This window comes from Pantherophis guttatus, chromosome 2, assembly GCF_059756535.1.
Source record: "Pantherophis guttatus breed Tessera chromosome 2, ASM5975653v1, whole genome shotgun sequence".
Classification (NCBI taxonomy): Eukaryota; Metazoa; Chordata; class Lepidosauria; order Squamata; family Colubridae; genus Pantherophis; species Pantherophis guttatus.
The window spans coordinates 189,799,197-189,943,375 of NC_142064.1; the positions used below are offsets into that span (position 1 = coordinate 189,799,197).

Genomic DNA, 144,179 nt, shown 5'->3' on the forward strand with positions numbered 1-144,179 from the left:
TGCATATTCATGTGGAGACAATCAGAGGCAACGTTTACAGCAGTCAAAGAAAACTTTCCAAGATACAGTCAATTTAACACTGAAATGTTAAAGTGAAGTGATTAGGTTGCACCAATGCACCTTGTTCTGGAGAGCCAGGTAAATTCCTGCAACTCAGAAAGCATTATCAGAATTAAGCAGTTGTGGCCTGTTATACTACTAATAAAAATGCTTGTGGTACTTTTCTATTCAAAGTTCAGCCACTGTTAACAATATAGGGTAAGGGGGGTGGGGGAAGGAAGGCAGAGCATTTTTTCATATGCTACTTTGGGAACTGGATCAAGGCTAATAAGCAAGTTTGCTCCCACCCATCATGGCCAGTTACAAATCCTCCAAGGTAATTGGGTTCCCCAGGCATCAAAACCACAGTCTAGCTGCATGTTGTTCTTGCAAAGAGTGACAGCTGCCCTGTATAAACCAGGCATCGGCTGGACGTTTTCACAGTTACAAAGTACATAAGATTGGATGATAAGAGGTCAATGGCTGAGGAATGGGAAGATAGCTTTATTCAGAATAATCCTGAAATAATTACTGTATGATAACAGGTGTTTTCAAATGTGGCCTACAAAGCAATTTTGTGTGGACCCAGATTATATTTGCTACGATTTGTAATCCTCTCAACTAACCCTGGGAATCTTAAAAAACTAAGCAGGGTTGGCACTGGATACTGCTTCCAAAAATGCTGCCAAGAAAATAATAAGAAAGGGTAATGGTATGCGAAAAAGTCCTTGGGAGACATGGATACCGCCTATGGCCAAGTGTTGAAATTCAATTTTTTTTACTACCGGTTTTGTGGGCGTGGCTTGGTGGGCGTGACAGGGGAAGGATACTGCAAAATCTCCATTCCCACCCCACTCTGGGGCCAGCACAGAGATGGTATTTGCCGGTTCTCCGAACTACTCAAAATTTACGCTACCAGTTCTCCAGAACCTGTCAGAACCTGCTGAATTTCACTCCTGCTATGGTCAGATAAGAGACAGCATAGCCTGCAACTGGATGGTGGGTGGGGCAAGAGGATCTGAAGGGTCCTTTCTAGTCTTTCAGGCTATAAAAGAGGCAGTGGGAGAATTGCACTTTCAGACTTGCAAGATGCAGTTACTGTAGACTTACAATAAAATAGAATTAGCTTCTCTGGTTGCATTTCCTGCCTTCTGTACTTGGTAAGGCTGACAGGAAGTGTCCACATAGCTATTAGCAGTCAAACCTAACTTGACAGAGACATTGCTTTTTAATCCAAATGCTTTACCATTGTCTTTTCTTGGTATAGAAATCTTGTTGAGGAGGGCAATGCTGGAACATTAGAGCAATTTTCATATAAAGAAAAATATATGACTGACACATGGAAAAGTTATCCCTGTGGAGAAGAAGGTGATACTTTGTGACTTTCCCTGCCTTCTCTATCGTTATTTTCTCTTCACCCCCATTTAAATATTTACAACATAGCACCTAATAAAATAAAAGCATTTGGATTTGGTTTCTTTTTGTTTCAAGCAGTGAGGACTAACTATTGGTCAGAATGTATTCCACTCCAAATTGGATTTCATTCTACACACACATAAATATAAACACACATAGACACAATACTTATATATACAATGGTACCTTGGTATTCAACTGCTTTGAAATTCATCAAATTTGGTACTCAACACATTTTGACGTGTAAATTTTGTCCCGGTACTCATCATTTATTTGGTATTCAATGCACAAGCTAGAACTTGTCAGTATCGGTTGCCTTGTGACTCACTACATTATTTTGTATGGAAAAAATGTATTTGGTACTCCTGACAGCCTTTCAGATACTTGAAAGCAGCTACCTTGTACCTCTGTAGTCTTTTGTTTTCCAGGGCAATTATGCCCAATGCTTCCAACCATTTCACTATTTTTTCCTTCCAAACCCCTAATCAGCATGTTAATATCATATAGTTCCTAAGAGGTGGTCATTTATGCAGAGTCAAGTAAGACAAAGGAGGATTTGCATAAAATCTTCATATGTTAACGAATATGCATATTTAATGGTTAACTTCTTTTGTAACTCAAAACTGCTCCCACTTTGAATATCTGTGGAAGTGAGGTAATGGTGTTTTTTCCGGAATGGGACAACTCCTCATGCCAACTCACCGGGGTCAATTCACCACAACCAATTTGCCACGGCTAACTCACCACATCCAATTCACCATAGGACAACTCACTATGGAACAATTCAACAATTCAATTTAATTATTTAAAATAAAAAATATTCTAATTTTTGTCATTGACATTTCATTTTGTTCTTCCTATGCCAATGATGGCTAACCTTTTTGCCGTTATGTGCCAAGAGTGAGGGGAGTGTGGGGGGGTCATGCATGCATGTACTCACACCCATAATTCAATGCCCCCCGTGCCCAGCCCCCCTCGCATGCGTGCGCGACCCCCCCCATGCTCCCCCCCACTTTTGGCACCCAACAGCAAAAAGGTTACCGGTGGGCCTGGTAGGCCCGTTTTCCCCAGGCTCCAGAGGCTTTCTTGGAGCCTGAGGAGGGCGAAAACAGCCTTCCCCACCCCTGGAGGCCTTCCGGAGGCTGTTTCCCAACTTCTGGTAGGCCCGAAGGCCCGAAAATCAGCTGGCTGGTGCATGCATGCGCGCTGGAGCTGAGCTAGAGCAAGGCTCGCGTGCCCACAGATATGGCTCTGCGTGCCACCTATGGCACACGTGCCATAGATTCGCCATCACGGTCCTATGCCATCCTTTCTTTAATGATTATATTTCACCATTTCTTTGATATTAGTGTAACTCTTGTTCCACAACAAATTGTTCCATTGTGACTTGTCCTGTGGCAAGTTGGCTATGGTGAGTTGGCCATGGCAAGTTGGCTGCAGCGAGTTGGCTGTGGTGAATTGGCCAAGATGAGTTGGCTTGGCAAGTTGTCCTAGACCTGTCATTTTGTTGTAGGCTCAGTTGCTTCCCTGCTCCCTCTTTTACCCAACCAAAGAAGCTAGCAGAAACTGGTCTCCAATTTTGTCCTCATCAGGAGAGACCAGTTTCTGCCAGCTTCTTTGGTTGGATAAAAAGAAGGGAGGATCCAACTGAGCCTACAAAAAAATGACTAGAAGCACTGAAGGGACAGAAGCTGTCATCTTTTCCTCAATTTATCAAGGTTGAGATCTGAGACCCAAGCCTTTTACAGCTGCTACAGGGAGCTCCTGCAGCTATTGTTGCTTGGATGATAGAAATGGATCTCCAACAAGCTATTGCTGGATACAGTTCACCCAGCTGCAACGAAGCAATAATACTGCCAAATGCTAGGCTTTGTTCCTCTACGAAGGATGACCTCTTGATACAGGAAAGGGTGGGACAAGTTTCAGTGTGAAAGCTTCAGCTAATATAGGCAAGCTTCAAGGAATTAAACCAGACTCTTGAAAAGTATTCTTTATATAAAGCTTGCAAGTAGATCATAAACACCTGTATTTTCATGCAACTGCCTTTAAAAAAGCCTATTTTTGGGTACAATTTGCCATTCCTGTTCCACAACTGTTTGGACACATTTAACTGCAGTTAATATATCCTTCCTAGGAACAGTTGTGTTAAAGAGGCTTGACCACAATGTATTGAGGCAATGTTGACTTTACTAGCTAATGAAAAATATGCAAGGACTATCCAACACAGTGATATTTGATCAACGTCTGCTTTTCTTGAATTGGCTTGAACAGTCATGAGGGCTTATTTTTGCAATGTAGGTGAAGGAAATGTTGGAATGTAAACCGAGATGAACTGAACAAAAAGGAGGATGTGGAAAACATCAGGATAAACTGCCCTTCTTTCTGTCCAGAAAATCAACCTGGGCAGGCAAGAACACCCATTTTCTTGTCTATTTGGCAAATAGGATGATGTTGGAGGAGGAGGATGTCTCAATGATTTTGGAGTTTGGAGAAAAGGTTTGTAAAAGGCTAATAGTTATACACTTGATTGATATTTTCCTAGAAGTGATTGAATTTTGTGACTGCTTAAGTCAGTTATGGATAGCCTACATCAGAAGCAAGACGGGCTCTGCAACCTTGCTAATTCTCTGGGATGAATCAACAGCTTTCAAAAGTCATCTACCATTGTCTGATATAGGAATGGGCTTGGTCCCCCAATGGTAGCAGTCAGGTGGTAGTGTCAGGTGCTACTGTTTGACATTTTTAGGCAACTATGGAGTCCTATGGAGTTCTTATTTTGCCCTCTAGGCTGCATAACATTAACATAAAACCCTTGGAGAAATTCATCCACAGCTTTAGGCTGAGATGCAGAAGGGATGCTGATGACAACCATCCCTATTTTCTAACTCAAAGGAAGCAATCAATTCTCCCTGAATGTTTTCTAAACTTAATAATGGGCTAGATAAGGGGAAATAAGATGAAATTAACACCAGGCAAGATAGAATTGTTATTGGTAAGGACAAAAGCTAAATTTAGACATTTAAGTGAAGTCTGTTTTAGAGAGGACAGCAGGTTTGCTCTTTGGGAGTGTTCACTATGGATTTCTTGGTAGCATCTGTTGTGAGGAGTACATTCACACAATTATAGCTAGTGCATTAATTCCAACCTTTCTCGAGCTGGTCAGACTTACCTACAATTATCCATGCTTTACAGCCTGGATACAATTACAGTCCATCTCAACTACTCTAGCATGGAGCTACTCTTGAAAAGTTTCAGGAAATTGCAACTGGTGCCACATGTAGTGGCTAAACTGCTGAACGGTGCAAGCTTTGTGGAATATATAGTGTCTATACTGAAATATCTGCTCTGGCTAACAATTGTCTACCATGCACAATTTTAAATGCTCCTTAAATGGCTTAGGGATTGGCCTTAGGGATTGCCTCTCCCACTGTAAACCTGCCTGGATCTTAAGAACAGCAGAAAAGCCCTTCTGAAGATTTCCCCACATGGTTTGATTATTAACCATATAGGAAAGGGCCTTCTTTGTAGCTCCAGGCTATGGAAGGCATATGCTTAAGAAAGATGTATTTTCCTCCTAATATTTAGAAGTGGATAAAATTCCATCTTCCTTCAAGCTTTTCATTATTAATTCTTATAATGATTCATTTTAGTTTTGGCTTTGATTTTAATTGCTTTAATTTATTATGTTTTATCTATTAAACATTTTGTCAATGTAAGCTGCCGTGAGCCTTGGAATTCAGAGAAAGGTGGGAAAGAAATGTAATAAATACCATGAGCTCAAGTCCAGTTTAAATACATCCTGTAAAGTGGGCATGTTTTTTAAAACATATTTTCTTTATCAGCTGCATATTTTAGTCTACAAACATTTTAATTACTGTATATTTTGACTGATTTGTGCTTTCCTCAACTCAGTTATTTGCTCCAAATAATGAAATGCCTAAATTCTTCAATTATTTGTTGCTTCTTTCTTCCTGCAGAACTTCCTGCAGAACAGATCAGTTAAGTAGGAAGCATAAGAAAATAAATCATACTGTCCATATGAAAATTGAAGAAAAACCTTGCTCTACCTAGCAAATGTTCGTGCAGTTTTAAGGATAATAATCTTATTTAAACCATGTCCGATCCCCGAAATTTCAGTTAAAGAGGTTTCTTGAATGCTGGGGTGGGAGAAAGACTGAGACTTGGAATTTTTAAATATGTTTAAATAAACATATTTAAATAAGGATATAATTTCCCTAAATAGCAATCTTGTAAAATATTCATTAAATTTATATCCTCCTTGTGCTGGTTTCCCCCTTTGCAAGAGACTCTATTCCTTTAAATATGATCAAACAGAAAGCAAGTCATTCAGAACATACACTTCTGTACTCAGTAGAAAAATAATTTATAATTTAAAAAAAATTTATTTATTCATTTCTTATTAAAATATTGGACACAGTGCAACCATCCTGGCATCAAATGGAGGAAGAACAAGTCAAAGAGACAATGGTGTGGGCTAAAAATTTTGGGTACAATATTGAATTGGAAAAGTGGCAAACGTTGTGGGAAAGAAATAGGAAATCAATACTAGCCACATCATACAAGGAGAATTTATAGGTTTTATAGGTGGCATCTTCCTCCAGCAAGATTGTCTAAAATGTTTAGTAATATATCCCCGAAATGCTGAAAATGCAGTAAAGTACCAGGCACGTACTACCACATGTGGTGGACATCCAAAAAAGCGAAAGAATTATGGTGACGGATTCAGATGTGGTTAGAAGAAATGGTTGGACAAAGATTAGAATTTAAACCAGAATTATTTTTATTAGGAATCATAACAGGGGGACATAGTAAAGGGTCAACATATTTAATATTACACATCATAACGGCAGCGAGAATGGTATATGCCCAACAATGGAAACATGAAAGTATACCTTTAGAAAGGGAGATAATAAAGAAAATATTGATTTGCACAGAAATAGATAGAAATTGACAGAATTAAAAAATAAAGGAGAGACAGAATATAGAATAGAATAGAATAACAGAGTTGGAAGGGACCTTGGAGGTCTTCTAGTCCAACCCCCTGCCCAGGCAGGAAACCCTACACCACTTCAGACAAATGGTTATCCAACATCTTCTTAAAAATTTCCAGTGTTGGGGCATTCACAACTTCTGCAGGCAAGTTGTTCCACTTATTAATTGTTCTAACTGTCAGGAAATTTCTCCTTAGTTCTAAGTTGCTTCTCTCCTTGATTAGTTTCCACCCATTGCTTCTTGTTCTGCCCTCAGGTGCTTTGAAGAATAGTTTGATTCCCTCTTCTTTGTGGCAATCCCTGAGATATTGGTCACTGCTATCATGTCTCCCCTAGTCCTTCTCTTCATTAAACTAGACATACCCAGTTCCTGCAATCGTTCTTCATATGTTTTAGCATCTAGTCCCCTAATCATCTTTGTTCCTCTTCTCTGTACTCTTTCTATATATCATGAGTCCAGCAGGAGAAGGGCGGTATATAAATTTAATAAAAAATAAATAAAATAAATGATATATGGAAATAGATTTTACCAATGGATGGAACTAAGAGGTGGGAGTTGGAACAGGAAATAACCAGGCTTTGTAAACCCGAAATGTGATGTAATATATGTAAATATAACTGAGTACATTGGGTAGAATAATTATATATAATTAGTAATGTTTGAAGAGTAAATAATTTATAATGTAGAGGCCATTAACATTTCCAGTGTGTGAGCAGCTCCCAAAATTGCCTATTTCTTCTACATAATATAGAAAGCACACAGACCCAATAGTATTTTGGAAAAACATTTCAGACTGAAAATGACACTGCTAATGAGAGAGAGAGAGAGAGAGAGAGAGAGAGAGAGAGAGAGAGAGAGAGAGAGAGAGAGAACGAACGATTTTTATCTCACCTTTATTACTTTATAAGTAACTCAAGGTGGCAAACATACCCAATACTCTTTTCCCCTCCTATTGTCCCCACAATAGCAACCCTGTGAGGTGATTTGGTCTGAGAGAAAGTGTCTGGCCCAATGTTCCCAGCCAGCTTTCATGATGCCTAAGACAGAAATAAAACTCAAAGTCTCTCAGTTTCTAGCTTGGTGGCCTTACCACTATACCAAATTGTTTCTCTCTCCCCCCACCACACAATATAGATAAGAGAGGGGGGGTAGGTGAGGGAGGGAGGGAGGGAGGGAGGGAGATCTTATATATATAAATTTATGCGGCTGTCCATACCTCAAAAGTGACTGGGCCTCTTGCAACAAAATACTACCACATACTTAATATGGTTAATAATTATGAGAAGTCCTGTAATGTCATAGAAGATCAATATCCCAATATGTATGAGAAATTTTGGCAAGGCACAATAAACTGTGAGATAAGAAATTAGACCATAATGACTGTCTGTTTTATCTAATCTATACATTTTTCTTATATTGCAATTTTGAATATTCTTCTCTGTGTGTTTTTAGACAAGAAGTCATAATCAGGCTCACTTTTGAGCAAACGTGTATAAAATTGTCCTGCTTTGATTATAAATATTATATGGTACTCAGATTATAGTACAAAACTAATTCGGGTTAAGGGTTTTGATTTTTTTTTTCCTGAATATTTTCATCCTATTCCTAAAACACAGATACAGAAAGTTGTTCTTCTGGAAGCATGCTGCCATCTTTTGGTTCAAAGTGCACATAAAACAAAATTAATTTGGTCATACTACGATAAAGACAAAGTCAAACAGTTTTCTGTAGAAGTTGGTATTTCTGAATTTTACAGAACTTTTTTTTTTACAGAACCTTTATATTAGATATTCAAGAATTTTTTTTTAAAGGAAGCAAAGTGTTTCAAGTAGCAAGGCACAACTATAGTAATTCTCTTTGCAGCTTACTCCAGTTTAGGTAAAGGTAAAGATTCCCCTCGTACATATGTGCTAGTTGTTCCCAACTCTAGGAGGCAGTGCTCCTCTAAGTTTCAAAGCCGAAGAGCCAGCGCTGTCCGAAGACATCTCCATGGTCATGTCTCAACGCCCTAGGGATTTGAACCGCTGAACTGCCGACCTTTCGATCGACAAGCTCAGCATCTTAGCCACTGACTCACTGTGTCTCTTTTTTCTCCAGTTTACAACCAGTCAAATTGTAATTAAGTTACATCAATTCATTAGCTTAATGCTCGTAGAAGAGAGGAGTGACTTTAAATAGCTGGGTATATTTCACAAAGTGTTAATCTATCTCCCAATCTCCCTCCCTATTTCATGCTTTGTGGTTATTTTCATCTATTAGCAAAATAACCAAACTGTTGCTAGAACATAATAATTAAACTGTAGCCACAACATTAAAATGCTCATTTGCATTTTTAAAAATGGAAGTCGGAATGCCTAAAATACAGTGTTAATGTCTAATATTATATTAAATCCTGTGATTGGATCTATATGGGCCCCAAAGACATTATTAGAAAATAAAAGAGCAGAGGACTCCAGATCAGGACTCTGGGTGGAAGTGTCCTTCTTTAGGAGACAAAGCAAAGAGAAGCATCGTAGGGATGCTAAAATGCTAAGGGATGCAATCTCACTGCGCTGGCTTTACTTTTGGTAAGTAGACTATTTTTTTATGAATGACCACATCTATTGTTGCAGTGATTTTGGAAGAGCACTCATCACATGCTCTCAATCCCAAATGTTTCTGTTGCCCAGAATAACAGAGAACTCCTGTTTTAATTAATATTAGGCTTCTTCATATGTCATTGGTTTTTCTTTCTTTCTTGAGAAAATCCGTCATTTCTCCCTGATGTTCTGATAACCAGATATATCCGTTAAATTCTAAACACTGGTTCCCCCACAACATGGTTTTAGCATTGTAGTCTCAAATTAACTTCCTTTAAAACAACAACAACAACAAATCTTTGGAAATAAAGTGGAAGTAAATGACCCCAGTATTTCATGAGCCATTTTCTAGCACATGTGCTTATGTTTTAAATTTTGGCTCCCTTAGATTGGTGTGAAGAGTTCCCACTTTAACTCAGTTATTAGCTGATGCACATTTGCAGCAGCCAGATTTACTTTTAGTAGGACAAGAAGAAATCAGTGAATGTATGTCAGCATCTTAATAGCATTTAATTAATGTTATTCAAACAAATTCAGTTATTTTTTGTCCTGCCCCACCCACTTTGGGGGAGTGTACTGTAACATGTCACTCAACGGCCAAGTTCATTTTTATTTTTAAGTGCTGAAAGTCGATTCCTTTTTGGTCTTCCGGTAGATTTGATGTCAACTTACTTCTTACACCACAATGAATTCTCCAGAACTAACACAATAGCCTTATGTGCTCCAGGACACATCAAAACAAATCTCTTATACAGGATTGTATTGCATGTTTTGTGATGAAATGGAGGCAATAACTGTTCAGAAATTGGCTGAATTTAGTGAGCAATTTTTATATTCAACTTATTAGAGCTTCCCCTTACAACAGTGTTATAATAATTTCAGGTTACATATCTTCCAGATTAGATGTTTGTATGAAATAAGGACTATATTTAAGATTCTGGAAAGCCAGCTTGCTCCAGCTGAAGCAATAAATCAGCCATCTTTAAGACATCACTGAAATCCTTTGTTATTTTTCTACAACTATCGAATATGGACTTATTCTAGACTTCTCATGACCTGCCCACCCCTGAGGCATCCATTACTCTACTTAATAGCAATAGCACTTAGACTTATATACCGCTTTACAGTGCTTCACAGCCCTCTCTAAGCGGTTTACAGAGTCAGCCTATTGACCTCAACAATCTGGGTCCTCATTTTACCCACCTCAGAAGGATGGAAGGCTGAATCAACAACCTTGAGCCTGGTGAGATTCAAACTGCCAAAGTGCAGGCAGCCGGCAGTCAACAGAAGTAGCCTGCAGTACTGCGCCACCACAGCTCATTGGTTAACAACCCACATAGTTGCTTAACAACTTATTTGGGAAAAGCAGGGGTGGAGATAATTAATCAAAGCGATCACATGGTCACCTCACTTAACAACGATCACGACTTGAGACCATAATGGGCAGATTCCATTACAGTCATGATTATATGACTATCAATGCTAAACATCTCTTTACAAAAGAACAAGGACAGACCAACATTTCTAAAATGCAGAATCAAGAGATTTATTAAGTGGTGATGCTGCTGAAGCTGGTTATGTTTGCAAATAAATTTCTATTTCCAAAAGTCTTAAAGAGCTATGAACTTCAGAGGGAAAAAAATTTGCATCATATGTTTACTCTTATTGATAGAATCAAAAATGTTTTTTTCCCTATTGCCTTTGCTATACTTTCATCAACGTCAGGCTGCAAACAGACATTTTAATGTCTGCATTAAAGGAATTATTATATTTTTATTTTATATTTATATACCGCCCTTCTCCCGAAGGACTCCCAAAGGATGCATTAAAGGAATACATATTGTGTTTCCCCAAAAATAAAACCAGGTCTTATTTTCTTTTGGGTCCCCAAATTAGTACTAGGGCTTATTTTCAGGGGCTGTCTTATTTTTTCCCCATGTATGGGAGGCCCACTTTTTCTGCTTGGTCGCAGCTGGGTAGGAGGCCATGTGGCATGCCAGTGCTGCCACCATGAGGCAGGGGGTGGAGCTGCCCCATGTGCCCCACAGCAGGGGGGTGGGTGGCCACCAGCCCACTTCTTCTGCTTTCTCGCAGCTACAATGGAACAGGAGGCCAAGCAGTGTTCCAATGTTGTGGCCATGAGGTGAAGTGGGATGGGTGAATCCGCCCCAAATGCTCTGCACTGGCTTACCTCAGGGCCCTGCAGCCAGGCCATCCACTCCCTGACACCTGCCTCACCTCGCAGCCACAGCACCAGCACACCACTCCGCCTCCTGCTCCATTGCAGCCACAAGCAAGCAAGCAGAAGTGGGCCAGCGGTCATGTGGGCTCCTGCTGCACATGGGTGCTGGTGCTGCTGCCATGAAGTAGCTGTCAGAGCATGGATGGCATGGCTGCGGGAGCCTTGAAGTAAGCTGGTGTGGGGCACATGGGGCAGCTCCATTACCACCCCATCTTTCCTTGTGGCTGCAGCACCATGAGCAACCAGACGGAATAGGCGGTGGGCTAGCTGAGCAGGTGCTTAGGTAGAGCTTATTTTGGGGGTAGGGCTTATATTAGGTGTACACATAAAAAACCATGCTAGGGCTTATTTTTGGGATAGATCTTATTTTCAGGGAAACAGGCACAGGGAAACCCCTACAGTGCTGCTGAAAGATTTTGAATTTTCAATGTTTCAATATAAATGTGAGCTAAAACACAATCTGTTCTCCATACAAGTCCTAAAACCAAGACATTTAAGCATTACTATAACTTTGCCATACTGACAATTCAAATAAAACAAAGCATGTGATCTTAAAGCAGTGGAAAACAATTTGCAAAAGACATACAGAGATTGAATTCAATTCCTGTAGTATATATATGTGTATATTTTGCCTCCTTCAAGGAAAAATGGGGTTCACGTTGATCAATTAGAACTTGGATAAACCACAACTTATATTCACCAGAGATTGTTTTATATATTTTCCCTCTTATAATACCTAATATATTGCTGGAAGTGTCCATACTATTAGTACCAGCATTGAAGAAAGCAATTGCATTTCAGGATTGTGACAGGAGACAAAAATAGAGACCCAAGTTCTAAGATGTACAGAAGGACATCATTACCAACCATATCCCTTTTGAAAGCCCAGCTATAATACTGGTTGTTTATAAACTCAGTGGGTCATATAATAAAGAAAGGAAAGGGAGAACAATTATCCAAGATCACAAAAACAGTAGTTAAATTCAAATATCAGAAATACAATTGCTGAGCTTGATAAAGATGTCTTAGTAGTGAATAATAACTTAATAACTTCATCAGTAGAGGCCACATTTGGAAAGAATAGTTCTCATTAGATTTCTGACCGCAACTTGTGCAAGTTCTTGCCCTTGAATGGATGTTTCCTTGAGTAGGATCAATACACAGGCAAGTATAGTGTTACACCAGCCCTGCCACTGTATACTCAACTATGTTTTTAAGAAAGGTAAACCTTAGCAGGTTAAAACTGTTTCAAGTGAAGAATCGCTTTGTTCTGTGGTGTACTGGGAGCTACACTCCCAAAAGTGGGGGGAGAACAGTTTTGTGTGATTCATTTCGTGAAAGCTAAAGTATTTCAATATAGATTTAATACTATTGTTCCTCAGGTATACTAACAATTTCTCCCATCTGGCACACTAAAAATTGCATTGCTATTGACTTCTGGGGGTGAGGGGGTCGATTGGAGCCACCACAAGAATTCATTAAGTGGCATATGGCTCTGAAGCTACAACCTGTGCATTTCTAAATGCAAATCATGGTTTGGTGTGATGTTTCAATTAAATCAATATATTCCCAATATTGTATTCCCAATATTCTCTAGAAATTTAAGAAATGTGCTGATTAGTAATAATAATCCCAAAACAGTTACGGCGCCTCTTGAACACCATTGGCATTGACAAAATCACCATCAGTCAATTGCAAAAGGTAGCTTTACTTGGAACAGCTTACATTTTGTGATGGATACCTTTTAACACAATCAAACATCTGCCTATTGCAGGTGCTTGGGATAGGTGGATAAAATGCCAAATCCAGTCTACCATCTGGCTGACTGTGTCACCAACTGTAACAATAATGCAATATCTTTTTTCTAAAGAAAAAAAAATCATAAACAGGGCCCTAGGTATAATATATTTCAAGGCATATTGCAATGCTATAGGGCAGTGATGGTTAACCTTTCTGGTGCCGAGTGCCCAAAGTGTGCGCGATCGCGAATGCACGTGTGCGTGCCCCAATCCCCAAAATGCAATGCAAGCCCCCACCGTGCATGCACCCTGGCCCCGTGTATGCGTATGCGTTCCCCGCACTTGTGCCCCCCTGGCACATGCACCTCCCCCCCGCTTCCATTTTGGTTTCCAGGTTGGTTCTCCTGCATTTTTGCCTCCCGTGCCTTCCCCGATCTCCTCAGTTTCTCCCCCCAGCGCATGCTACCTTTCTCCTGCATTTTTGCCACAGAGAGGCACCTTCCGAGGTTGAAACATGCAGAGATCGGGGAAGGCATGGGCAGCAAAAATGCAGGAGAAAGCTAGCGCGTGCTGGGGGGGAGAAACTGTGGAGATCAGGGAAGGTCCCATGCATGTGTGGCAGAAAGCCACTGACCAGCAGGAGGCGCGCATGCACGCGTGGTGGAGCTGGGCTGGGCGATGGCTGGCGTGCCCTGAGAGAGGGCTCTGTGTGTCACCTGTGGCACACATGCCATAGGTTCACCATCACCGCTATAAGGCATTCCCCAATAATTTTTTTTAAATGTGTGAAGGAATTATTTGACATTTGTTAAAGAGAATAACCTAACTGATCAGAACAGTTGAACTTTGCTCTCGTTTGCTTCTATTTACTGATAAATAGCCTGCTGTAAACATCTTTGAAAATAAAGATCAGAAACTTTCTTATACAGAGATATCCTTCCTTTGCGCTCAATATATAATCAAGGCTGAGCTTTTCACCAGCATGCTCATATGCTTGGGTGAAATATTTCTCATAATGTAGCAGCAGCTTTAGCTTATAATGTAAAATATATTAGCACAGCTTGCATTAGGAAACAAATTGCCTCGTCCCTTCACTAACCAAAAGTAGTCTCCAGAAGGCTATGTGTATATTTAAAAAACAAAATAAATGCAGGGGAAAGGGAGAGAATGGCTAGCTATTCTTGTCCACATCTGTTCTGGGCGGTTGTGACACAAATGTCAACATTTTCCTCTTACAAACTTCTCTTTCCCCTGCATTCTTCGTTGTAAGTGAAAACATAGCTCTTTCAAACATGTACAGCGAAAATTTTTCTGTAACATTGCTCCCAAGAGCAATGATAGATAACAAAACATTAATCAGGGCTACATCATCTGTACAAGTTAAAAGTTATCTAATGGTCCTTTATAAAAATATTTGTACTGTTTTGTCAATCCACAAACTGTCTAGCCCTGTTATCACAAAAACACTGCAAATAAAAAGTAGACTAAAGGACTGAGGACTCCCAAAACAATATACCAAACATCTTTCTTTACGATTAATTTTAGACCTATAAGATGAAAAATGCAGATGAAAAAGTTTCAGTTATAGTGACTAGGGCCAATTAAAAATCAGAAAGCCAACTCCTCCGTTTCACAAAAGGGTTGGTTGGGCTCAAACAAAATTAGGGTAGGGAAAGCAGGAAGGAAATAAAAGCCTTTTGATTATAATAAAGAGGTCCCTACCCTTTGGCCTCTCCTCTCCTTTCTATTTTTCGTTATTCCTGGGTCTAAGCAACTTATCTTTTCCGAGTTTCTTCATGCACTTTTCAAGATGGTTTCCAACTTGTTGCCTCATGAAATTATCAAGGTACCTCCAGTGCATTGCTTCTTTTCTTCAGGAGTCTTCAAATGTCCTTCAATGGTCATATAGAAGAAGGAACAACTAGCAATCCTAATCCAGGTGTTGCTGCCAGATTTGATTTCTTCCAAATGTTTAAAACAATCTCTTTTCTATTTGGCTCTCTTCCACGTTCAGTTCTGTCAACTGCCAGCCTCCGATTCCTAAATCAAAACAAGACTACGATTGCTTTCACTTTTATTTTTGCACTGTTTTACGTCCGGGTTCAGAAAGAGAAAATGAAAAGGGTGTTTACAGAGAGGTGAATGTTTGAGGAACCTGCGTTAATCTGAGCTACAACTCTGAATTTAACTTTAGAATAGAATAAAATAGAATAACAGAGTTGGAAGGGACTTTGGAGGTCTTCTAGTCCAACTCCCTGCTTAGGCAGGAAACCATTTCAGACAAATGGTTCACCAACTTCTTCTTAAAAACTTCCAGTGTTGGAGCATTCACAACTTCTGGAGGCAAGTTGTTCCACTGATTAATTGTTCTGTCAGGAAATTTCTCCTTAGTTCTAAGTAGCTTCTCTCCTTGATTAGTTTCCATCCATTGCTTCTTGTCCTGCCTTCAGGTGCTTTGGACAATAGCTTGACTCCCTCTTCTTTGTGGCAGCCCCTGAGATATTGGAACACTGCTATCATGTTTCCCCTAGTCCTTCTTTTCATTAAACTAGACATACCCAGTTCCTGCAACTGTTCTTTATGTTTTAGCCTCCAGTCTCCTAATTATCTTTTAATATTATGATACACTGTTGAGATCAAAAAGGAATCTGGTATTTGCAGAAATAATTCTTGGCGGGCCAAAGCTGTTATTTACTATGTTGATTCTCTGCTGACTATACTTGAAACTCTTTTCAATTGCATCATTATAGGCACTAATCTCTCATATGTTGGGTTTGTCATATCCACCGCCCTGAAGCTTAGCACTGGCTCTCCACAGGGCTGTGTGCTCAGTCCCTACCTGTATTCACTGTACACACAATTGTGTATCATCAGACCCATCTACTGTGATCATTAAGTTCGCAGATGACACCACTATACTGGGTCTTATTACAGGTGGAGACGAAACAGCGTATGGGGGGAGGTTAAAAAACTATCCACATGGTGCTTAAAAAATAACCTGCACCTGAACATCAGCAAGACCAAGGAGATGGTGTTGGACTTCTGGAGGAAGAGAGAGGAACCTGCCCCACTTTACATTGAGGGGGGATGTGTAGAGAGAGTTTCCTCCTTTAAATTCCTGGGAGCCCATCTCAGCAAAGACCTCACCTGAAAAACAACATGATCCAGGTGGCCAGGAAGGCCCAACAGAGACTCCATTTCTTTAGGGTCTTGTGTAAAAACAGGGTGGAACAACAGCTGATGACCTCCTACCGGTCCACAATAGAAAGCCTCCTCACTTATTGCATCACGGTATTGCACACTGGTCTGACAGCCGCGGATAGAAAAACTCTTCTAAGGCTCGTTGCCTTAGAAGAGTGAGGAAAATTCTCAGGGAGACTCTCACCCTGGTCATCACTTCTTTACCCTTTTACCATCGGGAAGGAGATATAGAAGTATAGCCAGCCGCACAAACAGGCTGAAGAACAGTTTTTATCCGTGGGCTGTCAGACTCCTGAATGAGAAATAACATCATAACTACGTAGTATGATGGACTGCAGGGCCAGCGCAATGTGTAACACGTTCACACTGGTGCAATAGGACTGGGTGTTTTGTTAATATGATTTATTGGGTTAGGGATTTTCTGTCTTCATTGTGAGTTGCATTGTGTTGGGGGGGGCTGCACTGAGGGAGCTCAACCAATCTCAACCAATCTCATTGTGCACTGACAATAAAGATTTGAAACTAATTGGCATAGAAGTTTACTGCATGAATGTGGATTATTCATTTCCATAGTAATTTACACAAAGGGCATTGACAATTCAGAAATTTTATTCTACTTTCTACACAAACAGGCAAATATTAAAAGAAAAATCAATCTTCATACCATACCATATTTCTTCATACCATACCTGCATTTCTACAGTCTCATTTTAAAAGGTCTCTCAAAACCAGAGACCTTTTGCAGAGAGTCCTGAAAAGAACTCTTAAGCATTGCACAGTACTGGAAGATGGACTGCTAGCAAGATCTGGATAAACCAGTCCTGCTCCAGGCCTCCATCCTTTTCCTGGAACTCACCACTAACAGTTAAAACAAGCACTGTACATTTGGAATCCAGAGGGGGAACATAACTCGTCTTGCTTATTTGTCTTCAATCACCCATGATGGAAAATGTGACCCAGAAAGTTTGATGGAAAATGATAGTGGAGGAGAATATTTGTAGCTCAGGACTGAAATGAGGGGTCCTTGGTGCTCTTTGAGCTTGGCTGTTTTCTTGCAGAAGTTTCATTACTCAAACCAGGTAACATCATCAGTGCTAGTGCAGGATCTATCACCACAGTGAAAAGTATAAATCCCAGTGTACGAATAAAACTCACAAAACCAACAACATTGTAATGTTTACAATGTTATTGAATTTAGAAAGTTCTGTACAGTTCTGGCTACTTGGCTGCTAAAAATTGCTACAGAAAAGAGCAGTGAAAATGATCAAGAACTTCTCTGATGAGGTTTTCCAAGTTTGAGATTTTTGTTTGTTTGTTTAGAGCAAATGTGAGAGATGTAGAAAACACTTTTAAAAGAGTAACACATTTTTCCAAGAAATAAATTCATTTTTATTTTGAATCAATGTGACATCCCAATATTAAAATATTTTATAAATAAACCATTTCAAAATTACTATTCAGGATTTGGTGAAAAAACATCTGATAAAATGCAAGTTCACATACAAAGGCCACAGACCTGGGAATATTTTTAGGCACATGAATCTGTCAAGAGGTTCGTTTATATTCTGTTATCTTTTTAAAAGAGTACGCTATTATTTTCTTTATAAACTTTATTGACTCTGTTAGTAGTCTGCCAAGCTGCAAGGCTGACAACCTGGTTTTCAAAGAAACATTGCAGGATACTTGTTGAAGAGATGAAATCCAATAGTCTCTTGAGGAAAACTAAGGTAAGAAAGGCTTTTAGAATACTAACGCTGAAAACCTATCATGTATCGCTGAGCAAGATTTCATTACGAGGTTTTCAAAACAGGTCAGATCAAGCAAGTAGTTCTAGCATGCTCTGCATGGTGCTACATCATCTAGGAGATACCTTTAACATTAACACAATAGTTACTGCCATGATAAGATGCTATGCATATTCTTACTGGGAAAACAGTGAGTTCAAGGAATTGGGTGTAGCAATTCGAGTACGGACAATCTACATTGCTTCCATACGTTTATTTGAAGTATTTATATCCTCTGTATCTACCAGAAGCAAAAGTGTTGATATATTTCAATATATTTATGTGTCACTTTTGCTAGAGTTTTAAAGCAACCAACAAATTATCACAGCAGAAGTACAGCTTGATATTACATCAGATTTATTAATCTGTGTAAAATTCATTGCACTATGCATTATAAAAATCATTTAATTTTTTAATAATATAATATGCAAATCAGAGTCCTGATTTAAAAGAAAAACATATAGATGCGATTTATAGTTCCCGGGATCTATGGTTAACATTTTTGTGTAGATTTGTTCTAACCGTATGATCAACAACCTTGTTTATAAATGCCATGATACTCATTTTAAATAGTTCTCTGCTTATTCCAAGAGCAACAGTTAGGTAAATTGAAAGACCCAGATTGGTATATTCCCATTAAATTAACACATTCTGCATTATAAAATATCTTTATTACATACCTGTATCATCTATTTTACGCAGAAACAGGACAAAACTAAAAAATTTGGAAATACAGATGAGCATGTGTTTCCAGTTTTTTAGCATCAGAGGAAATTCAATAAACAGTAAAATGAAAGAGTTAAAAATGCAATTTTTTGATAAAAAATAAACATGTCTAAATAAGGCAAAACATTATTCCCAGATGTAAACAACTGCATAAAGGTATCATTTAAATCTGCAGTAAAGAAATTAATTCTGCAAACAAAACTAACTTGCCAGTGTTTTGCATTAGAACATTTGTTTTTCCATTTCTAGGTCAAATGTGTTCATAAAAAAGAATCAGTTTCAATTTCTTTTCCTTTTATTGCATTCAGTCATTTGCATAATTATTTTAAGGTCTACTCTGCCAGTTTTTCTGTATCATTTCAAGCTTATTTTTTCTCTCAAGAAAAGAGGTGCAAAATCTCAAACTGGAGTGACAATATCTCTCTTACCTATTTAATTTTTGGCCACTATGTGTGGAAAAAGTGATATTAAGACATTTAACTTGCACCTTGAAGCATCTTTTAAAAATGCAGTCTCACAAAAAGGATAGTTGTTAATGTGTCCTAAAAGTGAACAAAATTCCATATTCAACACTGTTCCATGAAGCAGTTGCTGGCAAAAATCCCATACTGGGATAGATTGTATCTACATTCTCAAAATGAATGTATTTTTAATAAATATATTTACCATCTTAGGAAAAAAGTGGTTAGTCTTTTCTGGAAGCAAATTAAAGGAAATGTTCAAGGTATAATACTGTGAGCAATGCAGTTTCATCAGCATGTTGTGGTCTTTAGAATAACTGAATTCTCTTCTGTATGCTTTGTTCTATTTTGATGTTTCAGTGCTTTTATATTTTTAATTCTGTAAAAAAGCAAATGGAAAAAAAGACATTCTCATAACATAATCCTCCAGAATAATTTAAGCATATTTCAATTTCATATTTAAGAAATATGAAATTGTTCTTTACTATGCAGTAAATGTGTCTACATGCCTAGCTTCAAACCAACACTGCACAAAGGCATAAATGACAAAATGTGCATTATGAGGTCAGAAAGATAGTCATCCCTATCATATTTATGCTGAAACACTTTGTGCAAGTACATAAGGAGTAAAATTGTGCTATTGTGTAATTTCATTAAACTCTATTTTCACCCCTCTATGGAAGTCTATGGCTATGTCATTTGAAAAGCCTACTGTAGTTTATATAGGCTTATCATATAATACAAAAGTAGCATTCTAGAGACTTCTGGAAACTACCTAGACATTTTGGGTTTAGTGATTTGGAAAAGATGACAGAGATGATCTTGACAAAAAGCTATTGGCCCAGAATAGTTATACTCAGGAACAGAGTGAGCATGCTTTGAAAAATATATGGTTGCCTTGTTATGTTTAAACATGTCTTACATGTGCTCACCTCATCTTTTTCAGCTGTGAGGAACTTACTATAGACCTAAACCATGCTTTCAATCTAGGATAAATAATTACTGAAAATGTTGTTGTGAAATTGTTGTATAGCTTTAATTTACAGGACTGTGATTTGGTCTCAAAAAGTTAGAAAAGGGACAACTGGAATTTCTCTTGCGTATCGTAACTCTATTCCTTAGGAATTTAATAATAATTTCTTAAATGTTAATAATTTATAATTTACTAAACTTGTATGCTGCTAACTCTCAATGACTCCATGAATTTAGACTCAAATATTTCTCCTATTATATTATTCTTCATGTCATTCTTTTAACTATCCTAATATTACAATATTCTAGTATTTTCTGTAATAAATTTCAAATGCTTTCCCAAAATGATCTGCTGCAATATTAGCTGGGATTTCTGCTTATTTCTATTCTGCAACATCCTTACCCTTTAACTCTTAGCATCTGTTCAATAGTGTCCGGGAGAGGAGTGCCATAACTTTCTGGGAGAAACAGGGTCAGGATTCCTGCAAGCACAGTTAAACTTCCCATTAAGATGTAGGGAAGAAATCTATCATAGGCACCTAGTAGAAAGGAGAAGTAGCAATGAGTTACTCATGTCCAGATTGCTTAACAATTTACATTTCCTAATATTGTGACTTTGAGGTATGGTTTATAGATTTATTTGGATCTGATCTGGAAGATGATCATGACTTCCTCAAAATGAAGATCAGAAATGGAGATCAGCTTCTCCATCTCTATACATCTTTCCTAGCAGCAACATGTTATAAGTGTGTACACCAGAAACCAGTAAGCATTTGCTGTAATGCTAAAAAGCAGGACATATGATCTTGAGTTAGGAGAAAATAGGCAACTTACCAAGATATACAAAATAAGGCGAGAGAATGCTGCCAATTCTGGAGGCCATTGAACTAGCTCCAACTCCCATGTTTCTCACAATAGTTGGGTACAGCTCAGCAGTGTACACATAAACCATTGAGAAGGAGGCTGTGATCCCAAATTTTCCAATCATCACGAGGATGAGGGACAGAACACTGAGGTCTATAAGCAAGAGCCAAACAAAATGAAATTAAAGCTGCCAGTAAAACAATAAAACAATTGCCTGCCTTTTTATTCTTCTTCATTTATAGATAATCCTCACTTACCAAGTGCCTCATTCAACAACTGTTCAAAATTATGATGGTGTTGTCCCTAAGTAACCCAATTGCCACAATCACATGAATGCCATTACAGTCAGTGCACATTGCCCTGTGCCTGACCTGTTGTTTTTCTTTTTCCTTTCACTGTACAGCAGAGAGTGGAGAGAAAAGGATTACATGAGAGTAAGATGGCACACAGTGAGGAAAATACTGGCAGTGTGCTGAGCATGCTCACTGTTGCCAGTGCCACCGGATTGCTTTCAATGTGTATTCTCCATCATGGGCCTGCTTACTCTCTTACAATCTCTTTTTCTCCAATGAATGTAAATACGAACATTAATTCCCTTATTGCTAATTATTCCGGTGCCCAAGTGAGCATTCCAAAGGGCAGGGAAGTGATTAGGAGCCTGATTAGTTTTAAGCCAGAAACTGATTAGCTTTCAGCCAACTATCTCAGCGCTGTGGGTTGGGGGGGGGGCATTCCAAAGGGTGGGGAAATGGAGAAAAGGAAAGCAGTCATGGTCATGTGATTTTTCACTTAATGGTCATTTAGCTTAGTAATGGGGTTATCAGTCCCAACTCTTGACAGTTAATGAGGAATACCTGTATTTTATTATACTTCTATGGTATATTAACTATTTGGTTCTGCTTCAGGCAAGAGCCTACTTTACCAGATACATCTACTGAATTAGATTTTCTACTTTTTTTTTCTAATTATGAAGTGGAACATCAAATGCAAAACTAATATATTAGTGTTCAATTGCCACTACAGTAAAGAACAAATAAATAAAAGAAATCAGAATTATAGCACATTTTTTTTTATATCACTAGAGCAGGGGTGTCAAACTTGCAGCCTGCGGGCCAGATGCGTCACATGCTGGCCATGCCCACCCCCGTTTTAGCAAAGGGGGAAAAGTTGCAACATGTCACATGACATCGCGAGTTTGATACCCCTGCACTAGCAAAACAAAATGAACACAAAATGTAATAGGTCTGCAACATATCTCTGTGTATCATAGCATTACTATGGAATATTAAAAAGACTTAGTTAGCTATCCCCATGGATTATTTCTAAAAAATGTCAAGGAAAGCAATCTTACGTGCAGGCACGAACTGAATGAAAAGAAGAACACAGCCTCCTAAGAACAAGACTCCTGCCATTGAATAACGCCGGGGCAGATGCTGAAGGAGCAGCCAAGAGATAGTATAAGCTGGGACTTCAATTACTGCTGAAAGGAAACAATTGAGGTAGATGTCTCCATGCAAGTTAGGGGTATCCAGAGAGAGGCCAAAGTAGCCTATGGAAATCACCATCCTGAAAGACAGATCTAGGTGATAATAAACATACAGGGGCAATGACACTATTCTGCATGGACTTGAGCTGTGCCATACAGGTAGACTTTGCAACCAGTGGGCATTTATGACTGTTGCAGTCTCCTATGGCCACATATATTACCTTTGCGCACTTCACAGTCAGCTTCCAAAAAGCAAAGTCAATGGAGAATCCAGCAGTGAAATTGCAAGTCATATCCACATGGTGTCTCATCCAATGACCATAAGTGATTTGCTTAATGACCCCGGGGGAAGACAGGTTGTGAGTCTGTTGTGGTCATGTGAGGTTTTGCTAATGACTGCATCACTAGTGACAGAATTGCCAGTCCCAATTGTGGTTGTTAAATGAGAACTACCTGCATCTCTACTAGAGTGTTGCACTGACAGAATATTTATTATGTTATACACTTTGAGGTAATTTTCCATGTATGCACTTGTATTCCTTACTTTAGACCAGGGGTGTCAAACTTGTGGCCTGCAGGCCGGATGTGTCACGCACTGGCCACGCCCACCCATTTTAGCGAAGGGGGGAAAAGTTGTGATATGTCACGTGACAATGTGTCATTGAGAGTTTGACACCCCTGCTTTAGACTGTTGATACATTTTTATATTATTGGCAAAACAATTGCCTGTAAATTTCAGAGAGTAAATATTATTAAAATTTCTTTCCAGGGCTGTGCTCCAGTCATACAGAATAGGAAAGCGCCTTTCTCCCTTTGTTATGCACAGAAATCCAAGATGAGCACACAACCGAGTACTGGACATGTATAACTTTTGCTAAGGAGAAAAGATGATATAAATTGGGGCATGTGTGTGTGCATGTGTTAATATACATCAATCTTTATTACAGTCGTAAACCAGCATAAACAAACAATAATTATTCATAGCTCCATATCTACAAGGAATCCTTAGCTGAACTGTCAGCTGAGGTATAAAATGGAAGGCCGTGGGCATTACATGAACAACAGAGAAAGGTGGTTTCTAGAGGCCAGCCACATGCTTAACAATTTACATGCTGAAATAGTGTAACTGTAAAAAGAGGCAGAACGTGTGTTTTAGTATTCTTTCACATTCCAAGTCATTCAGAATACCTATAATTAGCTAACCAGGACAGACATAATAGTTTGTATGCGGAGAATTTAAACTTGCTCCTGGAAACAGTTCAACTAGGAAATCATCTGAGACTGACATACTCATATTAGGCAGAGAGATATGAAATCTCTAGAGTGGATGATATTTTGAAAGCTAATTTTCAAGGACAATGGTACTTGGGCTAATAAATGCTTAACATTTAGATCGATAAATAGATTTCCATGAGCAAGTCTAAGAAGTGTCCCATGCCCTTATTTATCTGCAAGTAAATAAAATAATTTCATGACATTGTCTTCTTGAAATCTGGACTTTGGAAATGTGGGCATTTTCTAGGAATTGATTTATCAGTTGCTTACCATAGAATCACAGACATGATAGTGATTGTTCGTATATTTTGGGTTCTCACTAGGTCCAAAATGCTGCAGGACTGCTGAACTTGGGAATTCAATTCTTGCAGCTAAATAAAATAATACATGCATATGAGAATCAAACGACACCTGTTGGCTTATAAGCAGATAACCTGCAAACATTACTTATTTGAAAAATACAGTATGTTAAGTAAACTGCTGAAAATTGCCACAAATGGCATTGAATAATTTTCACATAAGAAGTACCTATTTTAGAATCATGTCCCAGTATCATGTTATAGAATCAATAACCAGCAATTTCATGAAAAGGGTCTTGAAGGCTTTGGACTTATAGGACAGAATATTTTAATTCATGTTATTTTTGTCCAAGCACAGGAGCATAGCAATAAATTATTCACAGATTCAATACACATGGTTACCTCAGCAAGATCAAATATTACTTCGGGGGCTACAACATGGTTCCTTTCTGCAGCTTTACGAATGATATCCTCTGCTTCTTGAATCCTTCCTTGAGAGAGAAGCCAGCGAGGAGATTCTGGAATGTACCTACAAGTATTTCAATACGTCAACAGAATAACTGGAATTGCAAACCTGATATGATATACATATCACCAAATATTTTTCCCACGTTATCAAGCAAATACTATTTCAGGAAAAAAGATGTCCATTAAGAAAGTCTTTAGTCAGCTACGAATGCTTGGGTTAAAAATATATATACCGTCACATCAGAACTCTATCTTCAGGCTGGCCTGCTGCTGAGGGAGGCTGAGGCTGGATCAAAATGACCTGGAAGGAAACTAGTATTTTTCATCAGACAACTGCATTAAGTCCTCTTCTGAGTGAATGTTTTATGTCACATAGAAGAGGACTCTGAGAGAATTGCACAGCTCCAACTGGCTCACTGAAAGATTGCCTCTTCTATCCAGCTACAGGGCTCTGTGCCAGTGGGACTATTTCAGTTTTGCCTGCCAGAGAAAACTGGTTAACTGGGCATCCAGGAAGTTTTCCCTCAATGTCAATGTTCCCTTTTCTGGTCCAAAAATTACTGAAAGGACTGGTTGTCCTTAGTGGAGTATAGGGAAGAGAAGGATAACCAGGATGCCTCTTCTACTGAATTTTCTTTTTTCCTGTAAAATGTAAGTTGATTGTTTTGCTGATATGCTATTTAGGCATGAAAAATGCAAAGGTATAATAAGATCATTCGTTATTTTATAATGTCTGCAAATGTGATTTTTCTGGTTTACATCAGAAAGCTTTCAAAGGCATGAAAATGACCCACCGTACAGAGTGGACAAAAGTAAACAGGAGTGCAAGTAACACAGCATTACTTGCTCCTAATTTTAAAGGTGATGTGATGGAAACGTGACATTTGTGAGTTTGGGAAAAAATAAGCTCTCTGAGGAAAGGCCAATATAATAATAGAAACTCTGATCAGGCCTGTCGCTGTCCTGATGCTCCACCAATACCTTGGCTCTGATTGATTAAATTAGCTGCATCCAAGCATTTGAGATGGAGTGGCTAAATATATTTAAACTTGTTCTAGAAATAAAATAACAGATATCTCAAAATTTGAGGCACAGCGAGCAGGATTCTAAAGTATTTGATAACTTGGAGTATCTTCTCCAATTTTTAAGAGTACAATGGCACCATCTTGTGGTGTAATATTTTATATGCTTTTAACAAATTATCTGCACAGTTGTTCAATGGCAGCATTGTTACATAATAGCTTTTTTCTATTTTTTTAAAAACCGTTTTTTGGAATTAACTCTAAACTCAGAAGAATGATTTGATTGAAGATCCTGCTGAATAAACATTATTACAATGTATCTTCTACATCAAATTACTGCCAAATAATAAACAAACCAAGATAAAAAATCATAGAACTGCAAGAGATCTCAAAAGGTCATCCAAATCTGTATTCACAAAACACGCTTAATTAATTAGTTACAACCTACAATGCATTTACAGCATAGCTTAGTTTTTTTTAGAAAGTTTGGAAAAATGGATCCACTTGGTTAATTTCCAATTCATTATAGCAATAGCGATAGCACTTAGACTTATATTCCGCTTCATAGTGCTTTTACAGCCCTCTCTAAGTGGTTTACAGAGTCAGCATATTGCCCCCAACAATCTGGGTCCTCATTTTACCCACCTCGGATGGAAGGCTGAGTCAACCTTGAGCCAGTGAGAATTGAACAGTGATTATAGATAGTCCTCAACATACAACCATAACTGGACCTTGAATTTTGGTTGTTAAGTTGTTGTGGTTGTTAATTGAGAGGCCCACATGACTGCTTTGCTTAATGACCACAATCCTCGCTCTCTCAGTTGTGGTCATTAAGTAATCACGTGGGTCATTGAATGGATGGAGTGAAAGAACTGTCAATTGAAAGAGGGTAGGCATGAGATAGCCATGAGTGGAAAGGAACGTCTGTGGTGGGTTGGAGAAATGAAGCTCAGATCCCAAAGATCTGAGCTCCCTTTCTCCAGCCCACCACAGGTCTTCCCTTTCACGTGCTAGCCTTTCTACTCTTCAGAGACATCGCATTTGCTAGCTTTCTAGCCAGAAACATTGTAAGAGATGGCACTCTCCTTATGATTATCCTGAAAGTTAGAACGATCCTCTTTTTATCTTTCAGAAATATTGTGTTTGCTAGCTGTCTGTCTGCACCTCATATCTTAAGAGTTTGACACACCTGTCAGCAGCTGCACAAAAAGGCAAAAGTAAGTGGATCTGGGTCTGGTGGGGCAGGGAGAGGGACTGCCACACCAGATGTGGTGGAGCGAGGCCTCCTGTGTTACAGCAGCTTTATGAGTGCTGGCAAGACGGGTGGGTGGCTGAGATAGAAGGGAAGAGACATGAGGGTGGGTGGGTGGGGGTTGCAGCATCCCCACAGTTGTGTTTGAATTTCAAAATAGATCCTATGATTTTTTTATGTTACCAACCAGTATACTGTAGAAATATATTAATACAAAGGTTATTATTAGATACAAAAATTAAATGTGGAACACTGTTTTATTGCTAGATGGATAGTAAAAATGAACTGTGTATCAGAAAATACAGTATTTCAGCTGGACTTTTATACTTTTAAAATGTGCAGTGAGGACTGAATATCCTAGAGCAGGGCTGTCAAACTCCTGGCCCGCGAGCCGGATGTGTCACACGCTGGCCATGCCCAGTTTAGCGAAGGGTGGGAAAGTCCCGATACATCACGTGACGCCACCGTGATGACATGAGTTTGACACTCCTGTCCTAGAGCATGACTATTGCTTATTATTGTAAAAAATGCTGCTAAATCCTTTCTAATAAAGTGAGCATGAACCTAATCTGGATGAATAACAGATTGTGCTAGACCAAATTTGAGAGAAATGCACGTTTCCCAAGTCATTCTCTCTTGCGGGCCTTTTTCTTAGTCTGAAACTTTAGGGGAATGGGTCAGAAATTTAATGCACTAATGCTCTTCATTGCACAATTGCATTCACTTGCATTGCATTCAAATTTTAAATCTTTCTTAACAATGTAACTTATTTTTGTTTCCTTAGGAATCCAATCCAATTTAGTCATTTTTGTTTGGAACAGATTCATTAGCAAATAAGTAGCAAAATAATCACTTAGTACTACTGTTTCATTAATAAATCAAAAACCAATTATCAAGATTAGCTGGTACCCATTGTACCTTAATTATGTCAATTATCACAATTAACACAAAGGGTATTAGTTGTCATTAATTTGGGAAGGGCAATGGGGACTTCAAAATAGTAAACACTCACCACCACAATGGAAAATATAACAGCCCAGGAATAGTAAGAGCCATTAACAGCAATCGCCAGTCTCGAATGAAGTAAGCACCCAGTGGCAGCATCATGTAGCCAAATGCATAAAATATGCAGACACCTAATGTGCCATATATAATGCGGATGGATTTGCCAAGAATTTCTGCACCTGTTCAAACAAGGGAGAATGAATTAATACGTTTACTGTAATATACAAACCAATTATTTTATGTACTAAATATGGGAAAAAACTGATAAAAAATACATTGAACTGTTGCTTCTTCTGTGAGTTTATATGCAGGTAGCCTTCAACTTACAACCACAATTGAGTCCAATATGTTGTTAAGTGAGAAATTTGTTAAGTGAGTTTTGGCCCATTTTACAACTTTTCTTGCCATGTTTGTATAAGTGAATCATTGCGGTTCTTAAATTAGTAACATGGTTGTTAAGTGAATCTGGTTTTCCCATTGACTTTGTCAGGAGGTCGCAAAAGGGGATCATGTGAGTTTGGGACATTGCAATTGTCATAAATGTGAGTCAGTTGTCAAGCATGGTCAATGTAAATCATGTGACCATGGGGATGCTGCAAGGGTCGTAAGTGTGAAAAAATAGTCGTAAGTCACTTTTTTCAGTACTGTTGTAACTTTGAACTGTCATTAAATGAATTGTTGTTAAGTCGAGGACTACCTGTATGTCAACCATTCTTACTTGAGGGAATGCAGAATCAGATCTGAACTGGTACTTTGGAGCCAGCCTGAACACTCTTGCTCTACCTGTCAGCCACTCTTTCAAGGCACAACCTTTTGGTAGTTTGTATTATAGGTGCACAGAAAACTATGTACTTTGTGTTTAGAAGATAATATGCAGTGATAGCAGGTTGTGAGCATATATTACTACCATGTTGTCACTGATTCTCCAGAACCTGCAAAGCTACCGCATAAGCCAAGGAAAAGGTTCTTTAAGCAGTTGCTGACAGATATAGTGATGATACCCGTGCTGGATTTGAAACATGTTTTCCCACAGATAAATGCACTCACATACTTATATAGGGACAAATAAAGAGAGGGATAAGACATTCAGAGAAATTAACACCCTCTATAGGAAGATTCAGACATGGGAATAGAGGACGAAAGAAGACCCAGGTGCACATCTACAAACACATTCATAGGAAAGAGATGGAGGAGAGGAGATTGAATCACACAGATAAAAAACATTTTCCATAGGAGAAGAATTCCTCCTCTCCTACAAACCGTTGAGCAAGCTGTTAAAAAAATATTAATATTTAAATAAGGAGAAATAATCTACCATTGCTGAAAAATGACTGGAGAGGTTGAGAAGCTCACCAATTGGCAAGTGTATTATAATCATCAGGGCCATTAGTGAGGAATAAAATTGTTCCTTCCAGCTGACGTACACTGAATGTTGTTAATGCCCTTGCAGGAAGGATAGTGCATGGTCAAAACATCAGAAGAGTTTAAGGGTATCTCATATCAGATGCTCATTCTAGTTGTATACAACAAATATACATGTTAAATGCAAGTTTAAAACAAGAAGGTTGGCTACCAGTTCTACTTTTATCAGACACATTTTTAAATTATGTTCTGCTTAGCAATGTTGGAAATACTGTTGTGGAGAAGACAGAAAGAAACTAAAGATGCCCCTCACTGAGCCAGTGAGTCAGGCTATTGAGAATTTCTGTTTGCATAAAGACAATCACATACCAAGAACAAACGCTGCCACATAATTAGATATTTGACCCATTCCAACAATAAGAAAGAGAACAGAAAACATCTCCCAGCTTGTTGAGAAGACCTGGATAAAGCTAAAGGCAGTCTGGATCCCCATTGTTACAAACAGCACATTCTTCCGACCAAATCTGTAATGAGACAAAAATAATAACAAAAGCAAATCAGACGGCTAATAAACAAGAGTTTATGAAAAAAATGAACAGGCAGAGACCAGCTAATTAGCATCAGAAAGAGATGCCAACTTTCAAACATATGAACAATGCTATACATGATACAAATACATGAAGACAGCAGTGGAATCTTCTTATGAAATTTCAATAAAGTTTTAAAGGAAGAAAGATGATGATAAAGATTCTTCGTACAAGTTTAAATCTAATGCATACACAAAAAACATGAGGAAACAACAAATGGTTGGATTTTAGAACCTTAGAGCGACCAAAGGGATAGGAAAAGGAAAAATGGCATTCCTAGTGGCAGCCTCTTCACCCTGGAAACAGATTACACTCTGAGGTAAGGCTATTCTCCCTGCTTGATTGTTTGGAAAACAGAAGAAATACCTACATCTATGGAGATTCTCAATCATCCAGGTCATGATTGTTCCAAAGGCGCTTTTTCCAAAAGGCAATTGAGCAGCTTCTTTGATGAAAAGCAAAACATTCTCAAAGAAAAAAGCAAAAAAGCGGAAAAAGCACCTTTGGGACAACAAATACCAACCTTTTCTTCAAGTCTTTTGTGGACTTTTTACAAAACAGTACCAGATTTTAAAGATTTTTTTAAAAAAGATGCTAATATTTTATTTGCACACAAAAAAATTGTGAACTGCTGATGTAAACAGCATACCAATAATTATAAATGAATAAATGTTATCTAATTAGAGATAAATATATAGTGCTGGGGAAAAAAATGACATCCTGAAATATGATCCTGAATGAGTTGTGCATAAAAATAATAAATACAGAGCTTATCATACATATTCTTTACCTGTCTGAGAGCTGCCCAGATATAAAGGATCCCAACAGCACACCCACGAACAATAAGGAGACAGTTAGTGGTGCTTTCCAATCATTGTCACAAACAAGTTTCCACTGGAAAAAAAAAGAGGATTAGCATTTTAACTTGTTTTAAAATATCCGTTTTTAACTTATGATAACATTATTTTCCCAACAACCATTCCAAAACCTATTACATTATTAAAAATGTTTACAATTATTTATTATTCTCATTGTCATATGAAAACAATTCTCTTAAATTCTTATCTGTTAAGGCTAATTTACATTATGCATTCACAAAGTAGGGAGAGCAATTATACAAATAGTTAAATAAATATTCATCAGAATTTTGGGATGACGACGACAAATCAGCCATATATTGGTTATTCACACAAGGCCTTGGCTTTTAACCTCTGTTTGCTTTAAAACTGTTTAGTAGGTATACTGACCAAAATATTAGGGTAAAACAGTGTTCATCAACCCCATAAAAACTGCAACAACTACTACAGTGTGAAGTTTTTCCATTCATCTTTACAGGCAGCTATTTGTCTACAGTACTCCATTTTACCACCATCTCTCTTTTTTCCATTTCTCCCCACTTGAGTCAACCAACACAATGAGCAAATTCAAACTTAGGCTATCTATTTCATTCTCCCATGATTGATTGGTTTATTTGAGTTTTTATTTTTGTTTTGGAGAGGCTCTAGTACAATTATAACTAGCTATTTTGACTACATAAGTGCCAACATTTGAAGAAGCAAGACTGCTATTTGTGTAGATGTCACACACATAAATTATATAGCCTGCTGGTCACTATGAATAAGTAGAAATTTTCCATTTTGAAAATAAACTGAATGTTAATGCTAGGTTTCCTCATTGTTTTCATAACAACATAAGGAGTTAATTGCTAGGCATAGCACACAAGCAGTGTTAATGATAGCAGAAATCAGTACTACATTTTGTCCCACACTTTCAAGCAGTTTCTAGTGGTCATTTTAAGTCAGGTTTTTAAATGCCCAGAAGAGCAAAAGCCTTTTATTATGTCTAGTTAAAGCACTTAGTTTTGCACAAGAACAGAAAATGAACCAGATGGCTAATTTTTGTGAACTGTCTATACTGTATTAAAATCACCTTTGAATGACATTTATTTGGCAGACACAGATCAGATCAGTGCAGATAAACAAAGGATTAAGAAGAAAAAATGAAATAAAACATGAAATGCTGTAACCTGAGGCCATTTTTTTACAATATTATATGACATATACAACTTATTTAATTTTGGCTTTGCACATGGTGTGAATATAGCCAATTAATTCACAGACCATGTTAATGGCTTTATATGTTCTAAAAAGCCAACCAATTCTAATTTATTCAATAAAACAAAATTAAACAAACTGAGACTTGGCTTGGTACAACATGTGGATTCAATCTATGGTATATTCCTAGTGATTATAAACTGCAGTAGAAAAACCAGCTTTTATAATGTCACAAATTATCATCTATTGTCACATGAATAAAATGTAAATACTGAATATTCCAGAATGAAACAAGCAAAATGGGTTAAATTGTACATTGTTACTTGATTCAGTTCCCCAATTTCGAAGAATAGGTGGAAATAATAAATATTTCTCTGACAAGATTTTACAAATATCTTTCAGAACAGCAGAACTCCATCACTTTTATCATCCTGGGACTGACTAGCGGAACAATATTAATTACCATTGAAGTTATTTTTGCACACGGAGATTCCACCACTACCATGCAAATGCAGAATTATACTATGACAGAGAAATGTTGCTTGGACTGAATACACTACTGTGTAGCATATCAGCTCAGGCAAGAATTATTTTCATTCTCTAATGCTTTCCAAGATAGGTTACTGAAGGTCACTGACCTAGGCTGCCCACTTATTATAGTACTATATTTAATATTACTTTTTTAGACACAATACACAAGATATAGAAGATTGTAGTAAAAGAAAACTTAGCCATAGTTCTCAAATCTTCATTTACTAACACCACTGGTGTTCTGAAGGGACTTGAAGACCTGGCTCTTTCCCTAGCATTTAGCAAGAGTAAGCCAAGCCCCTTTGGATAGTCCTTTTTTTTCTGTTCGTATCCAATTTCTGTGATATTTGCTATCATTTATTTATTTATTTATTTATTTGTTGTAATTGTTTAAAAATGTTTTTACTTGTGAACTGCCTAGACTTGGTGCGAGTTGGATGGTACACAAATTTAATAAATAAACTAACAATTCAAAAGGGCTAAATTCAGAGATGACGCACAGGAGTATGCAGGTCAGTCAGTCAGCCCATCAATCAATTTTATTGCGGTCTCAGGGCCAATCAGAACACAAGATTCATCTTCTTAGTCAGGAATTCAATAATGACAGAGAAGGAGGAGGACACTGAACAGTTGAGGTCATATTTAACATAGTATGTAATGGCATGACACCAAAATGTGAGGTAGATTACTCAGCATGTGATATTCACTTAGCCTAGCAAATACTTGGGGATTATATTTATAACCTCCAACGACATTCAAATGAAGTAAAATGTATCCAAGAATATTTGGTGACAGAAAAAGTGTGTTTAATTTTGCTTTTTTATAACCTTTTAAAAATACAAATAAGGTGTTTTTTTTTCAAATGTGATATTTGATTCCACTCCCCCAAACACTAGGGGAAAATACTTTCTATGGACTCAGTTGGATTTTGGAGAAATATTTGTTGACTTCCTTGTTTTTGACAATGTATATGATAATGGGCTGAAACATGTTCATCTGTGGGTCAGTTAATAATACAATCTACTAGATCATTGCTTCTGCAATGAAAAAATGCATTTAAAATAAAATTCACTTTTTGGAACCGAAGATGAAACAAATCTGTTTGACTAAAAATGTGAGGTAAGGAAAATCTCCTGCATCCTGCTTATTTATTTATCAAATAATTTTTATCAAATTTATCAATTTTTTAATCAAACTTATATAGCTACCCAAACAAATATACATACCACTTAATCTTTACATCAGAAATGGGCTGTATGTGACCCTCCATTTAATGTTCAAGTCCCATCAGCCTTAGCTAGAATGCTAATTGGGAAGACAGAAGATATCAAAACTCCTAAGTAGTCCAGACAAAGAAAGGAGACTTGAAAATGGTTAAGACTATCAGCTTTTCTCATCTCATCCCAAAAACAGCTGTTGAAAAGCAGCTGTAGAGGTTTTCAACTTTTCTCTCTTTCTTACCGTTTTATGTAGAGCTGTGGGATTTTGGTTGTAAAGCTTTTAAATAGTATTTTTCATCTGTTTTCAGGAATTCTGAACTGTAGAATGATTGTAAACTGCTTTCAAACACTTTTGGAGCAAACTGAGAAATGAAAACAGTGGTCAACTGGAGATGCCTGCTAAGATTTTAGTGTTCAACATTATTTTTCTTGTTTATCAAACAGCTTCAAAGAATCTCATAAAATTCTCAAGTGAATAACAGATATAAATGTGTCAGTCTGCTCTAGGTTAACTGTCAGGTTCATGTGGAAAATGCAGATTGTACACATGCTGGTCTATGACCAAATAAAGAAATGTGTCTGTGTGTGCGCGTGTGTGTGCAGATTGTGCTAACAACACCACAAACCAATTATTTCAGTGTTAAATGCAATTGAACTTAATTGGCCCCTCTTAAAAGAATGCTCATAGGAAACCTAAAATATGGACACGCTAACTGTCTTATTGGGTCAGAATTTATATCCACTGTGTTTTATTTGTTGACATTTTTAAATTAACTGAATGAACAAGTATTATCTAATATGGGTACATCATGTATACTTTTGAAGTTATCAGGAACTTGACAGAACACTTATTTGAATCAAAATCAAAGATATAATGGCCACCCAAGCTGAAAAGTTAATAGTTCCATGATTAAATGACATTCAATTTAAAACAAACTATAATCTTTTAGTTTTTAACAAATCTTCTAACTAGAGCATGGCAAACTTTCCATGGGGGTAATGAACAACATTTGTTTACTGTTAGTAAACATTAGTAAAACAGTGGGATGCATCACATGTTCCCTATACTGGAAAGTTGTAAGAATCACAATGTACATCAGTGCTCTAATCTGCAGAGGCACATGTGATTAATGATCTTGCAGTCTTGGCATAAAAGAGTACACTCCAGAATTGAGCACTGTCTCAGGACTGCAGATTTATTACAAAGATAAATTATTACAAACAGCAAAGACAAAATCCAAATCTGCTCAAATGGATACCAGAAACAATTGCAGCTGCTTTTCAATAAATATAGTTAATTTTTAAATCTGTATTTTCTATTTAGCCACTGTCTGGAATTTTCTGAGAAGATTAAAAAAAAATTAAACATCAGAAAAGGTAAAAAAACAAAACAAACAAAAATCTGGTTGAATAAGCAAGACAGGTCAAAGAAATGTAATAAATATAAAAGTCTTAATCCTGGTACAGGTAGTCCTCGACTTATAACAGTTCATTTAGTGATCGTTCAAAGTTATTTTTATTGATTTATTGTTGCTTTCATCTTACTTTTAAGTAATATAAAACCTGCCCAAACATTGCTGCTATAGTATGAATCTAGAAAATGCACTGCAATATGCTATTAGTGGGAAAATGACCAATATATTTTAATAATCCAGCTAGAGTCAGAGTCTCAGAGTCTTTCTAGCTCTTACAGGGTAAGAGCTAGAAAGATGGGCTAGAGAAATCACAGATTAATTGGAATCAACAGAAACATTTGGGACAGGAAGATGAAAATCAAAAGGCCAGAATCAGAATAATAGTCAAAGGCAGTTTACAAGGACAAAACATTAATACTGCACTCACACAACAAACAGTTCGAAGTGAGAAGTTTGCTTCTAAGGTCAATTGATAAGATGAGGTACTTTTTTTTTTTTTAACAAACCTTAGCCAGTTGTCTGCCTTAAAAATTACAGCTCTGTAGAGCAAAAGGTAACATGCTTGCTGATAGCTGCTCTTTTTTAAGTCCTTACTTGGCATCTCACAGAAATTGGAATTTAGAATTTCAATTTACAAAGCATGTGTGTAATCTCCAAGCAATGACATTATTTAAACATGTGTATCTTTGTGTTTGTTAATATTTATAAAGACTATTAATAATGCCAATAATTAATCTGCGAAAGTCATTTTGAAAATGTGTAGAATATTGCTTTAAGGCTTCTGGATTAATATTGATTGGATTAATAGAAAAAATGAGGATTCTTCATCAGGATTCTTAACTAAATATATAGCATTTATTTTCTTGAATAAGCCCTAGGTTTTGCAATACTGAAAAAATAGAAGCTAAATAAATATAAGTTACATGAAGGTAACTATATTATTAGTTGTTCATTAATGTGAAAGTATGAAGTAGATCTCTGCTAGGAAAATATTAACAGCTTCATTCCACTGAGAAGTTTACATATTATTCTAAGTATGTAAGGGAATCTATCCCATGAATTACTTAGAAAGTCTCTTAATCCCAAACCATGCTTACATGAATTTCTTTGAAAAATGGTAATTTCATAGATTGAAGGCTTTTTCAACCTTGAGATTGTGTTTATATTACATTTCTAAATCCTAAACAGACAGGTCACTTCAGAAGAATGCCAGATAATGAAAGATGGCAACAAGGCTGAATTCTCAACAAAATCCTATGAGACACTACAAGGCAAGAAAACTCAGTGACAGAACCGTCTTGGGATTTCTGGGGAAGCAATGGTGGTCTGAAGACAACTCTGCTGAGAATGGAGCCGAACATCTACAGCACAATGAGAAGTCAGTGAATGGATCAGTTCCTTAAGAATTCTTTTCTGATAAAGGAGAGGATTAGATTGCCTACAAGTGCTCTGTACAATGGTTCCGAGGGGGAGAAGACAAGAAGACAGTTGAGGGTTTTAGAGCGCTGGGAGCTGAGGGATCATCATGGATTGGAGCCATCAAAAAGATACTGGATTCACATACTTCTGTTCTTAATCACTTCTGGAAATTGCTTGTTAACTGTGTATGTGAGTATATAATAATAATGAATAGAATAGAATGGAATATAAACATAATACAATTAGAATAGAATAGAATAGAATAGAATAGAATAGAATAGAATAGAATAGAATAGAATAGAATAGAATAGAATAGAATAGAATAGAACAGAATAGAATAAAGAATTTTTGGAAAGACAAGTCTTATCACATGGGGTGAATCTCCTTCAATCCTTGATGAAAGCAAGTTTTATGCAAGGACTTTTTAAAAAGTTATTTTGGAATAAACAGCAAAAGTGGATTAGAATGTTGATCTGAAAAGTTATAAACAGATTAAGGAACCAGATGGATTTGAAATAAGATTTTCAAATTAATTAGGAAAATATTTCCTGGGAAAAGATTGTGAATTAAACAATTAAACAAAAAGATGATAAGATGGGACTTTGATACTTGGACACTAGAAGGAACCCAAAGGAACTAGATTTAAAATCAAACCAGCTAAATTCTTAATAATTAAAAGAAAAATGTAAACAATAAATCAGAAGAATTATTTGGATAACTTATCTTTGTCTTACAAAAGAGATGGGATAAACATATGAAGAAATTCCTGACAAAAGACAAAGAGAAACTGAAAAGCAATCACATGTGGGACATTATACTTGTTGTTTCTGTTAACTCTTAATGGATTTTTCTTGATCAGGACATTCAGTCCTCATCCTGAGGATTTTTCAGAGCTTTACAAATTTGTTTTAGATAAGAATATCTGCTGGTCTCCTTTAGAAATAAGGCTTAGAGGAGTTCTCTGACCAGGCAAAGATGGGTTGTAGGGAATCTAAGTGGAAGTCTGAACACAAGATGACTGGAAGATGACTGGAATTCCTGAGATCCAATTTACATATCCTTTCTCTAAATCCTGTGATGTTATGATAGAAAGAGTTTGGAAAACTGGGGTGACATCTTACACTGTATGTCTAGAAGAATTTCAGATTCCTATCACTTATCCTTCAGAACCAATGGATATTTACCGTGATTGGATAGATGCTTATGAGGCAGTAATCAATAACAGCAACTGTAGTGGAGCTTATTGGAAGTTAAATAATGTTTCTTAATTCATTTCATAATACATTGGAGATACAGCTGAAATGACTAGGAAATTGGTGACCTTATATTTAAATGCAAAATTCATATTAGAAATGTAACTTGTTTTCATTTGGTACCTAAGAAGGCCACATGACCATGGAGATGTCTTCGGATAACGCTGGCTCTTCGGCTTTGAAACGGAGATGAGCATCGCTCCCTAGAGTTGGGAAAGACTAGCACATATGTGCGAGGAGAACCTTTACCTTTAAGAAACTTTTACTGAATACATAATGAGAAGAGATTACAACTGCTTTTCTCATATAAATCACATTTATTTCTATAATGTTCAGTACTTTTGAAGCATAGGTTTTAAGAGAGATACAAGTGGAGTTTGTTACAGAACTGCAGTCCAAAAATATTTAGTCTTTAATCTTTAGAAATTGACGGCTGAGGAGTATGAGCAGGTTCGGAACACTGATCTGATTTGTAGATTCATCCAAGTTATGTTTTAGTTAATGACAGTTTACTGAATAAACCACAATTGGCTAGCTTCATGGAACATGCTAAACCATAAACCAGTTTACAAATCAAAATTCTAGGTTTATATAAGAAACCAAGGCATAATGTGATGTGGTCAGGATAAGTGTATATATTGTGTGAACTCAGATACTGTGGTTTATTCAATGCACTGTGGATAGGTGAACAATGGCTTAGAATAGTGTGTGAACCTGATACTCTATCACATAACTCATCCCCAAAAAGGAGGCATTTCCAAATAAATGCTAGAAAATATAGAATGGGGATTTAAGAAATGGAATGCAATTTACACCAAACTTAAGCATTTCCCCCCTAGATTTCATGGAAGGCTCATTCTCAAGGAGAGATCAACCTCTGATAAAATGACAAGGGAAGCTAAAACATGCAGCTCAGCTGGAAACAAACTGGCAAGAATGAATCAACAGATTAAGAGTTAAACAAACGTAAAACTAGAATTGAAAAAGTGGGTGAAAGGTTATACGTACAACTTACGCAACTTCTTCAGGAACATAACAGCTTATATTTTAAAAGCGGTTAGAGTCAATAAAACTTTGCCAATGAAACACCAATTATAACAGAGAGTAAGAGAAGGGGCAAATAAGCTTCTGCCAAACTTGTGACTGGTGAGAACACTCTTTGAACATATTATTTTTCAGTCTTTTAATCTAAACCACTGAGGATTAATTAGTAGTGTTCATTATTGTTTTATTATATTTTACCATTGCTTCTCTTTTTGTCTTTTTGTGTGAAGTCACAACCACACAGAGATTTTAGAAAATTGAACAAAATAATTTTATTAATTAAAAGCAAAAATATTGTTTGGCAGGAAGAAGTATGGTGCCATCCAACCATCCATCCACACACACACACACACATATGCTTAATTATGAAATCCCACCTACTAATTATTGAATTTGTGAGTCGTTCATATCTCAGCCCATTATATATTGCTAAAATTATTTTATTCATTTGATTGTTTGCAAACCTTCAATTCAGTGAAATGGTGTGCTATAGGGAAGCAATTTTTTAATCAATATCCCTCAAACGGTCTAACACAGAATATGTCCAAAGTTTGGGATCCATGTCTCCTATTGGATTGAAATTTGGCAAAGTTGTCCCTGCTACAGTCCTGCAGTCATCTGATCTTCATTTACAACACTCCCTGCTAGCTTCCTACAAGGAAAGTCAAAGAGGAAGCTGGCAGTAAGTCAGAAGTTCCTCTGCTCCTACTGCTTTTTTGCCTGCCCATGGTTATTCTGCTTCTCTGTTTAGGTAAGGAAGTGTCCCTGAAATAATGACCCAGCTGGTCACGGGTTGTCTCATATTCAGGGTGGATTTGATTTAAATCGAGTCGATTTAAATCATGATTTAAATCATGATTTAAATCACTAGTAAAAAGACTTGATTTAAATCAACTCGATTTAAATCATAATTTTTAAAGAGCAACTGTCATCTCTGCTACTCCTTTGACCCGCTGTTGACTCACCGATAGTCCCAGTATTGCAGAATATACAGCCTTGTGCTACATAACTAAGCTCCATTTCATGCTGAGTAAACTAAATTATTTATGTATCTTAAATAGAAAACTATCTTACGATAGATTTTTACCCCAAAAGTTTTTTATTAAAATAAATTCAATAAAAATCAAAAAAATCCGATTTAAATAAAAAAAAATCGATTTAAATAAAAAAAATCATTGATTTTTATCCACACTGCTCATATTCAATAAAGCTGAGATATCCAGCATCTGATCTATAAAAATAAATAGGGTGACACATCTTCTACATCTAATGGAACACCTAACAGGACTGTGGAACATTTTGGAACTAATTCAGAAAAAACAGTGTACAAACATAGGACTTGTTTGTAATTCTTAAAAGAGCTGAATTCTTTCTCTTTGCAGCTGTTACATGATTCTGGCAAAAGATACAGCTCTTTAAAGAGCAGTAAACAGGCATTACATTCATCTCCTATGCACAGCAAAGCTTCTGACTGCCCTAATACATAATATTTAGTAGATTTTTATCCCATCCGTATCACTTTATAACTAACTTAAGGCGGTGAACATACCTAATACTCTTTCCTCATCCTATTCTCCCCATAACAACTCTGTGAAGTGAGTCGGGCTGAGAGTGGCTGGACCAAAGTCACACACCTGGCTTTCATGTTTTAGGCAGTATTAGAACTCCTGTAGTCTTCTAGTTTCTGGGCCAGTATCTTAATCACTATACCAAATAGGCTCTCTGTAATTTAGGAGCTCATATGGACTAAATGTTGATCTTACTATTTGGTAACCATAAATGGGATTACAGTCTAAAAGGATTATTTTGATAAAGGAAGGTGTAATATTTTAGTCTCAGATTTAAACCTACATTCAGGGAAGAGTTGTGGCAATTCTATGACCTATTCAATCTGTGCAACTTCCTGGAGAAATTTATTCAACAAGGTTTGTTTGAACATTATCTAAAATTCTAAACAGAAAAAAAGGCTTCAAAAATTTGGGCCAGATATTGAATTAACAGTTAATATTGTGAGTCTCTATAGGTGAAAAAGCTGGGGTGGGGCTTTACTTTTTGAATTGGAATTTGTCAAAGTATGTTTACAAAAAGCTGATTTCAGAATTTGGAGCTATCATTGAGAAGATATTCTAGGCTCTGGCCCTCTTACGTCTGATGTAAAGGAATCATGAGCATCTCCATAAGTACTGCATGGACAGGACAGGCCAATTCTGCTTGGAGGAGATGATTGTGATGTTTTCTATTTATTTGAATTTATTAGCTGCCCAACTCCAATGGACTGGACAGTATACAAAACTGGAAAATTCATAAAAACAGGTATAAAAGCAAACCAATGAACAAATCAAGCTAAAATAATCTTATAAACAAATCAAACAAAAAGGTTACTCTGAATTGTGAGGCAAATTCTACAACCTAACTTCCAGAGTTAGATTCCAACAGGAATGTGAGTCTTTCTGGTGCACATATTTGCCTAAAGCAGATTATTTTACTACTCGATGAATAAAATTAATGATTGGAATAGGATGATCTTCCCCCATACCTCAATATATTTATCTGGATCTTAAGATCATATTTAAAGAAGTTTATTCATCTCTTATAGAATGATATGGATGGCTGCCTAATAAGCAGTCTTTTTCAGTGCTGACATTCTTTTCAATTCTGATCTGTTCAAGAGCAACTTTTTAAAAAATGATTTAAAGTTTTAAAAAATATGATTTAATGCTTTTTAGGTCTTCTATTCAGATCTTCTATTTTAGATCTTGGGTGGCTAGACACACTTTGAAGGCCACCAAGGGAACTTACTGGTAAAGTACAGTACAAAAACACTATAAATGTATAAAATAGAACTGCTTCATTACCAGAGAAAATCTATTCAGGAGGATTTATATACATATACCCACACACACACACACACACACACACATGACAAGAACTATATTTTCATTGTCGCAGATTTACAATTTATTTAAAAAATATCTATGAGTAATCAGTTACTCTACTAATAATTGGAATGTTACTTAATGCACAACGTCACTGAAATCTATGCACTCACTAGAATTTATCTAGTAGCCTTCATCTCCAAACACCCATCAAGGGAGAAAGGTGTATGTTTGTGTAATCTTGACCTTAGTTATCTTGAAGTTCCAGGCAATCATCCTTAAATTACTAATACAATCTTCTGCCATAAATCTGCATAATTTGTTTTGTCAGAAGTGTAACAATTACTTTTAAACCCAATATTAATTGCAAACATACAACTGTTGTAATTGAATTATAACTTGTTTCTATTTGACAAATTAAAAGGAAGGTATCTTAATACATGTGTGTGCAGCTTAATGTATTCTACAATGTAATGTAAATACATAAATCATAAGGAAGCCAAGATGAGAAATACAGTATTTCCATTATTCCACAGCGCTCACAGGATTGTGTAATATACTTCCCCCCTTGTAAAATTCACAACTCTATAAAAATAGTTTTCAGCTGCCTTATGGGATGAAACTTGAAAGACATTAAAAGATGAGGCAAACCCTTCCCAGCCTCTATTCCATGCCTGAAGTAGTATGAGATTTATACCTTATGTATAGAAGAGGAAAAATAACAGGCAACAACAACTGAGAGGCAATGGCTGCATTAATTCTGTGGAATGGAAATAGCCTAATTTGTTAAGAATGCTATTTGAGAAAAGTAATGATGAATTCCAAGGGCAAGTGGAACGTTCAGAATTCCTGAATTTTATTGGAAAATTTTAAATATTTGAGAATCCTGCATTCTATAAATTTGTGTGCAAGACACGGGGTGGGGGTGGGGGTTGGGGAACCAAATTAAGTCAGCATACTTCAGCCTGAGGATAATAGGAAGTTGCACAAAGTTACCGTAGTCAGACTTGCAACCCTGTCAAGATCGGACGCGGAGGGTGCAAAAAAGCTGAATGGAGAAGGAAAAGTCACACTCATCTACCATCCGATTTTTATTCCATCTCGTTGTTAAGAAGCTCGAGGAGGCGATAACTTTTCCGACCCCCCCCTCCCCTAACACACCCACGTCTGCCCTTGCGATGCAGCCTCTAAGTCACCCTACAAATGTCAGGCTGAGCGGGGACTGAATCCGAGTTTCTCTCCTCCGAAGCTAATATCTCCCAACACCGCCCGGTTGATGTTGATCTCTTGGGAGGCCGTCACGCTGCCGAGCCCCCTTCCTCTACCTCTCCCCCCCCCCCGCAGCCCCAAAGTCAGCACGCACCTGCCTACCTCGGTGACAATGGTGTTGTCGTAATACTCTCGACTGAACTCCCAGCCGTCCAGGCACTCCTCCTGCCCCACCTGGCTGAGATTGACATCGCGGCCGGGCTCCAGGTTGCCGGCCGAGAAGTTGAGCAGGGCCTCCAGACTGTAGCGGCTGCACTGGCTCCGCACCTGCCGCCCGCCGCGCTTCTCCAGGGGGATGCTGGCGTTGAGCCACGCCGCGCTCAGGTTGACGTTAGCGGGCACCCGGCACCAGTGCTCTGGGGTGGCGGCCAAGAAGACAGCCGACAGCCCCGTGTAACCGTTAGGGATGATGCTGGCGCTGAGCAGGAAGAAGATGAGGCGTTGGAAGGGGCCCCATTCGCCCAGAAAGGCGGTGGCCTCGTCGTAGTTGAACATAACTGGCGACAGGCAGGCAGGGCGAATGCAGAACGGCTGCCAAGGAACGGCCGCGACCCGAGACGCCGCTCTCGTTAGCAAATATAGCAGCTCCTGCTGGCCGGGCAAAAGAAAACCCAGCCGGCCGCCGGCAGTAAATGGGAAGAAGCAGGGGCCGGTTCAGGAGGCTGGTTGTGGGTGTGGTTTGTACACAAAGGGCTGGAGCGCCTCGCTCGGCCCGCCGACGAAACCCGGCCCGCGTCTCTCTCCAAGTTCCCGCGCGGAAGAAAGGGAATCACCGCCCGCCTCTTTTCGTTTGTTTTTTTTTTTTTTTAGGCTGAAGGGCTTTGAGTTGATTATTAAACTCCGCCCCGGGAGAGCGAACGCGGAGAATTTTGCTTTAAATGTTAAAAAAAAAGACAAAAACAAAAACAAAAATGTACATTGCTGTACCCATTGGTGGGTAAATAGGGGAGCTGTTCGGTTCAGGTTTCTCTCTGAGATGGCAAGCAAACTTTTTAAACGGCTTTTTTTTTTTTTTTTAGCATGTCCGCCTTTACTCTGACAGGCTGATTGTGTAAAACGGATGCAGGCACAAGCAGCGCAAGGGAGTGTGACAGGCAGTGTGGCTTGAAATGCATTTTTAAAAAAATCACATTGTTTATTTAGGGCATAGGCAACCATATTTGCATAACATGTACAAAACTAAGAGAATAATAGATCTAGTGAACCAGCTTTGCCTCAACGGTTCCTCTGCCTCTGTATTGTTTAGCCCTGGATTTCTAAGAACAGTACAGAAGTTAGTTACCCAATTTCCTTACTTGCCTAGTCCCACGAACTAGTCCATTTTATTTATTTTATTTAGGCCAATAAAATGCTCACACCAATTTCTGTAGACTTAGCAGGAAGCCATGATGTTTGTTTTGTTTATTGTTTCTTGGCATCACATAACATATAAATTGATACATTATGGCTTTGCACTATGACCACTGTGTTATGTTCACCAAATCATAGTTAAAATAAATTATCAGTTATCACTTTAAATTCAACCTTATGGCAATCTTTCCCAACCTAATTATACCTCCTCCCAAATATTTTGGAATGGACAATGATATTCCGTCCGTGTCCATTACCATATTCCAATACTGCACATTGGTATAAACTTTTATTTTTTAATAGAAAGCAATACAACAAGCAACAAGGACTGTTCTAAAAGCATTTGGTCCTACCCAATCCAGTCATTCTGTAGCTTTTAAAGTAGCTTTTAAATGACTGTTCTGAGGTTTATTTACTGTAGGTTTATTTTTAAAAATATACATTTAAACAAAAACAAAACATGTTACCCAAAGATTGATACTTGTTCATAAATTACTATCAGATTTCCAAAAGTTTAGATTGGGGTGCCATAAATACTTACAAAATTGTTTATATTCTCAATTCTTAATGCACTTTTGTTACTCAGATTTACCAGTTGCTATACAAAATTTGTTTAGAGCAATGAAATCTGTGATGATGATTACTACTGAAATGACTCATATCACAATTTATGTGACCTTTCTCCACAATAGGGATGCGGTGGCTCAGTGACTGAGCTTGTTGATCAAAAGGTCAGCAGTTCAGTGGTTCAAATCCCTAGTGCTGCGTAACGGAGTAAGCGCCCATTACTTGTCCCAGCTTCTGCCAACCTAGCAGTTCGAAAGCACGTAAAAAATGCAAGTAGAAAAATAGGGCATTCTGCGTGCCTTGGCGTTTAGTCCACATGACCACGGAGATGTCTTTGGACAGCGCTGGCTCTTCGGCTTTGAAACGGAGATAAGCACCGCCCCCTAGAGTCGGGAAAGACATATGTGCGAGAGGAACCTTTACCTTTACCTTGTCCACAATGCAGTGAAAGCATTGAGTAAAATGTTCCAGTTGAGTTACCCCTACTTCAAATTCCAAAGCACTGAAGTTAGTATAGTTAAGCATTTTAATACAAGCTATTTAAAAAAAGATCAGGGTGAACTATTTTTTTTCTCAAACAACTAAATAAAAGTGTAAAATAAGCCTAGTATCCTCATAATCAAAAATTATTTTGAATAGACATAGATTAGTTCTTAAAATTTCAGAACCTAAAATGAGCCAGGAAGATTATTTATATATTATAAATGTTTCTATACAGGTAGTCCTCGACTTATGACCACAATTGAGCCCAAAATATATGTTGCTGAGGCATTTTTGCTCCATTTTACAATTTTTTCTTGCCACAATTGTTATGTGAATCACTGCAGTTGTTAAGTTAGTAACATGATTGTTAAGTGAATCTGGCTTCCCTTTTGACTTCGCTTGTCAAAAAGTCGCAAAGGGGGATCACATGACCCCGGGACACTACAACCATCATGAATATGAACCACTTCTCAAGCATCTGAATTTTGACCATGTGATCATAGGGATGTTGCAATGGTAAGTGTGAAAAAATCATTTTTTTCAGTGCCATTATAACTTTGAATGGTCACTAAATGAACTGTTGTAAATCGAGGACCACCTGTATTCTCAAATCCCTCAGGACTACTGGTGGATTATATAAATCTAGTGGCAGAACATAAAATCCAACCATATAAGTAAAGCTAATTGAAGATTTTTCTACATAATAGGCAAATAATAGGGTATTTAAAACAAGGTGAATTAATTGTAAATACAAGTTGTAACTGAATAAATATCACTAATGAGCTTCCATAAAACCAACTGTCAAATCTTGGAGTAGCAAAAGCTTTTAAAGATATTTGGTTAATTACTTGACTAAAGGTTAAGTATGCACAATATGGGTGTGTGTGATACATGGCAATAATCAGGAATCCAGGTCAAAACAACATTCTAGATAACTCTGTGATATTTCTTTTAGCTTGGACTGTTTTCTGATTTGGCCTGAATTCAGAAGTTAAACTAGGTAGGCTGGTTGCCCATGAATGGGATGCCAAAAGAACCTTCTAGAAGACAAAGGCAAATCACTTTGATGCTATGCCAGAAAAGCCTATGTAGATATGAGAAATCAAGTTTGAAGTAGACGGGGGGTATTTTTAGTGGAACAAAGGTAATGAGAATGATATGAGCAGTATGGCAGCTTCCTCACCCAAGCCCTGTCCCTTTCCTAAGCCTTTTTCTATAGCCTCACATGTATGTATATCCCAAAGGGACAGAATATGCATTTCTGCTTTTATCACTCTTAGCAAAAGCAGCAAAACTCTGTGGATCCTCCTGAAGGAGACTTTTCCTATATTGGATGGTCATTTTCCTTCAATCTTGAGTTTTACCAAGCAGAAACTTTAATAGGAGAAAAACCTTGGTTTCTTCCTCAAAATATAATCTTGACATAACAAGTGAAATATGTGATCTGCTCAAGATTGAATTCAAACAATATGCACAGCTTTAACTCATGTTTTGCAAAGCACAATGTCTTGATTAAATTAATATGGAAAACCAAAACCAAGTTATATTGTGACTGAGTATGACGCATGAAGAATGAGGCAGGTAATGATAATAGACAAAAAATAATTACATATTTGTGCTTATCTTTAAATCAAATAGTGGCTGGGAGAATAAAAAAGGTTTTTTTAAAAAGGCAAAAAGAACTCTTACTACCCGTGTTTTCCCAAAAATAAGACCTGGTCTTATATATTTTTTTTCCACCAAAAAAGGCACCAGGTCTTATTTTTTGGGGGGGGTCTTCCAGTGACTCACCTTGCAGCGGCGGCAGCACCAACAGCTCTGCCCAGAAGCTTGCTGCCAGCCCACTTCTGTGGCCACTTGTTGCCACTTGTGCGCGTCAACCTGGCCTCCCTTTTCTCAGGAAAGGCCTCTGTAGCTGAAATGGGCTCCGGATTGATGCATGTGGCACCCCTGGCCTGTTTCACCATCAAAGGCCCTCCCGGAAAGGCCTCTGCAGCCAATAACAGAGCTCCGGATCGATTCGGAACTCTGTTATTGGCTGCAGAGGCCTTTCCTGAAGGCCTCTGACAGCAAAACGGAGGCCAGGGGTGACGTGCACAAGTGGCTGCAGAAGAAGTGGGCCGGCAAGACAAGGCAGATGTCGGTGTGTGTGAGACCTGGTAAGTAGGGCAGCTCCAACCCCCAGCTTCATTTTTACCCATGCATCTTGCCCCACCCCCTGCACCCCAGAGTGGGTGGGATATTAATTAGGGCTTATTTTGGGGATAGGGATTATGTTGGGCACATGTGTAAAAATCAAGCTAGGATTTACTTTTGGGGTAGGTCGTATTTTCGGGAAAACATGGTACTCCCATATTAAAACTCAAGTCTTCTGTAGATATTTTAATTAAATCAGAAAAGATGCATAATGAAAAGATGGATTTGTGATTAAATATAAAGCAGATTAAACAGATGCCATAGAATTGACAAGCCATTGAAGTGAACAGCTTGTTCCTTTTAAAATCAACTAGCAACAGCAGTCGAAAAATACATCACAGGCAGCACTTGATAGGTAAAGAAAAGTATATTGGATGAATAGTTCTTTCTTTTTACATATTTATATTCTTTATTTTTACAAATAGCTCAAGGCACTGAACATATCCAACACAGCTTCTTCTATTTTCCCCAAAACAACCCTGTGAGGTGGGTTGGATTGAGGGAGAATGACTGGCCCAAAGTCACTTTTCCAAGACTGACAGTAATATTTCAGATTTAGCTCCCTGCCAATATATAAATATGCATTCAAAATATATGTATACAACCATATTTACTATGTAACATCAGACTGTTCCACTCATCTAGCCAATTGTACTGTTGCCACCTGTACATCTATCAGTTATATATTACGTGTATATGTATTCCAATTATATAGCAGGAGGGATTCAAAATTTAATTACATTAAGCAATGAAATACAATATATTACTATACTTCAGTTAAATCTAACTCTTGTTTGCTATCTTGGAGTTGACCACCTGGCGGATATTTGAGGCTTCATACAAGCCTGTACAGAGACCAATACTTGAGGCTTCTACAAGTCTCTACATTTTTTTCTTTGAACATACTCCAGGAAGAGAATGTGCCATGGCATGAGAATAATTAAAATAAAATAAAAATTATCCAATTCAGAAGCCATTTATCTCAAACCTCAAATATGTGTGTCTGCCTATGAAAGATAGCGCTCATAGGGTAAAAGGTAAAGCCTCTCTCAAGTTGAACTAAAAAGAGCCTTGGTAGTACAGTGGTTTAATGCACCCTGTTATTAACACAGCTGCCTGCAATTTCTGCAGGTTCGAATCTTACCAGGCTCAAGGTTGACTCAGCCTTCCATCCTTTCTAAGGTAGGTTAAATGAGGACCCAGTTTGTGGGGGCAATAAGCTGACTTTGTATAAATATACAAAAGTATGAAGGCTATTGCTTAACACATTGTAAGCCGCTCTGAGTCTCCGGAGAAGGGCGGCATATAAATCAAATTTAAAAAAAAAAAAAAAAACTCCACTCTTGATGACTTTATAGAGATGACCTTGGGTTTCCTTTAAACAATATATATATGGTTGTCATTGCCTTGTTTTATTTCTTCTACAGCTCCTGAATGACAGATCTTGCAAATGAAGTCTTTGAAAAGGCTTAGTGTTTCTCAATTAAATGGAGAATTACTTATTGCATGTTTGCTTGGATAGGAAATAGATGAACTTGTTAGTATACATCTACTTCACTTAGCAAGATATCGTTCCAAAGACCTGAGGCTGCAGATATATTTCTAAATGAACAGCTTACATCTAGCTAATTTGGAGAAAGATTTGATTTGAAAATTCGTTTAATAAAATCTTAAGAGAAACATGTTCAAAATATGTTATCTTGGTATATAAGTAGAAATGTAAAATCTGTTTGCAGATACCCATTTCCACCCCTCAGTGTTGAAATTTCAAAGTGGTATCTTAACCTAAAACTAGATCCAAAGCTGCTTATCATTTTGAGATAACCAAGGGGCCCTCCTAATTGTCTCCAAAACTAAAATTCAAAGTTTATCTTTCCAAGTAGAAGATATTTTTGAAATATTAACTTTGTGAAGATTTTTAGAAATTAAGAAAATGAGAATAACTTATTTCCAATTATTTGTTCACCTTTTTTATTCAAAGCAAGAATGTAAATTTAAATGTATTATTGGGGATACAGTTGCCTAAATTTTGAAGCACAAAATTCAAAATAAATGGTTTTCAACTATTCTGTAAGTTTCAGTCTTGAAATGATATAATTTCCATCTTCATACCTGTTTTGAACTCAAGAGAAATATTTTGAGCCTGAAATACTTCCACATTCAGTAATGTAGTGTACATCCCTATTTGAAACACAGATCAGTCTGCTGTTTTAAAGAGACCCAGTCCTCAAATCAGTTGTATATAATTTTGATTTAGGGATTGCAGTTTTGATAAATTTGTGCAAAGTATAAATCAGTAACTCTTTAAAAATGCACATTTCTTAATCTCTTTTTGTGGTGCAGCAGACTAATCAAGTTGTTCTTCTGGAATGTCATTTGATAAATTGCCACATTTATTACATGACAATAACTATCAGACTAACTAATGTACATCCATACATTCTTTTGAGCTTGAAAAGTATTGATGTGAATAAAAAATATTTAATAGCTTTGGTAATTGTTCAAAGTATTTTGTTTGCTTTTGGGTATCATGGCTGCTTTATTTTGTTATTATTTGTGTAAGATACCCTATCCCAAATTTGAAATTATAACGCAGAATTGATTGTAGTGCCCTCATAATAGTCCTAAAGTGATTCTTTCATATTTATTGATATATCTGTGTTATTTAACACTAAATCAGCATTAACTCTCTCAGTCCAAGTTTCATTTGTTCCCCAACTTCCATCTTACAATATATATTCATGTTTCATATTGATTTGTTAGTTCTTCGTACTAAATAAGGACAATGTCATCAGATTCTGAAGGAAATGTATTTTTTATCTTACACACGGAATTTCCCTTTTTTAAACTCTTCAAGCACAGAAAACAACTCAGCATAAGTTTTGAAGGTTTTGTTTATGTTTTACTTGCAATGAAGAAAATAAAGAGATACTGTTACAGGGTGATACATGACAGATTCCATAAACTTTATACAAATTGGCACAATCCAAATGAACAGCAAAGAGTCCAACATAGAACATAAATTTTTAAGATAGGAGTTCCTCTCTGCCTTACACCTTTGTCTTGATCTGCTCTGAGGATCCTCCAATAGAAAAGACCATTGCACTTCCTTCCCCCATCTAATCACAAAACCAGTTCTTTCAACAGGAGAACCTGATTCCAAGCAATATTCAGTACATTATCAGATACAGTATAAGTACAATCCAAAACACATTTAAAAGAGCTGTTAGGTGAGATATATGGAATAGATAACTCACACTTTGGTTAACTGAGAAACTTCAGGTTTTTTTTATACAAGGAACACCAAACATAACTACAAGGCACTTTACAAAATTAACAATTAAATGGAATTTGTTCAGCCTGATTTATAACTTGTATTGCAACCTAATAGGAACCAGATTCCTTCCTTTTTAATGTCTTTCAAGGCAGTAGCAAAAAAATGGAGCTGTATTGAAGTATTGATTCCCTACTTGCATGACTGGTGAATGTCTTTCACTGAATGAAACAAAATTGTGCATACTGCCTACCAGGAGACATAATTAAAACTTTGGCTAGCACCACAATTGTTTTACAGAAAAAATAGAATAAAAGAAGGACTAAAATGTGACAATGACTTGCCTTCTTCCATTCCAAATGGTCCTCCTTCCATTTCCTGTCTTCAGAAGATTGCAACCATTATCTGAAAAATCCCTGAGAAAAGTTTATATTGGCAAACAATGTACATTTTACTGAAAAATATTTTGATGCAGTAAGTATAGGATCAATACTGCAGAACTTAATATGTCAAAAACCCATGCCTGGAGGTTATAAATCTTCAGCTACCGAGCAATGAAAGGCAATTGTTGAGAAATACAATTGTTGCTTTCTTCAGCAGACTTTCTTCAACTACTAAATTGGACCTCATTAAATGAAAGCAGCTATATTGTAAGAAATTAAGGATATATCACAAGGTTAAAATGTCTTTACAGTTTGTACTAGGTCAGGTAATACTGTAATAGTTTTGAGAAGTGATCCCTCCAAAAATTAAAAACAAAATTGCAAAATCACAATCTTCTAGAAAGTGCAGCTTTCTAAACTGGACAGTGTTGAACTAAAAATCAAGAGACTCTTAAACAATGAAAAAACTCTAGCAAAACTAGATTCTCCAAAAAAGTACCACAAATATTGTCTTAGAAACAGTTACAATTGCAACAGGGTAAAACTGTATAGGAATCCATTATTTTGTTTAAAATATTTATACATAATATATTTATACATAATATATTGCCAGATTACAATACATTATTAAACAATTTTATTTGACAGATTTTTGTTGAGAAAGTAATTAGCGTGAACTTTTTTTTCCCTAAGTGGTGTTTCAGAATCCTGCCTGTTTGTCATAGGTAAAAACCTGAGAAAACACTGGATCCACAGCGATAGCTTGCAATTCAGAACCTGGCAATCTTACAAATAACTTGAATATTAGAAGAGTCATGTTAAAGACTATGGAAATATTTTGTACCAGAACCATAAAAAATTGAAAAAGAAATTAATATAGCATACATTAATATAATGTTAGCATCACTGCACAGGATTCATAAGGCAACGTGTTCTCCTACAAGGAACAAGAGGTACTAGTCCTGAATTTGTCATTTGAAAGTCAGGGGTTAAATGCTGCCTTGCTCTTTTGCCATTCTTTTTCAAGGTAGATACAGATGCTCCATACAGAATGTGAAGTTATTAATCTTTAGTTTTCAAAGGAGTGGTTAGAAAAAGCTGCTTTTATAAAGACTTCCTTTGCCATATTTAAAACTTTTGCTAAGTAAAATTTAAAGCAGCCTTCACAGAACCATCACAGATAATGTCCAAGATAGTCTTGTCCATTAGATGTATTAGAATATAAACTCCATCATTCTCATAAATAGTCAGCATTTTCTTGGGATCATCACATTGGAGAAGATTTGTCTAAGGTCATAAAACAAATTGTTCTGGACTAGTAGTATTATAACAAAACATGCTGTGTTCAGATTAATGATATAAAAACACAGAATATTGTGCAGTTTTGCTACAGTTATGATTCTGATAAGTGGGTTGCATACTTTTTAATGAATTAAATCTGATTAATATATTACTAAGAATGGTACTTGCCCATTAAAAGCAGGAAAGCCAGTTTCCTCCATGATGCAGGCAAGATCTGAATTACAAAGTTTAACATTTTCATAAAATGCCATTTTAAGCTTTTCAAACAAGAAATAGATGTAGGCATATGATTTTGTTGACAAAAGATAAAGAATTTCAGTGTTAAATGGGCAACAAATTGTGATCTATACATAAAGACCCAATTGTCTGAATACTTGATTTAAATCACTATCTTATCATATGACTTTCTCAGCAATGGATTTGCTGACAAACTCATGTACGCCGTCATCTTTAATACTTATTTTATCACCTAAAATGTTTTAAAAATCCAGTTTCATGAAACAGTTTCTTCTGGCAGGCTGACTTACATCCAACATAACACCTGATTTATATTTCTCACTGAAGAAAATAAAGAGCTGTATTTGGGCCCAGTGAATTAATTAATCATATAAATAACTAAAATGCCAAGTGTGGAGAAAACCTGTCTACATACTGTCTGCATTGTTCTTTCTTTGACAGGCAAATTTCCTAAAAGGTAGAAGCCAATGATAGTTAATTTTAAATTTTGGATTTTCAGAGCTATTTTCTGGTTGACAGAGGAAAACATGGTTATAATTTATTTCTAATACTAATTTCAAAATATGTGCTTCATTTTTAAAAATATCTTTTTAAAGCTTAAAGTTACATTTTATTATAGTCAATTTTTTCTTTGAAAAATTTTTCAAGCGAGCCATAGAAGATATAGCCCTTTCCTCAAAAAAATCTGCCATTTATTCTCTAAAGATAAAGTCTGGATTAAGATTATAGATCTTAATCCAGACTTTAGAATACTTAAAAATGATGTTTAGAGTTCAAGAAACACAAAACTAAAATGTTATATAAAGTATAAATACACATATAACAATAAAATAATATCTGCACCTCAAGAAGAGATGAAAATATTCAAGACCTCACAAAAATGCAAATCCCAAATCAAGGAATACAAATAGTTACTGATAAAAGTAACTTGTGCCAACACAGCAATTTAACACAATTCCACATATTTGGTACATCAGTGTTCTGAGAACCGCAGGATCATTAGGAAAAGTCTCTCTAATAGTGTTATTGACTTTCATATATCTTTAGAAATACGGTTTACAACAAACTCCTCCATTCAGTTGATATGATCAAAATGATGTCATATTCTTGATGGTCAGTTCATTTTGCTCTGAATTCTCTACCCTGTAGAGATGTTTTCTTTTGCTTAACCTAAAAACAATAGGAAATTGTGTACATTAGAAATGATGGCAGCAAACAATTAGCTTTCTTACTGATAAGACTAATGCTTTCTTATCAAAATATTCTTTGGTATAAATGTGAACTTATTAAGGAAGGAGTGGCTCTGATTGATTAAAATCAGTCCCGAAGACAGGTAGTAGGGAATTATTTCCCCTAAACTGAATGAAAAGCATACTTTGTGGAGAACCTGGCCTTGCAAGAATGGGGTGCTAAAATGGAAGCCTCATTCTGTAAACTCTCCATGTAATTCCTTCTCCAAATTCCATACCATGAAAAGTCCAGGCTGGAGGTGGTGGCAGCTGTTGACACTGCTAAAAGCCTCAAGCCTCTACTTCAGGCCCAGGCCCAGGCCCAGTGCTGCCGCCAATGAATGCTGTTTTGCAGGGCAGCCATAAGGTCATAAACTGGGAAGGAGGGAATAGGGCAGTTGCAGCAACCCGTGATCATACAATCAGCTAAGTGCCTGATTTCTGATCATGTAATCATGGGACCAGTGCAACAGCCATAATCATGCACAGGTCATAAATCCTTTCGTTCGACACTATCATAATTTCAAATGGTCACTGAATGATTGTTAAGTCAAGGTCTACCCGTATGATAACCTTTTTTTTTCTTTGTTATTCATGATATCCTCAGGAATCTTCCCAAACTTAAAAATTCAAAATTATCAATGTTCAATGTTCTTTATATACTGTTTCTTTAGAGCAAAATTTCTGCTTCCGTATGGTATCACAGGGGGAAAAAATATTGCCTACACATTTCTGAACTTTTTTGGTATATACGTATCATGACATCTGAATATCTTCTCCAAGATACTTTTCTTTTCCTATCAAGTGCTGGCCTATGATGTATTTTTTGACTGTTGCTAGTTGATTTTAAAAGGAACAATCTGTCCACCACTTCAATGGCTTGTCAATTCTATTCTACGGCATCTGTTGTCATTAGTTTGATCTGCTTTATATTTAATCACAGATCCATTTTTTCATTATGCGTCTTTATTTTCATTATTAGAGCTTACAATCATTTGATTTTCATTTATCAGAGTCCTGTCATCAGCACAAATTGATATTATCTTCCTCCAGTTTTAAAATCACATTAATCTTCCATCCGGCTTTCAATATACATTCCATGTAAGTTTGAATAAATAAGGAGAGAGTATATCCACTCCTGTTTCACCATATTCTATACAGCCTGGTTTTCTTTCCTTCGTAGATTTCTCATGAGGACAATGAGTTTATTTATTTCAATAGATTCATTTCGCTGCCTACCCAACAACTTCAGTGATTCTAAACGTTCTAGGATTCCCAGTTTCCTAAGGACATTCCAGAGTTTGATGTAGTTGTCTGATCAAAAGGCTTTCTATAATCAATGAAGCACTTATTGACTTCTTTTTGGTATCCTTGGCATTCTCAATTATGAAATTGCCTGAGTAATAATAATGTCTCTTAAAGCAGCTTGAACATCTGGTATTTCTCTTTCCAAATTGGGCTATAATGGCACAATCCTTAACGCTATTTTGGTTATATGTGAAATCGAGGATTTTTTTGCAAGTTTGTAAACTCTGTTAAGCTTCCTTTCTTGTTATTGGTAGAATGACCTCTTCCCATCTGTTGGACCAATGTGTCAATTTCCAGTTTGGGTGGCATAGTTTAATTAGAATGTTTACTGATTCTTCTTCTGTTGTTTACAATATTTATATAGATATTCCATCAGTTCGTATAATCTTTTGATTTCATAATGGTCAGAATGCTGATCTAATTATCTTTTGGCAGAAGCATTTCTTATAAATAGAAAATTATTTTTAAAGTATCTTGGTCATTAGCATAACATTCAGAATTTTAATCTTCCATTTTTGCTTGATCCTTCTGAATCAGTTACTATCTGTCCACTGACATTCTTTAGCATACCAATTTGAGATTGGAAACTCTAGATCTTTTGAATGAATTACCCGTAGTTTTTTCCATATCTGTTTCCATACACAATGCCTTTATATGAAATACAGTAAGGAATTCTATTTCAGTAAGATTGTTACCCTTTAATTTGTTGCATCTCATCAAATGTCTCTGGCAGGGGCTTTCCATAACTTTCTGGTAAGAAGAGGGTGAGAATCCCTATCGATAACGTTAGACTGCCCATGAGGATGTAAGGCAGAAATTTACCATAGGCACCTGGTAAAACATAAAAAGTAGGTTTATTATATAATGTTACAATATTAATTAATAATCACTATCTATTTGATTCCTGTCCTTTCCTCCTGTATTTATCTGGATGTATTCCTTTTAACAACAGCAATCTTCGATTATCTTTACTTTAAAATTATATTATTTTGCACTATCCAATGCACAGTATTGTGCTATTTGTCATGTGATTTAATTGTGCAGGTTTTGCTCCTTTGAATAACATTTTATGATATGTTTCTTACTGCACACCTTAGGTAGAAGGTATGATTTAAAAAAGTCAGACATTTAGAGGGTGATTTATTAGATAAGATTTATGAATGATTGGCAATTAATGTCTATGTTTGAAATCCATGCTTCAGTATTGCATACTATGCAACAAAATATTTCTTGGTATTTTATTAAGAATTGGGGGTTTTTTTTGGTTGTGCCTTTAAATCAGTGTTGATTCCTTGGCAATATTTTAGAAATGGTTTGCCATTGCCTACTTCCTAGGGCTGAGAGAGTTACTAGCCTAAGGTCACCAGGACGACTAGAACTCCTCCTTCCTGAGCCTGATACCTTTAACCACTATCCCCAAATAGTTATCTACTAGTGGTAATAATTACTGGTCATGAATTATAATCTACCATTGGAAAAGAACTAGGAATCAAGTGCTGAGCCATGGGGCCGCAGTGGTTAGAGAGCAGTACTGCAGGCTACCTCTGCTGACTGCTGCAATTTGGCAGTTCAAATCTCACCAGACTCAGGGTTGACTCAGCCTTCCATCCTTCCAAGGTGGATAAAATGAGTTCCTAGATTGTTGGGGGCAATATGCTGACTCTATAAACTGCTTAGAGAAGACTGTAAAGCACTATGAAGGGGTATATAAGTCTAACAATTATTGATATTGCTTCTAGAAGAATAATGATGCCTTCCACAGAATATCTAGGTCTTTTGAAAGACAATGTGAATTAAGCCTACAAAATAAACACAGGATTAATGAGACCACAGAAAAGCTTACTGAGTATTTCTACATCATCTGAAAGCTAAATTAGGGAGCATTTTATTTTGAGCACATTTAAAATGATAAATTTCTTACTCAGGAAAACAAAGTATGGTGCAATAATGCTGCCCACCCGGGATGACATGGAAGTAGAACCCACTGCCATGTTTCTTACTATCGTTGGGTAGAGTTCTGCAGTGTAGACATAAAGCATGGAGAAGGCTGATGTGATCCCAAATTTCCCCAACATCACTAAGATGAGAGACAGAATGTGGAGATCTGTGGAAAGAAGTTAAGGAAGAAACGAAACTTCAGTGCTTCTTTTATTATCAACTTTGCACAAGTTCTACTTTTACCTCAATTTATCATCGTCATCATCATTTTAGCCATTGTCTATGCACTGCAGGATGAAGGCCTCTTCTGTGGATGGTTTTTTATCATTCAATGACTGCGTTGGTCTACCTGCCATACAAAGCTGAGAAACCTCCTTAGGCATGCTTTTAAGGCCTAATTCGTACCATTCCATGAATTCTCAGAAACTGATACAAAATCTTTTGAGAATCGTGATACTAATATAGATATCTCCAGAACAGAAGTGGCTATGCATGCAAAGATGACTGTGCATAAGTGAAATATCAATCACAAATAACCATCTTACGTCTTCATGGCTGCATATCACAAAAAAAGGTATTAGAGCAAGCTATCAGAGGCTAGGGAGAAAAATCACTACTGGCAAAAATTACCTAATTAATGCGGGCATTGGTCATACAATATAGCTATCCAAACAATACTCTTCATAAAGATACTAGGTGAAAGCACAACTGTAGCTATGTGAAACTGCAGGCATGATGGTCTGAGAGCATATAACTGACTAGAAGTCTTTCTAGCTATTTTTTTGCCACTCATCTACGGTGTGTTTAATAACCCAGGACACTATCACAGATTCAAAGACCAGTCTTCAAAAGGTAAAGAGATTTCATGCACCATAAAACCTGAAGTAGAAGCCATGCAAAATAACTGCTCAATATTTTGTTGGCCTGTGACCATAATATTGATCGATTTGATTTGTTTCTTTAATGTTGCTTCTTCTCTGAAAGAATGGCTTGTTGGGCCTGAAAATGAAAATTATAGGCATGCAAAAAAAGAATCTTTCAAATCCAAAGTATAGTCAGATAGATATGAAGGAGAAGACATTTGGCTAGAGATACTGTCAAGACCGGGGCCACATGAAAGTTGGTATCAACGATGATGCTGTAAAATTTATTATTATTTATTTACTTTATAAAATGTGTGTGGTTACTCTAGCATAAAAAAAAACTTTGGGTAGTGAACAACAGAAAACAAAGTAAAATAATTACAAAACATTAACCAAGGAACCATAAAATAAACTGAATTACACAATCATACCTCTGCTGGGTTTATCTATTATCCTGGCCCAATACCTGGAGGAAAAGTCAGGTTTTCACAGCCTTCCAGAAGACCAAGAAAGTCATGGCCATTGGGATCTCAGGCAATGCCAATGCAAAAAATCAACACTAGATCTGAAAATACTATTGGAGCTGATTGTGAAGCAAGAATTAAATAAAGGATCGGAAAAAACAGGCATCCTAGTGGCAACATGAATTGTTGAGAACCTGGCATTCTGAACAAAAGTGAGTGTAGAAGAGTGTCTCAATCTGGAACTTGGGAAACGAATAAGAACTTGAAGGGTAAAAGGCCTTGTGGTAATGTCCATTGGTTAGAAGCAAATCACTTCCACACTTAATACTTAACACTCTTACAAAAATGCAATTATTAAAAAATTAAAAACTCACAAACTCAGAGGCACGTGTGAGGGCTGATCATAAGTCAATTTTCACAGTGCTATTGCAACTTTGAACATTTGTTAAGCAAATAGTCATAAGTAGAGACTGCTTGTATGGCAACTGCAGAATAATTGAAGGTACTGCAAGAGTATTACTGAGGCATTTCAAACCTCAGTTGAAGTCACTTGGGGAATCATGAGTAATTAAAGGGATCTTGCACAGAGAAAATGGGAATGATGTTAGAATGTTATTGCCACGATATAGTAATGTTTGTAATGTTATCTTGTACTGTGCTAAACAGAATTGGAAGTCAATGCCTTTTTCTCTCTTCCCTTGTACCTCATATTCGATTTTAAATTTTGTATATCTATGTGTTTTATTTCATGGCTGTGCACCGCCCTGAGTCCTTCGGGAGTAGGGCGGTATAGAAATTCAATAAAATAAAATAAATAAATAAATAAATATTTTCTTTCACCCTTTCTTTCCCTTCCCTTAATTTCCCGTTTTTATTTCTCATTGTATTTTATATGGTACATTGATAAAACAATAAAAAAATTTACACACACATACACAAACACAAAATAAAAGAATGTTATTACTATCAGAACTGAACTGTACTGGCCTTTAGTGGGCAGCTGCAGAATTGCAAAGTTTAAGAACCTCTGCATTTAGATTCAAATGTAATTATTAAAAGTCAATTATATATTTATTCTTTTGCCCAGCCTTAAACCCAAAGAAGGCCAGTAAGAGATCACAGTACACAAAAGCGGAGCAACTATGTTTGGCTTTCCACCAAATTCTCTCTATCATTTGGACATTTCCTAAAAAAAAAATAAAAAAAAATGCACAGGTGTATTTTGTAGATGTGTGGTACACAGAGATCACAAAAATAAACTGATAAACATTCCTACAATGTTCTGTGAATGCAGATCTCTAGCTAAACATAATCTTAATGAATTTTCCTGGAATAGAAAATTGAGAATCCATATGATATAGGTGTAAAAAATTCTTTAACACTTGTTCCATCTCCTCATACAGTATTGTCATTTACTACAGCACAAAATGACACAAAATGAATGAACACACACAGACACATCTTACCTGAAGGTACTAACTGTATGAACAAAATAACTCCTCCTCCTAAGAAGAGGGTGCCAGATATTGTATAACGTCGTGGTAAGACCCGCAAGAGGAGCCAAGCAATCACATAGGCTGGGACCTCAATGACTGCTGACAGAAAACAATTGAAGTAGGCATCTCCATGCAGATTGGGGGTGCTGAGTGACAAGCCAAAATAGCCAATAGATGTAAACATCCTGAGATAAAAGAGAAATTAGCAAATGTAAATAGTCACAATCTGGCACAATCAGCCCAATAGCAGAACTGACTTATTTCATATTTTATTATTTCAGATGGCACTTTTTTGAATTGGAATGGAGTAAAATATGCATTGGGAAATTACACATACAACCTTCTGGACATTTATGTTTTGATGCTGCTTTTCTGTTTTTCAATAATTTATATAATTTATGTAAACAAGTATCTTAATCAAACGGGGCTAAATTCATAATATCCTTGGATGAAATACAACCCAGTCCTTCTAATGACAACAGAGAAAAGCTGACTGTTTGCCCTAAGTATATTTAGTGCTGTTTTATGGCATGTATCTGTTAGAGGCAAGCCATCCAATGAAACGATCTAATTTTAAATGTTGATTGCTCATATGGGAAGACAAGAAGCTCCTCAGGAATCTCAATCGTCCAATTCAGTATACGAGATGCTAAAGATTTAACTTAATGAACTGAGAGTTAAATGTTGATTCCTTCTGTTCAGAAAATGTATGATTGTGGAAAGTGTTACACAATAAATGGTGCCTACGCAAAGGCTTGTATCTGAATCTCCTGATAATCTATAGTACAGTGACAATGTTCATTATTATCTGATGCCAAAAGTGCTTGCATTAATAGTAGTTTTTAAAAACTAATGTCCAAATGGCTATTTAAATAAGCAGGCTTTATTTCTTGCATTTTACCTCTGCTGATAAAGTTCAGTATTTTCAGTAATATAAAATTATTAAAAAGAAAACCATGCAAAGAATTGACTGGACTAAGACATCTCTGGTGGTTAAACATAAATTGTTTCCTTTTTTTTCCTTGACTTTTCATTGTTTGGTTAAATTGTTTATTATTATTATTATTTTTCTATTAGATCTGCAGGGCTGGGAATAATAATAGTGTGATATTGTTTAGTCTGCTGTTATATCTAATCCTGTTGGTTAGTAATTAGCTTTGTCTGGTTAAAATGTTAAGGTAAAGAAGTAGGGAAAAGTGTTCTGACGCAGTTTAGTTCCTGAAGTGCTTCTGATTGCATGAACTCCATTGCTCACAACTCCAATATCCCTCCATACTTACACGCAACAGCAAGCAATCTAATAAAAGGTCCTCCAGGCGTAGAAAATTATTTATAAAAACTTTTGCAATTTTCTGACCTACATCACATTTTAATGGCAATTCACATGTTAAAGGCAGCTGAATACGCCAAGCAGGGCAGCGACATAAATTGATCAATTAAAAATATAAAATAAAATCTCATTCGATAAATAAGGATTGGAATGTCCCAAACAGCCTAACTTGCCCTGAACAAAAAAACAGATCATCGGGCCTCTGCATTTAATGGTCCTCTGCATTTAATGAGCCTGCTTTCGGAACCTTACCATAAAAGAAGAGACATAATAGTCATAATTGCAATGTTTCGTGATCTGAACAAGTCCAAAAACACACCCTGATGTTGCTTGGCTTTCAAATCTTCTACCTTAGGAGGAAAAGAAAGGAAAAAGGGAACATTCCAAAACCAAGCAAGTAAACAAACATAAATGTCCTGGATAGCATACAAGGCAACGAAAAGGAAAATCAAGCCGTTGGTTTAAAGAAGATGGATTGATCGGTTGTTTTCATTTTGACAATTTTATGTATTTTCATTCTCATTCTGCACAGATTTTAACCTGTTTTGGAGACCAGTTCAAAAGTGAATTATTTTTCAAAATTCTTTATTGTATGAAAAACAGTCTATGTTTGAGAATTAGCCTAAATTAGTAACAATCTATTAACAAGGATTGTTGGGAAAAGAGACCAATGAATTATGTTTATTGATGAACACATGACACGTACTCAAACAACAAGAGTTCCATAATAAAAATCAACCAGATATGAAATAAAATGCTCAACATGTTGATGTGGTTCCCAGTTTCATGGATAGTTTCCTTAGGAAGTACAGCTACTCTAGCCCTAGACTTACGGCCATTTAAAATTATGGTCCTGAAAAAGATTTGGTTCTTGCATTTATGACTGATTCTCGTACTTATGACTGTTGCATCTCCACTCCATCTTGAGTGTTTGGCAACCATCATGTATTTAGGGATATTCAGCAATCTTCCCAGCTGCCAACAAGCAAAGTCAATGGGGAAAGCTGAATTCATGCAACAGCCATGTGATTCACTTAATGACCATGATGACTCACTTAATAACAGTAAAAAAAGCCATAAAATTGGGCACGACTTATTTAATGACCCCTTCATTTAGCAATGGAAGTTCCAATCCCAACTGTAGTTGTATGGCGAGGACTACTATAGCTTTCTCCATCAGAGGTATGTTTGTAAACTGTCCAGGGAAAACCTTTGTCCTTAAGATAAACTCATAACAAATTAAAAGTAAAAGAGCTGAAAGATTAGCTTCTTTTCTTCATTAATGACTGCAGCTGCAAGTCATTAGCTCCTTAGAGAAGACAGGTAATGTCTATGAAACCAGAGCAATCAACAAGTAGAGATGACTAGATACTCAACTACTGTAGTAATGTGGTACAGCTATTTTATTTCATTTTTAGAGCAGAATTAACATTCTCCTAGGATTTTCCATTCCAGAATTTGGTTGGGAAGTGCCAGTGAAAACTGTGTCCCTAAGTTATAATTTAAAAAAAACCACATCTTTGTTTTTTGCATGTCTCTGGTAAAATTAGAAGACTTCTGAGTACAAAGTCAAGAGTTTTCTTTAACTATAAAAACTTCCACAGGAGTTCATTTCTGTTTCGCTCTATAATCTTTATTTTAACAGTGTTGATTGGGTTAGGTTCGGAGAAGAGGCATATCAAAGTTAAATGAAGTTAAAACTCCTTGCAAACTGAACCACAAAGAGACACACAACAGCCAACCAATGCATTGCCAATTTTTACTTTCTCTTAGCACCATTTTCTGCTTTATCACCATCTACAACCAAGAATATATAATTGGGAGAGAAAACAACTTCATACATTAGCTGGTAAATAATTACATTGGAGGTGGTTGTCAACCTTTGTTCCATTTGATTCCAAAAATCATTACCCTTCTCACGTTTTTTTAAAAAGTAATCTGAGACATACCGTGTGGCCAGAGCCTTTTTAAAAAAATGCTACAAGGGAATAAACTGGTAGCATACATATATAGCAGCCTTTATTCCAAGACTAAGATGAAAATGAGCTACACTAGATGGACTGCACATTTTCTCGACTTTTTCTATTGTTAAATGTTTGGGAAGGAGGGAAAATGCAATTTGTCCAACATCAGTTTCACAACTATATCGGTGGCCCAATCAAGTTCAGACATGCGTGATTCATTATTTGTCTACAGTTCAAAAGGGAGGTATGTGATTTATTTCACCGGCAAACGGAAAGATGGTAAAAAGTCATCCTGAAACTCTTAAGAACAATGGGCAGCATGCTTGTCCAAACCAGAAACACAATCTATAACAATTTATGGCTAAATGATAAACCTTGCCAATGTGATTAAACCACAACATTTGGGCAAGAATAGAACTACAGCTGACAAGTAGAATAATAGAAGCGGCACGAACTCCAAGCCGCCTCTGAAATATATTAAAATGCCTGCTGTGGGGTATAAAAGTGGAACATAGGCATGAGAGACCACATTGTATTTAGAATCAGGAAGGTTTGTTGGTGATCTTGGCTATGTTACTGTGCTAGCTAGATTTATATACTTTATTATTATTTTCGGCAGACATTCATGGCATATTGCCTGCCCTTGTTCTCTTCAAGGATATAGTGGTGTTTTATTGCACATATAACTAGGTTTATAGTGAAGTTCACCTGGAAAAATTGTTAATGCTTCTGAAGAACTTGTTATATATGAATCACTAATGGTTCTTACTGATAATAAGTAATAATTAACTCAGATATAAGTACTAGTGCATGCAAACTATCACTTGCTCTACCTTTTGTTTTTTAACATGACCAGTTTTATAAGTGAGACCTGCTATCTATCTATTTGTCTGTCTTCTGTCTAACTATCTATCTGATTTAGATTTTTATCCCACTTTTATTACTTTATAAGTAACTCAAAGCTGTGATCATATATAATATGTCCTTCTTCTATTTTCCAATCCTGTGGGGTAGGCTGGGCTGCAAGATGGTGACTGGTCCAAAATCATCCAGCTCAGTCACTATTATAATAGTGGGCTACAACAAGTACAACAAAAATATAAATATACAATTTTTTTGAGTCTTTGGCTTCAAGTAATTGTTAATGACTGATGACTGCCTGGACAAATGGTTTGTCCTTGCCTGCTTTCTAGGGCGGAAAGAGGGTGACTAGGCTGGGGCTTTATGCCTAAGGTAGGATTAGAATTTATGATTTCTAGCCAGGTACCTTAACCACTACACCAACTCCTAATACTTACGTCCACTGGATCTAAAATTATATCTGGAGCTGGAATCCTGTTTGTTTTTGCTGCCTTCCGAATAATAGCTTCAGCTTCTCCGAATCTTCCTTGAGAGATCAGCCACCGAGGAGACTCAGGAATAAACCTGTAACAAGTCCAAATTATCTCATTGCTTTTTTATTTTCATAAATTGATGCCATCACAGTGATTGAAAGGGTTTTCACTTAATTGTGATATGAGAAGCCAAAAGTCTGGTCACTTTCAATATAAAAAGACAAACATTTGAGTAAATGCTTGCTAATTCTAATAGAACAATTTATGTTAACGTGTATAATCCACTGAACTGGGCAGGTTGACTATGAATGTGTTCATAATAAATATATCTGCTTGGAAGTGAGTACAATACAGATAGTGTATCTTTGACATGATGGTAGTTTAGACTGTAAGTCAACTGGGCCCTATATAAATGCTATGTAGGAGCTAACATATGTTAATATAATGTTCTTCCTTACATCCTAATTTCTTCCCTTGATTAATAATTTTACAAACGCTTCAGATACATTGTACACCTATCTAGCTGCTTTCTATAATTTGGAAAAAAATGAAATATATGTATAAAAACCTGTAATACTAATTCTCTGCAGTGAGTATTCAAAGCTTCAAGAAAGATTTGGTATACTAAAATAACAGGTGACATCACAATCATTTGAATAAAATCTGTTATATAAATCCATCCTAAATATATCACAATTTCTTTTATGCAAATTGATACATTAGGAGCTGTGTGTTGATTTCACTTGAAGAATTCGATTAACAAGGTCTTATCTTTAGGGTCAATCAATCTGCGTGTCTTCTTGATGATAGCTTGTTTCTTCATAAGAATATTTTCTTGGAAAGGAAATTATTAAAATGTCCAGAAAAATAGTTCATGAATCTAATAACCTAGGGCCTCTAAAGATTTCAATGCTTACTATATTATTAATATTACTTTTTCAAAAAGTTAAGAAATATTAACAAAATTTTATAGGGACTTCTGATTTTACTTAAAAATTAGCAAGGAAAAATATTTTCAATTTATGTGCTTGACAAATGTATAATCAGTATCTTCATGAAGGAGTAATGCCCTCCCTTTTGTGAGGCAAATTTGGAGAGAACTCACAATCCCTATCTCAATTAGAGATACAAGTAGTCCTTGAGTTACGACCACAATTGAGCCCAAAATTTATGTTGCTAAGTGAAACATTTGTTAAGTGAGTTTGCCCCATATTATGACTTTTCTTGCCAGAGTTGTTAAGTCAATCATTGGATTTAAATTAGTAAAATGATTGTTAAGTGAATCTGGATTCCCCATTGATTTTGCTTGTCAAAAGGTCACAAAAGCTGATCACGTGTTCCTGGGACATTGCCGCTGTCATAAATATGAACCACTTCCCAAGCATCTGAATTTTGATCATGTTACCATGGGGATGATGCAATGGTTGTAAATGTGGAAAAATGGTCATAAGTCACATTTTTCAGTGCCATTGTAACTTTGAGCGGTCACTAAATGAACCGTTGTAAGTCAAGGACTATCTGTATAAACTTTGAGGTATTTTTAAAAGAAAATAACTTCAAAAACGAACAGAGGAGGATGTGGAGGACTAGGAACAGGAGTGAGCTAGAAGAAGTTTGCTGCCTCTGAAAAAAGTGGGCCTTAGAGAGAAAGGAATTTCCCAGGTAAAATGAAGTAAAGGGAACTGCAATTTCAGGAGATCCTTGTTTTTGTAGAAGTACGCAAATTACGATTCTTTGATTTGTTTAATGGGTTCCTAAATAACTTTGGGGTTTTTTTGGACAACTAATGGAAGTTCGGTGTTCAATGTCAACTTTCAAAAAATTTAATGTTTTGCCTCTAAAAACCATTTGTTAGCAATTATAAGAACACAACAGTATTTGTTGTTAACCAGTGCCATCATGTGTTCTGGCTTGCATCTTATCTTACAGTTCTTTTCTTAATAATTTGGAAGGCATTTCTGAACCGTGTATAATTGAGATGCCTCAATTATACACAGTTCAGAAATGCCTTCCAAATTCTCTGAACTGGTATCTTCCAGTCCAGAGATACCCATCTCTGAACTGGGTATAATTTTAAAATCTAAAGTTGTTACATTTTTAACTTTTCTTTTTTAAAAAAATAAGTCTGATCCATCTCTGGTTAAACTCGTCCTTTTTTGGGCGATGTTGCTGATGAAACCTCAAGTCACTATACCACACATCCAGGGCTTACAGTATAGATTTTTTTCAAACCTTTTTAGTTGCCAATAAATCAGCACAGATTGTGGGAGGCCTCTATCTCATAAATAGGATTAAGGAGATAACACCAAATAAGGTGTTTCCAGGAAACGACGTGACAGCAGCAGGAATTACTAAAGCACTCCCAAAAGACAGGAGGGCAGAGCTAGGATTTGCTAGGAAAGCAAGTTTGAGGCCTCCCAACTTCCATCTTACCAGCTCAGCTTTGCCACTACAACATAACATAAACACAGTGTTGCAAAATACCAGATCTTTAAATATTAAATTAATTAATGTTAAGTGGGATACCAACAAATTATAATGCTTACAAATGCTATAAATGCATCTATCATCTCAAACTTTCTAAAAGAGGAAACATCCATTCCTGTTGCACATGGAAAATCTAATTGTCCACTAACACACTGATGGTCTGATTTCAAGCCACAGATTTTGTTTGCTATTTTTAAAATTGCTTTATTTCCTGCAAGGATTAAAACCCTGGAGCATATATATATATATTAAATTATTTAATTTATATACCAATGTTTATGTTTCAATGCCCCTCCCCACAACTTAATAAAACAAGTATGCTAGTTCTAAGACAATCTATTGAAATAAGCAGTACAAAACATCGCATCCTATGTATGAGGATCCAGCTGTGTTCCACTAAGTTTAAGGTGGCTTATATCTAAATATGTGAACAGAAATGCAATTTAAAAGTACTGAATTTTTTGCTTCAATAATGGTAAGAACATTTGGATTGCACTGTTTTTTAAATACATATATTAGGAGACATACAGTATTTATTTAGCTACCAAATTTATATATATATTATTTAATATATCAATTTTCAAACAGGCTAGAATTCGAAGAAATTTAAAAACTTTATTTTATGAACCTGATTTTTTCTTGTTCAATGATAGTAGTCAGAAACAGAAGTTTGTGGTATAGGCCCTGTTCTTCTAACCTAGGTTTAAAATACGTGAATCTTTATTTGAATTTTCAAGGAATGCAACCTTTGATTCATTAATTGATCAAAACAGAGGTGACTACAAACATAAAATTCCTATTTCATCTAAAAGTTTTAATATTCATGAACCTGTGCACAGGGTTGTTTGTAGCAATACATTATTGATATGTCCTTTGTATGCCGCTTCCTACTCACAGGAAGGAACGATATATTTACAAGGGATTTCACTAAAATATAATCTCCTTGATCTATAAACCAATATCTATAACCAAAATATCTATAATATTTTGGCATCTTAGTGGGAAAAAGAGGATATTTACTGGTTAGGATCTTTACCGACTAAGGGGTAACAGACAATTGCTGGGCTGGAACAATCCAAAAAATTGCTAGACGGAAGCAAACAATAGAGGCAGCAAGGATGCAGGAGGGAGAGTTCTGTAATGTTTTGCTATCGATCTCGTTGTATAGAATTTTTGCAAATTACATCTGGTAGCTCTAGCTAAGTGAAATAGATCCCCATCTTCTAGATCTCCCCTTCATCCTACCATTAAAAGTCAAGAGTTTTTAATATTTGTTTTTGTTCCGTACTGCAACCATGTAAACCAACTTTAGAAGTGAACTAAATTTTTAAGAGGAAAATTCAGGTAAAAGCCAGAAGTACAATGACCAAGAATGGGGTGGGTGGGTGGGGGGTGGGCAGAAGGGCAGCGAGAGAAAGAATTTGGATTATATGCAAAGAGGTGTTGACTTCACAAATCTAAGACTGAATAGACCAAGAACTCAATAGGAGGGGACAGGCCAAACAAGACAAAAAGAAGCCATTTTAAAAGGTGGAGGAAAGATAATACCTCACACTTGATTCATATCAATAACTCTATTTATATTATTCAAAGCATACTAATGTGGCAACAACTACTTTTTGAAATAGTAATCAAAAAGTAGCTCCTGTCATTATTAGCAAGTAGATATTCTGAAATAGAATTTTCTTATTCTGATACAGAGAAATATTTCCCATCTGTCCCGTCAGATTTAAAAAAAATGATTTTAGATGGATTATTTTTTTGGCACTCTGCATGCAAAACTGGAAAAGAAAGCTAAACTTTTTTACGTTTGTGGCTTTCTATTGATACCACTGATCACAAAAATGTGGTTCCTGGATCATAGAGCTAATTGTGAAGATAGTTAAGCAATAAAGAAGCCAATAAAGTATAGGAAGAAAAAAAAAGAGAGAGAGAGAAATAGTCTCCTCAGTACAATTGCTATGTGAAAGAATGCATGTAGGAATTAACCATGTTTTTAATTAAAGTAATATGCAGCATTATTTCTGCAGAACATAGCCTAAAATACAAAGACATTTAAACATAAATCTCCAAATATACTTCTAATATATTTTAGAGCAAATCCAGTATTGAACAATTGAACAAAATGACTGATACACTGGAAAACAAGAATCGAGATCTAAAACATATAGATGTTTGTTTTAATATCAAGTAAACTGTGAGAGGTTGTATATTCATAAATAGAAACCACAGTAATTCCTTTGAGTTAAAATTGTATAACGCTTATGCAGAAACTAGGATTATATTTTTAAATTCCTTAAGAACGTTGTAAAATGTGTAACTTTCCAATGTTTTCAATCTCTAAAACTGATATATAAGTATTAGTGAACTATACCTTTGCAAGCAATCTTTTAAATTGCAAACAAATTCTTTAAAATGACATATTAAATACCAACAGTAATACAATATCAGAATCTATTACTGAATCATTATTACAGGCCAACAAATCAAAACTTGTTGAGACTTGAATGTTGACGGAGATGTGTGAGCAGTGCCAGATCTTTAAGATATGAGTGCTGTACAAAACTCAGAAGTCTGGAACTACCTTTTAAGTCTAATAAATTTTATTAAAAGGCATAAAATTTTACAAGTGGGAGCTCAGTTTATCAGATGCTTAGGCTTTATAATAAAATTGGTTTGTTTTAATAGGTCCTATCATACACTTTCCAAGTTTTAGTTATAGTAAGGTACTATAGTTCTCCTTCAGAATATTTTACAAGTAAGAAAAAAATGTATATAATTTCATAGCTTCAATATTTCTTGGTACTAGCAATTGGAAGTCAGTTCTCTTGATGCAGTAATTTGTTTGATGCAGTTAATTTATTAGAATTTTTCTTCTTAAAGATATAAACATGATTGTGAACATTTAATGCATATACACTAACTAGAAAAAATACAGAGATTTAGCCATACAGTAGTATTGCTTTCTGCAGCTGCTCTTAAAAAAACATTGTCGGCTGTTTTTGATTATCAAAAAATTATGTTGGTGCCTCGACAGAAAAAAGTTGAATTAAAGATAATTGAGAAGGGAGAAATTTGAACAGGAGAACTCATCTGACAATGACTTGCAATTTTTTTTAAACTATTTTTTTAAAGTTGGAGGTCAGAATAACATAATCCAGAACTCGCACAGGGTAAATCCTGTAGAACCAGTCAAATCAAACTCAAAATAAAGATAATTTAAAAGAACATTCAAAACAATCCACTGGTCTCTGCAATCAAATGCCAAAGGTGGGAAAAGATATCTACATCAACTCAAGGCTGTAAAATGCCCGCTGGTTATATAACAGTGCAGGGTGAAGGTTATCAGCTACAGAGAGGACATTTCTGAAGCTGAACAACTTTCAGAACAGTTAAACTCACCACCACAGTGGAATGCAGCACACCCCAGGGACAGTAAGAGCCAGTAGCAGCATCCGCCATTCTCTGATGAAGTAAGCAAATAGTGGCAGCAACATGTAGCCAATTGCAAAAAATATGCAAACTCCTAACGTAGAGAATATAATACGAACTGATTTGCCAAGAATTTCTGTGCCTGTTTAAAACAAGGAGTGTGGTTAGCATTTAACTCTATTTTAAAATTTACCCAAAATATGTTATTTTGCAGCTTGAAAAATAAATACAGTCTTTTAAATGGAGCCATGTCCTATAGTTTTCAAGAGAGGCATGGCACTAATTTAGCCTAAAATTGAACAAGTTTAGTAGGGAATTCTGAGGCATAATGTGTATTGATGCGTAATTTAATTTTAATTTAATTTAAATTACACATCAATACACACTGTGCATCAGAATTGATATATTTAGTCAATTGATATATTTCAGTTATATTTTGGAGAGAAATAAGAGAGGTTATTGAAACATAGCCATGTCACAACTGAAAATATGTTTTAATATACATAAGAGTATTAGAACTGCTTTAGCTTGAGCAGGTCAGTGGTTCAATTAGTCCATGGTTACACTTTCAATAACCATCAGTTTCAATTCTACATTGGAGTATGGAATTGTAGTCTCCTGGAGATTGTTAAGACTACAACTTTTGTAATTACTGACTACTGACCATACTGACTGGGGCTGCCAGAAAGAGAAGTCCCACAACTGGAGTCTTCATTTTTTTTAGGCAATCACTACACAGTCTGGTATTACTGCTAAATGTAATGGTTAAGATGCTAAATTAGAAACAAGGAGACCAAGTCTTCTAGTCTTCTCTATATAAACCAGCTGAATGACTTAGACCCGGTCACTTTCTCTCAGCCCAACCATGTTGTTGTAGGAAAATGAAGAAGCAAGCATTATGTGCCTCACTCTAAGTAGTAAAAAATTAAAGTGGGGTATAAATCTAATAAACAAACTAACAAAAAGTATCCAACTCAAGCATTAGCTTGCATAAATGGAGGGCCAAGCTACTTAGTCTTAGCTAACGATCAGCCCTGGATTAACTATTAAGCAAAATACGCATAGGTTTAAGATATCAATTGAAGAGAGGCACCACAGAATTTTATCCCCCATGCAAGCTAACATGCCCTTAACTCATTCACTGCTATATTTGACTTTGGTTTTCAGCATTTATTAAATGTCTTAAGCCAGTTAAGCAATGGAAGGGCCAAGGGGCACCATTATTGAGCTATACTTAGGGCATTACATGCCTTACTCCAGCCCTGCTAAGAATCGCTGAGGGATCAACCTCATTATTAAATTTGTGCTAAAAAACCTACAACCAACCAGCCAAAAACTTTCTTTGAAAAAAAATTAAGAATGCATTCATTCTATGAATTAGGGATAGGATATCTCTATTTTCATTCACTCTTAATTCTTTAATTTTGTTAAGCAAGAATACTGTTTTTTGAAAACATTTTATTTCTATGTACTTTAATGCATGTTTGATTGATTCAACTGTTTAGTTAGCCAACTTATGATTAATTAGAAGACAGCTGTACAAAATAATAATCTCAGCAACAAAATAATAATCTCAGCAACAAGGGAATGTTTTCTGAGCCTAAATGATTTATTCACATCTTTTCACTCTATCTATCTATCTATCTATCTATCTATCTATCTATCTATCTATCCATTCATCCATCCATCCATCCATCCATCTATCTATCATCTATCCATCCATCCATATATATTTAGGAAAATAAATTAACTCTTTCCAAAGAGTAATAAAAAATGTTCATATCAGTTAATTTCACAGAAATATTATGTCAATGATTATCTAAGCCATACTAACATCTGAGTTCTTTGAAGGAGAATGCTCACTTGGGCCAGTTGTTCAGGGAATATTACATAAGTATTAAACTAAGTAATTAATAATTTACAGTATCTACAAATGTAATCCTATGATTGGACTGGAAAGCCATGCACAACCATGAAGAATACATGAGACATTACATTAACTGGATAGTATTTAAAAAATATTTTAGAATTTAATATTCATGAAGCATTTCCAGGAATATAGATATTGCTTCCCATATTTTACTGTATGTTTAACCCATCAGAAAATAATGTGGTCCTGGACTGGAAAAAAAATCAAAGTAATCATAACCTCACATAATTTACTGCAACGTACTTAAGCCAAATAAACAATAGCATGCTTGGTCATGATTCCCTTTCCTTCTCCAACGAAATTGAAAGGAAACCTTTCAAAGCCTTTCAGGGTTTTTTTTCTCTAAACTGTACTATGACACTTTGCTCACATATAGGGAAAAACATTCCTATACGGCAGGACAGCAGGAAAACCATCAGTATCCTCTTCTGTTCAACTATGATAAAGGGATATTGAATGTCTTAAGAATGTTCTCTTTCATTCTCATTATGAAACATATTATTTGGCACTAAAGAGTACAAACTTCATAATTTCTGGAAATTATTTCTTGAAAAAACATTACAGAACAATATGCTTTTCAGATATGGTACAGTGTTAAAAAAATTGGTATAATGTTTATGAGCCAGTTCAGTCATAAATCTATGTTTGATCCAAATAAAAGAAACTAAAGATAATTATTTTCTACTGAATGCACTTATAAAATGCACAATTTGATCTGTACTGTATACTAAAGATTCCAGACTTCTGAAAGTGGCATAATTTCCTTAGTTTTCGCTGACATGTACTGATCTTGCTCTTGTCCCAGCACTACTAATCTGTTTATAGACATACCTTCCTGTAAACATTGCTGCACCCTATTGTATAGCAATTACTTGTGACTCATATGTGTTTACCAACTCAGCAGGCATAAGAGAGGTGTTGAGGCAAGGACTGTAAAGTATTATAGGATTATTATAAGGAATGGTAGGGAAACGTATTAATAGGATGGGCTGTTTGGTTGGGATTTTATTCTATATATATATTTTCTCCCATTTGGGGAAAGGATATCACACATTTGTTTGATTCTTTATTCCAGTGCTTGGTATTTAAGGTCATCAAAAAATATATGAAAAATTCATGCAAGGGATTTGTTATTAAGAGAAGTGTATTGTTTATCAGTTTATTTGATAATTAGAGAATAAAAAATAGTTTAAATATATTTTATTTAAATTCACCGAGAACACTTTTAAAATGCCTCCAAATAGCTACAGCTGAGTAAACATTTTAAACAAATATAAAGTGTGTTAATAACATGTATATTTTCAGAAGGTGCTAAAATTCGTTTTCATGTTTTTGTACATTTTGTGAAAGTATTCTAGAAATATTCACATTTCCTTTTCTTTGCAATCTGTTCCTGTGGAAAAAATAGTGTCATACAGTTCAAGTAGTTAAAATTTGGCTATTGCACTTGAAAAATAACAATCATCAATTTGCCCTTTCTATATTATAAATCCAAAATATATCAGATAAGCATATCCTATGCCTTTATTCATCCCAAAGGGATTAATGTATTTAAATACATTTTCTGTCAAAATTTCTAAAACGCAAGAGATTTTTTTAAAAAAAAATTGCAAGTTTAAATGAATTACTAGCAAAACTATGACCAAGTTCATAAGACCAATATTGTTTAGAACTAAAAACTTTTCTCAAACACTTCCAAATAACCTAGTCTGAGGGTAATCACTTGTAAACAGCCACAATCTGGTAACCACCTGCAGATTACTTCATAGAAGACTTATTCTGCATAGTAAGTCATTGACTTCACTGTCCTCCCTTCACCTCCTCCCTGGCTCCCCATCATTACAGTTACATAATTCTGTAGAACTTCATGAACAGGGTTGACACATTTTGGTAAATATTTCCATAAACAAGAAGGGAAAAGTTGATTTAAAAAAACATTGTGTCATTCAAATTTTCCAGGGGAAAACTAGTTTTTAAGGGCAAACTAATTTTTAAAATATTCCATTATTAAATATATATATATATAAGTTATTAATATTTAAATATTATATATATATATATATCTGCTTAATTAGTTCATGACCAAATTGAGTTTTTAAAAAACAAAACAAAACAAAATAACCTGCTCCTGCTGAGATTCAAAGTTTATCTCTCATCTCTATTAATGTCAAAAAAACTTTATGATGACTAGATTTAAATTTAGAGGATTAAGTATATCCGATAAGAAAACATAATTTCAATACTGTTCTCAGCTGTATTTTTTCTCCTATTCCACAAAGTGATGGTGATTTCCTTTTCTATATAAAAGAGCAACAAAAGGGGCGTTGGTCCTACCTGATACGCTCCTTCTCAGGGTGCGGCGAAGATTTAATTGTAAACACTGTCACTTAAATAGGGATAGAGTAATATTCTTTACTTCCAATAAATACCCTTTCTGAAGCATTAGCATTCAACATGACAAATCTGGTAATCCTTGGTAGTCATCTGGTAGCTGAGAGCATTTAAAAAAGTAATGCCATAGTAAAGAAATAGCTGTAGTAAAACTAGTGAGCCAATTCAACTCCCAGGAGCATGTTTTAGATCCAGCTAAAACAGCAAGAAATTAACTCCCTATTGTATCTGAACATGAAACTTTTAGATAACTCTGAACTCACAAACCGCCTGAAGCCAAATAATTACCTCAGGCTCCAGGAAGGCTACAATCTGAAACTGGTGACCTGCATAGAGCTTAGTATGATACTACGTAGATCTGCCTGCATAAAAAATATGATGGAGACTTTACCTCACCACGGCCCACTACCGGGGCCTGTTCGAAACCGGGCCATGTGAGTGGCTGGCCAGCGCATATACACACACAGCTCAACTTGCGTGGGCAGTGGTCCGGCACGCACGTGTGCAGCTCAACTTGGGTAAGCTGGTTCCTTTTACCCCTTGCCGAGCTGGCAAGGCTTTCTAAGTAGTGCCATTGTTGATTTAGTCTCTTGGCAGTCTTCAATATCATACTAGCAAAGAATGAATTTCGTAACTATGAATGCTGGAAAATGGGAGTTCCTGTATCTGTCAACTGTTCCCAGTTCATGTTATTCAAGACTGGGGGGGGGGGGGGAAAGAAGGGGGCTATCTGAAAAAAAGCATGACAAGATGGCTAAGGGAGTTCAGAAGAATCCTGCTGTTTGTGCTAAAAATGCCCCTTTTTCATATTTATGATATCCCTCAGCCTACTCACCCATTTCTCAAATATTCCCTCTGCTTTCCCCGTTAAACAAGTTCTGGCTTCTGATGAATTAACAAAGATTTCAGAATAGCTGATGAAAGTTACCTCAGTAGCAATCTGAAATCAATTTTTGAAATGTCTATGTTTGTCCAGACAAGTCCACAATTTGTCTCCGTAAATTGTGAATGCTCCAACACTGGAAGTTTTTAAGAAGAGATTTAAGAAGAGATTGGACAACCATTTGTCTGAAATGGTATAGGATTTCCTGTCTAAGCAGGAATCTTCTGAATTTTCTCAGGTTCTACCAATTCTTATCCTTTCTTTTAATTTAGCTATTTTTTCTAAATATAGTTTTGTTACTTATATGTGGGAATATTTTAAGCACGGGTTTGTTTCTTGTGAAATGTGAGTGCTCTGACATATTGAAAGAGGCAGGTAAAGTTTAAGAGTGAAAAAAAATCTTACCTAATATGAAGGCCACAACGTAATTTGAAATCTGCCCCATGCCAACTATAAGAAAAAGCACTGTGAACATTTCCCAGCTGGTTGAGAAGATCTGGAGGAAGCTGAAACCTGTCTGTACACCCATGGTTGCAAATAGAATAGCTTTTCTGCCAAACCTTTTGAGGGAAAAAAGAACAAGCAAGCCAAAAGATTATAAATGAAATCAGAATGTAATTGTTGTTTGTTTTAGGGAGAGTGAATAGGTCCACTCAATTTCCCCTTTATTTTCAGTAGATAGTACATCTTAAAGAGATATAGGCACATTATCACGAGGACAGATTTCTACTTTAGCAACAGAACTTTCCATGTTATATATGCCTGAATTACCCAAGGTTAGTTTAGAGGTTATTCACTTAGCGCCTGTTTGAAGTTACAAGATAAATTATCCATATGTGGCGGCACCTACGACGCCTTTGAAAACAGAAGGATTTGCTCCATTTTGAAATGCCCCATAGATGCCTATGAGGCCTTTGAAAATGGAGGGAAATTTGCTCTGTTTTCAAAGACCTCACAGGCGCCTATGGAGCGTTTCAAAATGGAGCGAATCCCTCCATGAAGCTTCCAGTCTCTGTCAGGTCTCCGTCTGGGTGAAAAGTGTCCCAGTGGTGGTGGAAAGGAGTTTGGGGGGAGGAACAGGAGACAGGCATCGCAACACTTTTTGCGCCAAGAATGAAAGTTTCTGTGGTCCGTGATCTCTTGAGAGTTCAGGCATCCAGTCTCTGCAAAAGAGGCACTGAACTCGAGCAATATTACGGCACCCAGGAGCTTCCATCAACTCTCCTCTCCCTCAAACCAAAGTAACCACAGCAGAGAAGAGACAAATCTTGTAAGGTAAAATGATTCCAGTGTGGCAGGAGCCATTTTCAAAGGCCCCATTTGCACGCAGATGAGTTGTCCAGTCTCCGTCAGGTCTTCATCTGGGCAAAAAGTGTCCCTGTGGTGGCATAAAGGAGTTGGGAGAGTGGGGGAGGAGTAGGAGACAGGGGCAGCAAACACTTTTCGTGCCCAGGAGCTTCCATTGACTCTCCTCTCCCTCAAAGAGAGAGAAACCACAGCAGAGAGGAGACAAATCTTTGCAAGATGAGTCCGGCGCAGCAGAGAGTGGGAAGCATGAGGTATCTTAGTGGGTTGGGGAGGCCTTGGAGGCCTGTTCCATCACTAGCTCCACCATGGCCTTTCCCACCCTGAGATACCTCATGTGCACTTAATGAATTATGCATTCACCCACTAAATTAAATTAAATTAAATTAAATGCGTGGGTGAAAGCAGGGAGTGATCTCATTCAAGGTATGAGATTCACTCCCACGAATCCTCCTAAGTACAAATTGAATGGGCAGGGTTCATTACATTTGTAACTCGAGGACTACCTGTAATGTATTGAGATGAACACATGGTGGCAGTATATTACTTTCACTGTTCATATGATTGGTTTTGTATGAGGTGGGTTCAATCATCCAGCACTTCCAACAGTCAAGCTAATCTAACCTCCTGAAGCATTGCACTGGAACTCCGATCTCTATGCTAGATGGGAAAGATTAAAGCTGTAGTCCATCACTTCTGATAAGGCTGTTAGAAAAGACTGTTCTGTGCTAAACAGTCTTACAAAGGACTGGTTGGAAGGTTGAAATAAATAGCATATAATATATTGTGCTTGGTTCGTATTAGAATTGCACGAAATTGATTGTCCCCTCCACCAGAGGAAAAACTATATTTTACATTGAAATAAATGTACTAATGTCCTAGAGGAGAACAGTTTTTTTTTAAAAAAAAGAAAATGTGCAATAGTAAAAAGGTTAAGCATATATTTCTTATTTAGTCATCTGTCCAAAACCAGTATTCCAAGATTCTTCTTCAATCAGAACAAAAAACATCAGAAAAGTTTAATGCTTTTTTATCTTCACAGCTTCCCTATAAAAATTGACAAGCAGATTGTGGAAAATTTCTGACAATGGCTTACAGCAATCTCCTTTATTTTACCTTAATTGCTAGTACTAAAATTGAAATGCATGCATTTATCTCCCACATAGGAGCACACATATCTCATATAGATGTACAATATATCACACTTATAGATAGCTCGGTTGTCTACTAATTTATATTCTCACGAATGTTTGATTTCAGATCCTTTTTTTCAAAATTGGAATTAACCATCAAGTTAAGTATGATTCTGCATCCTCTTAAGAGCATTACAGAAATATGTTTAAAACCCACACACACCCCAATGCTATTTTTAAGTATGTGTACTTTACTTGTCTGAGAGTTGTCCAGATATAAAGGATCCAAGCAGCACACCCACAAAGAACAAAGATGTAGTTAGAGGAGCTTTCCAGTCATTGTCACATACGAGATTCCACTGTAAGAAAACAAAACAAGACAAAGCAAACTTAATGTCATTTTGCAATGGTTTAAACTATTTAAGAAGTACAATAACGGAATATGAATTGGCAGTAGAAAGCTAGGAAAAATAATTGTTATTGAACAAATAAGGAGACCATTCTGAACAAATAAATAATTTGATGTATTGCTGCATCTTATAGTCAGCACCTAAACGTTTTAAAAAATGAGTTCCTTATTAAAATTTATTTGCCTGTTTTACATCTGTGAAGATGAAATCAATATTCCAGGAATCTAGGCCAAATGTATTTTCAATAGAAGTAGAGTAAGCAGAGAAATGCTGACCCATAGATTTTACTCCCATAGATCTTGGATTACAACCTTGCATGAATCTTGTTTGCAGAATACATACAGCTGGAAATATCAACTAGAGGTAAAATCACTTGGAACAAAGTAGAAAATATCTACTCCTTTCTATTTTGGATAAATATCCTGCTTGGATATTCTACCTATATTTTCCACAGATGCAATAATAAAAGGTACTACAGGAGGAAAAGTATGGGTTTCCTTCCAATTTCCACCACCTCCCAGATTAAAATTAAAAAGAAGCCAGAAATGTAATCAGAATAAATATATATACTATCAGTCTACTGCAGTCTATTATCAGGATGGAGGATATCAACCAAAGGCAAAGAAAGGGGAGGGTCTCACATATTAATTCTCATGTCAAATTGTTTAAAATAATAATTTGTTAATCCGTTAATAATAATTTGTTAATTTGTTAATCTGACCTCCCTTATACTGACCCTTGGATAGTTTGGCAGTTGGTGTACCCACGTACACCAAAAACCAATACGCTCAAGTGGAGGCTCTTAGCAGATAACAATATGCTGTGTGAATGTGGAGAGACACCGTGTCTAGCCCATCTGCTGATATGTCAGCTTCTACCAGAAACATGTACTGATAATGACTGATTTTTGGCTAACGACCAAACCAGGAAGGTGGTTTTAGCAGTTTAAAGTTTGACCCAGATGCGGAAGAAGAATCCTTCTGTGCTAGGGAATCAGGTAGAGATCCAGGTCTTACATATGAATTTCATATTCATGTTCTATAAAACTAACATAGAGATATTTATGAAGAAAGATTGTTCAGGCAGCAAGTGTTAAGTAGTCTCTGTCTCTCTTTACAAAATATCTCCTTTAGTTGAAATCAGCTCAGTAGACTGGATGAAAACTTCCTGCCTTTGGGAAGCTAGGGATTGATTCCCAAACCTAAAAACATGTAGCAAAAAAATAAAAATAAAAATCAAATCAAGATGAAAACAATTAAGAGACCAGAAAACAGGGGAAAAAAACACAAAGTACACATGAGAAGCAGACTGGACAGTGATAAACATTTTAAAAGCCAACAACAGGAAATTAAAAGCAGTATTGTCTGGAACAAGTCCTTAGTGTTTTCTAAAAATATTTAGAGAGGGAGCATAGCAGAAATGGAATTCTACAATCATGGTACAACCACTTATCAGCATACTCTTATGAAAAAGATCAGAGGCTGTGATCATTCTCATATTATGTGTTGGGTGCGTTCATACCAGGAGACCTACCTTTAAAATAATCCAATGCTTAGTCCTTTAGGATGTTTAAGGTCAACGCTTTAAACTGGGTTCAGTAATTATTATCTGGGTTCAGATCTTATACACACACATATTATTTCTTTCCAAACTGTCTGACCTTACATAAATCCTACAGCTAGTATTTACAGTGTATAGCTGATTTTATCAACCAAGATGAAGAAACTACCTGCATACATAAGGTTGGTCTCTTATCTTCCAAGCAGTTAGTTCACATTTTCAAGAGATGGTGGGGTGAAAACAAGAATTAGGACAAAATAATTTCCATTTGCTGCTTTAGCCTTGTGTTATAAAACCCCAGCACAACCTGTTTATAGCAGATGGCTTCTAGGCAAGAGCAAGAGTTCATGTATTGTGTCAGCATTATAACGTCTCCTATAGGCCTTCTTCCTCTTATACAGGGATCAAGATAGTGCATGTATTCCTCAAAAGTGTGCAGGTTGCATCACAAGTCCACTTTCAACATTCTCAATAAAGTAGCAATAGCTTGCAGCCTTGGCTAATTACCCATGTAGTTTGCTTTCACTTTTAAGGAGGCATAAACTTTGACTATATGGGAAAATATTATATTTAAATAACAATATGAAACTACTCCTCTTCTACTTCTCACAGTAAATAAAGACATGTAGACTTTCGAATCAAGTCCTAACTTTCTATGAGATTATCAAGTATCTGGCTAGAAGAGATGTGTGTCACCATCTAAAATGAGCGCATCCCGGTATCATAATGTACTGTACATTTAAAATGTTTCCCCCTTAGTTGTATAAGATTGATTTGTCCCATATGAGCAGTATTTTTCACATATATTTCCATCTCAGAAAAACAAACAAATGAACAGTACATTAAGCAGCATTAATATGAAAATGAAACAAGGCTACTTGATTGTTTTAATTCTTTCATTTTAAACAGTGAAAGTTTCAAATAATTGAAGTTGGCATATATTGTCAAGGATGAATGGAAAAGTCTACTAAATGCTGCGTTTGACAGATCCAAACTTCCACCTTAAAATGATAAAAGTACATCAAAAGTATTATTGGGCTGTGTGAAACCTACACAGATTGCGCATTTTCAGTAGACAAACACGATCTTTTTTCCAAGTCTTCTACCTGAATGCAACCCAACAGCAATATGGTCAGCTTGAAGGAGAAATTAAAAAATCCTAGACATGAGTAAGTGATAATGATGCAACTAGCAATGAAAATTGTTTATAGGCTTACAACTGTTCAAATCTAAGTGGTATTATTGGCATCCTATTATTTACTGACACTCCATCACCAAAACAATCCAAGGCCATTTACATGTCCATATCCATGCTCTTGCAGCCACCAGGAGACAAAAAATATATAACCCATGGAACTAAAACACTTAATTATCCCTATTCTAGATCTGATTGTTGCCAAGATGAAGGCTGGAGTAGAAAACATGCAAAGCAAACAAGTCTCCACCCTGTTTTGTAGGTTTATTTGGCCAGATTAATAACTTAAAATGAAGCCATTTACTTTGTGGAAAGAGACGGAACAAAGAATATTATTAATGGTCTTAGCAAGAGATTCAAGGCAAGCCTTGGATAAATAAGTAACTTTCTTACAGATACCAAGAAGTTCTAATTGCGACAAAGGTCAAATCATACAGGGTCTAAGAATCTAGCTCTCTATGTTTCTGTCCTAAGATTTATTCCTGAATTTCTTTCTCATGCCTTATTGACTTTACAGGATCAACTGCTTGCTACCCAGTTCATGTGGCGCCTCTGTTATGTCTACCAAATAATACTGTCTGACTCAAAATTCTTATTCCCTCCCATGCCAGCTAAAAGGCTTTATAACTCTTTGCATTCCCAAACTCTTAATGCCACCAGGTGGCTGGCAGATTGAAATGGACACCTGAATCAAATATCTTTATATCACATTTTCATTAAGAAATGCAAGGGAGTTTAAAAATAGAAGTTCTTTCTATCGTGAGCACTGAAAGACTGCAAAGAGAAAGAACATGTCTTTGATGCTTATGGATTTTAATTTAAGGATTAAATTTTATTTTGATTTAATTACATTTCATTAAAAATACAGAACTTATTTTAAATGTACTAGATCTTTACCAGAGCCTGTGTGTGCAATGTATTTTTTTTAGACTTCCAGGCTAATATGGAAGGTTCCTAAAGCTATGGGCATTGTGCAGCAATTTCATCTTTTCTTCTTTAATATACACAATTTTTCTGATAAATACAATAATTGGAAAAGTGCTGGGACAAGATAGGAAAGTTACAAATGGAGGTCAGCACTATCTTCTCCATTTATAAAATACTTTGGAATTTATTTTTGCTCTTAAAAAGAATACATTTTCCCCTCAAAACCCAGACACCTTACAAGGGAGTACAGAACACAAGAAACTGAAGGGTTGCATTAAAGCTAGGGCTTTCTCCGAAGTTATCACTACGATCCTTTCTTTTTCCATCTTACAAAGCATATTGGGCTGAGGTTTATTCAGGCTGCAAATAAGTTTAACTGTTGCCACATATTAGTAATATTCACTTGCACATGATTCCATAGAAAAAAATATTTTGGAAAAAGAGCTCAACAAAATACTTCTCTCCTTGGGCAAGGAACAGGTTGTTTCTCTTTAAAAATCTTGAATGAAGGACATACTTGGTCCTTGCTACAGAGGCTACGGGCTGCACAAACAGTGATAATAGCCTACTTATTTTGATTTTAAAGCAAGAATGGTGAATTTTTGGTGCTAAAGGGCTTTGCTTAAAAAAAATCCAAAGGCCTCAAATAATGTGATGCTGATGCAGTAGCTCCTTCACGTGAGGACAACTTCTGAAAGTGTTTAGATAATCCATATGTGAAACCTAGATGCCTCAATGTTACCTTTTTTTCAACACATTTCAGCTGAATTTTTGTGACCTATTGCCAAAATTTGGAGGCCAGAAGGCAGGCTATTGAAAGACTGCAAGAGAAACTAGGGATTACATGATACCTGTGTGTTCCCAACCATGTTTGAATTAATGCCTCTGAACCTAAAATTCTACTGAAGGTGTGTGGACAAGGTCAGAACAGAATTTATTTTTTAGATCGCAGAGGCTTTCACTTTTGCTATTAGTTACACCAATTTTCAAACAACTCCGGTGTAGATAAAGATATAAAAGGCGATTGAAATGTGTTATGTTATATAAGCCTTATTTAATTAATCCTAAAAAACAGGGAAGCTGTCAGGTACAAGAATCCAAAACGGCACTGTGATCTGATCAGAGAAACCGATCATGTTATTCTCAAAGACTGAAGCTAACCACAAATTAATTTCTCAACTACAAATATATGTCCTGTTTCTGTAATACTATACTGTTTGCCTCTATTGAACTTTCCATCGGAGACAGCCTATAAATAGCATATCATAAATAAAAATAACAATCCATTTAATAACCTTTTAGATTTTTTCGGGGGGGGGCATTATTCTCTCTCCCCAGCCTCCAGACCCTTTCTAGGAGACTGGGGATGGCGAAAACGGCCTCTCCCCATGAGGCCCTCTGGAGGCCAGAAATGGCCCATTTGTAAGGTGACCAGACGTCCCGCTTTTGGCAGGACAGTCCCGATTTTTAACAATTTGTCCCGCGTCGTTTTAAAAAAGTCCCGATTTTTGGAAAGAATGCACCACAAGCTAGGGAACGGCGGGAGAACGGGAAGGGAATATAGGTTTTCACTCACCCTCACACTCTGCCTCTGTTGGATTGCTGGTCCCCGTTCGTTTACCCCGCCCACTCCCAATCTATTGCTGAGTCCCAGCTGATGGCTAGAGGGAAAAAAACTGTTTAAATTCTTGCCGCGGGGCTTCAAAGGGCCGCCCTACAGCTGATCAGTTAAAAGAAAACAAATGAGTAGACTGGTGCCTGCAAAAATAGAAAAAACAGCCCCTTTCAGTTTCAGCATAGGTTAATTACCATAAGTTGATTTGATCAGCCTCCCGACTCTCAGCTGATTTGCTCTCAGCTGTTTTGCGGAGGGCTCTGTTGCTAGCTAGCTGCAAAGAGGTAAATTGCTGGAGCAAATGTTTTTTTCCCCTAGCTATGCTGAAAAAGCGAAACTGAAAGTAAAGCAGGGTCTTTGCTGCAACGGGACAAAATGAGGCAGAGAGATATTTCTTTTTCTTTTTCCTCACCAAAAAAGGTAGGTGCAAAACTGCAAACAATGGGAAATTTAGGGCAAAAGAGGAGGTTCAAGATTTTAAAACACAAAAGGAAAAAAGCTCTATTTAACTAGGGAATTGTAATAATTGAGATACTATTAATTGTATATTGTGTTGAAAGCAGAAATGGTTAAATTGTGGTTTGGAGGAATATATGGGGGAAATTATTTGGTTTATTATTATTGGTAAATATAATTAATTAATTTGTAAGAAATTGGATTGCATGGAAATAATTGGAATATTCATGTTCATATTGATTAATATACAAAAAGATAGTTATATATAATTGATTTATATTAAAATGTTGAATTTGTATTAAACAACTGTATTACATAATTAACCAATGTGATGATGGATATAAAAATAGATGACAATGGGAAGGGGTATAATATAGAATAGAAGGGAAAAATTGAATTTGATTAAGATTAGAGATGAGGATGAAAGGTAATATTGGTTTTTTTAAAAAATAGATGAGGAATAAATATGGCAAAAAGGAAATATAGAAATTGTAAATTTAATTGAAATGACTAAACACTGTTTAAATTTGTGAACCGGCCAATTACTCTGTTCAAAGAAAATACATTGTATGTTTGTATGTGTGTTTCTAATTATTGTTATTTATTCCTATTTGTTCTCTTTTATTCTTTAAAGTTTAACAATTCATTCTTTATCTTAATATCTTTATATTTGTTTGGGGTTGGTTTTCTTCCCTTTCATCTTTTTTACTGTACAGCAATCTTTCTCCTCAAACCTACCACCTCTCTCTTTTCTTTCCTTCTTACTTTCTCTTCCCACCCTCTTCTTCTCCTCCCTACTTCCTCTTCCTTTCTCCTTCTCCTCCTCTCTTCCTCCCTCTCTTTCCCTCACTCCTACTCTAATTTCCCTTCCCTTCCTTCATCCCTCTCTATTGCTGTATCCTTTTATGCATATGGACTACTCAGAGGGCTGAAAAAGTTATTTTTGACTGGTCCTCGCACTTTTGACCAGTCCTCGAACTAACGACTGTCCTCACATTTTACGTTTTTGCCCTATCTTGTCACCATGGTGAAGAGAAGCAGTTGTGAAATGAGTGACACGGTTGTTAAGAATGCTACAATGGGCATAAATGATGACCAGTCATAAGTGCGAAGACCGGTCAAAAGTGCGAGGACCTGTCAGAAATCACTTTTTTCAGCCCTCTGGGTAGTCCTTTTGTGCACATGGACTACTCAGAGGGCTGAAAAAGTTATTTTTGACTAGCGCCCCCCCAACCGCCCCCCCCGCCCCGGTCAATGGTGTCCCTCTTTACCAATGTTAAAATCTGGTCACCTTACCCATTTGCCAACTTCTGGTGGGACCTGAAGTCCCGTTTTTTGCCCTCCTAGAAAGGCTCTGGAGGCTGGGGAGAGAGAAAAACGGGCCTCCCCCCGCCCCGAGGTCTTCCGGAGGCAGGAAACGACCTGTTTCCCTACTTCTGGTGGGCCCAGAAGGCCCGAAAACCAGATGCACGCGCCGGAGCTGAACTCGCATGCCCACCGATATGGCTACGTGTGCCATCTGTGGCACGTGTGCCATAGGTTCGCCATCAAATAAGATATAGACTATAAGCATTTCTGAATGAGAAGCACATCCATAGCTGCCAATAAATAGGAATACACAGCAGCGCATGTTCTCTCTTTGCCGGAAATGCCATCAAAATAGAGTACACATCAAGAAGGATCTAACTCAGGAACCGGCTCAGTGGGAAATAGTTAAGAAAGCTATTTAATTCCTTCCCTCTAGCTGGAGCAGTTAGCAGAGTTACATACATTCTTCTAAGCCGCACAGAAATCATTACTCTATCTGTCATGAGCAAAAAAGATTTTATCTTATCTCTCATATTATGCAGAATTTCAGTTTGCTTCCAGGAATGGGTGGCCATATTACGAAACACCATTTTTTACATTTGTAAAAAATAGAAGAAGTGTAGATGGGAACATTTCCTATAAAAACAACTTCCGTCCAAAATATGCTATCCTTTTACCTACATCTGCAGATCTTTGCATGTACTTCATTCATCTTGCACCAGACAAAGTGTGTGTATGTGTATATACAGGCATATATGTAAAACTAATAGCAAAGGAATGGATAGAGCTAGAGGAAGGAAATTTTAACGTTTTGCAATTAGCATACAGCATAATCGATGTTGGAGGTTCCCAACCTTGGGGCACCTAACTAGTTCCATGGAAAAAGGCATTTCCAGGGACTGGAGGGGGCATGGTTTCACATTCTGCCTGAATACCGCAGATGGGGCTTAGCTTGTTTGCGCGGTCCGGTTTCTGGCATGATGGAGCCCGGTGCCAGTCCACCTCTGATCTATGTGATCTTGTTACAATGTATATATGGGAATTTGTAATATTCAGTATAGGTTCTTAGACCTATTTGCATATTTGATCTCACTCAATATAGGTAGTCCTTGACTTACAACAGTTATTTTAGTGTCCGTTCAAAGTTACCACGGCACTGAAAAAATGACTTATGACCATTTTTCACTTACGACAGTTGCTGCATCCTCATGGTCATGTGATCAAAATTCAGACACTTGGCAAGTGACTCATAGTTATGACAGTTGCAGTGTCTCAGGGTCATACAATTTACCTTTTGCAACTTTCTGACAAGCAAAGTCAATGGGGAAGCCAGATTCACTTAACAACCATGTAACTAACAAGGTCATAAAATGGGGCAAAACTCACTTAACAAATGTCTCTCAATCAAGTTTTGGGCTCAATTGTGGACAGGGTGGATAAAAATCGATGATTTTTTTTCAAAAAAAAATCAGACTTTTTAAAAATTCAAATTGGATTTTTTTTTATTTTTATCAAATTTATTTTAATAAAATGCTTTTAATAAAATAAATATCTAAAGATAGTTTTCTATTTAAGATACATTAATAATTTAATTTATTCAGCATGAAATGGAGCTTAGTTATGTAGCATGAGCTTGTATATTCTGCAATATTTACATTTTTGGTAAACTCATTCAATGAATCCAAGCTCTGTAAGCTAAATAGAAAACCTTCATTTTGTTTGCAAATAATAATATTAAAGATTCTAATATCAGCAAGAATGATTCTTTACATTTAAAAAGCACCTGTAATTTCAGATCCATCATGGCAGCGCCTGTTAACGGGCATCCACTCACCTGCTGCCCACCACGTCCCTCACTTTGTTGTGTCACTACCGCATTACCAACCATCCCATTAAAATGAATGGGACTGTCGGTGAGTCAACAGCGGGTCAGGAGGAGCCACTGCGGGACAGAGATGACAGTTGCTCTTTAAAAATTATGGTTTAAATCAAGTTGATTTAAATCAAGCTTTTTTACTAGTGATTTAAATCATGATTTAAATCGTGATTTAAATCAACTTGATTTAAATCAAATCCATCCTGATTGTGGTCATAAGTCAAAGACTACTTATATCAGAGGAACAATCCTTGGTGTCTCCATATTTTGCAAATAGTTTCCAAAGCTTCACAAGTTCCAGATTTGTGAATTCTGTAAGTATTGCATGTAATAGTGATGGTGAACCTTTTTGGCACTCAGTGCCGAAAAGGGAGTGTGCACTCGCGCTCGTCTGGGCCTCAACCCAGAAGAGGAGCTGCCAGGGCGCGTGTGCCCCCCCAAAAACGAACTTCCAGTTTCCGGCGAATGCATGTGCACCGGCCAGCTAGTCTTCCGGGTTTCTGGCACGCATGCATGCATGATGATCATCTGGCCGGTATGCATGGTCACCTAGGAAAATGGAAGACCAGCTTTTCCAGTTTCTGGCACTGCTGCACGCACAAAAGCCAGTTAATTGTCATGCGCACATGCGCGCCAGAATCTTGGAAGAGGAACGGGCGACGCTGCGTGTGACAGGCGACATGGCTCTGTGTGCCACTTCGGGCATGCGTGCCATTATCTAAGAACTCACTTCTAAAAAAGAAGCCACATAATGCTCTATCAAAGCTGATGATTGTTAAGTATCTTGAAACACGATGTATATGAAAAAAAAAAGAAACCCTGACCAGAGCAAGTAAATCTTCAATAAAAGGAACTTATTCTGCCAGGTGATATTCTGTAATGAGAAGATAGATGAAAATCCATGAAACTGTAACAAAAATATATGAGCAAAATAATATAAAAAACAAACAAAACAAAAACAAAATAACAGTAGTGGAATCAGTGCAATATAGGCTGTCCTCATAGATGATAAATAAAGGGTTGATGGTAAAGTTGATTTTTTATCACTCTCATATCTGCGAAAAGTCACTGTGCTAAAGGACTACCTTTATTGAGTTAGAAAAGAACTTGGATTTACTTCAAGTGCATAAGATTTTTTTATATAGAAGGCATTTAAAAAATGTTGGATGCTTTGCCATCCAGCTTCATCCAGCCCACCATCACCTAGCGTAACTTGTACTATGGTCAAACAGCTCTTACTAGTCCCCCTCTGTCCCCCTCTTGTTTAGTCAAATCTACTTTCTTACCATTTTCATCCATGGATTCTAATGTTAGGCTATCTGACGCAAGAAAAAGTGAAATCTGCAATATCTCTTACATGATGAGTCATCAGACAGTTATCTGGGAGGCTAATTTCTCAACAGACTCCAAAAATAAGATTACAAACAAGAGAAACACAAAAATATCTAGAAAGAAATGAGTGAGTGCAAAGGAAATGCAAAGCAGAAGAGCCAATGATAATTATAGGAGTCCTAATGCAAAGCCCAGAGGCATCCTGTATAAATCATCATGGCATGAAAATGAGAAAAACCCACACGTTACAGATAGTCCTTGCTTAACAACCCTCATTGGGACCTGAATTTGTGTCACTAAGTGAAATGGTTGTAAAGTGAAATATCACAACTGCATCGCTTAGTGACACTGGTTCCGATAGCTCTGGTTGCAATTGTTAGGCCAGGACTGCACTGTCATTAGGCAAGGACCTCTCCCTTCTCCTGCCCTGCCACACTTGCCTCTATTTCAACTCCTTCCACCTACTTATTTCCCACACATCTCTGCCCTTTTGGCTGTTCTGCCCACCAACACCCATGTTGCCTCCAGCTGACCATGTCTAATTAATATATACTTTGATCCTGTAGGAACAAGTGCTTCAGAACTTATGGAAATGAGAATATAGCATTTGTCTAGGGCACGGGTGTCAAACCTGCGGTGTCATATTGCCGTTATGTGATATTTCGTGACGGTTTTCCCATTCGCAGAGCTGGGGTGAGTATGGCGTGTGCGTGACGCATCCGGCCCACAGGCCAGCAGTTTGACACCCGTGGTCTAGACTTCTTTAAAACAGCCATATCTTTCCCAGTGTAATGATATATGAGAATGACCTTAACAGACAGAGAGAAGAAAAAGAGTCAAGATAATGGTCAGATAAAAGGCAACTTAGCCCACAGCAGGAATATGGGCAGGGCAAACAGTTCAGAAGGAACCCTCTCTAGTTTCTTGAATTGTAGAGTTGTAATGAAATGTATGGATGACCTTGGGGGAATGAAGGGAAAAGATGCTATAGAGGAAATAACCAGACATGAGAAGGAAGAATCTCCAGCAGTTTAACAACCAGTAAAAGAGACTTAGGAACGGACCCACCCTTCCTAATTGATCAAGCGGTTAAAAGTGGCAGCAGGAAGTTTGTGCCCTCAGACTTGAAAGATTTTGTTAATGTTGGCTTGTGATAAAATATAATTAGTAAATCTAGCCATGTTTCCTGTCTGGTTTATTTGGGAGGACTGAAAAAGAAGGATGGGCTGGGGAGAAATGTAATTTAGACTTGCAAAATTCTGTTAACGTATCTTACATTAAGTAGAATTAGTTCATCAAATTCTTCCTGTCTGGTCTACTTCGCAAGGCTGACATTTGGATCACACAGCTTCTTGGCTTCTTGTAGGTTTTCTGGCTTAGTCATAAGCGTCTGCAGTGGGCTCAGAGTGAGATAAGGTGGAATTGGAGAGACAAATGACCAAGAGTGCAATGCAACTACATGACTTAACTACTTGCATCTGATACCAGGATCAATTATAAAGGACTTAGGTCATGATGCTATCATACAATCCTTGTTCAATGACTATTGGTTCAGTGACCATTTGAAGTTACAATGGCACTGAACAAATGGTATTTATGGCCGATTCTCAAAGTTAGAGCAACTTTGATCACATGATCAAAATTTGGGTGCTTGGCAACCTATCTGCATTTACAACTGAGTGTGCATGCTTCAATTTCCCCCTATCTGTCTTTTGGCTGCCCTATGCTCTGCTGCACTTGCTGTCCCTTTGCTGTCTTGTACCTCCCATTACTGAAGGGATGAACTGGCCTGGCCCTTCAGGAGCGCAGTTGGACCAGGAGTTGCTGCTGCCAAGGTAGGAGGGTGTACAAGATGCCCAGAGCTCTGTTGCCCCAACTGACCTCATAAGAAGATGCTTCAGGAAGGCCACCAGCAACTTCAAGAAGGCCAGGCACAGCCTTGGGAAGAAGGCTTTGGATGGCATGCCTTCTTGGAAAAAGGTGAAGGTCGTGGAAAAAGACAGTGAAGGTCAGTTGGGCGGCAGAAGCTTCAGAGCACATAGCTTCATGACCTCCTTGTTATAACAAAAATTCTGGTTCCAGAATTTTTAAACAAGGACTATCTGTACAATGAGCATAAGTGCAATCAACAAAAGATAATATGCATATGGGTTTCATAAAATAATATGCTGACACATTGCAGAAACCTATTTTATATACCTTTTCTTGAAAGATAGTGACTATTTTTTTAGCTCATTACATTTCCTAGTGATTTAATACTTAATACAATAACAGTGGTGACAATAATTCCAACTAAATCAAATTGTTTTCAAAACCCAGTGCTTTAAAAATTAGCATGTTTCAAAAAACATTTGCCTAAGATTTGCGTCAATAGCAGAGGAGTGCACTTGTTATTTTAAAAGGAACTGAGGGAATCTAAAGTATTAGATTTCTGTTAGTACAGTATCTAATTCAACTTTGTTTCTAAAGAGTCAATATGGCTAATGCAAATATAAATTCTTCCTTCTCTGACTGCTAACACTCCTTGAATAGAAAAAACATACTACACACTATTTTCCTGAACTTTCAAAGGCTTTTCATAAAGTTCCTCACTCAAGATTCTTGATTGCCCATAACAATCATGAAATAAGAGGAGAAAATCTCTTCCATATTGCTAATTCAAGAATAAAAAACATAAGGTAGGAATAAATATCAATAAAAATATAGGTTGCATAATGGAGAACAGAAACAGTGGTATCACTTAAGAGTCTACCGACCATGTATTTTCACTTGTTCATAAACAGTCTGAATTTGGATGAAAAATAGAGTAAATCAGGCAGTTATAGCAAAAAATCCAAAATTACTTCTATGTACATAGGAATTGAGCTGGTAGTAGTGAATTAAAGAAATTCTATTCAGTGCTTTGGTGTTTGGTATTTGGCTGTGAATAGTTCTGAACAAATGTATAGCTATTGTGAAAAGGCAACCTTAGTGATCATTAAGAAATAAATCAGGAAAAAAAAGTTGCCAACAAAAGAATTGTTCATAAAAATCTGTGTTCCTAGAGAAGTGGAAATGCTTTGGATAGTTTTGGTCAGCATACCTTAGTCACAGCACCTAGAATCATTCAATGAAACCATAAGGTGAGAGATCTAGGAGAGGAACTTTCTCCTCATATAGTATATACTTGAAATGCATCCATGAGAGCAAGACAAATCATAAGCATCACTTTCAAGTTAAGTATATACTCATCCCCGCTGGCTCCTGCAGCAATATCCTGTCTAGAAAACTGTTTTTAGTTTATGTTGCCTGTAGATTAATTGCAGTTTTTACTAACTACAGTTTTACTATAGACTTATTACCGGGATGATGATCAGTTTATCTGTGCCCAGATGAACACATTAGTTTTACAATAGATTAACTGGTGATTCTCTTTGTTGCGCTGCTTGGGAGGAAGGTAGAAGTCAGCAAAGAGGTAAATTGGCCAATAAACTGTGTTGTCATATAGAGCATGGCTGTTGCTGCAGAGACAATAAGCACCTCATTAGTAATTACTAAGAAACCTAGGTAAAAAGGTGCTACTACACTTATTTTCAATCTGTGATAATTCTGCTGGCATCTTCCTGGACTCATAAAGTTGGGCTAGGCCTCTGGAACGATTCGCATAACTATGTCCTGAATTGCTTCTGTCCTTAAAGCCTGCAAATCTAGAACTTGAATTTGTCAATGCTACTAGTTTTTAATATAGTTTGCTCTGATGAAGTACAATCTTCCACCAAAATAAAACAAAAACTGAACAAGACCAATTGAACAAAAGGTACAGTGATTTTAACTTCCAACTTGTTGGAACTAGGTATTATGGGAGACCGGCACCTGTCTGCTACTAAACTAGTGTTAATGACATGTCAAACCCAGGGATGCCATTGAAAACTTGTAGTAATTTCCAAAATATTTTTGTGGTAATAAGCCCCCATTTTGCATGCTTCTATGGGTGGTAAAAGGATTGAAGCTGCTGTATTGAAAAGTATATTAATTGCCCAAATATACCCATGGATAGCTAGTTTTCCTATACAGATGCAGGTAGCTGTACGTACCCACAGACAGACAGGATAATTCCATACAGTGAACATCTGTAAAGTCAGAGACAAACATTTTTTGGTAGCTAGAATGGCAGTTAACATATTTTAAAAAGAGGAGCAGAAGAGAAGGCTAGAAGGGGGGAAGAAGAGAGGAGTGGGGGAAGGGAAGGGGAAGTAGGAAAGAGAAGGAGAGGAAGAATGAAGGAAGTAGGAGAAAGAGGAAGGAAGAAGGGAGAAGAAGAAAGGTTGTGGTAAAGGTAAATGGTAAAAGAGGAGCCCCGAAAAAGTAAAAATTAAAAATGAAAGTTAAAAGATAAGATGAATGAAAAATGATGTAAATGACTGTACATGTAAATGTGTTTATGAGAAATAAAAATAAAAACTTTTTTTTGAAAAAAAAAGAACATATTTTAAAAAGGATGAGGATTGTAGCCAAGAGGGCAATTAAGCAGGTTGAGGAGCCAAATCATACACATAGGCAGTTGTGGCTTTGAGGTTTTTTTTATGATTTCGGGAGGCATTTAAGGGCACATTTTTTGCACTTTAATTATGGTGACACTAGTTTGGAACTTATGCTACAGTTTTTGGTGTGTTTGCTGCTAAAAATAGTTGAAAACTCTGCCAGTGATTTTCAGAAGTTAAGACTCAAAGGAATGCAAACAATAGGACTTGGGAAGATCTGGAGTCCTTGGACCTCAGATTTACCACTCTGAGTTAGGCTGAAAAGTTCAATAAAATTACCTTGTCACCTCCTGCTCTATCCAGAATCAGCCAGCTAGTCTTGGAAGTGATGGCTTACCCCATTCAGTTTAAGACACCAGCCCCGCCTCTCTTCATATAAATGAATTCTTAACATGTGAACCCAGCCCACTGCAAACCTTCAAATGATTATCTCATACAAACTGTAGAAGTTTTAATTTTTTACAGCGCACTTGTAAACTGTGAAGTATCAGAGTTTTTTGTTTATTAGTCATTAATTAACCAGAGGGTTTCTGTCATTATCATAGGGCAAAGTCTTTATAAATCTAAAATAAAGATACCGTACCTTTATTAATGTGGGAGCAGGGCTGGAATTGGTCAGATTTCCGTTTATAGAATTACAGAATTTTCTGACACCAGTAGCTCAGTCAGAGCAAAAGGAAATAACTCTTGTGGCACCCTAAAGACTAACTTAAGTTTTCACATTGTACATCATACACCTTACATTATGAAAAGGATGGAGTTATTTACAGCTGGGATAATATGAACTTAATGATGGAATACTATCCTTAAAAAATCAAATTATTTAGGGTACAATAATGGAATCCACATAAGCTAATATCCTACATATAAAATAGCCAGCGCAAAAGCATGAGAAGTTGAACATTGCTTGGTTTCTGTATTTTGGGTAACAGATAAAAGATTCCAATCTAGATTCCTGAAGTAATCCATGCAGTTTTAGTCCTGCACGTATACAGCTGTGGCATTTCTTAGAAAAAAAAACAAGGATTCAAGTTTGCAAATGGTAGATCGGATTTGTGCCATTTGTGTCTTCTTTCTTTCAGGAACGGGAGAGTAGCACGTATGTCTCATAATTCCCATTTCATCATTCATTCAAATTATTCAAGCTATGGAATTTATCTAGTTAGTGAAGGACTGGATGTGAACAAGAGATATTTTTAACAGCTCCCAATTACCCAGAGTAGTATCTTGGCTGGGGTTTCTTATATGCCCTTATGTATGCATTGTGAGGACTGGGAAATTGTAAAAAAAACCCCACAAAGTTTGTCTCAGCTGCCTGTGAGATTATTAGCCATGAAGACTGCACTGGCATGAGATAGAAGGGTACAAGAACTGGTGCATGGGTACTTACATTGTATGTGAGATAACCAGGATATGTTATCACTCTTCTGAATAAGCAGAAGTTTCTCCACTAGCACCATGTTCAATATAGTGCAATCTATTTCTAACAGTATTTCTACTTCAATCTACTTAGCACAGTATTTCTACTTTTGACTCAATCTATTTAGCACATTTCGCTTCTCTAACAAATGTTACTAATTAGCCCACTTCTTTGCCCAAGAATCTCACAAGCAGCAGTTGCATACTGCTGTTAATACTAAATAAGTTACTACATTCATATATTCAGATTAAATTACTGCATGCACAAAAAAGGTAAAATTTAGATGTAACTCTGAAAATTCCAATTAGCCAGTGAATTGTCAAAACCCTTTTTTATTTTATAATTTGATTTATTTCCTGCCTTTACTTTTTTACAACTCAAGGTGGCATCCATAGTGTTCCCTCCTCCTAACTTTCCCCACAACAACCACCTTATGAGGTAGGGTAGGCTGTGAGAGAGTGACTGGTCCATAACCATTCAACCAACTTCTGTGCCCAAGGGAGCAACATAATGCTAACATTTGGTGTCTAAGAAAGCAACAGTTGTGATGTAGGCAACATAAAACTCTTAATAGCAATTAGTTGTCAGGGCAGAAGAAAAAAAAAATTACCAAACATATTTACATAATAAACATTGCATTATGTACCATGAAAACATTCTTATTCTCTCTTTCTATACATACACATATTCAAGCACAACAGAAGGGATTACATAGGCAATCTATGTATATGTCACACTTTAAGGTGTGACATCCTTAAACTATTTATTAAGAATTCACAAAAGGGGTTCTAGGAACTTCTTCAGTTTCTGAGAAGCTCTCTATCTGGTGAGAATTTAGTTAGTCTAGGACATAGAAGGACATATTCCAAGAAGCAGCTAGTCTTCGAATTTTACAAGCATTTATTGACAAAGAAAACTAAGAAGCAAAAACAGGGACTTATCCCACAATAACAGTCTCTCCAGATGAATTTCCAAAACAATCTTCCAGGAAATCAGAGTCTAATTTCTAATGGGAGAAAAGAGATCTCCTGAGATTTGTACTAATATTTCCATCTGGATCAAGTTTAACAACTTGGATATATTCAAAGCTTACCAAATGAAAAATAAATAAAAATGCATATTTTTCCTAGACAACCCTCCCCCCAAATTCAAAGTATTTATTTATTTATTTATCTTATATTGCTGCCTATTCGCCCATGGCGACTCAAGGCGACTTACAGAATATAAAAAACCACATTGAAAAAACTAAAACTCATAAAAAAATCAAATAAATTAATGTAATAAAATCACCCCTGACCCCCACCTCCCGCCCCAGCGACAACCGATTACATGAGCCATTTAATGAGCTCCATCCTGCTCTGGGTTCCCCAGGCCCACTGGCAGAACCAGGTCTTCAATACCTTCCGAAAGAGAATTAGGGTGGGGGTTGTTCTAATCTCTGGGGGAATGATGTTCCAGAGAGGGAGCCACCATGGAGAATGGATGTTGGTCTTACCTGATACGTCCGTTTTCGCTCGGGAGGAAACGGCAGTCAGATTGGGAATGACTCCTCTATGCAGCATATGACCAAGTCTGCTAAATTTGCATGGCTCCGCCCTCCTGGCCCAGTGTTTCGGTGAGGGCGCTGATGCAGACTGCGTGTCTTCCTGAAACGAGAGAGAATTAGTAGCCACCCACCCCATCGACCCAGAGGGTCGGACCCAGAAGGGTGGGGCTGACTGCCGTTTCCTCCCGAGCGAGAACGGACGTATCAGGTAAGACCAACGTCCATTTTCCGCAAAGGAGGGAAACGGGAGTCAGATTGGGGACATACCAAAGCTAAATGTCCTCCAGGGAGGGAAATGTCCGGCCCAGAGCCGTCAAGAAGTATGCACCGCCTGTAACACACGGCGTCCGAATGCCGCATCCGCCGATGCGAACGAGTCGACCCGGTAGTGTCTGATGAAAGGAGTGAGGGTCGTCCAGATAGCCGCCCAGCAGACCTCCTCCAGAGGTGCCGGAGTGGCCCAGGCAGCCGATGTGGCCGTGCTCCTGGTTGAATGAGCCGTAATGTGGCGAGGCACCGGGAGATTCAGCTGTTGGTAAGCCGTTGCTATGGTGGCCCTTATCCAACGACCGAGGGTAGGGCCCGTGATCCGGGTGCCTATAGATTCCGTCTGGAAATAGACGAGGAGAGCCTCAGTTTTACGGAAGGGGCGAGTCCTGGAGATGTAAATCTTGAGTGCCCTGCGAACATCGAGAGTATGCCAGGAGTGTTCGAGCTCATGAGTGGGGCGTGGGCAGAAGTTCGGGAGAACTAGCTCCTGAGCTCGGTGGAATGGTGAATTGACTTTGGGAATAAAGGCCGGGTCCAGGTGAAGGATGACCCTGTTGGCGTGGAAGATACAAGTCCTGGTGGACTGAAAGAGCTGCCAGCTCTGAGATACGGCGAGCCGAGGTGATCGCCAAAAGGAACGATACTTTGAAGGACAGGAAATGCAAGGAGACTTGTCGGACAGGCTCGAACGGAGTCACTGTTAGGGCTCTCAGGACTTTGTTCAGGTTTCAGGTTGGGAACCGGTAGATGACCCGCGTAGAAAAGTGCGGAGGAACGGGTGCCTGGAGAGCGAGACAGTCGATCCGCAGGACAGGACCGTAGATAGAGCCGCCAGCTGGCGACGAAGAGTATTAGGGGCCAGCCCCGCGTCAAAACCATCGTGGAGAAAGGTAAATACATCCACCACCGAAGCGGAGAGTGGAACAACCTTAGATTTCTCGCACCAGGTCGAAAAAGCAACCCATGTAGTCTCGTAGATTTGTTTAGTAGAGTTACTGCGAGCTGCTTGCATGGTCGAAACGACGCGAGGAGGGAGACAGGCGGCCGCTAGGAGGCGCCGCTCAACCTCCAGGCGGTGAGCTGGAGGCTGGAGGGATCCGGATGTCGAAGGGCGCCCTGGGTGAGGATGAGTTTGGAGTCCGGAATGCACCAATGGGCTGCCACTGATAGAGACCTCAGGTCCGCGAACCACGGTTGCCTGGGCCAATGAGGCGCCAGTAGGATGAGTTCTGCCCCCTCCTCCAGCATCTTCTGAATGGTTTTGGAGATTAGCGGAAGAGGAGGGAAGTCCTCCTGAGAAAAATGGCCCGCCTGAACTAACAGAAAGGGATAATGGCACCAAAAAGAAATTCTCCTCACCGGTGCTCTGCCTCTGTCCACGAAACGTTGCCAATCAAGCCGTTGGAGCCAACAAAGGTCGTGGACGGCGTAGGGAGAAGATCGCTAGCCCTCCGGCTATCCGCGCGATCACAAAGCCGCCTCCAAAGCTGTCCAAAGGAGCGCTAACTACCGAAACAAGCAAGCGTAGGAGAAAAAGCCGCCAGCCATCCGGCTGTTACTGCGGCGCTTCCGTGCGACAAAAACGCCCGATCACTAGCTCGAAGGCTATTAGCGCGATCCCAGGGCTCCTCTCCTTGCTCCGTATATAGTGCAGGCTGCTAGGACAAGGCCGTCAAAACGCAGCAATGCCTCCACGATGGAAGGGGAGTGCGGATTAAAGGTTTAGCCAAGTTGTCAGCCAGCAAAAAAATAAATTAAAAGGCTGATTTTCTCTCAAAAACAAGGTAATGGTGGAGTAAAGGTATTCTCACAAGTAGTCAGCAACGGCTAAGGTGGGAAGACACGTCTGTCCAGCATAGACAGAGTCAAAACACTGGGCCAGGAGGGCGGAGCCATGCAAATTTAGCAGACTCGGTCATATGCTGCATAGAGGAGTCATTCCCAATCTGACTGCCGTTTCCCTCCTATGCGGAGAAGGCCCTTCTTCTGGGTCCCCTCAGGGATAGGACCCGCAGCATTCCCTGCCTCCCCGCTCTAATGGGTCAAGTAGATGTGACCGGCAGGAGACAGTCCCTCAGATAACCTGGTTCCAAGCGATGAAGGGCTTTAAAGGTGACAACCAGCACCTTGAATTGCATCCGGAAGCAAATCGGCAGCCAATGCAGCTGCCGCAGGTAATATTTGTGCACACTGGGGTCTGCACAAAACCGTGCAGGTGGCGGCATTTTGCACCAACTGGAGCTTCCGGATGCTCTTCAAGGGCAGCCCCACGTAGAGCGCGTTGCAATAGTCAAGATGGGAAGTGACTAAGGCATGAGTGACGGTGAGTAGGGATTGCCAGTCCAGGAAAGGGTGTAACTGGACCACAACTCGCAGTTGTGTGAAAGCCCTCCTGGCCGCGACCGTCACCTGCTCTTAGAGCAGTAGTCGTGAGTCCAGGAGAACCCCCAGATTACACACAGGGTCTGTTTGGGGTAGTGCCACCACATCCAAGACCAAAGATGGCAATTCTCCCTGAGCCAACAAACCCCAAACCCAGAGCCACTCAGTCTTGCCAGGGTTTAGTTTCAACCCGTTGCTCCCCATCCAACCCCTAACAGCCTCCAGGCACTGCGAGAGGGAGGACACGTCATCACTTAACTCACCACGGGCTGAGACATACAGCTGAGTATCATCAGCATATTGATGATACCTCAGTCCATGGTGATGAATGATTTCACCCAGCAGCTTCATATAAATGTTGAACAGGAGTGGAGAGAGTACCGAGCCCTGTGGCACCCCACATAGCAGTGGGTGAGGGCTGGATCTCTCCCCTCCTATCAGCACTGACTGAGAGCGGCCGCAGAGGAAGTGAATCAGGATAGCACCAGGCCTCCCACTCCCATCCCTGAAGCTGCTCCAGGAGAATACCATGGTCAATGGTATTGAAAGTCACCGAGAGGCCAAGTAGAGCAAGGATGGATGCACTACCCCCATCCCGTTCCCGCCAGAGATCATCTAAAAGTGCAACCATTCCGTTTCTGTCCCAAATCCAGGCCTGAATCCTGACTGGTAGGGGTCGAGATAATCCATTTCATCCAGAAACCTCTGGAGCTGCCACGCAACCACTTTCTCGACAACCTTTCCCAAAAAGGGAAGATTGGAGACAGGTCAGAAATTATCCAACTGGGTAGAGTCCAGTGATGGCTTCTTAAGAAGAGGGTGGACCACAGCTTCCTTAAAGTGCTGGGGCACTGCTCCCTCCAGTAGGGAAGCATTAATCACCGCCAGAGTCCACCCGCCTGTCATCTCCTGGGAAGCTTTCACAAGCCAGGAGGGACATGGATCTAATACACAGGTGTTTGCGTGCATACTCCCTAGGATCCTGTCCACTTCCTCGGGAGCAACAGAGTCAAACTGTTCCCAGATAACTGGACAATAACCTGCCTCAAGGGCTTCCATCGGACCAGCAACCACAGTGGCATCTAACTGGGAACGAAGTCGAACAATTTTGTCTTCCAGAAAATCCGCAAACTCCTCAGCTTGTCCCTTCAGGTTGACCTCAATCTCCTCCTTCCCCAGGAGGAGGAGGCTCACCTTAAAGAGAGTTGCTAGGCGATTATCTGCAGACGCAATTAGTGTGGAGAAGTATTCACACTTTGCTGCACAAATCGCCATGATGTAGGCCGTAGTAGCAGCTCTTACCAGTGTTCAATCGAGTTCATCCCCTGTTCCACCAGCGGTGCTCTAGACGTCTCCTCATGCATTGCATCCTTCTCAGTTCCTCTGTATACCACGGGGCACAGTGAGGTCTACAGGTGAGGAGAGGTTGCATGGGTGCAATCCTATCCAGAGCTTCACACCTTCCTATTCCAAACAGTGACTAAGAGCTCAGCTGGACTGCACAGTAGATCTGCAGTTATAACCCACAGCTCCTTCTGGAACCCATCCGAGTCCATTAGTCGATGGGGGCGGACCAATCTAATAGGTCCTGCCTCCCTGCGGAGGGGGAGGTACAGCTCTTGAGAAACTCATTGCCACCAGACTGTGATCCGACCATGACAAGGGGACCAAGGACAGGTCCACCAATTCCAGATCACATAGGCACTGCTCCGACAAGAACTAATTAAGTTTAAGATTCCAAATCTGCCTATATAATAATTCTACTAATATAATTTAATCACTATTTATATAATATAAATAAAATAATATTAGTATATAATAAAATATAATAAAGTAAAAATAATATAATTTACAGTATATAGTGATAGAGATCTCTGAGGGAAATAAACTCAATGCTTTTTATTATATGTATTAAGGTTTTAGGCAAATATTCAGCTGTGTTTGGGAAGAGTACTTCTAATTATGAGTTTGAATTGTCAAATGAAACTGACAAATACTAAAAAAGATATATTTGACAATCTCAACAGCCATGACGACTATTTAGCCAGTTACTGGCATATGTGACAAAGCCAAATGGTATTTTAAAATCTGAAGCTAAAGGGAAGAATGACAACCTCTATTCTACCCTCATCTCATTCAAAGCTGAGGAAAAGCCTTTCTTCTCCTTGATAGACAGCTCCAACTTCAGCAATGAACCAGAGAAGGCAGCAGCAAGATTTTTAAAATGTGGAAAGAAATGAGGGATATATCACTATGGGAGTAGAAGCTGGTTCCAGAATCTAGGCCAGCCCAGAATTAGAGGCCTCTGTGCATTGCATATTCTGCTGTCAATATCAGCTCCCAACTGAATATGATTTCTTGTATGCTTTTAAATCAGGTTGTCTATAGCAGGAGCCATCTCAAAAAACAAAGCCAGGTTGAATTTTATTGGGACTTGAATGGGAGACCACCAGGGCACCCCAACTTTTTCTTGACTGTACACCGCCTTGAGTCCTACGGGAGAAAGGCGGTATAGAAATATAATAAATAAATAAATAAATAAACTTGTAGGCTAGACTGGAAAGATGGAATAACATCCTGAAGAAGCCAGTGGCAAACCACTTCTGTATTGCTGCCAAGAAAACATAATTATGTCAATAAAATCACCAGGAATTTAATTCAGCTTTGGAAACACTGCAGCTCTCTCTGCTTTAGAAATGGAGTGCATTTTTTCTTCTTTTAGCTTGTAAAATTAAAGGTGAGAAGGGCCACTGAGTGTCTGTTTTCAAGTTGTTTTTATGTGTTTTAAAGGTGCTCATAGTAATGATTTACCTTGCCTGGGCCTCTTACTCTTATCTCACCCTTAAGATCCTCCAGTGATGGGCCTGCTCTTTCTTGGCTGCCAGATGGTTTCCTGAAATTTGGGAAGTTAAGTTACAGTCTCCGACCCCTCAAATGTTGCCATCTGCAACAATCCTACACAAACTTGCTAAAGTTCACTGAACTCAATAAAACATTTTTACAAGCTTGACCTGCAAATCTCTTATCAGGATGGAACATGTTACTTTGCCGAAATGCTAGTTTCAAAATACAGCATATTTGACCTACATATTGAAAACTAATGGGAATTAAAAGGACTGGGTACAGATGAAATCCAGAGTTAAGTAGACTTTTTACATTACACAGCATTACATTACACAGCATATACCGTATTTTTCGGAGTATAAAATGCACATAAGACACACCTTAGATTTTGGGGAGGAAAATAAGAAAAAAGCTGATTGGCAGGTGGATGGGCCTCCCGGAATACCCCCAATCAGCTGTTCCCAGAGTGAATTTTAGCAACAGGTTCCTTGGTTGTGAGCTTTGTGCCTTGCTTTTTTTCCTGCCTCTCAAACTTCTGAAACTCTGTTTCAGAAAAAAAACTTTTCCCCCCGCCTCTGAAAGCCTCTGAAACAGAGCTTCAGAAAAAAGCCTCTGAAGCTCTGTTTGGAGGCTTCTTTTCTGAAGCTTTTTTCAGCCTCTGAAACCTCTGTTTGAGAAGCTGGGTGGGGCTACATTAGGAGTATAAGACGCACCCAGATTTTCACCCTCTTTTTTGGGGGAAAAAGATGTGTCTTATACTCTGAAAAATATAGTATACTCAATGTTCTGGGAGCCAAAGAGGTAGGACAGGTAACCCTCAACCTATGACCATTCATTCAGTAACTGTTTAGAGCAGTGCTCCCCCCCCCAACTTTTGAGCACCAGGGACCAGTTTTGTGGAAAGAGGTTTTTCCATGGACTGGAGGGTGTGTGGTTTCACGTGATGCCTGCATCCTGTGGATAAGGCTTTGCTTGTTTCCGCGGCCCAGTTTCTGGCATGCCACAGACCAGTGCTGGATCTTTATCTCAATGCTGCTGCTGTCTAACTACAACCTATAATTAAAATACTTTACTTGAATAATAAAAAGGGGAGAAGCTGGAAAATAACTGAAATAAATTTGACCACATTCTTTTTTGCCTATTGGAAATTTCTTTATTTATAAAATTTTGCAAAAGATACTCTTGAAAATTAATTGGTAATCTAATACTGTTAAGATCATTATCCCAAGATTAGTGCTACTCTATATCTCCAAACATTAGACTGACCTACTGGTATTTTAAAGTCCACTGAAACTTTTAACTATTGATGGAATGACATACAGTCCTTTTTCTGTTCTGAAAATTGATACAGAAATGGTATATGGCAGGGGTGGGCAACTGTGGCCCTTTTACAACCTGTGGACTTCAACTCCCAAAATTCCTGAGACAGCCAAGCTTGGCTGTCTCAGGAATTTTGGGAGTTGAAGTCCACAGGTAAAGGGCCACAGTTGCCCACCCCTGGTATATAGGATTGATTGTGAATGTTGCTACAGTGAAGATCGGTCATCTTCCAGTGGATTTATCTTGCCACTTGCTCTTGAGGTAGGGAGATGTTCTAATCATGGTTCCAATGTGAAAAAGAAACTAATTTCCCACTTTTGGAAGGACTAGCACCAAAGAGACCTCAAAGCTCATGAATCTGTACAGGTTATGTACAGGAGGAATGAAACAAAATAATGTATTACAGTTATAGAAGTTAAAACAACCAACTACAATTTTAGAATATAATAAAATCTCATTATTTATATAAATAACCTATGTCCGTGATGGGGAACCTATGGCACGCGTGCCAGAGGTGGCACGCAGAACCCTCTCTGTGGGCATGCGCGCCATCACCAGCTGCTCTTCTGGTTTCCGGTGCGCCAGCCAGCTGGTCTTCGCATCGGAAAACAACCTGAAAATGGCCAAAAAACAGTCCATTTTGCGTGCACTGGCCACCTGGTCTTTGGGTTTCCAGTGCTCTGGCGCACATGAAGACCAGCTGGCTGATGCACGTGCTGGAAACCCGAAGACTAACTGGCTGACGCACACACATGCACAGTGTTCCTGTTTGGGCACTCGGTGCCGAAAAGGTTCGCCATCATTGACCTATGCTGTTGTTGGGTCTGAATCCAGTGAAATGTTATGACTCCCACACCATTCAAAGGGTGTTTATCCCAAATTGTATAGCTAAAAGAATGGTGTGGGGGTAGGAATGGATTTCCAGAGGAAAAATTGCAGACTACAGGAACCAGGAACAACCTCCAAGTGCTTCAAAGACCTTCTAAAAGGATGCAAATTACCAGCTGTCTGCAAGGAATATAAATCCTTCCATTCCCCACTATCCTGTCAGAGCTGAAGAAGCTTCTTCGATGAGAAATGAAATGTCTTCAAGGAAAACACAAGAAAGTTCAGTTGCCTCCCGAAAAAGCATGACCTTTGGGACAACCATGACCTGGATGACTGAGAATCTCTACAGATTCATACCTTCTAGTGTTTGCTAAGTGCATCTTAATTTTGTCCAATCTCATGGTTAAAGAAAAAGGGAAATGGAATAATCAGGCTCATTAGAAAACTTCTGACTCAGGAAATCCATCTGCTGAGATTGCTTGATCAACCCATGAGTGAATGAGAGTGAATCATAATTGATTATGACATTATTTAAGCAAACCCACTTCTTTTATTTCTGAGGGCTGTGCCTATTGTCCTAGCAAAAGTTGCATAAAGTCTCAAACTTTATGACTTTGATCTCTGTGAGTGCAGCCATCCCAAAAACTCAAAAATAAAAAGCAAGGCCGCTCAGGCTGGACTCCAAATTTTTGAATAAGACTGGTAGCTCCTCCCACCTACTCTAAACAATATTGTTTTGGGGGTGAATGGGGAGGAGGACATTTCCAATGTAAACTGTTTTTGTGTATCATTGGCTCAAAGAATTATCTTTGATATTTACCAGTGAATTCTACATACATACATACATACATACATACATACATACATACATACATACATAAGCATGTAGAGCAAATGTAAGCAGATATAAACTTGACAGTATTTTATAATACTATTTTTAACTTGTGCAGATCATTTCAGTAAAATATCCTTCTGGATTCATTTATTAATGGCATGGAGCAGCTGTTGGGAACCAAGAGGATGGGGATTGCAAGGGGTGAGGGATGAGGCAGGCCAGCTCAAAAGTGAGGACTGTAAGATAGAAATATTCTCCCTGACTGGATATCTCTCTCTTGCTAATATTCTCTTGGAATTGGCAATTTGAGGAATGCTGCCCCAATCCCAATATAACATGGATTCTTTAAGACCAATAATTTTGTCAGATCTGTCCTTCATGAATGTATCCAGTCTCCCTTTAATGACATCCGGTTTGTGGCTCTCATCATATTTTAATAGGTGAATTGAGCATTGTGATTTCACTGATTGGAAGAGACTAGCAGTTTCATTGGATGACTCCTTAATTTGATGTTTTGAGGTAGAATATCTCCCTGTTTCCACATTTATTTTTCTGCGCAAGACTCCCACAGCTTTTTAAACATTTCTTGTGAAGAAGATAAAAGATCTATTTAAATAAGTTATACTTGCTTCCTGAAATGGTACTTACCATCTGCTCAGTTTTATAATTCCTTATGCTCACCTTAAAATGCTTATGCCAAAGTTAGTGCTCTTTTTGTTCTCTTATTATAGCAAGTTCTGTTTACCAAAGAAAAGTTTGTTAAATTTTACAGCTTTCTTAGCAAAAAAATCATCTGGTCTTTAGATTATATTCCTACATTCTAAACATAGGCATCCATCCCTAACTATAAAAAGTCCCTACAGATTTTGCTGTGTCATTGCCAACTATAGGCGGTGGTGCTCATCTCCATTTTGAGGCCTTTGAGCCAGCGCTGTCCGAAGACGTTTCCACGATGTGGCCAGCATGACGATTCCTAACTATAATGACATCAAAATGACAAAATGTGTATTGGGGTGTCCAACATAAGATCTACCATTTTATGCATGCACTGTGATTCTGCTTGTTATGTATTACATACTGGTAGGTATGTTATTGCTGATAATTAATATTTTTTTCCTTTTGTCCTCCTTTTGCATAGAATTGTGCATGCATTATGGGGGGAAATGTCTTTCTTGATTTAACATTTCAGTATTTTTTATCAATCCCCTTCACATTTTGGAAATTTTCCTTTTGCGTATGTCTGTGCAATAATAGGTTCCATCAGCTACTTCCCACCCACACGTATGCTCAATTTAACAATAGTATGGTCACTGATTCCTATTGGTTTCACAATTTATGTCTTACACTAGGCCACAGTTACCATTTAAGATTACTGGTAATCCTTGGGTTATGATCTGTCAATCTCATGAGATAAACCAGATAAGAATCACAACCAGATACGCTAATTCCACATTATTGTAATACTACATTGACAGAAAGTACAATGCTACATTCTGAAAGTACAATCTCTCCCCCACATCTCCTTTACAGCCCAGTAAATTAGAGAGTGTAGCTCTAATTTACTGGGTAAACCTATTGCCCCGTATATTATCCAGCTGAAAGCTATTCTGTCCCTTGGCCCAGTCTCCCAAGTCTTTCTCATATATTTTCACATGACCATTCGTTTAATGACTGTCCGATGTTAAATAGCAACATGACTGGTTGCAAATCAATTCTTCCTCCCAATGCTTTTCGCCTATCATGGTATCCACTCACCACCCTCCACAGTGTCTACTCATGGTACCTGCCCCCATGCACTGAGCTGCCTGCTTGCCTAGGATTCCCGTCTTTTCCTAACTCGTACTCATGTGAAATCCTTTCTTGACCCATGCTGTCCTGGGGTTCATGATGGCAACCAGGACTACTGTTGTTATAGGCAATGTGGCCATGTAATGTTGCATTTCCCAATCATTTTGCTTTGCAACCAAAATTCCACTTCCAACTGCAGTCATAATCTGAAGAATGTTCGTCAATCTAGGATTGTCTTCTTTCTGATCAGCTCCAGGATCAAATGTTCTAAAGTATAAACATCTATATTCCACAAGTTTGATTTCTTGATCCTATTGGAACCTCTTTTGCATGCTTCCCTGATTTTTTTCATTGTATCAGTTACCCTAAGCATTTTATTTGGGTGGGTAACAGCATATTCCTACATCTGATTTACATTTGTGCCAAATATTGCCACTGAAAGTGATTAATATTTTTCTGATATAGAAAAAATAGCACTCCAAAATTTCCTCATGAATTACTTTAATGAAGGTGTCAACACAGCATGCAGCAGTTGTACAGGTGGTCCTTGATTTCTGATCACTTAATCAGTGATTTTTTTCAATTCATGGTGCTTAATGAATGATAATTATGACCAGTCATTGAACTTATGGCCATAGTCTGCTCAACTCATGGTCATGTTGTTAAGATTTTATACTCATTTTGACAAAATGACTCCTATAACAGATACTCTGTTCTGCTCTTTCAACAGGAAAGCTTGATATATTCTCTAAGGATATTTTACACACACACACCTTATTAGAAAGCAATGCACTCCAACTCCCTCATCATTACTTAGAGGCCTTTATTATTATAAAAACCTTTATATACCATATCTTCTTCTTTTAATCCATTTCCAATTTTGCATGTCTTGAAAACAATTTCAACAACTCAACAAAGAGCATCTAGTCAAGCAAGCTGCGCAGTCTTAGTATTCTTATTCTTTCAACAGTGCAAATACATTTCTTAAAATGATGTTAAATGCAGTTAGGTAAAGACAGTTTTCGCAACTTTGTGCCCTCCAGCAACAGTGGAATACTACTCCCAAAATCAACCAAATAATTTCTGGGTTGGTTAAAAGACTATTGTATAATGGGAAACCACTGTATTCAGTTCTTGCAAAAAATTTTTATATTGTGCAAACAATTCTTGCTTTGTACAATAACTATAAATAGCATTCTGCAAAGTATTCAAATGAAGAGCTTCACAATGTGGAGGAGTATGAATGAGGCATCTGTGCAAATCATTAAAACATCTGTGTGAAGTGGAAGGTTCACACAGAGCTTTCCTCACTTTTTTCGCATCCATGTGTGTGAATAACTATTTTACTTTATTTCCAGTGAAGAAAGCACATTATGCTTTGCATACACTATTAGTGACATACCATAGATCAGGGGTGTCAAACTTGATCACGTCACAGGCCAGATCGTGACGTATTGTAACATCTTTTGCCTTTGAGGAGCTGGGGTGGGTGTGGCTTCCTCTGGCCATATCCGGCTCGAGGGCCAATTTGACAGGTCTGACAGATGATTTCAGTAAGTACCGTGACAATTAAGAATTATGAATCCTTTAAAACTAAAAAGAATGTGTTGCTGTTGCAGCAATGAAGATAATGATTAGTTTCAAGACTAGAAATATTTCCTAGAATTCCTTCTATTATTTCCTAGAAATAATAGAAATGTTTTTGAGTTATTGTTTACAGTCACTTTTTTAAAAAAAATTGTAAAGCTATAGAACAGTGTGGACATAACCTTGAAGAAGGAATGCTAGAGCAATTATGTAAATACCAGCTCAACTCAGAGAAAGTGGGGGCGGTGAAAAAGAAACTCAAGGTTACCCCGCCTTGATTAACTTTGATATATCAGGCAGAGAGAAATTCTGATAGGTTTCAAGATTCAAGGTGCTAATTATCAGCTTTAAAGCTGATTTATCAATAGAGACTGCAGTGGAGCAAGTAGCTAGTTTTAAGTTTCTGGGTGTTATCATAAAAGAGGACCTGACCTGGGATACTTTTTTTTTTTTAATTTGATTTATATGCCGCCCTTCTCCGGAGACTCAGGGCAGCTTACAGTGCGTTAACCAATAGCCTTCATACTTTTGTATATTTTTTATACAAAGTCAGCTTATTGCCCCCACAAACTGGGTCCTCAATTTTCCTACCTTAGAAAGGATGGAAGGCTGAGTCAACCTTGAGCCTGGCAAGATTCGAACTTACTTTAATTGCAGACAGCTGGTGTTAAATTACAGTGCCTTTGTCTGCAGAGCTATCCAGGCTCTGCACTTACATTGCAGCACTGGTCAAAAAGGCCCAGCAAAGATGATACTACCTGAGACTTCTCAGGAAACAACAACTGAATGAAAAACTGCTGGTGGCCTTCTACCGCTGCACCATAGAGAGTATTTTAACTTACGGCACCTGTCTATGGTTTGCTAATTGCACAGTGGCAGATAGGACAGCACATAAGGGGGTTAACTTCATTGCCCAGAGGATAATTGGTTGCCTTCTCCCTTCTTTGGAAGAGCTTTATAGCTCCCGCTGCCTTTAGAAAGTTCAAAACATACTTAAAGATCCATCTCATCCTGGGCACCCTTTTTTTTTAAACTATTACCATCTGGCAGACATACAGGATAATAAAAACAAGGATTAATAGGCTGAAAAACAGCTTCTATCCCAGAATGTGTTGTTGTTGCAGCAATGAAGATAATGATTAGTTTCAAGACAAAGTAGAACTGGATTCATGAACCTGGAAAGGCACTTGGTTTCATGCTTCTGGTCTTTGAATCTATGAAATTATTTGCAACCATATGGGATTCCACTGAACAGTTGGATTTCTGTTTCTGAAAAAGACACAGGTGCTTTAATAAATCACCAAAAGGTGCTTCCAACCCACCTGCTTTAAGCAGAATCTTAAACACTGTGAATGCTAGTACATAAGGCTGTGATGGTGAACCTATGGCACACATGCCAGAGGTGGCACGCAGCACCCTTTCTGTCGGCACGCAAGCCATCGCCCAGTTCAGCTCCACTGCGCATGCGCACCACTTCCCCCCAGCCAGCTTTTGGTTGTGTTTGTGGTATACTGGCCCAATGTGCTAAAACTGACCAATGCTGTCTTTACTGTTAGAGGTTGTGTTGTAAGGGGACAGGTACACCTAAGGCAGTGTTTCCCAAACTTGGCTATATTAAGATGCATGGACTTCAACTCCCAGAATTCCTCAACCAGGCATACTGGTTGGGGAATTCTGGGAATTGAAGTCCATGCATCTTAAAATAGCCAAGTTTGGGAAACACTGACCTAAGGCTAGTAACCAGTTTACCTCTTCTCCATCTTACTGAAAAGTAATTATTTGAGAATACTAGAAATAACAGAAATGTTTTTGAGTTATTGTTTACAGTCACTTTTTAAAAAAAAATTGTAAAGCTATAGAACAGTGTGGACATAACCTTGAAGAAGGAATGCTAGAGCAATTATGTAAATACCAGCTTAACTCAGAGAAAGTGGGGGCGGTGAAAAAGAAACTCAAGGTTACCCCGCCTTGATTAACTTTGATATATCAGGCAGAGAGAAATTCTGATAGGTTTCAAGATTCAAGGTGCTAATTATCAGCTTTAAAGCTGACTTATCAATAGAGACTGCAGTGGAGCAAGTAGCTAGTTTTAAGTTTCTGGGTGTTATCATAAAAGAGGACCTGACCTGGGACACTTACATTGCAGCACTGGTGAAAAAGGCCCAGCAAAGATGATACTATCTGAGACTTCTCAGGAAACAACAACTGAATGAAAAACTGCTGGTGGCCTTCTACCGCTGCACCATAGAGAGTATTTTAACTTACTGCACCTGTGTATGGTTTGCTAATTGCACAGTGGCAGATAGGACAGCACATAAGGGGGTTAACTTCATTGCCCAGAGGATAATTGGTTATTATATTCCAATTAATACATCTCCTTTAAGAGCTTTCTTAGCATTTCAGTTGCTGAAAATCCATTTTCTGTGTTTGAAATTTAAATGAGAATCCTTCTCTCTATCAGTCTGCATGTCTTAAATCAACAGAAAAAGTTTTGTCTAAGGTTCTGAGAGAATGGGGATAAAAACAATCATTTAAATTTTTCCTCCCCCACACTTTTCAACACATCCTACAAAGCTCTCAAGTTGAGCTCAACCCTTGGCAACTATACCTATCCCATTATCTTGGCAGAATGACAGAAAAGATTAGTCACTGCCCCTTTTTGGCATGTATTTTGATTTTTCAGACCTAGAATTCCCAATTATTTCCCCGTGGAAGTAATAACTAGACCATGTAACTTTTAACTTCCATTTAACTATTTAACTTCCATTTAACTATTTAACTTCCATTTAACTATTTAACTTCCATTTAACTATTTAACTTCCATTTAACTATTTAACTTCCGCAAACAGCCAAAGTTCCCACTCTGTTGCTACCTCTTACTACATCTTACATCAGAGTAGCTTCTTTATCTATTTAAGTCGTGGTCCGATAAGTAAGAAGTATATAAAGAAATTCAAAAAATTGAAATGTATTTGGTTAGCATAAGGATAATAGCTGTCAACCTTTCCATGTCAAATACTATGCTCTACTTTAAATGGGACCTAGAACAATGTCATGTCCATCTCACGGCCCTACCCATGAATGTTCATGGGATGTTTATGTGCCAACGACTTTAAGGATGCATGTTAAAAAGAGGTGAAGGTGCAATTATCCAGTCACACTGCTATTTTGACACTGGTGATTCCCCCTGCAGACCGAGCTGTTCCCACCATTAGAAATAACAAGAGAAAAGGCCCTTTGACTAGTACTGACGATTGGAATATCCTGGTTAAGGATTTAAAGACTTCTCTGTTCATCTGGAAATGTATGAACAGTTGATGGTCTCGATTATTTTTGTTTGTGTGTGTGAATAAATAGCATCTGTTCACATATGTATATTATATACAAAAGCATCATGTAGTTATATAATCACAAAGATGATTAGGGGACTGGAGGCTAAAACATAAAAAGAACAGTTGCTGGAACTGGATATGTCCAGTCTGATGAAAAGAAGGACTAGGGGAGACATGATAGCAGTGTCCCAATATCTCAGGGGCTGCCACAAAGAAGAGGGAGTCAAGCTATTCTCCAAAGCACTTGTGGGCAGGACAAGAAGCAATGGGTGGAAACTAATCAGGCAGAGAAGCAACCTAGAACTAAGGAGAAAATTCCTGACAGTTAGAACAATTAATCAGTGGAACAACTTGCCTCCAGAAAATGCTCCAACACTGGAAGTTTTTAAGAAGAGATTAGATAACCATTTGTTTGATGTGGTATAGGGTTTCCTGCCTAAGCAGGGTGTTGGACTAGAACAGGGGTCACCAACCTTTCGGACCTCAGGGACCACTAATATGATGTGCCTAATGACCGGCTGGGTGGGTGTGGCTAGGTGGTCATGTGACTGGGTGGGCATGGCCAACTCAAAGTCACTCATGTTGAGGGGAGCTTTGCCGGCCTCTACTCACCCCTCTCCTGCCAGTCACTCCTTCCCTCCCTGCCTGGCTTCCTTAGGGCCCCAACAGGAAGCAGTTGTTGGGAGCTAAGCAGCCACCACAAGAAAGAGTTGGCAAAACAGCTGGCTCAGTTCAAATTGGATCTGACCGAGAAGGAGGTGTTGGAAGTTAAAACTAGAAAAATGAAATATTTTAGGATATTTAGTATATTTTAGGATATACTATAAAGTATATTATATATAGTATATATTAATATATACTATATATATATAATATATAAATAATATATATTATTTATAGTATATATAGTATATACTATAAAGTATACTATTTCCCCTAAAAGAGAAGTAGAAACTCAGAGAACAGAAACTCATTCCCCCCACCTTTGTCAATGGGCCATTAAGGCCTCAGCATCCCATCTGCAACACAATAGGACCCATCTAGCAACAGAAACTCACCACATCGCACCTGGGAAGATTACATCAGCCAGCAAGGCTAGCTAAGACCCCCACCCCCTGGGAATCTGACAACCAATCAGGATACTCTTCCTGTGCCCCAGGAAGTTCAAAGCCCAGAGAGGGCATAAAACCCATGGACTCTCAGCATCTCTTCTCTTTTCGGCTCAGGAACTCAAACCATGTGATCCTGTCCACCATTAAACCATCTTTCCAAGCAGTCTCCAAGTTTCCAGTGTCTTTTTCCCCACTTGGAACTGAACCCAGATGGACATTTCTTCCAACAGAGGCTCAGCAAAAGCACCGCACTGAGGACTATGAGCATAGACTTTCCAAACAGGGAAGACCTGCAGGAGTGCAAGGCCAGGTACCAGAGCCTGGAGGCTCAGCAGGCTGAGATGGTCAACCAGTTTCAGGACATGATGTAGTCCCACTGGAACAAGGCCCTCCGGCTTTTCATCACCAGTAGCGCTTCCCTCCAGCCTTCGCCCAAAGCCCGCACCAGGAGGCTGAAGCAGACCTCCGTCTGACCCGCACAATAAGCCCTGAAGGGAGACACTGCAGCAAAACAAATGTTCATTGCACGTATCTGGCCCAGGGGCCATAGTTTGAGGACCCCTAATTTAGTGCAATATAAAAAATGCAAATAATTTTTCTGCTGGCCACCAAAATTTTCTCACAGACCACCAGTTGGTGACCGCTGGACTAGAAGACCTCCAAGGTCCCTTCCAACTCTGATATTCTAGTCTAGTTCTGCTCATATGTGTACGATTGAATGGGCAAATGCTAATTACAATAATTTTGAGATTTTCAATGCCCTAGTAAATAGAAACACGGGTATTATTGTATAACGTCAATCTGCCAACATTACGGCGTATGAAATCCTATACATTCATTCAGACAGGCTTTACCGTGGTATTAGAAAGTATTATCACAAATAGCTAATGTCCTAAATACTTAACAGGCATTAATTACAAGCATCGCTATTTCCAAAGCCACCATTCCTGAAAGAAGAGCGACAAAGAAAAACAAAACAAAACCTTAAGTTATAAAGATTTTAAAACGCCGAGAACAAATGCTTCTAACTAAAAGGCCTTTTTCCAAATCACGAGAAAAGGCGTTCTGTTAAGTGAGGCTCTCGCAAAGGCTCAGCTCCGAAAACCCTTCCCTTTTCAGAGAAAGTTGGCAATTATTAATCGGCGCCGCCGAATTGAAAACCACCGCACTGTAAACTACGCAATCGCAGGCTTGCCACGTGCTCTCAAGCACACTCCGGCAACAAACCCCGCGTTCTCTCTCTCTCTCTCTCTCTCCAAAAAAACAAGAAGCGCAAGCGGACCTTGTTGGGAACGGGGACATCATCTTGCTGGGAAAGCTTCCTCCAACATGGGCCCAGTGAAGCCTCACCCTGCCTTCGCCTTCGCGCCCCGACCCTCACCTACTCCATTTTCCGCTTCGGCGGCTTCCTATTTTCCCACACGGCCATGCATGCATCTGCATCTCTGCCGCCGCTTTTCCGGTCCACGCGGCCGCCCACCCACCTCTCCGACGCCTCGCAGCCCAACCCCGGAACAACACAGCGGGCCGCGACCTCCGATTCCTCTCCGTCCCGAAGCATCGGGCACACTCGCTTACCTCGGTGATGATCGTGGAAAGATAAACCTCCCGGCTATACTCCCAGCCATCCAGGCATTTCTCCTGCTCCACCTGGCTGAGATTGACATCGCGGCCGGGCACCAGGTTCCAGGCGGAGAAATTGATGAGAGCGTCCAGGCTGTAGCGGCTGCACTGGCTCCGCACCTGCCGCCCGTCGCGCTCCTCCAAGGGGATGCTGGCGTTCAACCATTCCGCACTCAGGTTGGCGCTGGCGGGCACCCGGCACCGGTGCTCGGGAGTGCCGGCTAGGAAAACGGCGGACATGCCGTTGAAGCCATTGGGGATGATGCTGGCGCTGAGCAAGAAGAAGATGAGCCGCTGGTAGGGGCCCCACTCGCCCAGGAAGGCGATGATCTCGTCGTAATCCCGCATAGCGACTACGGGCACAAAGAACGGCCGGCGGAGGAAAAGCTATACCCCCCACACCGGGTGCGAAACAGAGGAGCCCGCGCTGCGCCCTTCTGACTGGTTCTGGCATCCCTCCGGAGGTGGGGTCTCTGCCGGTCAGACTCCGCCTTTTTCGCCTCCCACCCCCACCCCGAGCTGGATTCTGATCGGCCCCGCCCGAGGCAACCTTCAGCCGATCGAAGAGGTTTTATCTTTCCGGAAGGCGAGTTCTTATGAGCCCGCCCGGAGGCGTCCTTATGGCGACGCCTAGGCTTTGGGCGGGAAAAGGCATCGAAACGCTTGTAAACAAGCCGGCTTGTGTGCCGGCGGTGAGCCCTGAGAGAAAGAGGTTACCCGCCCCTCTTGTTATTTTTTCCGCTAAAAGGACTCGCGTGTGCCCGCGAAGGCTCTGCGGGAGAATTGGACAGAAGCTGAAGTGTGGTTTAGCGTGGTTACTTGCGGTTAACTCAATGGTCTAAGGCTTTGGTCTGGGTTCACCAAATACCTGAGGTTAAAATGTGGCTGGCTAGTTTGCTGGAAATCAGCCATACAGTAGTAGCTAGTTGTGACAAAGATCATTGAATTGCAAAGGTGCTTTTTTTCCAAGAGGCAACTGGACTTTCTTGTTTTTCTTTGAAGACCTTTGGCTTCTTATCCAAGAAGCTTCTTCAGCCCTGATGTAAAAAGCACCTTTGGGACAACCATGACCTGGATGACTGAGAATCTCCATAGTCATCATCGAATCACATTTTTTCTTGTGTATTGTGTGATAGCTTTCAATCCTGGTTAGTTGGTGATTCAATCCCTCATGCGAACCCCAAAATAGTTAATTCCACAAACCCCGGTTTAAATTAAACAGCAGTAATAGTGCCATGTAAAAATGCTGTGTTCATTTCTCATTGTGGAGAAATGACTTTAGAATTGCTTTGTAAAGGGTGTGTATTGGTATTATGTTCTAAGCCTATTGCCCACAATTGTTTCCACTTAATGTTGCCAAACAATTACTGTATTTGCAAATATTAATTTAAGTATTAGCCACATAATACAGAAAATAGTTCTCACATAATTCACTAGCTTTTGTTTACCCACAAGAACAGTATTTCATGTTTTTCAAAGCAGTGCCTTACGAATCAAAAGCCAGCATACAGCCATGCTGCTTCTTTTATCAACTTGTTTTTAAGTTTTATATAAAACATTATCTTCTCTATTGCCAATTATTTCACTCCTGTTGATGTTGATGACAACTGAGTTTTTTCTAAAGTTAGTGTTTATAAACAAATAATATAGTTTCTAAAGTTGGTGTTTATAAACAAAAAATTTAAATCAGCTTCCAATTATATTATTTGAATTATAATTAGAACAACCTAGTTGTAAGGTGATTTAGGTGAGACACCTAGGTTGATAGTACTGGGTGATTTCTATTTATTCTGCTTGAACTACTTAGGCTTGGGATTTCTTAACTATGGTTTGCCCCAAATCATCATAAACCTAATACACAAAAGAGGTTACATATTAGACTTATTTTACACCATGGAATGGTTGAAATATGGTCTGGTAGTAGGAGATATAAGAATTTCACCTGTTTCATGGACAAATCACTTGCTAGTGTCTATAGATTGACTGGTATCACAAACATCTGTAGAGAGATAGGACCAGTTTGATTTATCATTATATGAGGGACAGGTAGTGATACAATTGAAGAGGATATTAGTGTGACCTTTCCTTAATAGATCCTAAATCTAGCCATATTGGACAACTGTTGCCAGGTATCTAATCTGCTCCTTTACGGAAATATTATGAGGAAGTGTATGGAAGTGTTCACTTCCAGTATGGAAGTGTTCCATACTGTACAAGGCATATACCAAAAGAGGAAAAGGTCAAAGAACATTTGATGAAGCAGACCCAGAAGAAGATGGAGAGACAACATCAAAGTCACAATACAACATGAATTAACAATGATTGAGGCTGCCAGAAAGCAAGAGCCAGAACTTTGTATCTCCTTCACCACCGAAGTGATAAAAGAGGAAATAAAGAAGAAAAAGAAGAAGAGCTGACTGCTGCAAAAAGAACAGAAGAAGCAGAGTATCTTCATCTTTTTCAATCAGGGTTCAGGCACAGACATGAAACTGCATTGGTCACTGATGACATATGGTGAGGCTTAGATGTGAGGAACAAAATCCTCATCAAGCAGTTTAGGGATTAGTATCATCAGTAATACCCAGTGATACATCTTTACCCTAGGATGCCCAGGAGATTAACTGAAGTCTGAAAGCTATAAAGATCTAGATGGGAAGAAACAGGTAGAGATTCTAGGAAGATGGAGATGCTGTAGACTCAGAAATCAACCGACTTGGGGACAATACCAATATTAACTCTGGATGGAGTTGTGCTCCTCTAGAAAGACCTAGTACCCTAGTAACATTCTTGGACTATATATCCTGCTAGAAATAGGAAGTGGCAGCTTTGGCCAGGAGGGTTGGTATGCCAGCTGTATGACCATTCCTAGAGCAGAAGAGCCACTTTTATTATGTCATGGGTGGACTAATGTCCTGTACCTGGGACTGGCCTTGAAGCCATGTAGGAGTTGTAACCAGTGTTAGAGGCTTGCATTTAGCTGGGGCAAACCTAAAAAGAGGTGTTTAGTTATGGTTTGTTTCTAGTTACAGTTCAAAGCCCTGGTGACCATTGTTGCTTGGAGCTAGGTCATCTTTGAGACTAGGTAATCCAGATAGAATCAGCTTGCCCAAGATGACTCTGAGGAGAGTGTCAGCTGAGAGTTCCTATCCATATGAGATGTTCAATGAGAGAAGACTTGGAGAGGAGTATTCTCTTTAGGAGCTCCCCATCTGTAGAAGGCCCTCCCATGAGATACAAGAGTCATATCCTTACTTCAGGAAGCTTTAAAAAACATGGCTCTTTGAATATGTGTTTGGGGATCAAAACCTGAATCTCCAATAACTATTCTTGATAAAAGAAGATCTTCAAAAATCCATGGGCATTTTAAATTGCATAACACCATTTTAAAGAGCTTCCTATGAGATTTTAATTTTTGGGCTTTTGTTGTCTTAGCCAAGGTCTTCCCAAAAATTTTTAACAAATGCAAAGCCACAGCCCTGCATCAATGTCTAGACCAGGCATGTTTTCTTGGTTTTCAGAAAACAAATACCAAAGAATGAGGCATCTCTTTTTGTCTTAAGCCAAATATGAACCAAGTTTGTCTCCCTCGAGCAGTGAATTTTGGGGCAATTTCCATGCCTAATTTATGGTTTTCCTAACACAGATCCAAAGAGCAGCACTCTCATATTGTCCCATTATTTTAATAAATATGTGGTGGCATTGTGGCACACAACACATGATCATCTCACAAAGAAAACCTACAAATCTTTCACATGTATCAGGGCTTCAGGCAAGCAGAAGAACGTTTCTCACAAAAGCAGATAATAATGCAGCCAGAAAACAAGAAAAAAATCATAAATGTCTTTTGCTTATTTTTTAATGCCATTCATAAAGCCATGCCCTACAATAGGCTCCATTAGCTGACGGTGAACAATCATGCCTAACAATATCATTGTGGACAGTAATCTGCTTTTCTTGGCACATCTGAAAATCTCTTGCCAGCTGATCAAACTTTTGTTTAATTCATTTCAGGAACAGACAGTTCCTCGCATCAATGTGTTGTTTCAGGAAACAGGATTATTGTGTTTGCTGGCTTTTAGCTCATGTGGTATCATTCTGGTTTCTGAAAGGTTATCAAAGAATAATAAAAACCAAACTGCTTGTTTGAAAGGAAGCATAGCACTCAGCCTAGAAATATAGCTTTATATGAACTTTGTTAACACCCAGGAATCTTAACCATTTTGCCTTTCCCACTCATGTCTTAGTCATCACTTGCCTGGATTACTATAGTGCTCTTTACATGGGGCTGCCCTTGAAGACCACTTAGAAGCTACTGTTCAGCCAAAAACTAGCTACAAGAGTTTTTATGGTTGTACCTTGGCACACTCTTGTGACACCTCTGCTCTGTGAGAAACCCTAATTAGCAGTGGATTTCCAAGCGCAAATCAGGATGCTGGTTATCCTTTATAATAATATTTCTCAACCGCAGCAACTTTAAGATACCGTGTTTCCCTGAAAATAAGACCCTGTTATATTTTTTTGAACCCTGAAATAAGCACTTGGCCTTATTGCCCTGCACTAAAAAGCCCAATTGGGCTTATTATCAGGGGGTGTCTTATTTTGGGGGAAACAGGGTATGTGAACTTCAACTCTCCAAATGCTGTCTGGGGAATTCTGGGAGTCAACGTCCACCCAACTTAAAGCTGCTGAAGTTGAGAAACATTGCTTTGTAAGTATAGGTACAGGTAGTCCTCAACTTAGAACAGTTCATTTAGGGACCGTTCAAAGTTGCAACAGCACTGGAAAAAAAGTGACTTATGATCATTTTTCACACCCACAACCATTTCAGCATCCTCATGGCCATGGGATCAAAATTCAGACACTTGGCCTAAAGTCATGCAATTTTCTTTTGCAACTTTCTGACAAACAAAGTCAGTGGAGAAGCGAGATTCATTTAACTGCGTTACTCACTTAACCCTTTGCAGTGATTCACTTAACAACTGTGGCAAGAAAAGTTGTAAAATGGAGCAGAAGTCTCAGCAATTTTGGGGTCCATTGTGGTCCTAAATCGAGGATTACCTGTATTTAAGTGTTGCAGGCTCCATGGGGAAAAATAGGGCAAGGCAATGGATCCAATTGCCTTTTCCCATCCCATAGCATTAATCAGGGCACATTGCAGGTTTAATAAACAGTATGATTGATGTAGTAGATCTGAGAATTGTTACCTTCCGTGTTGTTCCCATCCTCTGGAATCCAGACCTAGAGGTTCAACTATGCCTCCTTCAGAAAAGCTGTAAAATGCTGGGTTTTCAGAGAGGCCATAGTGATTTGTGATTCCAACTGGTGGATGAATGGATGCATGCATGGTTGAAATTTATATTTTCCTTGCAGTCATCCAGTGCATTTGTATCCATATATTTCATTCTATATTCATATTTTTAATGTTTTCATTTTATATGCTATCTTGAGTCTGCTGACTTGGTGGCCTTATGAATCTAATAAATGATTATTAATATTTCTACTCTTTCTCTAAAAATCAGGATTGACGTTTGTGAGTTCTCTAATTCATAGTTGTTTACTACTGTATTATCAACACAAATTCATATTTATAATATTATATTATAACATATAATAGTCTGTGGCCAAACAATACAATACTTTTTTTCTTTCAATCATCAAAAAACAACACTTATTTGGTCTTAGAACAAAGAGAATAGTTAAACTGCCATGTTAAATATATTTATTGTAGAAATGTAGTTTCTGCACACAAGCTAGTTCTGAATAAATATCCAGAATTGATCTGCAAGTTTCAGGAAATATTAATGGGTAGAAATATAGAGGAAAAAAATCTAGATGGTGTTCCCAGAGTTCCCTATATAATTTAGCTAATTAATTCCTAATCCTGACTGAAGCTGCTAATAATAAGGTTCATGGCCATATTATTTGAAGGGCTATCTTTCCCACATATTCTTGTTCATCTAATCAGTTGTTCAGGGGAGGCTTTTCTGTTGTGCCACAGGGATGTGAAATGCTAGGCTCTGGAAGATCAGATCACAATTTATGACCTCGATCTACGACCACAATTGAGCCCAACATTTCTGTTGCTAACCAAGGTTAAGTAAGTCACACCCTATTTTTTTTTTTTGCCATGGTCGTTAAGCAAATTGCTACAGCTGTTCAGCAAATTATGTGGTCATTCAGCGAATCTAGCTTCCCCCATTGATTTTGCTTGTCAGAAGCTCCCTAGGACCAGGGGTCTCCAACCTTGGCAACTTTAAGCTTGGAGGACTTCAACTCCCAGAATTCCTGAAGTCTGTCAGGCTTAAAGCTGCCAAGGTTGGAGACCCCTGCCCTAGGAAGATCGCAGATGAAAATCTGCTGCAACCATCTCCATTTTGAAACTTGAACCTATTACATAGAAATCCTGAGCTTTGTCCATTTAAATGGTCAGTCAGTATACAACTTTTCTTAATATTGTAGCTAACTGGACTTTGAATTATGTCTGGTCAGGTGGAAATTTTTTTTAAAAACTTTTTAAAATTTTATTTATTATACACATAATGTAAATGTACATTTTCTTATACATAATTGATAATACATATACATACACTGCTCAAAAAAATAAAGGGAACACAAGCAGAAGACATCCGAGATCTGAATGAATGAAATAGCCTTATTAAATACTTTGTTCGTTACATACAGTAGTTTTGTGTTCCCTTTAGTTGTTTGAGCAGTGTATAAACTACTGTATGTAAAGAACAAAGTATTTAATAAGGCTATTTCATTCATTCAGATCTCGGATATCTTCTGCTTGTGTTCCCTTTATTTTTTTGAGCAGTATATTTTTCTTAAAGAAATCATAAAAATAAAGCATTTTAATTACATTTGGGGTTGCTCTTCTACCCTTTCTTTTCCCTCCTTTCACAACAAACCTCCTCCTCCTTCCTTTCCCTTCTCTCCCTCCTCTCCTCTCCTACTTTCTCCCTCCCCCTCTCCTTCCTCTGTCCTACTTCCCCTTCCTTTCCCCCACTCCTCCCCTCTTTTCCCCCTTTCTCACCCTGTCTCCTACTCCTGTCCCCTATCCTTTCTTCCTCTCCTTTCCTCTTTCTTCCATTCCTCTCTCTCCCTCTCCTCTTCTTACCCTCTACTCCTCTCTCCTTTCTTTCTCCTTTGTTATGGAATATTTTCCTTGTTTGATATCCGACCAACTCTGGGTCAGATGGAAATCTTAATTGTATCATTATAGGATTAAGTTTGGCTCTAAGTCAGCCTAAATTGTATTGTTGGAATAGGATAATAGGTGATTTTGGGCTGATGATTAGCCTATAAAATCCTGCTGAAACATAGAAGATAGAAGACTCATCCCTGGGCTTCAAAAAGAAGTGGCATGCCTGAACAGCACCCTGGCAAGTAAATGAGTTCCTCTTGCCACATAAAAGCAATGTGGATTTTATGAATACTAAAATCCAATTCTTTTCTTTTTATTCAAATTTGTCCATAGTCTTAGAACATACAAATTGGATGGAAAGATTTCCTTCCCTTGGCTCACTACACTTGTCTAGCTTAGATCATTTTAATTTAAATGCAGGTTTGTTGGGCAGGTGGGGGGGGGAATCTCAACATTACTTTTGATTGGTTGAATGATATACAATTTTTTCTTCCCATTGAAAGAATAGTTCTGTAATAAGAAATCAGTTTTCACAGAAATCTGATAAAAATGTGAGACTTCATCCTCATTCTGCTACTTGGAATCACATAATTAAACATCTGAGGACACTGTCCCTCCAACAATACATTATATACTTTAAAATCCAGTATTTCACCCATGGAGACAACATATAGTGAGCTAAACTAAACTGTGTTTATTGGCCCTAATTTCAATAGTCTGTGTTTGTTTTCTTCTGGTGTCCTTTGCTCCATTAGAAAATAACAAGCTACTCTTTAAGAAAAACTTCCACAAAGTCCCATACCGTGCATAAAATTCAAAACAACAAAATATAATACAGAAATGCTAAGTATTTTTAAGCAGCTGGTAGAATTTATATAACAATCCCAGTGGTGTTTTAACTCAGTTACAGGCCAACTGAATGAGTTGCTTGAAGATCTTTTAACGATAACATAAAAGGGATTGAACTGAACATAGTCCTCTAAATGAGGCCAGTGCTGAAAAACTACTCTTTTGCCAGTCAGTATAGTTAGGCTTAGAATGGATTTAGGCCTAATACGTATATCTTTTTTATATTGGTACATCATAAAATAACCAGGGACCCTACTGGTTACCGGCTGAAATTTCAAAATCAACTTTAAGTTTAAATAGCCTCTTATTTAACCAAAAATATTGGAATTTAAAGTGAATGATTTGGCTCTGCATGACTTATCTTTTTGAAGAAAATTATTATTATGCATCCTATTGTACTTTTCACAATAGCTGGAACTGGCTGTTGGCCTTAGAAAATCTAAATTAGTTACAGAAAAGAAAAATCCTACAGTCCAATTTTTTGTGCATACACGAATAGCAAATATCTTCAGCTGAAATCGCTTGTATGGTTATCTACATTAATTCACATATGCTGTACAGGCTCAAATTAATCAGAGTATGTTTTCTAAATATACACCTAAGAATCCTTGAGGGGCTAATAATTACATACGATACACCCTGCTGGGGAAACAAATCATAGGACATGCAGAGCTCCCAAATCTCTTTGTTTTCTTTCCCAGCTGCCAAATGATCCTGAAATGATATAGCTAGAATCTGGCAGCTGTCTGCCAATAAATGCAGATGTGGTTTTTGTCTCAGTTTTATATCTTAAAACAAAACAGGCAGGTGACTCATTGGAAAAACTTGACACACACCTTAAAAAGGAAAACAGAACATCTCTGAAAACTGTTCCAAAAATCACTTGCTTCATGTGATCGTGTAATTACCTGCCGATTGTGGCCTTCAACCAAATCAAAAAATAATTTAAGAAAAAGTGAATGACGTCCAATAATGGTTTTTTACGTTATAACATTCCAAAAGCTAGTGGCAGCAATCTCATCCATATACAGGTAGTCCTCGACTTACAACCACAATTGAAGCCAACATTTCTGTTGCTATGCAAGATAGTTGTTAAGTGAGTTTTGCTCCATTTTACAACTTTTCTTGCCACAGTTGTCAAGTGAATCACTGCAACTGTTAAATTAGTTACGTGGTTGTTAAATGAGCTGGTTTTCCATTTGACTTTGCTTGTCAGAAGGTTGCAAAAGGGGATCACATGACCCTGAGACACTGAAACCACCATAAATACATGCCAGTTGCCAAGTGTTTGAATTTTGATCATATGACTGCGGGGATGCTGCAACAATCGTAAGTGAAAAATAGCCATAAGTCACTTTTTTCAGTGCTGTTGTAACTTGAAACATCCAAACAGCCACTAGATTGTAAATTGAGGACTAGCTGTCTACAGATACATGAGTTTTTGTTGTCTTTACATCAGATTAGATCAGGGTTCCCCAACCTGTGAGCCGTGTAGGATTTGTAACTGGGCCACGGAAACGGCCAGTGAGTGCAAACTTGTATCACTTGCGTGAACAGCAGGCAAATGCGTGTGTGCGCTCTGTTTAAGTGAGTGGCAGGTGCACATGCATGCCGCTTGTACAAATCTCCTCTTTTCGTCTCCTTGCTGGTCCACAAAGCCGGAACTCTGGATTAGATCATCATTAAATGCTCCAGATTGCTAAAAGGCCAGCTAAGGCCCTTTCTCATGTAGAGGGCAGAGGCTTTAAGAATCCATACATACTTGCACGTTCAGGCATAGATCTAGTAATATCTGAAATGAGAATGCTTCTCAGGAAAAAAAAAACTGTATGTAGATTCTAGACTCAGGTCTAAGAGCCTTGTGTCTGCAACCTTAAACACTCAAAGAGCATTTGGACCCGTTTCCCACAGAAAAAAAAACACCGGGAGCCACAAAACGCTTCCCGTGCCTGACTATTTCTTGAGTGGCCACAAAACTAGCATATGTAGTTGAATTAAACATTTTGTATTCTTCTGAAACTTTTATTTTCTTGGATTTATCCATGGTTGGCCTACCGGGAGTTGAAAAGCTCAGTAAATTGTGTGCTGGCAGGTGTCGCACATTGGTGGTTGTGATGCATATTTTGAGTGAAAGGGAGCCGCAGCAGAGGGGTGAAAGAGCCACATGCTGCTCCAGAGCTGTAGGTTGCTCACTCCTGTCCTAGGAAATCCTGTATTCTCAAGGATATTGCTGGTGGAAAGGGGGGTGGGGTGGGGGTTTGACAATTTATGCCCAAAGGCCTGAAAAAAATTGCAGCACCATTTCTGTGGCCTCTCAATCTCATGTATATTGCTACTGAATACAGTTGGTTTCTCACATGGATTTTAAGCCAAGATTGGTATCATAATATGAGAGAGAACCATCCTTAGATAGATAGATAGATAGATAGATAGATAGATAGATAGATAGATAGATAGATACAGTGGTGGGATTCAATTTTTTTAACAACCGGTTCTGTGGGCGTGGCTTAGTTGGGGGTGTGGCTTGGTGATCATGTGACTGTGTAGGTGTGGCTAGCTGGTCATGTGACTGGGTGGGCATGGCTAGCTGGTCATGTGACTGTAGGCGTGGCTAGTTGGTCATGTGATGGGGTGGACGTGGCTATATGCATAGGGACTACTCAGAGGGCTGAAAAAAGTCATTTCTGACTGGTCCTCACACTTTTGACCGGTCCTCGCATTTATGACCATCCTCACATTTATGCCCGTTGCGGCATTCTTAACAACCATGTCAGTCATTTCATCACTATTTCTCTTCACCACGGTGACAAGATAGGGCGCAAAATGTAAAATGTGAGGATAGTCGTAAATTCAAGGACTGGTCAAAAGTACGAGGACCGGTCAAAAATAACTTTTTCAGCCCTCTGAGTAGTCCATTTACTACCGGTTCTGTGGGTAATGTGACTGGGTGGGCGTGACCAACTTTTTTTTTAACTTTTACTTTTAAAAGCATTTTTTCTACAACCTTAAGAGGTTGCAGAAAACAATGCTTTTAGAAGCTTCTGCCGATCACTCAAATCTGCTGGGATCGTCAGAAGCTTTTAAGGGGATTTTTTTTCCTACAACCTCTTCAAAAAAACCCTTTAAAAACCTCTGACGATCTAAGCTGAGTTGCCTGATCCTCAGAAGCTTCTAAGAGCATTTTTTTCCTGCAACCTCTTCAAGCTTCTGCCTTTTCAAGGCAAAAAAGGGCGAGGGGGGGGACACACATGTGTGGCAGTGAGATATTCCACAGCTCAAACCTCCCCCCACCAGAAACCTTGGAAGGTTTCCTGTCTGTAAACAAACAACTCCTGAAAATTGAGTGGCAGGGGCAGGAAAGTCTCTCCCAGCGAGGAAACCGACTGGATTTTGGAGGAAACGCAGTTCGGTTTAAGGTTAAGGCAGGGCAGAGGGGCTGAGATGGCGATGGGAGGTGGGGTGGGGCAGCCTTTCCAACAAGCAAAGTCAATGGGGGGGGGAGCCGGATTCACTTAAGTTAACAACCATGTGAATCACACCTCCCTGTCTAGTTTAACACAACACACACATACATATCCAAGTGACCTTCTCCCCAGGCGAGAGAGACCCAACCCTGACAGAGCCAAGAGAGGCAGGGAAGTCAGCAGCACAAACGTTTGGGCAACCCATCCTTTTTTTAGGAGGGAGGGATCTTTGCAAAGAAAAGGAACACAGGTAAGGCAGGTTTAAAGACCACTCCGCTGCAAAGCCAGGAGCATCCCCTAGAAGTCCCAGTCATCGGAGATCCTGGCCCCCCATCCCAAACAAGCCAATCCACAGGCTCAGATTCCCGCCCACCCCCCCTCCCCGCAAGCCACACAAAATGTGCGTCGAGCATCAGAATCCCCAACTCGTGCCTATTTTGCAAAAGCCCAGTTGGATAGGACCTCCCCCCCATGCCCACCTTCCCCACTCCCTCCGCCGGTTCCCTGGCGGCATAGGTGCAGCAGCCCCGGCTGGGGAAAGGAGGTGCCGGCCGTGAGGCCGCTTTGCAAAGATGCACCTGCGCTGCACAGCGCCTCCTGCGCTCTCACCTGTTGGATCTGCCCGGACGCCATCGCCACCATCGCCGCTGCAGCCACTGGAGCCCGTCCGGTGCCAGTGGGGAAACACGTGGCAGCCCACATGGATCCCAGGCAGCAGAACTCAGGCTAGGGAAGGGGTGGGCAATTCTGGCTCTTTTACAACCTATGGCCTTCAACTCCCAGAATTCCTGAGACAGCCAAGCTGTCTCAGGAATTCTGGAAGTTGAAGTCCACAGGTTGTAAAAGAGCCACAATTGCCTACCCCTGCCTAGGGTAGGCTGGCGCCACGCGGGTGGCAGGTGGGGCGGGGCGAGGGGCGGGCGAGCCAGCAATTTAACAAACGGTTCGGTGTGCTGCGAGGCCAATAAAATTACAAAAAAACACCGAACCGCTTGTTAAATTGCTGGCTCGGCCGCCCCTCGCCCACCACTATATATTGGCAATAAATAGTGGTGCGGAGGGGCGGGGCAAGGGGTGGGGCGAGCCAGCAATTTAACAAACGGTTTGGCCGAACCCCCTAGAACCGGCAGAATCCCACCACTGGATAGATAGATAGATAGATAGATAGATAGATAGATAGATAGATAGATAGATAGATTATGTAATAATACTAGCCCTGAACCAACACATGACAGAGTTCTGTACAGCTATATGTGCAGATATTAATTAAAAGCAGCTGATTCTCCTTGATTATAGTCTGCTGGATGTGGCTGAGTCTTAATCCAATTTTAGGCCTGGCTTTTCCATTAATCAAAAATTCTTGCATTCTGAGTGAAACTTTTTGCCCATCTCATCAAACATATTATCTTATGAAACCTGTCAGAGTAGAGCAGGATGGAAAGAATGGAAGGTTTACTTTAAAGCAGTCTGCAAGGACCTGGTATGAGGGAGAAAGACCTGCAGGGATCCACTGGGGGTGGGTGGGGGATGGAGGGGAGATGGCTGCAGTGGCCCTGCTGTCGGTCATAAGGGTGAATGACTGCAGGGGCGCTGCAAAGCCCGCAGTAGCGATTGTAAGTAACTTGGTCATTATTTTCATGGAACAGAAAGTTGGAAGAGCAATTGACAGATGTAATTGCCTGAAATCTGGATTGAATACTTTGAAAGTTTTCAAAATTATGTCTGGACAGGATTTTCTTAAACCAGTGTAGATTTTCTTAAGCCAGTATGGAGTCAAACCAGCATTAGCATAGGACAAGAGCAGTTTGAATAGTAAGCACAGATATGCCCTAAGAAATATTATGTGACTTAAAATGGTGGTGGGAAATAAATACACCCACTTGCAAGAGTTATCCCTGGCCTGAACAAATATGTAACATTTTCATAGGATATTCACTAAGTGGTATTTGAATCTTTGAGCTTTAAAACTGGCTTTCATAGAAAACATGAACCAAACATCTTGCTATATCTAATTAAATTTCCCCAGTATCAGATGATCAGTTTCACAAGAGCCAGAGCAATGCAAAAGCAACTGTAATTTTGGAATTTTATAACAGTAGTTCTCTCTGTTTAGTCACATACCGATTAGGAAAATATTTTGATTTTGCAATACCTCTTGGGCAAGCTAGAGTATGGTTACATAAAACAAAAAGATGTGTTTGCAATATACATTTCTATGTATTTATGTTGCTTTGAAGCATAGCATGAAGTAACATTTGCCGTTAAATATGCACACAAGGTCCAGCAATCCTCAGCAGAGCAGTTAATTCCCAGGGCACCCATTAGTTGCACAGGTATGCTTCCAGGATGTGGTTGAGAAGAAGGAGGATAACATTTCTCCATCTCAGAAACCCTGTTTGCCCTCTAACAGTAATTGGGGAAGTGTGGCCAGAAACTAGATGTCCTGGAGGAAGAGGAAGGAGGATTCTTCCTCATTCCTCTAGATTAAGATAATGAGTGTGTGTGCGTGCACATGTATGTATGTTTGTGAGTCAGATGGCTGAGTAAATGTGTGACCGTACAACGTATCAGCTGTCCTGAGACGCCAAGCTGTCTCAGGAATTCTGGGAGTTGAAGTCTGCAGGTTGTAAAAGAGCCACAATTGCCCACCCCTGCTCTAGGTCAAGATAATGAGTGTGTGCGTGTGTGCGTGCACACGTGTGTATGTTTGCACAGTCAGGTGGCTGGGTAAACTTGTGACCGTACAACGTATCAGTTTATGTGTGAATATTCATGTGAGCATTTTCCAACCATCCACCATGAGTTCTGCAGAATAATTCTATCTTGAGGTTTTCAGAAAAAATACTGATGTTCGTAGACTAAAAATATGCCAATTAAGTTATGTAAATGCTATTAGCACATTCTTCTGTGATAGAAACTATCTGTTTGCATGTTTACAAAAAACCCCGTTGATTTCTTTTTGAGACCATTAGAGGAAGCAAAAAAAACCCAAAACCCTACTGCAGAGAATTTCAGCAAAATACGTCAAACCACACACAGTTCAGTTAAAAAAAGGAAAAAAAAACATCAGATTCAGTTATATCTCTAGAAGGATTTATTGAAGTAAATTGGAGAAATATACACAGAGCAAAGTTATCTACTTCCCAATCTGTCATATAAAAACCCCAGCAGTCAAAAAGCATTAATAGCATCGACTAGATTAAAGGCTACTTTAGCAGCAGGATAGTTCAGATGCCAAAAATGTGCCCGATCAAAAGTGTCTGTGCTGGCTGGACGAAACAAAACAAAACAAAAAAATATGGGGCAGCTTGAGAACTGATACTGAAAACATTCTCATCATGCATGCTTTTGCTGATAATAGGACAAAAGAAAGCTTTTTCATCCAAGTCCTAAAAGCAAGCCGATTCATGTGGGAAAAAATTGTAGTCTGATCCAGTGGTGAAATTCACATTTTTTTTACTACTGGTTCTGTGGGCGTGGCTTGGTAGGCGTGGCAGGGGAAGGATACTGCAAAATCTCCATTCCTACTCCACTCCTGGGGGAAGGATATTGCAAAATCTCCATTCCCACCCTACTCTGGGGCCAGCCAGAGGTGGTATTTGCCAGTTCTTCGAACTACTCAAAATTTACACTACCGGTTCTCTAGAACCTGCTGAATTTCACCCCTGGTCTGATCTAAAAGTCAGGCTGATTTTTACAACAGAAAGTAAGTTATATACCAGTTCCTGGATTGGATTTAAGGCTGATTTGATACTTCAAACACAGCTTCAGGGTTTGTCTCAGGATCATTGTTGCAGTGTCAAAAGGGTCACAGTGGCATCCATATCAGCACAACTAAAATTCTCCCCCACCCTGTCCTCTTTTTAATGTGCAACAGAGATAAAAGCAGGGCAGGGCTTCCATTACATTGGCAGGACATTTTTTTTTTAAAAAAAAACCCTCCCCTCTGGACCTCTCTGGGCTGCCTCTTCAATGCCAGACCTGATCCTGTTCATGCTTCCCTTGACAGCATGTGGTCAAAACGGTAACTTTTAAACTTTTGGCTTGAGTGGAATGAATGGCTGCTCCAGTCAGAGGATTAAATTATATCAAAGTTCAAACAGGTAGCTTGAGGGGATTTTTGTTGTTGTTGTCGTCAACTTTTACCTGTCTCACAACAACAATTCAAAGGAACCTCATAAAATAGATGAGGGTGGATAAAGTCATGTCCCCAGGGCCGGATTTAGATGAAAAGAGGCCCTAGGCTATTCCACTTATGAGGCCCTTTCACCTATAGTGAAAGTGTAATTTTAATTTTGCTAACAATTTGAATGTAGGCCCCTCTTGATCTTGAGGCCCTAGGCTGAAGCCTAGTTAGCCTATAGGAAAATCCGGCCCTGCATGTCCCAAATTGTAGGGTTTAAAAGGCTGATAATAAGAGTGACTCTTCCAAGACTCTTGATCCTTGGAATCTTTCTTACATTCCTTTAAGCCATAAAAATGTCTTTCTAACAATGTATAAAGGACGGGGATACATTATGCTATCTTTACCTTATCCTCAGCCCGCCATAAATGCAGCTTACATTTTTCTTTAGTTCTTCTGGAGTTGAAGTGCTGTTTTCTCTCTTCTCCAAATAAATACTTTTCTGTGGACACAAATTATGATGCTTTATCAGTGATGCTGAGGATGACCTAATCAAGAATCAGTTGCTGGTCCAGGTATGACCCACCTTATTCACTCATCATCGTCTTCCATGGCCCTTTTGGCTTGGACTCCAGGAGAACCCATACTCTGGCGTAGGAGCAAATTGAAAACAACCTTGGAGCTACTCCTTTTACAAGCCATAGCTTCATTTGTAGTCCCCTGATGTCTCCTGCTCTTTATCAGTTCACTCTGGCATCTTGAATCCAAGTCCCAGGTGTAGTATCTGTTTTGGCTGAGCAAGATCTCATCCATTCATTTCATGGCATGTTGTTCTCCAGGTCCCCTCATAACAGGACAATACTCCTTTGGGCTTGGTGAGGAAAAGGGATGTATACCCGATTTGTTTCAAACAAAAACAAATTATATTAAGGAGCTGCAGAGGGAAAGCAGAATGTGAAGTCTGTGTTGAAAGGAGGCAGCTATGACAATGGAAATCCTTCTGCAGGCACTAGCAGTGTTAAAAGAGATGTCACCTCTTCTCCACCAGCAACGTCTCTTCTTTTGCATCACATTTAAAGGCTGAAATTGACCAGGCTGCAAGTCAATTGTATGTTTCCCTCAGTGGTGGGTTCCTCCCGGTTCCATCCGGTTCGGCCGAGCCGGTAGCGGTGACGATATGACGTCACCGAACCGGTTCTCCCCCCCTGCCCCCCCGCCCCCACCCCCCACATTATTCTTACCTTTTATTTGGTCCCACCCCCAATCTATTGCTGCCTCCTGAATCCCAGCTGATGACTAGAGGGAAAAAAACTGTTTAAACTCTTGCCGCGGGGCTTCAAAGGGCTGTCCTACAGCTGATCAGTGTTAAAAGCAAACAAATGAGTCAGGTCGTAAGTGTGAGGACCTTCCAGAAATGACTCTGACCAGCTAGCCACGCGCCACCTAGTCACATGACCTCGAAGCCATGCCCACAAAATAAGCCACGCCCATAGAACCGGTAGTAAAAAAATTTAGAACCCACCCCTGGTTTCCATACAATCTGTCCAGAAAATGGAGGGAAGAAAAAGAAAACCATGATTTTCTCAGCAAGGTTTTTTGGTAGGGTAGGTGCATCTCTCTGGAAAAAAAGACCTATTGAGAAAGAATCAATTCCTCCTATTCCATCTATCTTTGGATTTTGCTGCCACTGCTTCCTTAATTCTGGCCAAAAATCCAGGAAGAATGGAGGAACCCTCACTATCTCCCAACACAACACAGAAATAGTAATCCAGGGTTAGGGTTGACATGGTTTGCACTGGTATATCCCCAAAATAGCAAACCTTGGTTGAGTATTGTTTCAGATTGCTGCTAAAACTATATCCCAAAGGAGCTGACTCTCAGTTTATACTCAGGTTTTGTTTGAATGTGATGATCCAGTTTAGCTATCTGTCAAAATAGCCTCCGCCCCAGCCCAATGGTGAAATCCAAATTTTTTTAATACCATTCTGTGGGCGTGGCTTGGTGAGCATGACTGGGTGAGCATGGAAGGATACTGCAAAATATCCATTCCCTCCCCACTCCTGGGGGAAGGATATTGCAAAATCTCCATTCCCACCCTACTCGGGGGCCAGCGAGAGGTGACATTTGCTGGTTCTCTGAACTACTCAAAATTTCCGCTACTGGTTCTCCGAACTACTCAAAATTTCCGTTACTAGTTCGCCAGAACCTGCTGGATTTCACCCTGTCTCAGCCCCATCTCCCATCTCACCCACATTAAGGAGAACAATTGTGCATTTTGTCTACAGCCTGGTGATATTTGGTGGGAGGGCAAACAAAGTCAGGGGAATCTATCAGTTGCTTTTCTAAATTTATTTGCCATTAGGAAAATATAAGGACAGTGCCTACAGGGTAGACCGGGCTAAGAAATCAATGCCATATAGGTCCAAAACTACTTTTATTGTAACAGGACCGTGTAAATCTCAATGTGCTTCAGATTTTTCACTATTTGGGCCTGCTTATGTTTTTAAGGGTTTTGAGCAAGCATAGTGATCCAGGGACCCGCTGACTGACTGGAAACTTACAAGTGACCTGACTCAGGGGATTCGGTAAGCAGGGCCATTCCTCATGCAATGAGAGAGAGAGAGGAGATAGGATTCAGGAGGAGAGGAAATTGGGAGTTTATTTGTTCTTGGCTGGGGTCCCCTGGACAAAGAAAGTGTAGGAAACCCCCCCATGAAGAATGAAATATTTAGGGGAATATTAAAAGAAGCACAATATTGTATTTCCCCAAAGGGAGGAATGGAGAAACATGCTCTTAAAGACAAAGACAGAAAGCAGATTTTTAATAGTCCCCAGCAGATATTTTGTGCCCATTAAGAAAGATTGGGCCAGCCTATTCACAAAACAAAACAACTTCCCCTCCAGGGATGGGATTAAAATTTACATTCTCCTCCACCCAAATTCTAAGAATAGGACATGACCCCTTTAGGTATGAAATAATAGAATTATTAACCCACCACTATTTAGCAAAAGACACAAGCCCCTTCATTGCACAACCCCCAGAACAGTTCAAACTTCAAAGTCACATACACTTTCTGTTCATCAAAAAACAAAGTCTTTCTTTCCAATCATTCTCCATGTTATTTCCAGCATCTTTCTCCCAGCTTGAAACTGAACCAGATGGATTTTCCTTCCAACAAAAATAAATTAAGAAAGAGATGCATTATGATGGGGCCAAGGACTATAAGCCCAAGGTGACAAAGCTCTGAGAGAAAAGGTACCAAGAAAGTAGAGCTGGCAGGCAATGTTGTTGCTTTAGGTAAAGATTCTTGTTTTTCTTTATTAATCTTCAATATCAAGTCTGTAATTAGCACCGTGCAGATATTTAGATGTGACTGAAAAGGGCAGGCATAACCTCTTTAGAAGGCCTCTTGGTCCTGATAGAAACTGAGCAGTTCCTGGCACAGATTTCAAATGCCATTTGGGGACAGGTATTCAGCCAAGCATCCAGGATAATCACTGAAGCTGGGAAGCTGTCCCATAGATTTTTCTGAATCAAAAATGAGTGACTAAGCAGTCCCAGATGTTTCTGGGCCTGACCAACGCAAGATATCTCATATTGGTAATGTGAATGATGTAGAAATAGTACAGGGTCAGCTATATGAACATGAATATGAAGGACTCTCTTTATTCACATTATTATAAGAAAGAAATGTGCTTGTTTAGAGATTACACTTAATCAGCTAAATTTCATTCTTGGTAATATATATCTTCTGAGGGACCTAGTTGTCAAGAATGCAAGGACATCCATATGAAACAAAAGTTACTTATTATCCAAAGCAGCCATGAATCTACGAATCAGCAATCACAGAACTGAGGAAGGTTGTTTAGCTAAGATAATCTTATGAACTAGAAAATAATGTAGGAATTTAGTAATTTAGAAAGTATCAATTATCATGTAACAAATGTACGTTAACCATATATGGAAAACTGCTGTGCTCACAAAATCCTTTGTCTTGGATACGTATAAAAGCAGTTGTATCAGAGCACTTCTTGGTTCAGAATTGCAGATACAAGTCTGATTCTGAAACTGGGCAATAAACTGTCTCTGGCTGACCAGGAATGTTGTTTTGTCTCATCATTCCATAACATTGGGAGGAACCTTAACAGGCATAGAGATAAACCTTCCCCCACATATACTCCTCTGCTATTAATTAAGCAACTCTGCTCCTATGCAAGCCTGAAAAATTGGTGCTGGTGTCTTACGAATTGCATTTATGTTAATGATTGTTGTTGTTGTTTTTAATGCAACAGCAACATATATTCTTCCCACAGGCCTCCAAGGAAAACTGTGAAAAGTCCGTCCAACTTAATACAGAGCACAGAGGTCTTCTACTTACAGGAAGGGGTTGTTTTTTTCCCAAATTACCTTCAAAGGTGAAAAATAATCACCATAAATAAATAACAGAGCGCCGCCAGAGGGCGACCAATTCCTATTAGATCTTCATGGTGAAGGAAGCTTGTCAGCATAGGCTGTTCTCTTGCAACAATATACAGTAATGTATTCTGTGTAGTATTTCTTTAGCTAGATCTTTTCTCTTGGACTTTAACAAGTTAAATCTCATAATCTTGAATCACCGTTCAGAGATTCAAAGATGGGGTGATATCTGCTATCAGTTAGCTAAATATTATTTTCTCTGTCTGGTGTGAGTATAAAAGCATTTGGTGATATTATCCAGCAAAACCAAAACCCTTTCTCTTGTCTTCTAGATGTTTTTTGTACTCCTTTTTCCAATTATTGAAACCCTGGTTTTTATTATACGGCTTGTTTAAACATCTTCTTTATTCTGCTTCCAAAGAACAGTTCATCTGACATGTGACGTCGTATCTTAATTCCAAGATATCTTCTAAATGTTGACTTATACCGCCCACTCAATTTTATAGGTAATCTATTAATAACTATAATAGATATTCTTGCTCAGTAAAAACATTCCCGGACTATTAAAAATATCTGTATGAATGCTTGCTTTCTATTGAAACCAGATTTTCATTTTGCATTAAGTTTCCATTTCTTTGCCTTGCCACAGACAGAAAATCAAACATTCTTGATAGTCTTTTTTTTAAAAAAAATCCTGCAGAGTTTAGAACGGGCAAGTCCAACTTCACCATCTGCAGACTGCCTGTGGTCCTGAACAGCTAATAATGCAACTGTACAAGATCGTAAACTTTTATCATTATTATATGATTTATATTCACTAATTATAGTATATATTTTACATGCAGCCCAAGATAATTCTTCTTCACTCAGTGTAGTCCAGGCAAACCAAAAGGTTGGATACACCTGGTTTACACCAGTAGTATTTGAAATTTTTCCAAAATGATACACACCAGGGATGGGTTCCACTTACCTTTACTACCGGTTCGCAGCAGGAGCGCGCACACTTCTGCTCATGCACAGATTACCCACAATGACGTCATGGCAGGTGGGCGGAGCCTTCTGCCAGTTTTACTACCAGTTCTATAGAACTGGACTGAACCGGGAGCAACCCCCCACTGATACACGCTCTATATTTGTTTGTTTTGACTTCTATAACTGTAATAAATTATGTTTTCTTTCTTCCTTTTATAATCTGTCTAGATTCATGAGCTTTAAGGTCTCTTTGGTGTTTGTTATTCCAAAAGTGGGAAATTACTTTGCTTCTCCCATTGGAAGCATGACCAAAATATCTCCCTACCTCAAGAGAAAGCAGAGAGATAGATCCACTGTAGGGATGACCTATCTTTTCTGTAGCAAATCAACATTCAGTTGCTGAGCAAGGAAATGCAATCTGATCCAATCTGATTCATAGGCACCCACAATGGCTGGAGACAAGTGATGAAACATGCATCTTGATTCATGATGCAGACTCCACAGCTTACATACTTGAATCTGGCATTGGGATGATTATGTTGTGATGTCACCATGCATGTTTCATCCTGTCTCCATCACGTGGCTAGTGTGAACCTACATGCCATAATGCATGTAGATTAATCAGTGCCTTTAGCATTTATAGATTACAGGATTTTGTTGGGAAGCAATATTTTTTTTATTGGAAGATAAAACCCTGCTACAAATGCAACAATTGTTCCTTAAAATTGGAGATAGATGGATCTAAGCCTCTACAATATCCCATTTAAATATTCTAACTTGCCTTAGCCCCACCCCTATTACCCCATACCCCATACTCTATGATAAAGCCATCACAACCAAAACCAACTATATTAGAATGAAAAGGCAATTTTACCAGTAGCAGGTCTATTACATTCTGGGAGCATCCAGGCCCTGCATCTTCCAAGGCCACAAATGGTGCCATTTAGCAAAGTTTAAATGTTCACACTTACCCAGTGCAGTTCACAAATGTGGGTGTTCACATAATCGGCTTCTCTCTCCCAGTAAGCCTGCTCTATTGCTAGATTGAAGGCATCAATTGACGCAGATCACTAATTCTAGTCCTATCAAAGGGTGGCTAGAGGTCAGTGGTGAAATCCAATTATCGGTTCTGTGGGTGTAGCTTGGTGGGCGTGGTGTGGTGTGGTGTGGCTTGGTGGGCGTGGCTTGGTGAGTGTGGCAGGGAAGGATACTGCAAAATCTCCATTCCCTCCCCACTCCTGGGGGACGTATATTGCAAAATCTCCATTCCCACCCCACTCTGGGGCCAGCCAGAGGTGGTATTTGCCAGTTCTCCAGAACCTGTTGGAATTCACCCCTGCTAGAGGTTCAGAAGGAGCAATAACAGGGTTGTGGGCCACGGTTCTGGCCAGTAAGGATCTGGTTGACCTTCTAAGTGGATGCAGTTGAAGCTGATGTTTCTTCTGACCTTTCTAGGCCAGGTCAGGAAATAGATACCACAAGAACAAATTTACTTTACAAATAACTTTACTTATTGTTGTATAATAAGATGATAGAATGTTCAAAAGCTGAGAGTTTTCCTTTCCTTCCTCTTTTTATCCAAGAGAATCAACATGGCAAACTTTTGAGTTTCTTCCTCCCTCCTGTTGAAGGCTAAGTTGATATTTTTGTAATAGGTGCCAGATTGTCTTCAAAACTATCTCTGTACTCCTCTTCAAACCCCTTAGATGAAGAAGTTGGAGTAGTTAGCATAGTCATCTGCTAAGTAGCCCATGGGTAAATCCCACAGTAATTGCTTTAGTGTTCATAACCAATGATTGTCTTATCTGAAGTTGTTCCATTTTTGTCATTATATAAATTCCCAATTTTTTAGAAGTTGTGGACAGCACCATAATTCCTTTGAAGTCACCTTCACTACTTCATATAAAAGCCAAGGTAACCATTTTACTGTTTAAGATCACCGACTTACCCATTTGTCTCCTCAAATCAAAATACATGCTTGAACTTCTGAGAGATGCTTCCACAATCAGGTTCCTGAGCTTTTTGTCTTTATCACTGTCTTTGAGCCAGCAAACAAATGGGCAATGCCTCAAAAAAGAAAATATCCGTGTGGCCTGGTGTTTATTGCCAGAATCACCTCATTTACTGTTTTGTTTACTATTAATCTTCTCATCGTTCCTATCACCCATCTCCTCCCACTTATGACTATATGACTATAACCTTGTTGCTGGTATCCTTACGATTTATATTGACTGCTTCCTAATATGATTTGATTGCTTATTTGTACCCTATGACTATCATTAAGTGTTGTACCTTATGATTCTTGATGAATGTATCTTTTCTTTTATGTACACCGAGAACATATGCACCAAGACAAATTCCTTGTGTGTCCAATCATACTTGGCCAATAAAGACTTCTATTCTATTCTATACTATTCTATTTATTGAGTAAGGTTACCAGATACAGGACACCAAGATCTAACCATTAGATGGCAGCATAGCATTACAAGTTTTATACCACTTTGCTGCTGTCTAATGATTGCCCAACAGGGTGTGCTGTAAAATAGAGAGAATTCAACTCCTTTTTATTTCAGAAAGTAAAATAATGCCTACAGTTATGTTAGAATCATGTGCTTCCCTTCAGGGATTCTCTCCCATTGTTGAATCAATCCAGCTGGTTGCAGAAAAAGAATAGTGGTGATTTTTTTGATGATCAAGGGCCACGCTAAAAAAAATATTGCGGCCTGAACTGCACTGACTAGGGCAGTACCTTTATGATACCATCAGTTGGATTTGGGGTTGCTTGTAGCCTAGAATCATCTAAAGATATTGCAAAGTGAATTCAAATAATGTGTCTTATCCCTTGGAGTTTTTTTTTTCTAAAGCAGTGTGCAAGTTACTAATTGGACTAGAGCCTGAGTGGCGTAGGAGGCTAATGCCTCCTACTAAGGCAGCATTTAACATCCAGCTGCCTGCAATTACTGCGAGTTCAATTCTCACCAGGCTCAAGGTTGACTTAGCCTTCCATCCTTTCTAAGGTGGGTAAAATGAGGACCCGGTTTGTGGGGGCAATAAGCTGACTTTGTATAAAATATACAAAAGTATGAAGGCTATTGCTTAACGCATTGTAAGCCACCCTGAGTCTCCGGAGAAGGGCGGCATATAAAAAAAAATAAAAAAAAATAAAAAAATAATAATTTTCAGTGTGGTTGGAAGAAGAATGCTAATAGGATTTTAGTGTGATCATATTCAGTGCATAAAAGTATGAAAACATGGATACTTTTTTGAAATGCTTAGGATAATCAAAATTATTGTACATAAAGCCTCGAACACCCTTCTCACAAAAGCTTTTTGCTAAGCTTGACTGCAAATCTAACTTATCTGGATATTGTCAGATTGGGTTTAAAGCCCAAATTATTTATGCAAACTTTTTGTGACTTTTAAGGCAAGACAGCTATGGAATGGTCATCTCCGTAAGAGAAATAGTAGCGAATAGCTTATTTTTTATCCCTTTTGACCTTTTGGAGAGACAGCTTGGTTTTTCAGTTTTAAGGGCAAACATAGCTGGGCTTCTGCAGCTCCCCATTATCCATCCCTTTGAATTACTGACCACTTCCTGTAACTGCTTCACATTTAGAACTTTTTTCTACAGAATCTTCTAGTGAAGAAGAGAAAAAGTGTGAAGTTCTTAGAGCAGAAAGGCAAGAGGTGACCTAGACTCCTATCGCTGTGGCAGTCCTCCCAGAAAATCTCAGCTGTTTTCCATTTCTGCAAGAAGGTCATTTGACAGTTATTCACCTCAGCTTGTAGCATACAGTTTGTTTCTGGTATCACAAGGGGAATGAAACCTCCGTGGCTTTATTGGCCTAGGATATGCCTCTTAAGAATTCAAAGCAAACACAAGGGGGGGGGCGCGGGGGACAAAGATCAGCAGTATTTAAGGAAAGCTGATTCAGCTGAGATTGAAAATGAAATTTAGGCTCATGCAACATTCCTTTTTTCTATAAAATGGTGCCAAATTGCTTAATTGTTCATGTATTGCCCAGAATCATATCCATTTCCAATTAAGGCAACACTTGCTTATCTTACTTGTCCTGTAAGCAATTACTTTTACTGACCTGAAAGATGTAGAGACATATGTTGAGGGCAAGAATATTCTTGTATTTGCTGATAAGAACAGAAGCCATTGAAAATCAAGAAATGAGCAAGAAGTATAAATGAGCAAGGGTATTACTGTTGAAGAGGTGTATAAGGTCTCTGAAAAATCAGCTGAAAGATTAGCCATAATTTGTGGGAGGAAGTTTGCTTAAAGAGGTTTTAAATTTTTCTGCAATACCTAGCTAGGTATTTTTAATTTTAAAAACAAAAATTATCACTTTTCTTGTTAAATCAACCTCTTCCCCTTTCTCCTCTCTAGCCAGTTTCATCCCAACACTTTCCCTTCGGTTTCTAGTATAGGTGTTCTCCCCCCCCCTTTGATTTATTCTCTTGTTGCTATTTCTACTGGAAGAAAGAAAAATAGCATGTCTATATAATATTTTTGTGCTTCTCTAAGTAACACTAGTTTGTATATGAAGGGAGATTAGGAACCATAATGCAGATTGGGGATGAAATAATTTTAAATGTTAGGCATCTAAGTGTAATAATTAGTTTAATAACTGAATTTAATGCTATTAGTCCTAATCCAACTTAATGTTTGAGTTTAGGCAGATATCTAGAGATGCACAGACACATAAGTATGTTGCATGGACACATTTGTTGGTTATGTTGTTGGTTTGTTGGTTATGGACAAATCTGAAGTTTGCATCCTAAGCGGATATACACAGAGGTTTTATCTAATTTTGCTTCTGTGTACTCCTTTTTAGAGATGATGGTTGAAGTTTTCGTAAGTTCAGGGACATTTTCCTTTCACAATATTGTGTTTTTGTCTTTGTGCATAGCTCAGTTGAACAACCTGTTAGTCAATCTTGAACAGGGTGGCTATAATTTTAAGGTCTAGTTCTGACTGAACATGAATACAATGGCCTCATAATAGAATAATCCTAACCATATTTTGATAAGATAACTTTATTGTCATTTTTAACTGTGAGCACACAGGCCCACATTAAAAATGAAATTCTGTTATCTGCTCCCAAGAGAAAGTATATATCTACCAAAACACATACATAACACACATACCAGGGGTGCTATTCAGCAGGTTCTGGAGAACCAGTAGTGGAAATTTTGAGTAGTTCAGAGAACCGGCAAATACCACCTCTGGCTGGCCCCAGAGTGGGGTGGAAATGGAGATTTGCAAGATCGTCTCCCCAGGAGTGGAGAGAGAATGGGGATTTTGCAGTATCCTTCCCCTGGAGTGGGGTGGGAATGGAGAGTTTGAGTATCCTTTCCCCTGGAGTGGAGTGGGAATGGAGATTTTGCAGTATCCTTCCCCTGGAGTGGGGTGGGAATGGAGATTTTGCAGTATCCTTTCCCCAGGAGTGGGGAAGGAATGGGGATTTTGCAGTATCCTTCCCCTGTCACACCCACCAAGCCACGCCCACCAAGCCACACCACACCCACCAAGCCACGCCCACAGAACTGGTAGTAAAAAAACTTAAATTCCATCACTGACACATACAGTATACACGTGCTATATACATACATAAATATATACCTGCACTCATGCATGTACATACACACACACACACACACACACACACACACACACACACATGTTAATCACTGTCCTTTTTAAATACATAGTGGAAAGAGGAAATTTGAAAGTTCCCAAGGTTTGATGCTATATGGAACAAAACTGTGACTAAATTAAAAAATATTTATTGGAAAGAAGTCCCGTTGAATATGATGGTGCTCAGAGCCAAGTAAATATGCAAGCAAGGTATTGCTGTGAGAGTGTGCTGGCCAATTTCATGGAAGCACGCAGAGAAGGTTTAAGGCAGTTTGGGGTGATTTCCATGTCCTTTTATTTAAAGCAACCCTTCAGAGGTGAAAGCCACCTTGTGATTCTAAGGCTTCGTATTCTTGCCAGCGTGTCTGCTGTAGCCCACACCAAAGCATTGTTATGATGTCATCTGAATGGAATGGGATGGAACAGTCCAGCTCAATAACATCACAAAGGCTGTTAAGCAATTCATTCCACCCTTATCTGGATGTCTTTCATCCCTGTTTTGTCAAGATAGGGGGATGTGGTGTGATCTGATCTTAGTGCCAAGTGACCTTGCAATTATTTTCAGCAGACCTTTCCATTTGTAGCGGAGGATGATGTTTTCTGAGGAGGTTAATTCCATTTATAATCCTGCATGCTGACTTGGAGCTCTTTGAGAAGCTTGAATCGTTGTACATTTATGAAAACATAACAGAAGGCAGATTGGGCCACAGTCCAAAGGTGCTGAGCTCCGATAGCTCTCTAACTTATGTTACATCAGCAAACCCAGCCTCACTGGTTGCTGCAAGAAAACATACACTCAGCTCCACTGCAACTAACAGTGCCATTGTATAAATCAGTGCAGTCCTTCAGAGTAATGTCATACAATCAGTAGTGGGTTTCAAATTTTTTTTACTACCGGTTCTGTGGGTGTGGCTTGGTGGGAGTGGCATGGCTTGGTGGGCATGGCTTGGTGGGCATGGCAGGGGAAGGATACTGTAAAATCTCCATTCCCTCCCCAATCCAGAGGAAGGTTACTGCAAAATCCCTATTTCCTCCCGATCAGCTAGGACTCGGGAGGCAGAGAATAGATGGGGGCGGGGCCAGTCAGAAGTGGTATTTACTGGTTCTCCGAACTACTCAAAATTTCTGCTACCGGTTCTCCAGAACTGGTCAGAACCTGCTGAAACCCACCTCTGCATACAGTCATAGAACTGTAGTTAGAAGGAGTCATTCAAGTAACTCCTTACTACTATCTATAGTCTATGGCTTTCTTGTGGTCTGTAGACCATGAGGTCCTAAAGGATTCTGGACCACTAAATTTGGACTTCCAACAAACTTAAGAGATAGAGTTTGCATTGTGTCATCACAACACATATGACAACAATCTACCCATGTCTCATAGTTTTGTTTTGTTTTTAAATTTTAGAAAATTATTAGACATGTTTAAAAACGTATGGCACCAAAACTGGGTGCAATACTAAAAAAGGAGTTTGACCATGAAAATAGAAAATAATCAGCTGCTCCCCTTATTGTAGTTTTGTTTTATTATGTCAGTCAGTTGTATTTTCTTTTGTCATAGATTTGTAATATGGTTCATTAAGATTTGTTGTGTCTGGAACTTGATGCTGTTGGAGATTCTATGCAGGAACCACAGGAAAAAAAATGATACAACTCAGAGGCATTCAGACAAGCTCAAAACCTGCAGCCAAAGACTTAGTGTGTGGTCTAATAATCTTTTTAATCGCTTCACTAATTCCAACAAATGTGAAGTGTTAAAACTGGAATCAGAACTAGAAAGAACACAAAGTAGACGTGTCTATCACCACTTCAAGCTGGGATAGTAAATTGCATTGATTCTGTTTCTTTCTTAGTAAAATTGATTTACTCATGAAAAAACAACCTTCAGAACAATGAGATATGTCAAGAGGGGTTTTAAATAGATTTTGTTGCTAATCAGTGTCTCCAGTCAGTTCAAACCACAACTGCTATTTTTTTTTTAAAATAACTTCTGACTATGAGCGATAAAAGAAATTGACCTTAAACCAGTGTTTCTCAACCTTGGTAGCTTGAAGATGGGTGGACTTCAACTCCCAGAATCCCCCAGCCAGCGCTGCTGGCTGGGGGATTCTGGGAGTTGAAGTCCACCCATCTTCAAGCTTCCAAGGTTGAGAAATACTGCCTTAAACATTCCTTCAAACTGCTTGCCAAGAAGTAGTTGGGCAAGCAGACCAGCCAGAAACTTCATCACGAAACCATCAAGAGGAAGGTATGTTGGGTGGACTGTCTTGAAGTCATGGACAAGAGGAAACAGCTGTGGCTATACTATTCAGCCACCTAAGAGAGGTTATGGCAACTGTGCACGGCCTACTAAATGATGGGAAGTCTCAAAATCATATTCACATCGTGTCCCATCTCTGAGACAATTCGTTTCTGGACTTGACTTCCTCCTGAGGTGTATCTTGTGCAGATATGAATAGCTTTTATTGGATGCTGTATAATGTGTTGTTTTAATTTATGTGGTCTATGTGAGTATATTTTAACAAACCAAACTAAACAAATCAGTTTGCAATCTAACTGTAACTGTGAGGAGAACAAGAGTGTCAGGGTTCACCAAAAGAAACAGTTTAACTGTTAACCCAACTTTTTCACTTTACAGTAACTGGTAGTCCTCAATCTACACCCACAATTGAGCCCACAATTTCTGTTGCTAAATGAGACATTCGTTAAGTGAATGTTGTCCCATTTTGAAACCTTTCTTGCCACAATTGTTAAGTGAATTTGGCTTCCCCATTGACTGTGCTTGTCAGAAGGTCGCAAAAGGGATGATCACATGATCCTGGACACTACATCCATCACAAGTGGCTGAATTTTGATCACGTGATCATGTGCTGCAACAACGGTCATAAATGTGAAATATGGTCATAAGTCACTTTTTTCAGTGTCATTGTAACTTTGAATGGTCACTAAAACTGTTGTAGGTCGAGGACTACCGTACCTGTATAACCAGATAGATTTGACATTACTGACTGGCAACCAAGCTGGAATAATGCAAAAATAGTTTTACTGTCTGTTAACCAATCTGATATCCAACTCATCTTTCTACTAATGAAAAACTTCCTTTTCTTTGTCCAAGTTATACCAATGTGTGTTTTTCCAGTGGTTTGGCTGTTGCCCACAGAAAAAGTTAATCATTGTGGTTTTGAGATTTCTGACGATAATGCACTTGAATGCCTAACTGCATCTTCTACGTCAACAAGCAAACAAAACTTTGCAGATAATCAGAAGGAATCCTTGGATGATTTAAATGAGGTGAAGTTCCAGGGGTGAAATGCTCCCGGTTTGG

The 144,179-nt window shown here is 38.4% G+C and overlaps 2 protein-coding genes and 1 long non-coding RNA gene across 3 annotated transcripts; all 3 read right to left on the minus strand.

The window, feature by feature from the left end:
* Positions 1-17,594: 17,594 nt before the first annotated feature.
* Positions 17,595-43,637, minus strand: LOC117656374 (organic cation/carnitine transporter 2-like). The gene is made up of 10 exons (XM_034404540.3): positions 42,976-43,637; positions 30,583-30,686; positions 29,575-29,729; positions 27,851-28,022; positions 24,499-24,625; positions 24,068-24,168; positions 22,388-22,602; positions 21,007-21,189; positions 20,576-20,711; positions 17,595-19,579 (listed from the first exon to the last, which is right to left on the minus strand). Exons 1-10 carry the CDS (start codon positions 43,366-43,368, stop codon positions 19,492-19,494), a joined length of 1,674 nt encoding a protein of 557 aa, XP_034260431.2. The 5' UTR covers positions 43,369-43,637; the 3' UTR covers positions 17,595-19,491.
* A 6,708-nt stretch (positions 43,638-50,345) lies between these two features.
* Positions 50,346-115,594, minus strand: LOC117656364 (solute carrier family 22 member 4). The gene is made up of 10 exons (XM_034404531.3): positions 114,194-115,594; positions 78,408-78,511; positions 76,120-76,274; positions 70,481-70,652; positions 64,556-64,682; positions 61,546-61,643; positions 59,934-60,148; positions 57,124-57,306; positions 55,898-56,033; positions 50,346-53,835 (listed from the first exon to the last, which is right to left on the minus strand). Exons 1-10 carry the CDS (start codon positions 114,584-114,586, stop codon positions 53,754-53,756), a joined length of 1,665 nt encoding a protein of 554 aa, XP_034260422.1. The 5' UTR covers positions 114,587-115,594; the 3' UTR covers positions 50,346-53,753.
* LOC148115465 (uncharacterized) lies at positions 107,391-109,959 on the minus strand. The gene is made up of 2 exons (XR_015732568.1): positions 109,921-109,959; positions 107,391-109,440 (listed from the first exon to the last, which is right to left on the minus strand). It is a non-coding gene; the product is annotated as an uncharacterized LOC148115465 (long non-coding RNA).
* Positions 115,595-144,179: the final 28,585 nt, after the last annotated feature.

Excerpts from the sequence above, each read along its gene's own strand:
- LOC117656364 (XM_034404531.3), bottom strand. The coding sequence starts at position 114,586 with ATGCGGGATTACGACGAGATCATCGCCTTCCTGGGCGAGTGGGGCCCC. Across the intron at positions 78,512-114,193 it reads TTTCCACGATCATCACCGAG|TGGAATCTCGTATGTGACAA; the intron begins GTAAGCGAGTGT and ends GTTTTCTTACAG. Across the intron at positions 61,644-64,555 it reads TAATTTTAGATCCAGTGGAC|GTAGAAGATTTGAAAGCCAA; the intron begins GTAAGTATTAGG and ends TTTCCTCCTAAG.
- LOC117656374 (XM_034404540.3), bottom strand. The coding sequence starts at position 43,368 with ATGTTCAACTACGACGAGGCCACCGCCTTTCTGGGCGAATGGGGCCCC. Across the intron at positions 24,626-27,850 it reads TTATATTTTCCATTGTGGTG|GTACATTCCAGAATCTCCTC; the intron begins GTGAGTGTTTAC and ends AAATACTTGTAG. Across the intron at positions 21,190-22,387 it reads CATTCAGTTCGTGCCTGCAC|ACCTCAGTGTTCTGTCCCTC; the intron begins GTAAGATTGCTT and ends TCTTGCTTATAG.